We start from the raw sequence: 144,179 nt of genomic DNA, 5'->3' as shown, positions 1-144,179 counted from the left end.
AAGTTTTAAAAGGGTCATTCTGATGATGTAGAAAACACAGATCATAAGGGGAAATGCAGACTTAGGAGGTCAGTTAGACACTATTGGAGCTGCAGGGCAGAAGTAGAGGCTTGGACAAGATGATGAGGTGGAGATGGGGAAAAGTCATAGGATTTGGGCATCTGCTGGAAATAGATGAATGGAATATGCTACTGGGGAAATAAGAGGAATCTTGTACAACCTGAGGCTTTGGGTTGAACAGTTAGTTGAAGGGCACTGACACTGATGATAAACTGAGGGAAGGACCAAGGAAATCTTTGGCATAAGAGAGGGTGAAATTTGTACCTTTTTCTTTGTGTCTATTCTACCTTGCTGGGGTCTGGTCGTAGCGCCCTACACCTGGCCTCAGGATGTTATTTTGTGTAATTACAAAGGCTATTCTGCTCCCTAATTATCTCCTCAGAGTGCCTAAAAAATCTTCAAGTGCTAATACACACACACACACACACACACACACACACACAAATGCCTATACACACACACACACACATCCCTTATATCCTTGAAATGGTGAGAAAGGGAACAATAAGGAGAAAGCGGGTAAGTGGGAAAATCTAAATATATGAAGATAAACATATATCTGCCTCACAGTTTTGCCTGAAACAAACCCAAGGATAATCTACCAAAAGCAAAGCTTCGTCATCTACTTTGTCATAGCAACCCATTAGGGGAAAATGCCCTTTTTAACTATCATATATTCTGTTTCAAATTGATAGTGAAAGGTAGAAATGTTCTTTTAGTTTCACAAATTTTATTTTATTTCTAATGTGGAGAAAAGGTCTTCACTTTTAGTAGCATCGTGACATGTAAATAATTAGAATTAATTAGAATTCTTGGTAGAATATACCCAATAAGTGTTCATTTTCTTCCTTTGCACCTTCCTTCATTCAAAACATAGTCAGGTCTTAGAACACTGCTTCTTCCATGAAGCTGTCCCTTGCTAGTTGGGTGTTTTCTGACTCTCTGAAGGGACTGTTAAGCAACTCTTAATAGGAGAGTGGATGATGGTGACATTCTGGGGAAATTCAGAGAGTTGAAGATTTGAAGCTTCCTGGTGCATCTGGAATTTCTGAAGCTGTTTCAAATAGTCACACGAGTCTGTATATCTAGAAAGAATTGGACAAGATGTATTGTTGAGCTCTTTTGAACAAAGAAAAAGTCTGAAATGTAAAAGTGAAAACAAAACTTTTACCTTCAGTATTTTGTCCATTTAAAAAAAATTGTATCTCTATAAACATTCCACAGCAGGGTCATTTTACAACTGACTATCAAGTTCATTCAAACAACAACAACAACACAACAAAACACTTTTTTTTTTTTTTAAACACAAGCGATCCTGTACCTTATTCATGCTCTGGTAGAACATTTAAGAGTGTGTGGTCTCACTAACCCTAAACTCCTCCATGAAGCAGAACACATCTAGAGATTAAGATAAAAGAGCACAAGAGCTCAGAAGGTACCTCCAAAACTTAAATTTGTCAAAAGAATTTTGTGCTGAATATTACTGTTTTTTTTTGTTTGTTTGTTTCTCTTTTGGTTTTCTTTTCATAAAATAGCAACTTTTCCTCCCCCCCCAAGAAAAAAGGCAGAGAAAGAAGAGACAAATATTGCCGTCAGAGAAACAAACTTCTTTTTCCAAACAATGTGAAAAACCACAAGCTACTGCATGAAGACAAAGAAATCTTAAGTCAGATTGTCTCAAGTAGTTCATATTTCATTCAGCAGCAGTACTTGAGATACGAGGTCCAATGACCAATCACATCCCCAAGCTCCTGTACATTCCTAATGCCAGAAAATCTACAGCATGATTTTTGATATTTTCTGAGTAATTTCTCAAAACTATTCAGTATGATATAGAAAAGTAGCTCTTCAAATATACACTATAGGAAAGTAGTTCTTCAAATATACTCTTGCTTTGTGAGGACTTGTGTAAAGAATTTTTAATTACATTATTCAAATTATTCTTGTTAGTACTAGCTCAGGTTTGGGATAAGTTCACCAGGTCTGTATAATTTTCGCTAATTGCAGAACTTATTTCTATATATGTTCTAGCTAAATGTTTTCATTAAGGAAAAGCAAGCCTTCCTTTGAAACTTTTACAAAATTCTCCTACTAACCACTGGATAAATGTCTTTGTGAAAGCTTACATACAACACGATACCATTAACAAACAATTTAGAAATTCTCTGTGAAAAAAAATTTTTCTTCTTAAAGTCTATATTATAAAATATTTTAAGTTTTTTAGAATTTGAGCTTGTCATCTACTTTTCTTCAGTCATTTCAATTATCTGAGTTATCAGTATTGTCTTATATAAATAAAGGAGATGAAGTTCTTTCTTTCTAAGTAGTCACATCCAGGTGAGTATTTGACATTATTATTGGAAAATACGAAATATTTATACTTTTTCAAATAATTCAAAAGATAAAGTATTGTCATAATTCAACAAGAATAAAAGAGTTTTTGAAGAGTCCCTTTTTTTGGTAGGGACCTTTGTTAACTATGGGAGTCCCCCTGGAAATGTATCATACCTTCAAATCTATGTCACCAAGACATAGCCCATCAGAATACCAGGGTGTTTATTTCAATACAGGTCAGCCAGGGTCTCCACGGGGCAATTTTTCTAGGCAAGGGGGCAGCTTGGAGATGGATGCAACAGTCTAGTAAAGGAGATCTGGGCAGTGCACCAAGGGTGCCTACTACAGGTTTGCCACCTACATCAGCTATTCCAATGCAGCAAGTCTGCTCACATCAGGCAAAACTGTGAGTTTCCTATCATCTAGAGCACAAATCCTTGCAAAGCAAGAATGAAAGATAACTCATGCTTGGGGAAATCCTCCAATTGCCCTAAAATGTCTGGGAAACATGACAACCATTGTAGCAGGAAGGGGCATCTCTGTTATAGGTACAGGCAAAGAAAACAAAGTTATCTCAGCTGAATATTTCTAGGAAAACTCTTCTATATTTCAAACATTCTTTCCTTGGTGATTCCCAACTTCCATATGAAAAAAAAACAACAACAAACAAAACCCACAACCTTCCTGGATTTAGTAATTTGGACTAAAAGATTTTCCTTTGCCAAATTATAATGAATAATTGATATATTTGGGTACTTAAAAGATTCTGAATCCTGCTCTGAGCAATATATGTGCATTGTCTCATTTTATCTTCAGTTCAGCACATAAAGTTGGTAATTTAATTATCATCTGCAGTTTCCACAGGAAGAAACTGAGGCAAGGGAACATTTATCAGCTTTCTGAAAGTTACCCAGCTGGGGGTAATAATCTGAACCTAAAGTAGTGCTGCTGAAACTTTAATATGCACCTGAATTTCCTGGGGATCTTATTAAAATGCAGATTCTGATTTAGTAGATCTGGAATAGGATTGCAGAATGGAGATTCTGCATTCCTAAGAAACCCCAGATCATGTAGATACTTAGCTAAGATCATGATCCAAGGACCTCATTTTTACTAAGAAGAGTCTAGAACACTGTATCATACTGCTTTCCAAAATTACTTTCTATGAGGATGTGCCCAGCAGTTCTGTTTTTGTTTCACGCTTACTATAAATAAGTGAATTTTATTTTGTCTCAAAATCACTCACACTTGTCGTGATGTGATACTGTGGATGTTTGTATTTACCTAAAAATTGTTGTTTAGCCCTAAATTTTAGGATGAATGAAGTATCCTTAAGCAGTTAAACTTCACCAATAGGTTGAATTCATGAGTTTTTGATGATCCTGTATTTGGCTGCCTGAGACAGGCCTTAATCCTCCAGAAAATATCTAATTTGCAGTCTGAGGCACTAAGCTGCAAATAAGAGATGGCTGCTTGGCTGCTTGTTGCTTGCTCTTCCTCTCATCCCAGAGGACCCAAACTGCAAGGGAATGGCAAATGCCTTCTATTTACACTGTATGAGTAGAGCAAGGAGCCCCCATGTATTTTGCTGGAAGTGGCTATGATATGGAGGCTTCTCCAGTATGATATAATGGCGATCATTGAAAAAACAACAACAACAACAACCACAACCCTCCAACATGATGTAATTCCTCAAAATATGTTGGGGATGTCTAGATGTACACAGCAGTTAATTCAACTGCTAATTGCCGAGTGTCTACCTGTGTGCCAGACACTGTGCTGGATGCTACAGATTTGATCGTGAATAAGACCACAGTGCCCAACAATGTCCCATGATGAAGTTAGCTTTAGCTTTGGTGGTGGAGAATATTCCCAATATTCCTAGGCGTAATACCTTTATTGGCCAATTATAGAAGCTTAAGGAAGGAAGTCCTTCCTCAGCCCCCAGCTACATCCCTAATCCTGGCCAGCTTTGTGTTACTGTTGGTATTAGCCTGGATTCTAGCATTGCCATACACAAACATATATCATCAGGATGTTTTCCAGCTTGATGTAAGACTAAGAAAAATCTGTTCTTCCATTTAGAAATATGGGAGTTAAGTGTGGAATTAGTGATTACAGCTTTGGACTTGGTCGTTCAAGCTTTGAGCTAGGTTCCAGCACACTGATGGGCTCTGCTACTTAGGTAACTCCCGCAGCTCCATCCTGTCTTCTCTCTGAGGGGCCTTACAGCACACAGGCTCCCAGGGGCCTATAAACAACCCACCTAAGTCTGTGAGTCTTACTCAGATACACGTGAGGTTTTTCTCTAGGGTTGAGGTAGTGGAATTTCATTCAGTTTCTAATTTAACTACCCTATCCCCCAACACATGCACTCTTTCCAGCAGGAGCTATAGAGATACTGATTAAGCAGCAATTAAACATCCTTACACTGTCATTATCTTTCCTTAAGTAGCCACTTCAGCCATGAGGAGAGCATTAACTAAATCAGAATTTAATTTTCCAAGGGTGTAGGTACGCTTTCAATTTTCTTGATTCTGGGTTTGTCAAAAGGAACACAGAGCCTTTTGTTTATCCTAAGAGACCCTTCAGATTGAATTTTGCATTCATGGGGATGGCTTCTGTCATTAGATCGTAATATTTGTAAAATATATTTCCATCCAACAGTAAAGCTGTGTCTGCAGGGAAGAAACCACATTTTGAATGGTCTATTAACGCTCTGTCAGGTCAGCATTGATTGGGCAAGCAGGTGGCCCATTGATCAATGGTGAATCTGCCAAGGCCCACGACCTTCTCAGGATGGCTTCTGTTTGTTCCTTAACCCACTGTGAATTGTGGGCTCAGAAATCTAAGACCTTCTGCAGACTTCTCTAGAGAGAGATCCACTCAGTTGTCTCTATTCTAGACTGAGCCCCTATTCTAGTTATTCTTTCATGCTGCTCCCAAATTGGTCTTCTTTTTCAAGATGTTTAATGGTTACACTTCAATGTGGTAAGGTTATGACTAATACTAGGAACCACTTTCCACAGGCTGTGACAATTTGGGAGGCTGAGATACTCTGTAAGCAAAATAGAGGGCAGTTTGATTTGCTGAATATGATATGATTTTGTTCTGTGCACGGTTCCAGCTACCATTCCAAATCACCTTGTGCCTCTGATCTACTGGCCAGCCAGTATCTTCTAGTCTCATAATATTTTTTGTCCCTGTAACTGACCAGGATGATGGTTCCCACAGTTGGGCCTCTGTAGACTCTGTTCTCACTCCTTGCTGTTCTTTATTCTGAACTTCCCACATCTGGCTCATTTCATTCATTCAAATATCAGCTTAATGTCTTCTTAGTGATATTTTCTGAGTTTCCAGTGAAAGTTCCCACTTAGTTATTCCTTTCAATTTTTTTGGTATGTTTTGCATGAGTAACTTTTAATTTTAGTTTCATATTTTGATTTTCATGCTGAAAAACAAAATAATTTTCATCCTGGATTCAATATCTGCCCTTATTTTCTTCTGTAATAATTTCAATATAAGCCTAGGACAAGGGGTTTCCTGGGTTTATTGGCAAAGCTCAAACAGACCTTGAAGAAGTCATATGTTATTTCAAATGCTTTTGGTAATTGAATAAGGTGGGAGGTCTCTCCCCAACCACCATCACTACTAAGAAAGCCTGGATCCTCAAAGACCAGACTTTCATGTCCAGAAAAACCACATTGCTTATCACTAACATTATTTTTTAAAGAGTATGACCTGAAAGAGTCCCAAAGCACTGGTAAATGGTGTCTAAGAAAATTTAGATTATCTTGGTCACTGGGAAAATCCCTGTTGGGTCCCTAAAAGAAGATTAGAGCCTCAAGGTTGGTATTATTATCCCTAAGTGTTCCCCAGGGCCTTGTCCAATTCACAAGCCTGAGATCATTGAGAAAGCTTCTAAAGAACTTCCATTATGCAATTCAATACAATTCAGCAAACATTTATCACATGAGCAGTGTCTTTGGGACAATACAAATAGGAAGAAGACAGCCTCTGCTTCAAAAAGTTCACAGTCTAAGGGTGCCTGGGTGGCTCAGTCTGTTAAGCATCTGCCTTTGGCTCAGGTCATGATCCCAGGGTCCTGCGATCAAGCCCCGCATCAGGCTCCCTGCTCAACAGAGAGCCTGCTTATCCCTCTCCTTCTGCCTGCTGTTTTGCCTACTTGTGCTCTCTCTCTATCTCTCTGTCAAATAAATAAATAATATCTTTAAACAAAGTTCACAGTCTAATGCAAGAGATAGACACATAGATTTATGATTGGGAACACCAGGCCTATTACAGAACAAGAAGTCTAACAAAAGAACCAAGGAAAGACAGACAAAGAAGAGATGAATCCCAGATGGTGCATCTGGCAGGCAATACACTGTTCATCACATAATATATTTAGGGAAAGTGGCTTAAAATAAATGTCACTCATGTGCCAGTGTTGGAGAAGTTGTCAGTCTCTAATTCAGCATTTCAAATACTTGTAGCTTCTGATGAGCTTAGCATTCTTAACATTAGGCTAAGAATAGCACAAGGCAGGCAGTGATGCCTGAGGTCAGCACTCTGATTACATTGTCAGAGAGCAGGGGAGGAATTAGGTGCTCCAGGCTGTCCTCAGAAACTGATAATTCAATACTCCTTGATTTGAAAAGCTGTTTACAATTGCCATCTGTAAAACAACACTTTTATATCATTCAACAAATTTGGAAAAAATGGGCTTTATCCAAATTTAGTTTACTCTCTCCACATTCTTATCATTTCTAGTTTCCAAAGTCCCAAAGTATTGACTAAGAATTATGTTACTAAACTAATTTTGTGGTTATAGTATATAGTCTTTACTCCAGGAAAGCATCAAAAGTTGTTTCTACTTGAATAGCACACATTAAGGTGCTTCACTCCATACTATCTCCTGGCTTTTATCAAGGGTAAATCTTCAGAAATAGCACAATTCTTTTTTAAAGAAGATTTTATTTATTTATTTTAGAGATAGAGAGCGTGAGTGGGCGGAAGGGCAAAGGGAAAGAAAGAATCTCAAGCAGACTGCACACTGAACATGGAGCCCAACATGGGGCTCGATCTCACAACCCTGAGCTGAAATCAAGAGTCAGATACTAACTGACTGAGCCACCCAGGTGTCCCCGAAAATAGTATAATTCTTTAGAGCAGTTTTTAGATAGTTGTCCTTTACCCATGTGTGTTTTGTGTCATTTTTTCTCTTTTTAAAGATTTTATTTGTTTATTTGAGAGGGAGCACAGGTACCTATGAGTGGGGGGAAGAGCAGAGGGAGAGAATCTCAGGCCAACTCCATGCTGAGCATGGAGCCCAACATGGGGCTTGATCTCATAACTCTGAGATCATGACCTGAGCTGAAACCAAGAGTTGGTCGCTTAACTGACTCAACATCCAGGCACCCCACCCATGTCGGTTTTGTGTCTTCACTTTCTCAGTTGACTATGTTATAAGCTTAGAATCCAAACAGAAAAGTGGTTTTGGGTGGCGGTTACCTGAGAACAATTTCCTTTCTAATTAACCACTTTCTTCTACATGTCTGTCTCTTAGTAAGATATGACATTGCCGAAGTCCAAAATGTCCAGTGGTGGTGTCCAAGGGTGTTCATGGTGTCTAAGAATAGAAACAACTGGTTCACCATGTATATCTCTATGGAGAAAATGAGCCCAAAGTCCTTGTGCCAGAGTTGAGTCAGGGAAAATAAAGTAAAATTGTATATTTCACAGTCAAAAATTTGGAAAATAAAATTATTGCTTATATCAACAAGTTAAATTAAAATTTTTGATTATTAGTTCTCATGTTAAGAGTTTGTTTAAAATACATTTAGTAGGATATTTAAAGTGAAGTTGTCCTGATGTTATATCCCTAGAGTCTATTGAATTTTACAACCTGGTACAAAATATTTTTCATTACCATGTTTATCTTCCCTAAAGGGAAATATCGTCCTTATCTTGTAGGACCACAGTGTTCAGGCCTGTTTCTTATGTCACCAGACATATTTTGGGTTCTATGGTGATCAAGTATTCTACAGATTGCAGAAAGACATAAGATTGTGTATTCAGTTGATCTGAGAGAATAATTGAGACAATATTAATCAGAAGAACTTTGAGCATGGTCCCCTCTTTCATTTAAGTGCCCAGTGTAGCTTCACCAACTGTAGTTAAAGCCGCAGTCAAAGCTAGGGAACATAAGGCTCTCGGTAATTTCTTAACTGAGCTTTCCAGCTCTGATCTACTAGTGGACTGAGATGGCACATTCTCCTGAATCTTGCCTTAATGAAAACTTACCATTATAGATTTAAGCCATGTTCTTTGGTTCTCCTGCAATTTTGTTCATGTTCTTTCTCTACTTTGAATAAGTTTCACCATTTCGTTTGTTTTTTCTTCAAGGTATAGTTCCTTTGACATCTTGGTAAAACTTTCTTCTAATGATGCCAGGCATTTCTACTCTGTTCCAGGAGCACTTGACTCAAACTACTGTCATTAACGCTTACCTCGAGAAATTAGTATTAGTTTCATATTATCTTTTTCGTCCCCTTGTTAGTAGCTTCCAAATCTCATACATTTTGTATTTTTATGCTTCACAAAACAGGTAACATCCAGTAGAACTAACAATAATTCAATATTAATTCAACTAATATATTATTTTTAAGAAAAAATAACCTATTATGGAAAAATAATTATCTGTATCAAAGTGAATAACATTTAATACATTTGTTATATCTGCCTATATGTATATATAATCAAAGTAACAGTAGTCAGATAAATGATTTTCATAGTAAAAAGGTAAGCATTTCAAAGAATAAATGATATTTCCAGCTATTAACAAAATTATTCAGTACTACCTTAGAGACTGCACAGGCTGAGCTCCATGTCTTTCAAGAAAGAAACTCAGGGAGGTTAAATGATATATGATCTCATTTATGTACATGATCTTGATTACCAAACGGATGCCAACAATTAAAAAACAGCTGTGGTTTTAGAAGTAACTTCTCTATGTTACAGAAATTTCTATCCAAGTCCTTTGTGAATATCTCCATCAGGATTTCTGAGGGGCTTGCAAATAAATGCCTAAGACTGAACTCAATATCTACTACTATATTCAAAATCTTGTGCTTCTTATATTTGATCATAGCAATTGTTATCCCAATAATATTTACATTCTCAATCCAAAAACCGAGTTTTGCCTCTGAATCATCTTTTTCTGTGTATCCAAGGGATTATCAACCTCTTCCAGTATTCTCTGCAAGTATTTCTCATATTTCTCTTCTCAATCTCCACTCATTCAAATTAATTTACTCCTCCATAATATGGGTTGATTTGATAACTTCTTTATTTTTTCCCTTCATTCAAACTGTTCCATCCAGTCTATCCCATGCGTTGCAACATGAATGATCACTTTGTGACTTCCCTTTTCAAAAATAAGGGCAAAATTCCTTAATATGATTTTTCATGGTATTGCTCTACCATACATTATATCCAGAGCCTTTTCTTATCTTCAGCCTGTACTACCCTCATGATATCCTGACCTACCAGTAGTTTTTCAAACATGCGTGCCCAGTCACACATTTCTTGTTAGGATACTTTTTGAGTTTTATTCATCATTCTATAGTAAGTCTGTTCGTCTAATAATATAACACATGATAGTTTGGTCTGAGATGTATTAGAAAATCTGAAACAAATTTTATTTGAGATGATGTTTGAACAACTGCCAAAAGCAGAATATCAAAACATACAGCTTTCAATTATTCATTCTTTTTCGTCCTTTACATTGCTTTAGGTATTCAGATATTGTCTGCATTGTCAAATACACATGAGGGTGATAAATGGGAGAATGAAGGAACACTTTCTAAAGCAGCCTGAGAAAGAAATGGTTAGTTTGGTATACCATATTGGGAAGAGCCCTGAATGAAACTGGAAACTGGAGGTTTTATCCCAACACTATTATTATTTGAATTTGGGCAATTTGCCCATATTTGTGGGGGTAGATTATTCATCTGTACAATAAGATAATAGAGTAGATAACACTTGGTAGGAGGGGCCTTATACAGCTCAAATTTTTAAAAACTGATTCTCTCAATGCCTGTCAAATAAAGTCAACCATAAGGGCCATAAACAGATAATTAATTTTTAAATGATTAAAACATAATAAGATAATCCTATAATAGATGATTTTCTCTCTCCTTGTCAACACAAAAGTATTTTAGCTTACAAGGAATACTTTATTAGAGTTATCCTTTATGTATCTATCATCACTGATGTTAAATGAATTAAAAAGTGACAGCTGGGGGAAAAGTTTCCCAGGAAAAGATGCTGAGTGAATCAGTTTTTAATGTGACTAGGAAGAAATTCTGCAATGTAATTAAGAAGACAGTACTTAATGTAGAATATTTTGCCACAGCTTTATTTGGTCAATTTTCTAATTTTAAAAAGGAAAACACTTTAAAAAGGAAATGAATGGACAATAATACATGTCCTTTGCCAGTTTGAATGATGGATGGGCTCCAAGAAGAAATAGCCAATGTCCACAATAGGCTTGTGATAATAGTGAGTCCTTGTTTCTTTGTAACAAACAGAAGTGAAAGTGTTTAATGATCCCCTCCAACAAATAAGTAACTTCCATTATCTATCAGTATTCTTTTGTTTTCATCTCTTTACATTATTCTATTCAACTTGGTTTCCTAGTTTTATAATTAGAAGTCCTTGAATATGAGTAGAAGGGAAAGAGAAAATTCCTAAAGGGGAATAATTTTGTAAAGGGAAGAATTGCCTTTCAGAAAATTTAGGAAATGATCACTCTTTGCAATAGAGAAGGAAAGTATTTTGATTGAGTAATGACGGATCTGTCTGAATATAATGAAAAATATTTATTTTTTAATTAAACAACGCAACTTTTTGGAGTTTTAAATGTAACTTTTGATGCCCTTTGGTCAACAAAATGTGTCAATGTACTATATGTGGCCGGCAGTAAGCTAATTCCTAGCCAGTACATAAAGCAAGGGAGCTCTGATGAGGCAGCCCAGGTAGATGACAGAGGAAGGGGACCTGGTCAAAAGGCTTGCCCTGAAGTTATATAGCCACTGGGCCAAAAGCAGTAACCTAAAGAAGCATAGTTATGTTGGGCTTTTGGAGGGGTACAAAAGAGATCCAGCCTGGATCAAAGAGGTCCAGGGCATTTTCAGATAGAATCAATATTTGAAGTTATTAGGTAATAATGTCATGGTTCTGAATGTTCTAATTAATTATAGTAGAGCCCTATCCTGCACCAAAGTGGAGGAGGAGAATACATTCCCATGGAGATGTGCTGGTTTTTAAGGTATTTTCTTTCAGCCTCAGAACCATCCTTCTATAATTCTGCTGAGTTTGTAAAGCACATTTCTCCATTGGAAACTATGTTTATGTTGGATTCTGCCAATAAGGGTTTAAGGAGAAGACCAAAAGTCTGACCAAATTAAAAGGATAAATGCAGGATCACCAATAAGCATACGAGATGCTTTAGCTTGAGTTAGATGGTACCATGATGAGACTTCTACTTTTTTTTTTCCACTTGGGAGTTAAAATCATGTTGTACAAATGGAAGAGAGGTATATTATACTGTATAGTCACTTTTGACTAAATGACCTTCTAGCCCGTTTCTTACTCCTGCTCCCTAACATATATCCGTCTCTGGGTCCAGAGACTCTCTTGATCCCAGATTAAAACATCTTATACTTCTTTTGCAGCTTCCTCATTGTTGCATTCTTCTCTCAGTCAGCTTTCTTCCATTCCTTTTTCTATTGTCCAGGATTTTCATGAAGTGTCTCATCTGTTGCTGAATCCAATTTTTTTTTTTTTTACTTTTATGGGTTTGCCCCTTTTGAGAACTCTAAACTTCTTTTTAGAGAGACAGCATGTGTGTGTGAGCAGGGGAGGAGGAGCAGAAGGAGAGGGAGAGAGAGAATCTCAAGCAGACTCCCCACTGAGCACAGAGCCCCGAGCCCAATGTGGGGCTCAAATTTATGACCCTGAGATTATGCCCTGAGCTGAATTCAAGAGTCAGACACTTAACCAACTGAGCCACTCAGGTGCCCTGATAACTCTAAACTTTAATTTCATTTGAATCTGGGTGTGAGAAAGAAGTGAATATATATATGTTCTATCCTCCATCTTAGACCTAAATGTTTTAATTTTTCTTAACTAAAACCTTAGTATAAAACAAATTATAATTGTTGATTTTTGCCCATGTCTCATTGATTCAGTAGAGAAGCAGTTTGATGATGTCTTCTTTTTTCAATGTTATTTTGTCAAAGTTTTCAATGTTATTACATTATTTTCAGATAAATTGTTACTATTATTCAGAAATTGCAGATAGGATTTATACTCTGTGCAAGAAAACATATGTGAAGAGAATGCATGGAATAAACTGTAATCTCAGTTATATCCTCATATTTGAGATTCACTTCTTGCTTGAAATTTGACCTTAGCAAGTCACTTAACCTTTCTGAGCCTCTGTAAATGAGGATAATAATACATAGACTTATCATAAAAATTCAAATGGTTAATGTACCTACTGAAGCAAATAAATTATCAGGAAACCAAGGAATTTTGAAGGAGAGTATATTATTAAGATCATACAGGCAGACTATATTCATAGTATAGTTCTAGATATAAAGTGATAAATGTGGTCCTGACCATACATACCCATTTTTTTATTTAAGAAAATGAAGACCTAGAAAATTTAAATGCACTATTTTCCATATATAGCTGGCATTAATTCAGAATAGAAGAAGAAGCAATTGACTGAGAAGGTTGAAAGGCGTTACCTTTGTGATGATTTTAGAAAGTTCTGTAGTTTAAGGAGGGATGAGTCAGCAACATACATCTAACTGCATGACTGTTGTTGTCAGAATAACCCTCCTAAGATGGCCATGCCCTAGTCTCTGAAATCTGCAAATGTGTTATGTCACATTCCAAAGGAATCTTTGCAGATGTAGCTAAGGTTACTGGTCTTAAAATAAGGTGATTATTCTGGATTATCATGGTTTACCTAATCATATGAGACCTCAAAAACAGGTGTCTCTTAGCTGAAGTCGGAGAGATGTAGCATAAGAGGAAGGCAGAGAGAAGATGGAGGTGGCACAGGATCTCAATCCAACAAACACAAGGAGCTGAATTCTGCCAACCACCTGAATAAGCTTGGAAGTAGCTTATTGCCTGGAGCCTCCAGAAAGGAATGCAGCCCTCTCAACACCCTAATTGGCCTTTCAGATTCTAAGTAGAATACTCAGCTGAGCCTGTCTGAGCTTCTGACCTACCAAACCATCAGCTAATCAATGGATTTTGTTTTAAGCCAATAAATCTCTGATCATTTGTTATGCAGATTAAGAAAACTAATATAACAAAGAAGTGGACAGAATGTGTATGGCAGTTTCTGGGTCAGTAGAGGAATAGGTTAGGTAGAACAGTGGGTAGAAGGAGCAATTTTAAATGATTAGACATATCTATAAGGGAAGACTTTTCTCATTCTCTTAACAACGGAAAACTATTACAGAATTTAAAAGAGAGGAAAGATGATATCAGAACTCAGTAAAAGAAAACCGTCTTGGCAATGAGTCAAGCGCTACACAATTTTGCAGAAAATACATTTTGGGTATGACATGAAAATGGAGAAGTGAGATTTGGGGATGTGATGAATGTTAGGGGAAGATAAGAAAGCTGGTAGATTTCTAACTTGGTCTCAGTTGATAATGAGGTGGTTGAACCAGATAGAAAATGCAAAGAAGAGCACAGTCTTTGTGGTAAACTACAGCTAAATATTTACTCACTGTGGACCTCAGTTGTCATATCTGAAAATAGGTATTATAATAATAATGCTGAATTCTAGGGTGATGATGAGGATTACATGATATGATGCATATTTGTCTTTTAGGGTTATTGTATCATTAGATAAGATGACACATGCAAATCTTGTCTCAATGTGCTGGCACCTAGAGAGTACTAAATTAAGATAGGACATAATAATCTTTATTTTAACAACTTCTGTAGATAATTAGTGGCAAAACTATGGCTACAACTGGCTCTCCTGGCATGCTATTGCCGTTTTTCCCACCTATGATTCCCTGCTTCCAGAAGAGGATGGATTAACTGTCCTTTTCTTTCTTAAAATAAACTTTTCTTAAAATAGATTTTCCAATTATTCAAGTTGTCTCATACTCAGAGATTTTTCTTACTGAAAATCTAAGGGTACTGGCTAAGAGAAGTGATGGCAAATTCTTTTTCAGATAAGAATAACTCCATAATATTAAACAATTGACTCACTTTTTAAAATATCTACTTTTCTCCCATCCATAGGTAAATTTGCATCAAGTCTTACAGTATCAATTAAAATATCTTTGCCAAATACCTTTTTTTTTTTAATGAGCTGTTTTTCAAATTCAAATAGTGGAGTTGTTACCATCAGAGAACCCAGGCTTAAAACCAACAGAGGCTCTATATGAAAGGGAGCAGATTCACAAAGACACATAGCTCTGACTACCAGGAGTATTAAACATGCTGTTTTCTGGAAAGAAAAATATCCACAATATGGACCTTGAAATATATATTCAAAATATTTCCAAGTCATTTTCAGCTACTTTAAACATATTATTTTCGAGATGTTAATCATAGATTTCATTTCTTAAAATATAAATTTGGAAAAGGGAATGACAATGCTTACTTTAAGATAAGGAGATAATTTGGAATGAGTGGTACATTCATCTCTTGGATATTGATGCTTTAAAAAAATACCAGGAGGGGGCGCAGAGTTTTATAAATGTAAATCTTAACAAGCTTTAAAAAGTTCCCAGGGATATAAATTTTCCTAACATAATAAATTCAATTTTGGTCTCATTTGCTTGTCTATTTATATTGTATTTATTTATTCATAACCTGGCTTGTTCAAAAATAATGTGAAGTATCTTATAAAGAGGCATGTCTTCAAGCAGAATTAAAGAAGTGAAAAAGTTTGAAATAAAGGAAGAAATGCAAAAAGTAAAGCAGAACCAGCTGATAGATAAACAACAACTTCAGAGCTTCCATACTTTGCTCAAGGTGCCACACATTTGAATCTAAGCTTTCCTCAGTGAAAGCTTAGCTCCTTCCTTGTTTTGAGACAATTGTTAAGTTTCTTCTGTTGGTCACCCTGAATAGAACACTGCATAAAATCATGAGCACCATCCTCAACAATGCCCACATATTAAACATAGCTGTAAGTTAAGTAGCATTGGTTCTTTTAACTTCCTTGAATACAAGTAGCTGGCATGGTATCAATACACATTTCAACAAACATGATTTCTTTAATGATCTGATAGTATTCTGTCCATATTATTCAGGGGTATATTTTATTTTATTTTTTTTTTCAGGGGTATATTTTAGAAGAATTAGGAGATTGAATGGTATGTATTTTTCAAACTCATTCTCCATTAATACACTTCTTTAAGATTAGTTTTCTTGAGCAGTTAGGGGTTCAATAATATCTTCCCTGAGGGGTTCCTGAAGGACAGCTACTCTGTTCCTGCTTTAAAACATCTGAGCCAGGGGGAGATTGACCTTCTTTTGATAGAAAAGAAGGAGAACACGAGGGGAACACAAGGAATCTGTGTTATAACTATATTATAGTTATAGTGTGTTATAACTATATAACTGTGTTATAACTATATTATAACTACATTATTAAATTCATGGTTTTCTCTCCCTACTTATATAACAGAAAGTTTCTTTATAGATCAATTCATTTATTAAATTCATTTATTAAAAATAAATATTTATTGAGGCTCTGTTAGCCCCCTAGGCAGTTTTTCTGGAGGTCACAGTGATTGTAAAATAAATCGAATTTAAGACCTCAGAAATTGTATAGTCTTGGAAGAGACTGTACACAGAATTAATTATACAAGGAGAAACTGATGACTGCCAAAAAGGAAGGGTGGGTAAATTGTTTTGTAAGTTCAAAGGAGAGTTCAAAAGAACATGGCATGCATATATTTAGGGACCAGAAGGAGGATAATCTATAGAAGAAGACAGACAAAGGTTGAATAAAGAAGAAGGGCAAGGACAAAGAGATTGTGATGTTTTGCATTATAGGGCAATGGAAACTTTTGAGAAATAGGCAGAATCATCTGTACCAAAAAGCTGCAAGGATATAAAGAGGATGAACCATGAGGAGCAGCCATTGCCTATGATGATAAGGGATTCACTGGATGTCAACATTTAGCATTGGAACATCTAACAAGAAGGAATGTTTGCCATCTTAAAATGTTATTCTATTTCTTTAAAAAAATTAATGATTTCATCATAGGCATTTAATGAAAATCAGTTTATAGAAAAAGAATATTTTAAGTTCTTAAAGAGTAGACTCAGACTTTCTTGTAAAGTAGAACCAAAAAATATTACAGATCTAATTTAGAATTGGCAGCAGTGCTACAGAGCATCACATGGACATCATTCCTCTTTGACTTCTAATACTGTCTTGCAACTCCAGGCTTCCCTACTGATGTGTGCAGAACACCAAAGTTCCATGTATGGGACTCAGGTATGCCATGAGACAAGAATATCCTCTCAGGTCTCAGAACTGTTTGGTTCTAACAGAGAGAAAGCATGACGTGTAATATTCAGATATTGCTATCCTGGTGCAACACTGGGTGCATGCCCAAAGGAAGGATCTGCCATTGCACCTGTAGGAGTGCTGTCAACTCTGACTCTGTCTTTGGCTTTCCATCTTGTTCCTGCCTGCATAGTGACCTCCCTTGTGGCCATGTGTTCCAGGCCTGGTGGAGGTTAATGTTTGCCCTGACCAGATGCAGGAAAGCTTGTTCTGATCTTCCCTGAAGTGACCCACAGATGGTACCATTCAAGATAACTATGCTTTAACCTTACCCCATGCCCCTCATGCTATAAAAGTTGTGGCTTAAGTTCTGGACTGGGTAGAAAATGGGGGCAGAGAATAGTTGCATAGCTGCCTGGATTGTCAATCCATGCAATCCCCTGTCAGTAAGTTACTCTGAAAAAAACTCTGTGTAAATGGTATGGAGTGATTTGTGTTGTTCTTCAGTATTAAAGTGCCTTCTCAGTAGAGGATACATTACTGATCCTCCTCCACCTTCTAACAGTGTCCCTATTTTAACAGCCTGCAGTGAGTCCTATGAAGCATGTGGACATAGGTCTCATGGAACTGCTACATGAGAAGTTCATGGTTACAGTGTCCAATGTACAGCCAGAAAGGGCTGAAGATAATTCCTTTCAACCATGAACATAAGTTGACCCAATAACTCCAATTTTTTTTAATTTAAATACAATTAGCCAACATATAGTACATCACTAGTTTCAGATGTAGTGTTCAATAATTCATCAGTTGCAAATAACACCCAATGCTCGTCACAACACATGCCCTCCTTAATGGCCATCAACCAGTTGCCCCATCACTCCCTTCAGCAACCCTCAGTTCATTTCCCAAAGTTAAGATTCTCTCAGTTTGTCTTCCTCTCTGATTTCTTCCCAGTTTTCCCTCCTTTCCCTAAGATCCTCTGCATTATTTCTTATATTCCACATGAGTGAAACCATGTGATAATTGTCTTTCTCTGAATGACTTATTTCACTTAGCATAATACCCTCCAGTTATAACCATGTTGATGTAAATGGTAGGTATTCATCCCTTCTGATGGCTGAGTAATATTCCATTGTATATATAAACCACAGATCCTTTATCCATTCATCTGTGGAAGGACATCTCCACTCCTTCCACAATTTCACTATTATAGACATTGCTGCTATCAACATTGGGGTGCATGTGCCCCTTTATTTCACTACATCTGTATCTTTGGGGTAAATACCGAGGAGTGCAATTGCTGGGTTGTAGGGTATCTCTATTTTTAACTTCTTGAGGAACCTCCATACTCTTTTCCAGAGTGGCTATACCAACTTGCATTCCCACTAACAGTGTAGGAGGGTTCCCCTTTCTCCACATCCTCACCAACATTTGTTGTTTCCTGCCTTGTTAATTTTTGCCATTCTAACTGGTGTGAGGTGGTATCTCATTGTGGTTTTGATTTGTATTTACTTGATGGCTAATGATGTTGGACATTTTTTCATGTGTCTGTTAGCCATTTGTATGTCATCTTTGGAGAAGTGTCTGTTCATGTCTTCTGCCCATTTCTTGACTGGATTATTTCCTTTTTGGATGTTGAGTTTGAGAAGTTCTTTATAGATCTTGGATACCAGCCCTTTACCTTAAGTGTCATTTGCAAATATTGTCTCCCATTCCATAGGCTATCTTTTAGTTTTGTTGACTGTTCTCTTTGCTGTGCAGAAGCGTTTTATCTTTTTTTTTTTTTGCCTTTTAACTTTTTTTTATGGTATGTTAATCACCATACATTACATCATTAGTTTTTGATGTAGTGTTCCATGATTCATTGTTTGTGTATAACACCCAGTGCTCCATGCAGTACGTGCCCTCTTTAATACCCATGACCAGGCTAATCCATCCCCCCATGCCCCTCTCCTCTAGAACACTCAGTTTGTTTCTCAGAGTCCATAGTCTCTCATGGTTCATCTCCCCCTCCGATTCCCCCCCTTCATTTTTCCCTCCCTGCTATCTTCTTCTTCTTTTTTTTTTTTTTTTGAACATATAATGTATTATTTGTTTCAGAGGTACAGGTCTGTCATTCAACAGTCTTACACAATTCACAGCACTCACCATAGCACATACCCTCCCCAATGTCTATCACCCAGCCACCCCATCCCTCCCACCCCCCACCACTCCAGGAACCCTCAGTTTGTTTCCTGAGATTAAGAATTGCTCCTATCAGTGAGATCATATGATACATGTCTTTCTCTGATTGACTTATTTCACTCAACATAATACCCTCCAGTTCCATCCATGTCGTTGCAAATGGCAAGATCTCATTCGTTTTGATGGCTGCATAATATCCCATTGTATATTTATACCACTTCTTCTTTATCCATTCATCTGTTAATGGACGTCTTGGCTCTTTCCATAGTTTGGCTATTGTGAACATTGCTGCTATAAACATCAGGGTACACATACCCCTTTAGATCCCTACATTTGTATCTTTGGGGTAAATACCCAGTAGTGCAATTGCTGGGTCATATGATAGCTCCATTTGAGGAACCTCCATACTGTTTTCCAGAGTGGTTGCACCAGCTTGCATTCCCACCAACAGTGTAGGAGGGTTCCCCTTTCTCCACATCCTCGCCAACATCTGTTGTTTCCTGACTTGTTAATTTCAGCCATTCTGACTGGTGTGAGGTGGTATTTCATTGAGGTTTTGATTTGGATTTCCCTGATGCCGAGTGATGTTGAGCACTTTTTCATGTGTCTGATGGCCATTTGGATGTCTTCTTTGGAAAAATGTCTGTTCATGTCTTCTGCCCATTTCTTGATTGGATTATTTGTTCTTTGGGTGTTGAGTTTAATAAGGTCTTTACAGATTTTGGATACTAGCCCTTTATCTGGTATGTCATTTATACAATGGAATATTATGCAGCCATCAAAAGGAATGAAATCTTGCCATTTGCAACAACGTGGATGGAACTGGAGAGTATTATGCTGAGTGAAATAAGTCAATTCGGGAAAGACATGTATCATATGATCTCACTGATATGAGGAATTCTTAATCTCAGGAAACAAACTGAGGGTTGCTGGAGTGGTGGGGGGTGGGAGGGATGGGGTGGCTGGGTGATGGACATTGGGGAGGGTATGTGCTATGGTGAGTGCTGTGACTTGTGTAAGACTGTTGAATCACAGACTTGTACCTCTGAAACAAATAATACAATATATGTTAAAAAAAAAAAAAAAGAAAGATAGCAGGGAGGGAAAAATGAAGAGGGGAAAATTGGAGGGGGAGACGAACCATGAGAGACTATGGACTCTGAGAAACAAACTGAGGGTTTTAGAGGGGATGGGTTGGGGGGATGGGTTAACCTGGTGATTGAGTATTAAAGAGGGCACATACTGCATGGAGCATGGGGTGTTATACACAAAGAATGAATCATGTAACACTACATCAAAAACTAATGATGTAACATAACATAAACATAACAATAATAATAAAAAAAAAGAAATGAGGAAGACACAAAGAAATGGAAAAATGTTCCATGCTCATGGATTGGAAGAACAAATATTTTGAAGATGTCAGTGCTACTTACAGCAATCTACACATTTAATGCAATCCTTACCAAAATGCCATCCACTTTTTTCAATCCTTTTTGATGGGGTCATCATCATCATCACATTGACTAAGTTGCAGATGTCGAACTACCCTTGTGGCCTGGAATAAATCCCACTTGGTTGTGGTGAATAATCCTTTAATGTACTGTTGGTTCCTATTGGCTAGTAACTTGGTGAGTATTTTGGCATCCATGTTCATCAGGGATATTGGTCTGTAAGTCTCCTTTCTGATGGGGTCTTTTTCTGGTTTTGGGATCAAGGTAATGCTGGCCTCATAGAATGAGTTTGGAAGTTTTCCTTCCATTTCTAATTTTTGAAACAGCTTCAGTAGAATAGGTATTATTTCTTCTTTAAATGTTCGGTGGAATTCCCCTGTGAAGCCATCTGGCCCTGGACTCTCATTTTTTGGGAGGTTTTTGATTACTGCTTCAATTTCCTTGCTGGTTATTGGTCTGTTCAGATTTTCAATTTCTTCCTGTTTCAGTTTTGGTAGTTTATAAGTTTCCAGGAATGCATCCTTTTCTTCCAGATTGCCTAATTTGTTGGCATATAGTTGCTCATAATATGTTCTTAAAATCGTTTGTGTTTCCGTAGTGTTGGTCATGATCTCTTCTCTTTCATTGTTAAAATGTCTATGGTAGGGATGCCTGGGTGGCTCAGTCAGTTAAATGACTGCTTTCAGCTCAGGTCATGATCCCAGGGTCCTGGGATAGAGTCCCACATTGGACTCCTTGCCCAGTGGGGAGCCTGCTTCTCCCTCTGCCTGCCCCTCCCCCGCTTCTGCTCTCTCTCTCTTTCTCTCTCTCTGACAGATACATAAAATCTAAATAAAATAAAATAAAATGTCTATGCTACACAGAGCAATCTACACATTCAGTGCAATCCCTATCAAAATACATCGACATTTTTCACAGAGCTGGAACAATCCTAAAGTTTGTATGGAACCAGAAAAGACCCCAAATAGCCAGAGCAATGTTGAAAAAGAAAACCAAAGCTGGGGGCATCATGATGCCTGACTTCAAGCTATATTACAAAGCTGTGATCATCAAGACAGTATGGTACTGGCACAAAAACAGACACATAGAGCAATGGAATAGAATAGAGAACACAGAAATGGACTGTCAACTCTATGGTCAACTAATCTTTGACAAAGCAAGAAAGAATATCTGATAGATAAAAGACAGTCTCTTCAACAAATGGTGTGGGGAAACATGGACAGCCACAGGCAGAAGAATGAAGCTGGATCATTCTCTTACACCATACACAAAGATAAATATCAAAATGGATGAAAAACCTAAATGTGAGACAGGAATCCATCAAAATCCTAGAAGAGAACACAGGCAGCAACCTCTTCGATCTTGGCTGCAGCAACTTTTTTTTTTTTTTTTTTTTTGCAGCAACTTCTTGCAAGACACATCTCTAAAGGCAAGGGAAACAAAAGCAAAAATGAACTAATGGGACTTCATCAAGATAAAAAACTTCTGTTTCATTCTTTTGCATGTGGCTGTCCAATTTTCCCAACACCATCTTGAAGAGACTGTCTTTTTTCCACTGGACATTCTTTCCTGCTTTGTCAAAGATAAGTTGACTATAGAGTTGAGGGTCCATTTCTGGGCTCTCTATTCTGTTCCATTGATCTGTGTGTCAGTTTTTGTGCCAGTACCATACTGTCTTGATGGTGACACCTTTGTAATAGAGCTTGAAGTCCGGAATTGTGATGCCACCAGCTTTGCTTTTCTTTTTCAATATTCCACTGGCTATTCGGGGTCTTTTCTGGTTCCATACAAATTTTAGGATTACTTGTTCCATTTCTTTGAAAAAAGTGGATGGTATTTTTTTTTAAAGATTTTTATTTATTTATTTGAGAGAGAGAGAGAATGAGAGACAGAGAGCACGAGAGGGAAGAGGGCCAGAGGGAGAAGCAGACTCCCTGCCGAGCAGGGAGTCCGATGCGGGACTCGATCCCGGGACTCCAGGATCATGACCTGAGCCGAAGGCAGTCGCTTAACCAACTGAGCCACCCAGGTGCCCCAGTGGATGGTATTTTGATAAGGATTGCATTAAATGTGTAGATTGCGCTAGGTAGCATTGACATCTTCACAATATTTGTTCTTCCAATCCATGAGTATGGAACGTTTTTCCATTTCTTTGTGTCATCTAAAAGGATTTTTTCATCATGGACATCATCTAATTCATGGACATCATGGACATCATCTAATTCAAATATTTATCCCAGGGCTACAAGGGTAGTTCAACATCTGCAACTCAATTAATGTGATACAGCACATTAATAAAAGAAAGGACAAGAACCATATGATGATCCTCTCAATAGATGCAGAAAAAGCATTTGACAAAATACAACATTCTTGCTTGATAAAAAACTGTCTGCTGAGGGGTGCCTGGGTGGTTCAGTTGGGTAAATGTCTGCCTTCAGCTCAGGTCACGATCCCAGGGTCCTGGAATCGAGCCCCAAATTGGGCTCCCTACTCAGTGGAGAGCCTGCTTCTCTCTCTCTCCTTCTACTGCTCCCCCTGCTTGTGTTCTCTCTTCCTCTGTCAAATAAATAAATAAATAAATAGATAGATAAATAAATAAATAAATAATAAATAAAATATTTAAAGAAAAAACTCTGCTGAGTAGGGCTTAGAGGGAACATACCTCAATATCATAAAAGCCATATATGAAAAAACCACAGTGAATAGTATCCTCAGTGGGGAAAAACTGAGAGCTTTTCCCCTAAGATCAGGAACATGACAGAGATGTCTACTTACCACCGTTCAACCCAGTACTGGAAGTCTTAGCCTCAGCAATTAGAAAACAAAAATAAATAAAAGGCATTCAAATTGGCAAAGAAGAAGTCAAATTCTCCCTCTTTGCAGATGACATGATAGTTTATGTGGAAAACCCAAAAGACTACTCCCAAAATTTCTAGAACTCATACAGCAATTCAGCAATGTGGAAGGATACAAAATCATTGCACAGAAATCAGCTGCATTTCTATACACTAACAATGAGAGTATTGAAAGAGAAATTAAGGAATCTATCCCATTTACAACTGCACCAAAAACCATAAGATACTAGGAATAAACCTAACTAAAGAGGTAAAGGATCTGTACTCTAAAAACTACAGAACACTTATGAAAGAATTTGAGAAAGACACAAAGAGATGGAAAAACATTCCATGCTCATGGATTGGAAGAATAAATATTGTTAAAATGTCTATGCTATCCAAAATTTTTTGAACATCCTTTAGGATAATATACTCTAACTTCATTTTCATTGCATTAAATTATAGAGCAGAAATGTTAAAATTTTAGTGTTTTAAGATGTTCAAAGTGGTTTAAGATGTTTAAAGTGGTTTAAGCTTTCCCTTCCTCCCTATTTTGTTCTCTATGTGCTCTCTCTGTATGTATACCCATATGTAGTATATTGATACGCATTCTACATGCATGTGTATTCTATATTAAATATATTACATATTATTTGCATATGTATATTTTCCAAATACATAGACTATACAACACAAAATATTAGAAAGTAAATATATTAGAATCTATTCTATAAGATATTTAAAATAGTATTTTTTAAAAATTTTAAGTTTTAATTTAAATTCCAGTTAGTTAACATACACTGTAATATTAGTTTCAGGTGTAGAATTTAATGATTCGTCAGTTACATACAACAACCAATGCTCATCACAAGTACCCTCCTTAATCCCCATCACTTACTTAACTCATCCCCCTACCCACCACCCCTCCAGCAAATCTCAGTTTGTTCTCTATAGTTAAGAGTCTGTTTCCTGGTTTCATTCTCTCTCTTTTCTCCCCCTATGTTCATCTGTTTTGTTTCTTAAATTCCATATTTTAGTGAAATCATATGGTATTTGTCTTTCTCTAACCAACTTATTTCACTTAGCATAATACTCTCTAGCTCCATCTACATCATTGCAAATGGCAAGATTTCATTCTTTTTTATGGCTGAATAAAACAGAAAAATATGGGAGGGCATGAGAAGAAACAGTAAGCAAATTTATCCATTCTACTTTTAAACCATTTGGTTACAGGAAACTTATTATAAGGTCAAATTCCAAACATAACTTTTTTAATATCTCAAAATTATCATATGTATATAGATAGATGCACTGAGAAGATGATACTTGTGAGTCTTATTGATTTTTTATGGACTCTTATAGCCACACTAACCTCTAAATGAATTTGAAGTCTTTTTTATATTAATGGAACAGATTTTCTGATAAAAGAATGAGTTTTTAAAAAATAATACTTTATTTTGTAGAACTGATTTGTGTTTATGGAAAATTGACCCCAAAGTACAGAGTTCCCATAAAATCCCTCTCCCCCCAACCCACACACAGTTTCCACTATAAATAACATCTTGCATTAGTGTGGTACATCTGTCACAACTGAGGAACCAAAATTGGTATATTATTATTAACTGAAGTCCATAGTTTACATTAGATTCATTATTTGTGTTGTCAGTTCTATGGGTTTAGACAAATGTATAATGTCACATACCCACCATTACGGTATTGTACAGAATGGTTTTACTGCCATAAAAATCCCCTGTGCTGGAACTATTCGTCCCTCTCTACCTCCTCACAAGCCCTTGACAATTGATGGTATTTTTTTTACTGTTTCTATAATGTTTCCTTTTCTAGAATGTCATATAGTTACAATTATACAATATGTAGCCTTCTCAGGCAGCTTCTTTTCCTTTAATGATATGCATTTAATGTTCCTCCCTGTCCTTCCATGGCTTGACAGCTTTTTTTTTCTTTTTATTGCTGAATAATATTCCATTGTCCGGATGTACTATAGTTTATTCTCTTACTATAAGACTTCTAGGTTACTTTCAAGTTTGGGGAACTATGAATAGAGCTGCTATAAATAGTGTGCAAGTTTTTGTGTAGACATACATTTCCAAATCACTTAAGTAAATATCAAAGAGAATTTAAGGTCCTTTGTATACTTTGAATGCAAGTCCTTTATCAGATATGTGTTCTGCAAATATTTTCTCTAGTCTGTGGGTCTTGTCTTTTCAGTCTCTTAACAGTGTCATTTGCAGGTTTTTTTAAAATGAAGTCTAACTTGTCTATTATTTTTCTTTCATAGATCAGGTGTTTGTTTTAGTGTTGTATCCAAAAAGTCCTAGCCTAACCTCTCTCTTAGGTTTTCTCATATATTATCTTCCAGAAGTTTTATAGCAGTTGTTCCAACATTATTTGTTGAAAAGATCTTTTCTCCATTTAATTGCCTTTGCTCCTTTGTCAACAATCAATGGACTGTATGTGTGTGGATTCATTTCTGGGATCTCTTTTCTATTCCATGGATCTATTCATGTATTATTTTCCAATGTCACACTGTCTCTATTACTGTAGCTCTATCGTAAGTCTTGAGGTTCAGTACTGTCTGTCCAACTTTGTTCTTCTTTAGTATTATGTCTTTTGCTTTTCCATGTAAACTTTAGAATCAGTTTCTCAATATTCAAACAATAACTTGTTGGGATTTTGATTAGAATTGCATTGAATCTATAAATCACAGTGGGGTATCTTAATGATGTCAAGTCTTCACAATTTGGGATCTAGACTTATTATTTGAAGATATAGCAACTAAAACACAGAAGTTATTTTCAGGAACTAAAGAACAGATCTGTCTGGGCTTATGCAGATTGTAGTAAAATTAAAATCTATAGTCTATTTTGCTTCTGAAAATACATTGACATACATCAACCTCAAGAGGGACATCACCATCAGTATGTACAAGATCATGGAAAACTTGACCAGAGTCACATATTATGGTATGAAATGCAAAAATCTCATTTCTTTTGGAGGCTGAAAAATGGAATAATATGTTGTAGAAGCTTACAGAACTTGCTCTGTACTCTCCCAAAATCCCAGGCCTTTACACACAATAATCATAAAAATTCCATCACAAGCACATTTAACCTCCAAAAGGTGATGATGGTATTGCTTCCTGGCATCCATTGAAAAGACTTTAACAGGTTTTCAAGTTAGTCAACTTTTATATTTCTGTCAAAGAAACTCAAGCACCAGGGTGATGTATGTTAAATATTCTATAACTATTCTACATTAGCAGTTGCTGCTTTATTCACATTTCTATTCACAATATGAAAGGGATCCTTATTGTCTTTTCCATCAAAATAAGGGTTGATTTATTTTTTAAAAAGATTTTATTTATTGGGGCACCTAGGTGGCTCAGTCGTTAAGTGTCTGGCTTCGGCTGGGGTCATGATCCCAGGGTCCTGGTGTGGAGCCCCCCATCAGGATCCCTGCTCCACGGGAAGCCTGCCTCTCCCTCTTCCACTCTCCCCCTGCTTGTGTTCCCTCTCTTGCTGTCTCTCTCTCTCTGCCAAATAAATAAATAAATAAAATCTTTAAATAAAAGGTTTTATTTGTTTATTTATTTGAGAGAAAGAGTGAGAGAGAGCATGAGCAGAGGGGAGGCAGAGAGAGAAGCAGACTCCCTGCTGAGCAAGGAGCCCAATGTGGGACTCGATCCCAGGACCCTGGGATCATGACCTGAGCCAAAGGCAGATGCTTAACCAACTGAGCCACCCAGGCACCCTGAAATAAGGGTTGATTTAAAACTCACTCTTATCACTAGTCTCCAAGACACCAACCTCTGAATAACAGTAAGACCTCCTTTTTGGGTATCATAAAATGGGGTGGTAAAATATGTGTCAGTGAAAGGAACAATAGATGGTGTACTGGATTTTATTTATATATGACCTGCCCTCTCTTAGGCAATAAGTGGTCTAACATTTTGCTGGTAGACCAATCAAAACATTTTGAAATAATATTTATTCTCTCCCATATTTGGTTAATATTTAAATTTGTTATTGTAAGTACAAAGAGTTTCAAGTTTGTTGTTTCTGTTGATTTATGAATATTAGCTTTTAAAATAAAGCCATTACATCACTCTTATTTTTTGTATTCTTTGAATTATAAATACAAATTTTATGTAATAAGAAAACAAAACATATTCAATATATATATATATATTTTAGAAAAACTTGTGGCAGGGCGCCTGGGTGGCTCAGTCATTTAAGAATCAGACTCTTGATGTTGGCTCAGGTCCTGATCTCAGGGTTGTGAGATCGAGCCCTGTTGGGGCTCCACACTGGGAGTGGAATCTGCTTGGGATTCTCTCTCTCTTTCTTCCTTTGTCCACCCCCCATAAAAAAAACAAAACCAAAAACAACAACAACAACAAAAAACTTGTGGAGAGCAAATTTATGAGGTGTGGAATATATGAAATTGTCCTATTTTGTCTTCCTACTTGATTTGTAGTTTGTGTTTATTATTTTTTTAATTCTGCTTTAAAACAAATTTGTACTGAGAAATTGAAAAGCAATTTTCAAAACTATTGTGAATAAAACTGTGACAAAACTATATTTTTCTCAAAACACATCACATCTGATTCTTTTTTTTTTAAAGATTTATTTATTTATTTATTTTTGAGAGAGAGAATGAGAGACAGAGAGCACGAGAGGGAAGAGGGTCAGAGGAAGAAGCAGACTCCCTGCTGAGCGGGGAGCCCGATGTGGGACTCGATCCCGGGACTCCAGGATCATGACCTGAGCCGAAGGCAGTCGCTCAACCAACTGAGCCACCCAGGCACCCTCACATCTGATTCTTTCTCAAATGTTTCTAAGGGGTCATTTATTTTTCTTGTTCCATGATACTTTTAAGATTTTTCTTATCTTTTAAACAGTGGAGTATGTTATTTCATTATGTTTTTTTTTCCCTCTATCCAATATTTATGTTTTATCCTTTGGGAACTCACAATACACACACGTTGGAACTTCCAGATGTACATTCTATGTTTGTACATTGTTTCTGCCATATTATCCATTTATTTATTTCTTTTATACTTTATTCAAGGATGATCACTGGGCTCAGCATTCCAGTTCATTAATCCATTTTTTATCTAATTTTTTTTTCTGTTCCTCCACAATCTATTTAATTTTTGAGTTTCAATGTCTCTACTTTTATAGTGTAAGATCATTAATTTATTTTCCAGAGACATAATAGTCTTCTACTATCTCTGTGAATATGCAGTAAGTTCACTTTTTTATTGAAAAAAATTGGTGTGTAACATTGTATAAAAATAAGGGCTAGAAAGTAAACATTTTTGACTTGGTGGGCCATAATGTCTTTGTCAAAATTCTAAATGAGTGTCAGTGGCTGTATTCTAATAAAATATTATTTTTTTAAAAAAAGTAAGGTATACAGCATGTTGCTTTGATACATGTGTATTTTATAACTGCTGATGTAGCCATATTTATCACATTACATAATTATAATGTAATGTTATTGCCCGTATTCATTAATCTATGCCTTAGGTCTCTATGGCTTATTTAATATGCATACAATTTGTACCCTGAAATACCATCAGTCTTATCCACGCTCCCATTCCTGGCACTATTTTACTCTGTTTTTTATGGGTTTAATTTTTTTTTAGATTACATATATAAATTATATATATGGTATTTGTCTTTTTCTCTCTGACTTATCTCACTTAGCATAACGTGCTCAAAGTCCATCCATGTTGTCACAAATGGGAGGAAATATTCTTTTATCATGGCTGAATAAAATTCCATCGTGTATACATTCCATATCTTTTTTATCCATTCATCTCTTAATGGGCATTTGGGTTGTTTCCATATCTTGCTATTGTGAATAAAGCTGTGACAAATGTGGGAGTGCATATATCTCATCGAAATCCAACTTTCATTTCCTCTGTGTATTATGCCCAGGAGTGGAATTACTGGATTGTATGGTGGATATAGTTTTATTTTTTTTGAGGAAGCTCCATAATGTTCATCATAATGATCAGACAAATTTCCATCCCCACCACATCCTCACCAGCACATGTTGTCTCTTGTCTTCTTGAGTCTAACCATTCTAACAAGGGTGAGGTGATATCTCATTGTGGTTTTGATTTGCAGTTCCCTGATGATGAGTGATGTTGAGTGTCTCATCATGTGTCCATTGGCCATCTTGATGACTAGTTTTTCTACCCATTTTTTATTTGGATTCTTTTTGTTGTTGTTGTTATTGAGTTGACTGAGTTCTTTATACTTTCTGGATATTAACCCCTATCCAATAAGTGGTCTGCAAAATTTTCTCTTATTCTGTAAGTTGTCTTTTCATTCTATTAATTTTTTCTTTTGTTTTGTGTAAGCATTTCAGTTTTATATAGTCCCATTGGTTAATTTTTTCTTTTATTGTTTGTACTTTTGGCATCTTGCCCCCCAAATTATTGCCGATGCCAATGAATTTCTTCCCTAGGTTTTCGTCTAGGAGTTTTATGGTATTAGGTCTTAAGTTTAAATCTTTGATCAATTTTGAGTTAATCTTTATGAGTGGTATGACACAGAGGTCCAATTTAATTGTTCTGCATGTGTTTCTTTAGTTTTCCCAGCATCATTTGTTGAAGAGTCTATCCTTTTCCTATTAGGTATTCTTGGCTCCCTTGTGGAATATTAGTCGACCATATATGTTAGGGTTTAATTCTAGGCTCTCTATTCTCTATTCTGTTCCATTGGTTAATGTGTTGTTGTTTGTTTGTTTGTTTGTTTTTTTGCTTATACCATAGTGTTTTTTTTTTTTAAAGATTTTATTTATTTATTTGAGAGAGAATGAGAGATAGAGAGCATGAGAGGGAGGAGGGTGAGAAGGAGAAGCAGACTCTCTGCTGAGCAGGGAGCCCGATGTGGGACTCGATCCCGGGACTCCAGGATCATGACCTGAGCCGAAGGCAGTCGCTTAACCAACTGAGCCACCCAGGCGCCCACCATAGTGTTTTTTTATTACAGTGTCTTTTAGTATACTTTGAAATCTGAAAGTATGATACCTTCAGCTTTGTTCTTTTTTCTCAGGATTGCTTTGGTTATTGGGTGTCTTTTGTGGTTTCACACAAATTTTATCCTATTCTATTTCTTTGAAGAATACCTTTCGTATTTTGTTGGAGATTGCATTCAATCTGTAGATGGCTTTGAGTACTATGGACATTTTAACAATATCAATTCTTCTAATCCATGAACAAGGGATGTCTTTCCATTTGTGTCTTCTTCAATTCCTTTCAGCCAATTTTGTGGTTTCCATTTTACAGATCTTTCACTTCTTTGGTCAGATTTATTTCTAAATATTTTATTGTTTTTGATACTTACTGTAAATAGGATGGTTTTCTTTATTTCTTTTTCAGATGTTTCATCATTAGTATAAAGGAATGGAATTGATTTCTGCATGTTGATTTTGTGTCCTACCACTTTACTGAAATTGTTAATTAATTCCAACAGTTTTTTGACTAATTCTTTGGGATATATATCTATATATAGACATATATAGATATATATAATCATGTCATCAGCAAAAAATGACAGTTTATTTCTTCTTTCCCAGTTTGGATGCCTTTTATTTCAATTATGCCTAATTGCTTTAGGTGGAACTTCCAGTACTATATTGGATAGGAGTTGTGGGAAAGGGCATCCTTGCCTTGTTCCTGATCTTACGGATAATACTTAACTTTTCTCCAGTGACTATAAAGTTAGCTGTGGGCTTGTCATATATGGCCTTTATTATGCTCAGATATGTTCCTTCTATACTCAGTTTGTTGAGCGTTTTTACCATGAAAAAATGTTGCATTTTGTCACTTTTTCTGTACATACTCAGCTAATCATGTGGTTTTTATCTTTTATTTTATTGATGTGACATATTACATTTATTGATTTGTTTATTTTGAACTATTCTTGTATCCTAGAAATAAGTGCCGCTTGGTCATGGTGTATAGTCCTTTCAATATGTTCTTGAATTCTCTTTGCTAATATTTTGTTGAGAAATTTTGCATCTATATTCATCAAGGGATATTGGTGTCTAGCACAGTATATATTTTTCTTTTTGTGTGGTATCCTTATCTAGTTTTGCTACAAAAATAATACTGACCTTGTAGAATGAGTCTGGATGTGTTCCTTCCTCCTTGATATTTTTGAACAGTTTGAAGACGATTGTGTTAATTCTTTTTAAATGTTTGATAGACCTCTCCAGGGAAGCTGTCTGGTTCTGGAGTTTACAGTGTTGGGATTTTTTGATTACCGATTCAAATTTTTTATTTGTAATTGGTCTGCTCAGATTTTCTATATCTTTCTGATTTAGTCTTGATGAGTTGTGTATTTCTAGAAATGCATCTATTTCTTCTAGATTATGTAATTTGTTGGCATAAAATTGTTTATTGTAATCTCTTATGATTCTATGTATTTCTGTAGTATTAGTTTTCATATCTCCTCTTTTACTTATATTTTTATTTATGTGTCCTCTTTTTTTTCTTAATCTAGCTAAGAGTTTGTCAATTTTGTTTATGTTTTCAAATAGCATTTAGTTTCTTTGATCCTTTCTATTGTTTTTCTTGTATTTATTTCATTTATTTTCACTCTGATCTGTATTATTTCCTTCCTTCTGCTAACTTCCAGCTTAACCTGTTGGGAGTGTATATATTTCTGATTGTTATATCTTCTTGATGTAGTGACCCCTTATCATTATATATAATGAACTTCTTTGTCTCTTTTTACCAATGGCTAAACTTTAGGTCACTATTTTTTTAAAGTTGTATTTAAAAAAAAAATCTTTAATTGAAGTATAGTTGACACATAATATTATATTAGTTTCAGGTATAAGCTCACTTTTAATGATTCTGTTGACTTTATCAACTGTTTCTTTTGGTGTTCCTCTATTTACGTAGATGCCCCCTTTCCAATGTTTTGTCTTTCTGGCTTTTGAAATTACCATTTGTTTGCTCATATTTGCATTTTAGATTTCCTGATTTATTTTTTAAACGTTGGTTCTGATTATATAGTGATTTGTCCTTGGAGATTTTAGTTGTAATATAGGGGTTATGGGCATAGGAGTCTCCATAGGACACTCTGTCCTGCCTCTCCAATTTGAAGACAAACACTCCTTGCTTTAGTCAGAGCACATGAGTCCCTATAGCCTGCAAGTGAGTGTGGGAAGAAGGTTGTGTACAGAAAGCCCATCTTTCCTGAAAACTGTTCCATAAGATATCAGCTAGAGGGATACCCAGCTTCCCTCCTTTGCTCCATGAACTAACTCATATTCTGACCCTGAAGATTACCTAGAACCAACCATGCTTCTCTGCATAGCAATCTTCTGAACATGGTTTCAGCTCAGATCTGTTTAAGTCCTATTTCTCCAAAGGGATAACTCATTATGCTTTCAATCTTTTAGGAATTCTTCAAAATGGCAGGCCCACTATTGCATTCCTGTTTTGTTATCCAGTTTTATAACAGATTTAAAGTCTTGTGAAGTACATTTTCTGTCATTTCTCATGCTATTGTGTGGGAGGTAGGTAGACATGTTCTCAGTTTTCTTGATCCAAGTTCCTCTTTATTCTCCAAAGAAACTCTCATGTCAAATTAAAATGCAATTATTTTCTTATCTTGATAATACCCTGTAATTTCTCTAATGCAGTTTCAGAGGAATGATAAAAGCAAATGGGTATTGCATCTCCTAAAAGAGCCATAAACCAAGGGGAACAGAGTTGCATATGTCAAGGATTTAGCATTGATACATCTTATGCCAACTCCACCAGGAAGCATCATCCTTCCTCAATGAGTTTCTTGGGACCAGCCATTTCAATTAAGTTGTTTATATTACCAAGCCCATTTGTATAAGCACATGCTTAGCTGCCCTGCATGATAGCATAATGGACGGGTTAAATGATGGAGATAAAGCATTCTATCTAACTGAAGTCCTTTTGTTTGTGCATTCACATGTAGACCTAGGCACACATAAATTTCTTCTCAAGACCAGACACATTGCACACACATTCCTTCAGGACTTAACATAGTATCTCATACTATATGAGGCTATTTTGATCCCTTTAAGATTGGATATGTGCTCTTCCATTGTGCTGCAAGCACTCTATTATTCCAACATCTGTGGCTCACATTACCGTGTACTGTAATTTTTTTTTCTCTGTTTGACCTTCCCCAACCCCTTACCTTCCATTGAATCTGAGCTCTTTGAGTACAGACTGATGGATACCCTTTTCATCCTTATCTTTCAAAGATGACAATATAGTCTATCACTTGGTGAATATTATGGGATCAAAAAATATATTTTTAAGATTGATACACACAGACATATATACACAGTTAGGTATTTATATATAGTGTCAATCATATAGACAATAAATGCAATTGTTATAATAAATAATTCTATCTCGCTTTAGCTACTTGACCATATGTATACTCAAAAGCTATTTGTTTCTAAATATGATCGGTACATATTTACATAAATATATCTACTCTTTCCTCATATAAAGCATATATAGACTTAAGCTACCCAGGTGATTTTATCTTAATAATTTTATATGTTTATAACATAAATTTTATAGTCTCTATAAACATGCACACAAATATGTTTGCATATATACACAAAATATGAGATTTTCTTTTCTTTTTTTATGTTCAGTTAGCCACTGTAGAGTACATCATTAGTTTTTGATGTAGTGTTCAATGATTCATTAGTTAAGTATAACACCCAGTGCTCATCACAACATGTGCCCTCCTCAATACCCATCACCCTGTTACCCCTCCCCACACCCTTCCCCTGCTCTGAAACCCTAAGATTGTTTCCCAGGGTCCATAGTCTCTCATGGTTCATCTCCCTCTCTGATTTCTCCCCCTTTGGATTTCTTTCCCTTTCCCTATGGTCCTCCATATTTATGTTCCACATATGAGTGAAACCATATGATAATTGTCTTTCTCTGATTGACTTACTTCACTTAACATAATCCCCTCCAGTTCTATCCATGTTGATGCAAATGGTGGGTATTCATCTTTTCTGATGGCTGAATAATATTCCATTGTATATATGTGCCACATCTTTTTTTTTCTTTTTGAGCTTTTATATTTGAGTCTATTCTTCATTTAACTTTTAAAACACTACTATAGTTGAATATTAAAACAAAAACAATAGCAAGTAGTGAGCTATGATTATAGTCCTTCACTCATTCACTACTGCATATAAAATGCCAGCAGTGGTATTCACTGACCCCATTAAGAGGTCTGACACTGAACACCACCCCTGGGATGATGTTCATCATTCTCATAGGCTTCCCCATTGTAATGGCGCCGTCTTTCCTGATTTGGATCAAAGTCTACCAGTTCTACCTGGTCCATTTCATCAATCTTTTCTACTTCCTTCCTCTCAGGTAGGAGTTTTTCCAGCAAAGAGAGTTTATCAGGAGAGAGAAAATCATTCTCAGGAAACTTTACCTTAAATTCAATGATTAGGCGACCCTTCTCATATGGTCTATGATAAATTGGCATGCCTTCATTTAGTACACACTTGATATCTCCATGCTTGACAATTTCACCTGGGTGAGAGGTGATGACAATGTTTCGGTTGTCAAGAATAGATATTGGCTTTTGAAAGCCGCACAGTGCTTCAACCAGCTGTATGTCAATACACATGAAAAGATCTTCTCCTTGTGGAGTAAAAACAGCATGGTCCTTCTGATCTAAAACAATGATAATATCTCCTGGTTCCGGTCCTTGTTCTTGGTCTCCTTCACCATGGAATGTTATCTTCTGGCCATCCTTCATGCCTTTGTCAATATGAACTTCTAGAATCTTGTTCTCTCTAACTATCTTCCTCCCATTGCGGCTTTTACATCTATCTTTGGGACTGATCCATTCCCCATGGCCTTGGCACTCCATGCACAGACTGAATTTGCTGAACCATTCCAGGTCCTATCTGATGAATTCTTATTTACATTCTAGTACCTCGGCAATTGGGACAACATTCAACTGCTCCTTTCTTGCCACCTCGGCCTTCACATTTACTGCAAATCACATTCTTTTGCAGAGCTAGTTTTCTTGTTGCACCATTATGTAAATCTTCTAAGGTTACTGAGAGCTGATGCACAACATTTTTACCTCTCCTTTCTCTCTGCATCCTTCCTCCTCCTCCAAAAAACATATCAAAGATGTCCATGAGGGAACCAAAACCACCACCAGCTCCACCTTCTTTAATTGCCTCTTCTCCTCCTTTGTCATATAATTCCCTTTTCTTTGCATCAGAGAGTACTTGGTAAGCTTGAGAAATCTGTTTAAACTTCTCTCCATTTGGATTCTTATCAAGGTGGTACTTCAAGGCCAGTTTCCTGTAGGCCTTTTTCAATTCCTCTTGGGTGGCATTGGGTTTAACCCCCAAAACATCATAGTAAGTGGTTTCTTTCACCATTTTCTACAGCTGGTGAGAGGGCCAAGGCTGGTGTGGGGGAGCAGGAAGGAGCACATTGCTGGGCACAGCTCGGGCAGCCGCCACTCCTCCGTGTCTCACCGAGTGTTCTGGAAAGTCTCCTGTGCCACATCTTCTTTATCCATTCATCTGTTGAAGGGCATCTCGGCTCTTTCCACAGTTTGGCTATTGTGGACATTGCTACTATGAACAATGGGGTGAATGTGCTCCTTCTTTTCACTACATCTGTATCTTTGGGGTAAATACCGAGGAGTGCAATTGCTGGGTCATAGGGTAGCTCTATTTTTAACTTCTTGAAGAACCTCCATACTATTTTCCAGAGTGGCTATACCAACTTGCATTCCCACCAACAGTATAAGAAGGTTCCCCTTTTTCCACATCCTCACCAACATTTGTTGTTTCTTGCCTTGTTAATTTTTGCCATTCTAACTGGTGTAAGGTGGTATCTCAATGTGGTTTTGATTTGAATTTCCCTGGTGGCCAATGATGATGAATATTTTTTCATGTGTCTGTGAGCCATTTGTATGTCTTCTTTGGAGAAGTGTCTGTTCATGTCTTCTGCCCATTTTTTGACTGGGTTTTAGTTTTTTGAGTGTTAAGTTTGAGAAGTTCTTTATAGATCTTGGATATCAGCCCTTTATCTATAATGTCATTTGCAAATATCTTCTCCCATTTTGTGGGCTGCCAGACTATGGTATTTTCAAAGATAAAGAGTGATTAGGAGAGGAAAAAGGGAATAATTGCTTCTTACTACTTTAATAATATGAGAAATTGGATGTTGATGATTTGGGAATTGGTGTTTTTGGTTGTTCTGTTGTTTTATTTTATTATTTTTTTATTTTATTATTATTTTGTATTTCCTTTCTAGAATTAGGAATCGACAGAGTGGGAAAAATGTTCTGGACTTTGAAGATGTGGGATGCTTACATGCATTGTAAAGTATTACATGTATTTACACATATTGTGTGTGGTTTGGTACATTTTTTATCAAGTATTGTTTGTTTTAGGCATGGGAGACAAGTGCTTTATTAAAACAAGTCCAAAAAAGGATCATTTTGTGGTATTTGCTGGTCTCCAAAAGTAAAAACAACAAAAATATCTTACATCTGGGCGCCTGGGTGGCTCAATTGGTTGAGTGACTGCCTTCAGCTCAGGTCATGATCCTGGAGTCCTGGGATCGAGTCCCACATCGGGGTCCCTGCTCGGCAGGGAGTCTGCTTCTCCCTCTGACCCTCTTCCCTCTCGTGCTCTCTATCTCTCATTCTCTCTCTCTCAAATAAATAAATAAAATCTTTAAAAAAAATATCTTACATCTACATAAGAGTTGAGAAGCAAATGAGAAGAATCAAAAGAAATGGGCAAGGGTATTACATGAGAATCAAAGAGGAAAAGCTACCTACACACATTTGGCGTTTGAAAATATACACTTCAAACAAATACATCTGGCTATGTTTATGTTGAGTTTAAACAATTATACCTATAATCTCTGAATTTGACTCAGATCATGCCTCAGAAAAAGCTCAGTGACACTGAAAATGCATGACAGAGAGTTGACTTCAATCGACATCTCTGTGCCTTTTTTATGGGATGGATCTCAACTGTTGGGTTCAACGGTCTTGATATGAAATATAAATGAATCTCTTGTTTTTAGATAAAAACATCCAGTAATTTTCCCAAGGTTCTCCAAAGTTTTTGACAGTTACCATGATTGTCCATTCAAATAGAGAGGTTGCATTCATGCTTTAACATTGAGGTGTCAGGGACCTACGAATGATCTGGAGGGTAGTGTGTATCATAACCATATTCTTATGTGTGTAATAAGAGCTATAGAAATTGCACCAGCTTGTGATACAAAACAAATAGAACCTTGAAAGTAAAGCCATCTTTTTAACTGCTTCAGTTTAACATACCTCTTACCCTATTTTAGATCAAAAAGTGTTTGTGAGGAAGGATTTTGAAACCAAGTACTATAAACTAAGCACTATATATTTCTTTGTTCTCAGGTTCAGTTCTTATTTCTTGGGACACTGTAATCAATTAGCCAAAGCTAATAATCCCTTCAGGTTGAGCAAAATGTACCTCTCCTTGCTATGTATTACATTATTCATCCTATGTTGTATCTAGCAGTTAAAAGCTACCTGAGTCCTCTGCCACTTCTGGATTCCATCAATGCATTAAAATGAGATAGTTGACTTCAATGGCGGTATCTCTTTTTTTTTTTTTTTTTAAAGATTTTATTTATTTATTTGAGAGAGAGAGAGAATGAGAGATAGAGAGCATGAGAGGGAAGAGGGTCAGAGGGAGAAGCAGACTCCCCGCCGAGCAGGGAGCCCGATGTGGGACTCGATCCCGGGACTCCAGGATCATGACCCGAGCCGAAGGCAGTCACTCAACCAACTGAGCCACCCAGGCGCCCCAATGGCGGTATCTCTTAACATCATCTTCAGTCTACAGAAGATAGGCACCACGCTTGATTTACAAAGATGCTGGTGTTCCTTTTGTTAGTGCATTCTTTGATACTTTTGTTATGGGAGGATCCTCTGAATCCTCTTGTGGGACATGTTGGGCAGATGGGTACGTAGGTCTCATATAATAAATCCTCTCCAAAATTGCTAGTATCTTGAACCTTCATATTCTTTTTTCTGTCTCTCTCCCCCAACTCCTCCCCCTCCCTCCTCCAACTCCTCCCCCTCCCTCTCTGCCTCCCTTCCCCCATCACCAAAATGGTGGCATCTCATCTTTCTTTAATATAGGAAACCATTTTTTAGTCAACTAAGCAAACTGTTCGAGCTAACATTTATTTTAAGAATTTCTAATATGTAATCCCATTTCTGTACATTCATACTAATCCAACATTATATCTTCTTTGACATAGTATCTTAGAATATATTTTCAAACATATATCCCAAATTTCTACAAATATAAATTAACAAAGTTTTGTAATTGTTTTAATATTCAAGCTCTGTCTAGTACAGACTTTGTATATTTTCCCTTGGGTTTGCTAGAATCTGCCTCAGATTAGAATCTGAAGACAATGATGGGCACCAGAGGTTCACTGTGAGGAGAATAGACATTTCTTTACAAATTATTTGCTTCATACAAGGTTATCACAGGACAAGAGAAGGCTGTTTAATTCAGACATGGTGAGGGAGGCTCAAGGGGGATTTAGGGATTCAAATTTTCCCTTTCCAAATCTTCTCAATCAGTGCCACAATTTTCACATATAAGACTCATGAGCCTGTAAATTCAATAGGTACTTAAAATTTAAACATGCACTATAAAACTTGTGGTCAGATTTTTAGCTATGTGTGCACTGTGTGAACTACAAATATGGTATTAATTGGAGGATTCTGTAGAAGCTTTGTAGTTTTCTGACCACGCTTTGAGCTCATTCTTGTTTGCCTTTGTATAAACTTAATGGTTAACCAGATACAAAAGACCATCACAAAAACCTTATAGTCAAAATATAAGAATTGAGGATAAAAACTAGTTGGTATTGCAGTTTTTTCTCACTGTGAACTTTATGTCAAGTGTATACAGGTGACAATTTAACTGTTCTGTTATTGCATCTTGTGAATTACCCTAGAATCCCATTTTCTAATGATGACTGGGTCATACTTGGATTTATTCTCAATCATATCATTATCTAATCAGTATTCCATCTTTGAAAGTCTACCTCCTGGTGCCAAGTAGTATATCAATTGGGGTCATGATCAATGCAGAAACAACTTCATGTTATTTCAAACAGAAGAAATTTAAAATGTGGAATTCTTCAGATACCTTTTGGATATATTGCAAGAGGAAAGGACAAAAGCAAAAGCTGGAGAAAAACAAAATAGAAAAAACAAAAACAAAAGGAAGAAAGGAAATATCCAGACATCAAAACCTTCACATACTCTCATTTTCATTGTTGTTCATAACATTGACTTTTCCACATTTGCTATAGTTATCAGAAGTTAACTGAGGCTCCGCTCGCTCTTTTTTTTTAACAATCATCAACAACTTCCTCACCATAAGCCTTTTGCAGCAATGTTCCTGCTTACTTTAACAACATTCCCAAGTTAAAAAGGAATATCATTTTTAGTTCTCCATTGTACTTCCTGAATTTCAATGGTTGTATCAAGCTTTTCTTTTAACTTCCTTATTGACTGCAATAGCTTGTAATGCCAGATAGTCTTTTGGGGTGTAGGGTTGTTTTGGATTAATGACTTTACAACTGTTTTTCACCTGTTTCTCCTTCTGGTGGCATATAGGAACTTCTCATCAGGGCTGCATGGTTTATATGCTAATTTTGAGTTGGCAGTTCTGAGACAGGGGAGCAACAGTTTTCTTAGGTAGGTGTACTACTGATTACTTCCTCCAGCTTGATTGTGAGTTGACAGAGGATTCATAACATGCCATTCTGTGTGCACCAATTTTATGCTTACAAAGCAGGATTGTTTGAGAGTTTTCCTGTCCCCAGAATTAGACTGGGATAATGCACTCTCCACTTCAGTGTTTTGACCTTAAAGGTGAAAAACTAGACAATCGATGTGATTTGCTGTTATGTCTCTTATTTAATGCCCATGTATTGTCTCTGTTTTTGGTTTTGTTTTTCCCTCCGTATTTGGTTAGTTGCCATGAAGACTAGATCTTTAAAATCTACTTCCTCTGTTATAATTTGCAAAGATAAATCACTGAAATATTAGGCTATGAATAATAATGATGATGATAAAATACAAATAATAACTAACAGTGAATCATTACTATATCTGCGATTCATGCATTACCACATTAATTCTTATAACAATGATTTGACAAAATAATATGATGGTCCTTATTTTACAGATGAGGAATCAAGGCTTGGAGAAATTAGGTATACTTTTCTTGTGCTAGGTTTCACACCTAATAAGCCAAGTTACTTCAAATAATGTCATCATCCACTTTTTTCCAGCATGAAGGTGCCTGTGCACACACGCACACACATTTCAGTTGGGACTTAGCATAGAAAATAGTTACATCTAAGGCTTTGATGACTATATTAAGTTGGAAGTCTACAGATTCGCTACTAAAAGTATTTACTAGGTAAATATAATAGGGTTATGTATATATTTCAGAAGGCAAAATATAAATGCACATATGTTTATAAGTTCTGTTTATTAAATGACTCAGATAATACTGATTAGAGGCATCAAGGAATCCTGGTTTCCATAAAATTTGTCTCTAGTCAGTTGACATTACAATAGTTATTTGAAATGAATAAAAATATTTTTAAAAAATTCCTCCTTCACTCAGTTATTGACTTATATATGCATATATATTTATTTGAATGAATTTTTATATTTAAAGTGATATATAAATAAATATGTATGTTAATAATAGTACCTTCTCTGAGATAAATATCAATTATTGCCATAATCATTTGCTAGTCTGGATATTTATGATTGTATATAGCAGTTTTTTTACTATAAATATAAGGCAACTAGTCTTGTTGTAAATTAAACCATTCTAAATTCAGTTCTTCTTCTGGGGGAAAAGGAATATATATCGTGTGTCTTCTGGGGGAAAATTCTCATTTCTAGATGACTAAATAACCTTTAATATTTTGGCATTTCCATCTAGCTAGTTATTATAACTTATGATCTAATTAGCATTTGGTATTTGATATCTCCAGTGACTAACAAGACCATCTAAATTAAAGCATTTCAAATCCTAATGTCTTGTTAGAGAATTCCATTAAAATAGAAGAGTACAGTGGCTTCTTCCATTCCTCACAGTTTACCTTCAGGTTTATTGGTTAATGTTTAATTCTCCAATGAAAACTTAATGATCTTGGAATGTCACGTATTATGAAATCCCACGTTCCTCCTTGCTGGGTCTCATCTCTCAACTGAATTCTCTAAAGACTTCAAGACTCTGAAAATTTCAGTTTCAGTTGTTAGGAAATTTTTTAAAAACCTCAATATAATATCCAACAATGAATCCATTTTTGTATATTTTAAAACCACCATTATATAGAAAGCAGTTGAAAAACTTCCCAGTTATTGTAGTCTTTCCAAACTTTAATTCTTTCACAGTAATTGTATATAGCATTGTTACAATTTTTTAAAAAAATTCTAGATTTTTAAAAGAATTGGTACAAAATCCAGTTGCTCTGGAGGATACCTAGAGAGACAAAGCGAAGTACTATAAATAATTTACTAGGTATCTACGTATTTAGTTACACCATACACCATATAACATTTGCACACACACACACATGTGTGCACAAAGTGGCCCCAAAAGAGAGTAAAATTATCATAAACAGATTTTTAAAATTATGAGATCTTTCAAAACTCAGTTTAGATCACAAAATTGCCCTGGAATCATCTACTTAGATCTATACCACAACTTCTCCTGGCTGAAACATCCCCAAATTTCTTCAGTGCATACTCAGAAAAACTACAATTAAGTACATATAGAAAATGGTAAATAGAACAATAGGTGTTGGTTGTGAAAAAGAAAGGGATCAGGGAGCACACAAGATTTAAAAACAAGTCCTTGCCTTCAGAGTGTAACATATATTGGGAAAGGATACAGAGATAAAAACGTTATCCATATAAATAAGCATTAAAAAATTTAGTGGAGCAAATTTTCCCTTCAAAAGAATTACAAATTAATGATTTAGCTCCACTTAATTCATCAAGAGGAGAATTGCCATTGTAGCAATAGAAAATTCTGAAGGCATACTTCAGGAGCAATGGCTCTGAAAGGTGTTTTTCTTTTCTGCAAAATTAAGGTGGTCATTCCACAAGGTGAACTAAGGTGTGCTTTAGGAATTCACAAGTGACCAAATCAGAAAGCTTACAAAATTAACCATCTTTTGCAGAAATATGTGTATTAATAAATACAATCAGATATATCACATGCCATACAAATTCTTTGTGAAGATTCTTTTCTTTCGCTGAGCAATTCTACCTAAGATTATTTTTCCCCTGCAATGAGCACAATAGCTGTGGCTGGAGGAATTTTTAAAATTCATTTTGAACTAACATTAGTCAGCACAAGACATCATCAGCACACACAGATCAGAGAATGTTATTGAACCATGGCATAAAGCAAAAGAAGAAAATTTCAGGCTGAAACACATGCTTTAGAAACTCCTGGCTAACTCTACAATATCCCAGGAAGAAGGAATTAATAATTCTTTTTTTTAATTTTTTATTGTTATGTTAATCACCATATATTACATCATTTGTTTTGGTGTAGTGTTCCATGATTCATTGTTTGTTCATAACACCCAGTGCTCCATGCAGAATGTGCCCACTTTAATACCCATCACCAGGCTAACCCATCCCCCTACGCTCCCCCCCTCTAGAAACCTCAGTTTATTTTTCAGAGTCCATCATCTCTCCTGGTTCGTCTCCCCCTCTGACTTACTCCCCTTCATTCTTCCACTCCTGCTATCTTCTTCTTTTTCTTTTGTCTTAAAATATGTTGCGTTATTTGTTTCAGAAGTACAGATCTGTGATTCAACAGTCTTACACAATTCACAGCACTCACCGTAGCACATACCCTCCCCAATGTCTATCACCCAGCCACCCCATCCCTCCCACCCCCGACCACTCCAGCAACCCTCAGTTTGTTCCTGAGATTAAGAATTCCTCATATCAGTGAGGTCATATGATACATGTCTTTCTCTGATTGACTTATTTCACTAAGCATAACACCCTCCAGTTCCATCCACGTCGTTGCAAATGGCAAGATCTCATTCCTTTTGATGGCTGCATAATATTCCATTGTGTATATATACCACTTCTTCTTTATCCATTCATCTGTTGATGGACATCTTAGCTCTTTCCAGGGTTTGGCTATTGTGGACATTGCTGCTATAAACATTGGGGTGCACGTACTCCTTCGGGTCCCTACAATTGTATCTTTGGGGTAAATACCCAGTAGTGCAATTGCTGGATCGAATGGTAGCTCTAATTTCAACTCTTTGAGGAACCTCCATACTGTTTTCCAGAGGGGTTGCAACAGCTTGCATTCCCACCAACAGTGTAGGAGGGTTCCCCTTTCTCCACATCCCCGCCAACATCTGTCGTTCCCTGACTTGTTAATTTTAGCCATTCTGACGGGTGTGAGGTGGTATCTCATTGAGGTTTTGATTTGGATTTCCCTGATGCCGAGCGATGTTGAGCACTTTTTCATGTGTCTGTTGGCCATTTGGATGTCTTCTTTGAAAATATGTCTGTTCATGTCTTCTGCCCATTTCTTGATTGGATTATTTGTTCTTTGGGTGTTAAGTTTGATAAGTTCTTTATAGATTTTGGATACTAGCCCTTTATCTGATAGGTCGTTTGCAAATATTTTCTCCCATTCTGTCGGTTGTCTTTTGGTTTTGTGGACTGTTTCTTTTGCTGTGCAAAAGCTTTTTGTCTTGACGAAATCCCAATAGTTCATTTTTGCCCTGGCTTCCCGTGCCTTTGGCGATGTTTCTAGGAAGAAGTTGCTGCAGCTGAGGTTGAAGAGGTTGCTACCTGTGTTCTCCTTTAGGATTTGGATGGACTCCTGTCTCACGTTTAGGTCTTTCAACCATTTGGAGTCTATTTTTGTGTGTGGTGTAAGGAAATGGTCCAGTTTCATTCTTCTGCATGTGGCTGTCCAATTTTCCCAACACCATTCGTTGAAGAGACTGTCTTTTTTCCATTGGACAGTCTTTCCTGCTTTGTCAAAGATTAGTTGACCATAGAGTTGAGGGTCCATTTCTGGGCTCTCGATTCTGTTCCATTGATCTATGTGTCTGTTTTTGTGCCAGTACCATACTGTCTTGATGATGACAGCTTTGTAATAGCGCTGGAAGTCCGGAATTGTGATGCCGCCAGCTTTGCTTTTCTTTTTCAATATTCCTCTGGCTATTCGGGGTCTCTTCTGGTTCCATACAAATTTTAGGATTATTTGTTCCATTTCTTTGAAAAAAGTGGATGGTATTTTGATGGGGATTGCATTGAATGTGTAGATTGCTCTAGGTAGCATTGACATCTTCACAATGTTGGTTCTCCCAATCCATGAGCATGGAACGTTTTTCCATTTCTTTGTGTCTTCTTCAATTTCTTTCCTGAGTATTTTATAGTTTTCTGAGTACAGATCCTTTGCCTCTTTGGTTAAATTGATTCCTAGGTATCTTATGGTTTTGGGTGCAATTGTGAATGGGATCGACTCCTTGATTTGTCTCTCTTCTGTCTTGTTGTTGGTGTATAGGAATGCCACTGATTTCTGTGCATTGATTTTATAGCCTGCTACTTTACTGAATTCCTGTATGAGTTCTAGCAGTTTTGGGGTGGAGTCTTTTGGGTTTTCCACATACAGTATCATATCATCTGCAAAGAGTGAGAGTTTGACTTCCTCTTTGCCGATTTGGATGCCTTTGATTTCCTTTTGTTGACTGATTGCTGTGGCTAGGACTTCTAATACTACGTTGAATAGCAGTGGTGAGAGTGGACATCCCTGCCACGTTCCTGACCTTAGGGGAAAAGCTCTCAGCCTTTCCCCATTGAGAATGATATTCGCTGTAGTTTTTTCGTAGATGGCTTTTATGATATTGAGGTATGTACCCTCTATCCCTATACTCTGAAGAGTTTTGATCAAGAAAGGATGCTGTACTTTGTCAAATGCTTTTTCGGCATCTATTGAGAGGATCATATGATTCTTGTTCTTTCTTTTGTTAATGTATTGTATCACGTTGATTGATTTGCGGATGTTGAACCAGCCTTGCAGCCCAGGGATAAATCCCACTTGGTCGTGGTGAATAATCCTTTCAATGTACTGTTGGATCCTATTGGCTAGTATTTTGGTGAGAATTTTTGCATCCATGTTCATCAAGGATATTGGTCTGTAATTCTCCTTTTTGATGGGATCTTTGTCTGGTTTGGGGATCAAGGTAATGGTGGCCTCATAAAATGAATTTGGAAGTTTTCCTTCCATTTCTATTTTTTGGAACAGTTTCAGGAGAATAGGTATTAATTCTTCTTTAAATGTCTGATAGAATTCCCCTGGGAAGCCATCTGGCCCTGGGCTTTTGTTTGTTGGGAGATTTTTGATGACTGCTTCAATTTCCTTAGTGGTTATAGGTCTGTTCAGGTTTTCTATTTCTTCCTGGTTCAGTTTTGGTAGTTGATACATCTCTAGGAATGCACCCATTTCTTCCAGGTTCTCTAATTTGCTGGCATAGAGTTGCTCATAATATGTTCTTATAATTGTTTGTATTTCTTTGCTGTTGGTTGTGATGTCTCCTCTTTCATTCATGATTTTGTTGATTTGGGTCATTTCTCTTTTCTTTTTGATCAGTCTGGCCAGGGGTTTATCAATCTTGTGAATTCTTTCAAAGAACTAGCTCCTAGTTTCGTTGATCTGTTCTACTGCTCTTTGGTTTCTATTTCATTGATTTCTGCTCTGATCTTTATGATTTCTCTTCTGCTGGGTTTAGGCTTTATTTGCTGTTTTTTCTCTAGCTCCTTTAGGTGTAGGGTTAGGTTGTGTATTTGAGACCTTTCTTGTTTCTTGAGAAAGGCTTGTATTGCTATATACTTTCCTCTCAGGACTGCCTTTGCTGTATCCCAAAGATTTTGAACAGTTGTGTTTTCATTTTCATTGGTTTCCATGAATTTTTTTAATTCTTCTTTAATTTCCTGGTTGACCCATTCATTCTGTATTAGGATGCTCTTAAGCCTCCATGTATTTGAGTTCTTTCCGACTTTCCTCTTGTGATTGAGTTCTAGTTTCAAAGCATTGTGGTCTGAAAACAGGCAGGGAATGATCCCAATCTTTTGGTACCAATTGAGACCTGATTTGTGACCTAGGATGTGATCAATTCTGGAGAATGTTCCATGGGCACTAGAGAAGAATGTGTATTCCGTTGCTTTGGGATGGAATGTTCTGAATATGTCTGTAAAGTCCATTTGGTCCAGTGTGTCATTTAAAGTCTTTATTTCCTTGTTGATCTTTTGCTTAGATGATCTGTCCATTTCAGTCAGGGGGGTGTTAAAGTCCCCCACTATTATCGTATTGTTGTCAATGTGTTTCTTCGCTTTTGTTATTAATTGCCTTATATAATTGTCTGCTCCCATGTTAGGGGCATAGATATTTACAATTGTTAGATCTTCTTGTTGGATAGACCCTTTAAGTAGGATATAGTGTCCTTCCTCATCTCTTATTACAGTCTTTGTTTTAAAATCTAGTTTGTCTGATATAAGGATTGCCACCCCAGCTTTCTTTTGGTGTCCATTAGCATGGTAAATGGTTTTCCACCCCCTCACTTTCAATCTGGGGGTGTCTTTGGGTCTAAAATGAGTCTCTTGCAGACAGCATATCGATGGGTCTTGTTTTTTAATCCAATCTGATAGCCTGTGTCTTTTGATTGGGGCATTTAGCCCATTTACATTCAGGGTAACTATTGAAAGGTATGAATTTAGTGCCATTTTATTGCCTGTAAGGTGACTGTTACTGTATGTTGTCTGTGTTCCTTTCTGATCTATGCTGCTTTTAGGCTCTCTCTTTGCTTAGAGGACCCCTTTCAATATTTCTTGGAGGGCTGGTTTCATGTTTGCAAATTCCTTTAGTTTTTGTTTGTTCTGGAAACTTTTTATCTCTCCTTCTATTTTCAATGACAGCCTAGCTGGATATAGTATTCTTGGCTGCATATTTTTCTCATTTAGTGCTCTGAAGATATCTTGCCAGTCCTTTCTGGCCTGCCAGGTCTCTGTGGATAGGTCTGTTGCCAATCTAATATTTTTACCATTGTAGGTTACATATCTCTTCTCCCGAGCTGCTTTCAGGATTTTCTCTTTGTCTCTGAGACTCGTAGGTTTTACTATTAGATGTCGGGGTGTTGACCTATTATTATTGATTTTGAGAGGGGTTCTCTGTGCCTCCTGGATTTTGATGCCTGTTTCCTTTCTCACATTAGGGAAGTTCTCTGCTATTATTTGCTCCAATATACCTTCTACCCCTCTCTCTCTTTCTTCTTCTGGGATCCCAATTATTCTAATGTTGTTTCGTCTTATCGTATCGCTTATCTCTCGAATTCTGCCCTCCTGATCCTGTAGTTGTTTCTCCCTCTTTTTCTCAGCCTCTTTATTTTCCATCATTTGGTCTTCTATATCACTGATTCTCTCTTCTGCCTCATTTATCCTAGCAGTTAGTGCCCCCATTTTTGATTGCACCTCATCAATAGCCTTTTTGATTTTGACTTGGTTAGATTTTAGTTCTTTTATTTCTCCAGAAAGGGTTTCTCTAATAACTTCCACGCTTTTTTCAAGCCCAGGTAGTATCTTTAAAGTCATGATTCTGAACTCTAGGTCCGACATCGTACTCATGTCCATATTGAGTAGGTCCCTGGCTGACGGTACTACCTCTTGTTCTTTTTGCTGAGGTGATTTTTTTCTTCTTGTCATTTTGTCCAGAGGAGAATAGATGAATGAGAGAAGAAAATGATAGCAGGTTTACAACGTCCCCAGCAAATATAGTGTATACAAATCAGAAAAGACCTGAAACCAGGGGAAAAGAAAGGGAAAGAAAGAAAAAAGAAAGAGAAAAAAAAGAAGAAAAGAAAAAGAAAGATAAAAACAAAAACAGAACAATACAAAAAAAGCAGAATGTGATCAAATAAGATCAGGCTAGTGCATAGATCAGTGCCACACACTAGATTTTGGGCATATTTTGGTCTGTTAGAAAAAAGTGTCTCCTAAAATTTTAAAGGAAGAAAGACATATATGTACAAAATAAGGGTTGATACAATGAACGGATAGAAGATGACTGTAAAGATGAAAATTATAAAAGATTTTATAAAAGGACTTGATAATATAAGAAGTTGTTTGAAAAAAGAAAGAAGATTTAAAAAAAAAGGAAAAAGGGAGAGAATATGATCAGGCAGGAGACTAGAACATACACTAGTGATTTAGGGTATATTTGATCTGTTAGAAGAAACTGTATCTCAAAATTTTATAGAGAGAACAACTTATATATATATATGTCAAAAATAAGGGTAACTACTATGAAGGGATAAAATATGATTCTATAAATGAAAAATAAAAAATGTTTTTTTTTTTAAAAGAGAATGATAAGATGTTGGTTGAAAAAGGGAAAAAGAAAAAAAAACAGTTAACAAAAATTAACTTTGATGAACTAATGAATCATGGTAAAAAAAAGCCATGAATTCTATGTGCAGTATTCCCCTAGCGCTGGAGTTCTCCCGTTCTCCTTGATCGGTAAACTTGGTCTTGGCTTGCTGGCTGTTCATGCTGATCTTCTGGGGGAGGGGCCTGTTGCCGTGGTTTCCAATGTCTTTGCCGGAGGCTGAATTGCCCCGCCCTTGTCGGTCTGGGCTAAGCAAGCTGCTCGTGTTTGATCTCAGGAGCTTTTGTTCCCTGCAAGCTCTCCGTACAGGCTTGGAGGGCCAGGGCAAAAATGGTGGCCTCCCAATCTCCACCTGGACGAGCTGAGAACTCGGGGCCCTGCTCCTCAGTGCGCCCCCAGAGAAAAGCAGTCACTCCCGTGTCCCCGGTCTCCGGCCGCACTCCGTGCTCACCAGGCCTGTGACCGAGCGTTTCTATCTCTGGCACCCGACCCCGTGTGGAGTCTCCAAACCCAGCAGATCCCTGCGGTGCATTCCCGCGCCGCTCCTCCCCTGGAAGGAAGGGGAGTCTCCCCAGCTCTGCCGCTTGTTGGGTCCCTGCTGCAGGAGCAGTGGCCCGACTGGGCCGCGGATCACAGTTTATGGCAACCCCAAGCTGAGAGCCCACACCTCAGCTCCGTCTCTGCAGCCGGCTTCCCTGCTCCGATACCTGGGAGCTCTGGCGCATTCAGGTTCCCCCGGTCTTTCTGTGACCCCAAGGGTCCTGAGACCACACTGTCCCGGGAGGATTCCACCCCCTGCTTAGCCACTGCAGCGACGTCCCTCAGCGGAGCCGACTTCTAACAGTTCCGATTTTGTGCTCCCCGGCTCTAGCACTTGCCAGAAGCGGCTGGCGGAGGCCCCTCCCTCACCGTCTATCCTCTCGAATATCACCTCAGATTCACTTCTCCACACGTCCTACCTTCCAGTAAGTGGTCGCTTCTCTGTTCAGATAGTTGTTGCTACTCTCCTCTTTGATCTCCTATTGAGTTTGTAGGTGTTCAGAATGGTTTGATCCCTATTCAGCTGAATTCCTGAGACCAGACAAAATCTAGGTCTCCTACTCCTCCGCCATCTTCCTCCGCCTTAGGAATTAATAATTCTAAAGCCATTCTTTCGTTATAGATCTTGCATTTACAACTGCACATTTGCTTATGTTTGAATTAACAATGAAAATAGATTAGTATAAATGTATAATCTATTAAATAAGGGATATTTATTTAGTCATATCCTACTTTTACTGAGTTCTCAAATAATCCTGTCTTAGTAAAATAAAAAGGTTAAATCACACCAAATAATGTGGGCTTTGGAGTATATAATATCTAGATTCAAACTGCATCACTACCACTTACAAGCTGTGTGATTTGGGGTAAGTCTTTACCTCTTTCTGACTCAGTTTCATTAACCATAGATATAATCATACTATCATCAGTATATGATTTTGCAATGAGTAAATAGGATAATCCCTGTATGTTATACTTGCCACGTGGCCGGTATGAGTAAGAACTTACTAAATGTTGGGGCGCCTGGGTGGCTCAGTCATTAAGCATCTGCCTTCGGCTCAGGTCATGATCCCGGGGTCCTGAGATTGAGTTCCACGTTGGGAATCCCTGCTCAGCAGGAGGCCTGCTTCTCCCTCTCCCACTCCCCCTGCTTGTGTTCCTGCTCTATCTCTCTCTCTGTCAAATAAATAAATAAATAAAATCTTAAAAAAAAGAACTTACTAAATGTTATCTATTACAATTATCATTATGATTTGTCTTATTATTCTCACATTTAATGCAAATTGGAAAGGTATTTGAGGCATATGATCCTATAATTTTATGAGACAAGAGACTCATCTATCTTTAGTGAGAAAGGAACAAACAACTTTCCTTTCAGAATTTCTACCCAGTTATACCACCTGTCACAAACTCATAAAAACAATAAAAATATCCCCAAGAAGACAAATATAAGGACTATGTGGAAAAAAAAAAGCAAATAAAGTGTTGGGAAAGCCAGAGGAAAAAGCAAGTAAGGTGTTGGGGAAGAGGAAGAATGTCTTGAAGACATAGTATTTGAACAAGGCCTTTCAGAGAAGTGAAATTTAAATGCAAGGAGTTGGAGAACCAGGCAAGAAACCACAAAGGTCTCACAACTGGTAGATGTTAGAGATATATCTCTCATTCTGGCACCTACACTGGCTAATGAAATATTAGTAACAGGTGTTACTGCTGGGAAGAGGCATTTAAAAGCCATGTGCAATTCTTCATTCTCTCTTTTGTCCCTTTATCATTTCCTCTATTCTAAATAGCAGAGCTCTGTCAGCCTGGTCCTGGAGAATGAATGGGCCCTACTCCTCTCCCAGGCAAGGAGCAAATATACATAAGGGAATGAAGGGAGAAATACATCCTCATTGGTTAAGCCACTGAGGATCGGGAGTTGTCAGTAACCCCAACAAACCCAGAGCATCCAGACTGACACAATGAGAGAGTTCAAATTAAAGGACTGAACTAGAGAGGGCATGTTTTTTTCCTGACAATCTTTTCCTCTCCCCCTCTACACTTGCTCCTTGACCTCATCTTTTAGGTCAAAGATATGAGGGTAAGATTTCCAATTTTTTTACTATCATCAGAGGCCAAACAGGGAAGGCAGAACTTGTTTTCTGAACCAACGCCCAATGCACATCTAACAGAAATTGTTTTATTTTCATCAAAACAAAACAGTTTTATCCCCATTACATCATACTTACACTAATGTTAAGCAGAAATAGGTGCAGAACTAAGTTAATTCAGAAGGCAACGGTCTCTGAAATGTATTTAAATGTATTTCTTGTATATTACTGTATTCCAATTGGAAATTCAATCTTTCTATTAATTAAGTTTTTCTTTTGATGCTATTCAGGGTTAACTCAGCTAAGTGATCAAAATAGTTTTCCTTCCATCTTCTGTGTGGAATTTACTGATTCAAATTCAAAAATGACTGAATCTAAAATGAATATTATAGGAAATCATGATTGAAACAATGGGCTGTTGTTTTGGTGTCCTCTTATTTTGCTGGGCCAAAATTGATATAAGCTACCCAAAAAAATGATGATACACAGGTGTTGTTATTGCCTTTACAGCCCAGTGTGGCTTTTAAATCATGTTGCTATGGTAACACAATCATTTATAGACTATAATCCCATTAGGAGAAACTGGTGATAAAGTAAGCTCATTATAACAGAACTTACATTGCTTCACTTCCGGTTGTGTCTATTTTATGGCAAATAACACTAGTCGAGCTATTAAATAAAAAACACATAAGAATGTCACATTTAGTCATAAAATGTTTTGGACAGAGGAAATGGGGATTTTGAAAATTACTGCAGATTTTTTTTAATGTGAGCAAAACTTTACCAACAAATACAAATTGTTCAGTTTTAAAAGACTTAGAGTAATGAAATCCATAATACACAGACACAATAAATATATAATATTATAAAAATATACACATTTATAATAAAAAATAATATTATATGTTTCACTAGTTTAACATTTCAATCCTTCCTCCTATGAGATGCTCTTAGAATCACATCTACAAATATACTGGTAAGTTATCTATACACAAGGAAACAGATCCAGACAGGATCGTGACTAGCCCAAGAAGTCAGTGGATTGACGAGCCAAAATTTTAGGAAGGGCAACTTTACTTCTAATTTCTTCTTTCTCTTCATTTTATTTTATAATTATTTCATTGCTCAGAATTATTCCAAATGGTTCATGTTTTTAATTTAGAAGTACGGTTTCCACTAAGTGAAATCAAATTCCAGCTCCCATCTTGGACTGAGCATGCACATATCTACATAAGATGATATAAAAAATTAGACAACTGGTTAAGAGGCCCTGTGGAGATAGAATTTAGTGAATTAAAGATTTGGGTTAATTTCAAATTCCAGGATGATGAAGCACTTTTCCCGATTTCTCCCACTTCATACAAATGAAAGCTCTGGACATTAGATATAAAACAAACACAAGATAACTCTGTTTCAGAGGACACTGAAGGCAGGTCAGTCAGGGATTTGGGGATGAAGGAACACACAAGGGTGAATTTCCTCGGTTTTCATTTTTCCCATGTTTCTGAGCCTGGAAGTAGAAGAAACCAGCACCTTGGAAATACAAGTGTATATGCGCCATACTGGCCCCAAAGTGGCCTGCTAGCTCCAGCCACAGAGCCAGAGAAAGGGCATCTGGTAAGGAAAAAAAAGTAGATAATAATTGCTCTTTTGTAACCAAACAACTCAGGAAATACCATGGACTGATGCCCACTCTTGCCAGCAAAGACTGAATAGGGAACCTAGACTCCCACCATTCCCATCACCAGGTAGTAACGAGGAGCCAAGTAGGCCAAGTAGGGAATGAGAACTTTCAGCTCTCCTGGGTAATAATGAGGCCCCAGTACTGCAGTATTGGTGGAGACCACTTGGGGAGTCTAGACTTTCACCACAAACTGGAAATAATGAGGGAAAATGGGGAAAAGTCGGAGGAGGCCAAGTAGAGAGTCAAAACTTTCACCACCCCACAGTGTCAATGAGTCCACCTACTTGTGTTATCAGTAAGGCCATGAGAGGAGAAGTAGAAAGGTACACTTGTCTTTTCTAGCCAGAGTAACAAAAACCAAAACTTTCATCCTTGCCCAGTACCAACAAGGAACTCTCTCCCTGTCAATGGAGGGCATCATTAAAGATGAAGAGGGGAAACTGGACTTCCACCACAAGGGATAGTGCCAGGGTGATGGCCTTTTACTTACCTGAGGAGAGGATGGAGATCAATTCAAATGACAGCAGGTTTCTCATCAGAAACAAAGGAAGTTATTAAGAGATGACATGACATTTTTCATGTGCTGAGAAAAGCCAGATTTTTTTTTTTTTTATTTTTTAGAGGGGGGAGAGGGAAAGGGCAAGGGGGAGAGAGAATCAAGCAGGCTCCTTGCCCAGTGCTGAGCCTAATTCGGGGCTCAATCTCACAACCCTCAACTCATGACCTGAGCTGAAATCAAGAGTCAGAGGCTTAACTGACTGAGCCACCCAGGTGCCCCAAGACAGAATTCTATGTTGAGTGAAATGTCCACTTAAATGTGGAATCTAAGAAAACAAATGAATAAACAAAAAGTAGAATCAGGCCTATAAATACAGAGAACGAATGTAGTTGCCAGAGGGGAGGGGTTGGGGGATAGGCAAAATGGGTGAAAGGGAGTGGGAGGTATGGGCTTCCAGTTATGGAATAAGTAACTCATAGGATTAAAATGTACAGAGTGGAGAATGATATTGTCATAGCAATGTATGGTGATGGGTGTTAGCTACACTTGTGGTGAGCACAACATTACAGATAAACTAGACCAATCACTACGTTGTACGGCTGAAACTAATGTAACATTGAGTGTCAACTATACTCAATAAAAAAAATTAAAATGAAGAAAAGAAAGGAAAGGGAAATCAAGGCTTTCTCAGATGAAGAAAAGGTTACAGGTTACATACTGTATGATTTCATTTATATAATATTTTTGAAACGAGAAAACTGCAGAACTAGAGAGCAGATTAGCAATGGTTGAAGGAGGGAGTGGGAGGGGAGTGGTGTATTTAAACAAAGTCAATGGGAGGGAACCTTGTGCTGATGGGACTCTTCTGGATTTCAAATACCCTGCTTATGATGGCTGTGATTTACAAGATGATGCCATTGTGAAAACAGGGTAAATGGTGCACAGGAGTTCTCAACATTATTTCTTACAAATTGCATGGAACTAACTCTACAGTTATCTTAAAAAGAAAAAAAAGTTTAATTAAAGAAAAAAAAAACTTATGGAGTCTTATTCTCTTCTTTTATCCTGGGACAGGGAGGTATTACTACTTCTGTGACCGGCAAGGTATATATACATTCTATCTGGCATTAAAGATGCACTTTGAAAGCAGAACATTTCAGCCTTATTCTCAAAAGTATCCTTGTACTTTAGTAGAGTACTCCTGACAGGCATATAAATATTTGTTGAATGACTGAATTAGCAAATGGATTAATGGCAAAATTACTCTCTATATCATCTTTGAATAGGATCTGTTATTATATAGATAAATCCTTCGAGCTAGACAGAGCCAGCTGATTCCATCTTCCAAAGGACAGCCCTCTAGGATTTAACAAGTGTCATTACTCCTTCCTCCACTCCAGAGTTTCCTTAACTCTTGCTTCTTTAGCCATTCCCTACATGCAAGAGATATTTTTATACCACTAGAGAATTCGGTAATCTTCCTTTGAAGGTGCTCTGATTTGTCAAAATCCTATATAATGCAAGACTCTAAAACTAAACATGGTAAGTGAGATGTAGTCTTACAATATGGGTAGGATTAGACCACAGTTTTCTTTTCATATTTTTAAACTATATATTTATTAATATTTGAATTTCCAATAGCACAAAGAAGCACTTTTTAAAGACTAAATTGACTCATGATTTAAGAATTGAGAAGCCTCTTTGACATTAAAAAAATGAAAATGGTACAATTACTTATAATATTTAAGTAGCAAAAACTCCATGCCTAAAGGTAAACACTCAATGGTTTTTTGATTATCCTTTCAGAAACTAAGTGTTTATATGTTGGTAAATGTGTGTATCCTACACCTATATACAACATATATATATCACATGTATATATAAAATATTCATCTATACTTATGTTTATATTATAGACTTATATAACATATAAATATAAATATTATATATATAAATTTTCTCAGGAGCCCTATGAAAAGGGTATAATTAAGATTTATTCTTCCTGCAGATGAATGAAGTAAGAGCAAGAGAGATTAAATAGCTTGTTCACAGTGGCCTATGTCACAAATAGGCTTATGAGAATAGTCACTATATTAATCCCTTCTAATAAGTTGAGAGAATGATACAGAAGATAAAATGATATAGAAACATGTTCCAAAATGAATAATGCGAAGGCAAGCTTGTAAGTAGATAGTTCCTATTTTTGTAATATGTAAAATTATTGAAGGACATTCACAACTATTTAATGTCAGACGGGCTCAGGAATTATAACTATTTTTACTTCTTTTTCCATGTTCATTTGTATAAAAAATTTTACCATATGTAGGTACTAGTTTTCAATAAAAGAACCCTGATTTGGGGTGCCTGGGTGGCTCAGTTGTTTAAGCGACTGCCTTCAGCTCAGGCCATGATCCTGGAGTCCTGGAATCAAGCCCTGCATCGGGCTCCCTGCTCAGCAGGGAGTCTGTTTCTCCCTCTGACCCTCCCCCCTCTCATGCTCTCCCTCTCTCACGCTCTATTTCATTCTCTCTCCCTCTCTCAAATAAATACATAAAAATCTTAAAAAAAGAGGACTGATTATATAAACAATTAGAATAATCATAGATTTACACAAAATTGTATATATGAGTTTAAGAGTTACCATCAAATGTAATAGTGAAAGCTCAAAAATATTTTAAGTGCATAACAAAATGAGAATTATAAAATACATCCTGGAAGTTTCATATGAAAGCTTATTAAGTAGCAATTCAAAGGAAATGTAAAGAAAATATTATTGACTGATAAAATACTTAAAAGTAAAGTACTTTAAACTGTCAAAAATAATGTCTACTACTTTCCTTCGCAAGTTTTTGTTGTATGTAACTTTAATATAAATATATATTAGAATATAAATACGTAATATTATATAACTGTATGTGTTATAATGTATACATATGTGTTAAGGATGGATTCATATGTTTGAGCAGCTAATAGTATAGATTATTTTGTTTTCTTTTATATAATATTCTATTTTCTGTTGTTTTTGTTTCATGAGTGTGTATTACTAGTATATTCAAAAAACCAACCATAACCATAAGTTAATATCTCCTGTAACCAAATATATTCATAAAAATGTTATTTTAATAGAAATGAAATTATATTCTCTATACCCTATTTTTTTGTGCATATTTTTGTTGTTTCACTTTTATTTGCAAAATGTCTGATAATATGCTATTTTCTGTGCATATTTTTGTTGTTTCACTTTTATTTGCAAAATGTCTGATAATATGCTATTTTCATAGTAATTCATACTGTATTATACTATACTGTTTTCAAGCTAATGCATACTATTTTGTAGTATCCTTTTTCATACTACCACAGTTTCATACTATTTTCATACATATTTCAGAACTGGAGAAGTAATGTCCTTCTTTGACTTAAGAAACTGCTGTATTTGAACTTCTAATCATCCACTTCTGTCTCATATGTAGGGAAGCATTTTTTAACTATAAATTTTTCTTGGGAATTCTTTTATTTTTTATTTTGATTTTAACATCTCCATAGTAGACATACCATCTACCCTGCTGTTAGGAGACTTTGCTATGAAAGTTGTTGTTGCTCTTTTCTAATGCTCTCTTCTTCTTAACACTGAAATCCTTGAAGATCAGGGGTGCTCATTAAGACTGAAACAGAAAATGAATGTGCTCTGCTTGCTGAACAAACATGGCATCTCTTTGCAAGATTTTTTTTTTTAATAGAAAAGACATACATATATTTACCCCCTTCAGCTAAGTGAAAAAAAGACCCCAATTAATATAAAAAAAAAATCCTTGAAGTAAACACTTCACTAAGCTGTTCATATTCCAAATGAAGATCATCTGTTAGTAGATATTAATTTCCCACTGTTCCCCGGCACTAGACTAGATTATTTGATTAATTACTACCCTACCTGAAAGACAAATGCTTTGCCCTCATCCAAGCCTCTCAAGTCCACTCTGTTAATTTCCATTTTTACTAAATTCATACTTATGAACATCCTTATGAACATTTCCTGCCCTCCACACACTGGAAAGTCAGTGCTAGATGATTACACCAATAGAAAATAAAATTATTGTATACAAGTACATATAAAGGAATTTATACAACCTAGATATGGTCAATATCTAAAAAGGGCAATATTGGAATGGAGCAAGTTTCTCTATACCTGCTATTAAAGGCAAGTATACTATTGGAAGGATATTATTGGAAACTCCAGTGGCCTGGAGGATATCCTCCCTTCTTGTATTTTTATGTGTGAAAATAGAGAATGTTCTGTTTTATAATCTTGAATATCTCATGAGACATTTTATCCTTGCATTAAGAAGTCATCTTATTTTGGTGTGAGATATGATTCAATATTCTACAAAGTGGGTTCCACACTAGCTTAGCATGCTGCTCTAAGGAAGAAGTGTCCCATGGCGACATAATTTAGGAAGACCTTTATTCTATTCATAACCTCACACACACATACACACACTTGAAAATTCATAACACATATTAAGATATGTTTGTGACTTTAAGAGGTTTGGTAGTAAAAAAACCCTATTTAACTTATTTTACCTCATGTTCCCTAAATTCATTCAAACACAAACCCTATTTGGAGTATTATATTTTTATATCCTGAAGAAGAAATATTCTTTGGCATACCATTTTGAGAATGTTATATTAAAAATTTCATAATCATGGGGCACCTGGGTAACTCAGTTAGTTGAGCCTCCAACTCTTGGTTTTGGCTCAAGTCAGGATCTCATGGGTTATGAGATTGAGCCTCATGTTAGGCTCTGTGCTCAGCATGGAGTCTGCTTGGGATTCTTTTGCTCTTCCTCCTCCTCTCCCTCCCCCTCTTCCCCTCCCCCTGCTTGCACTACTGTGCTCTCTCTCTATCTAAAATAAATAGGTAAATATTTTTAAAAAATTAAATAAATAAAAATGTCACAATCAGGAGTATACAAGCATCATATGAAATCTTGGTCCACAGCATAGACCCTGACATCACTTTGTATATAACAGTTTCTTCCAAATTCTCACATTAAAAATTTGCATTGTAAAAAAAATTGCTTTGTAATATTTTTTTCACCATTTACTTGACAATCTACCTGACTCTTGGTTTTGGCTCAGGTCATGATCTCAGGGTGGTGAAATAGAGCCCCACATTGGGTTCCACATTCAACGGGGAGTCTGCTTGAGATTCTCTCTCTCTTTTCCTCTCCCTCTGCCCCTTCCCCATGTGCTCTCTCTCTCTCTCTCTCCCCAAAACAAATAAATAATTCTTAAAAAAAAGAAAAAGAAAGAAAGAAAAACAGAGAAGGGAGAGCAAGAGGATATTAGATCCCAGAAACAGTGGACTCCAGATGATGAGAACAGAGAAAATCAGTCTCAGGTTCTGTGCTCATTTCTCCCTCAACAAATAATACAGTTAACAGAATTTGATGATCTTAGTGAAATATACATATAATTCATCTCTCAACAAGAACAAATGCAATTAGAAACTCTACGTAAAAATGCTAGACAAGAGAGCAATGGCTCAACTATGGAGAAAACTAAAAGGTGGCACGATCTTGAGCAAGTGACAGAGAAGAGAAAGTAAACATGTGACCTCAACACTCAAAAAATTTTCCTAGAGCACAATGCTGCCGTGAAAGGATCACTGATTTCCTATGAGCCTAGCGGATTGTTGTGAATGATATTCATATATTTCTAACAACATAAAGATCACTTATTGACTTTCAACTTTTAAGGTTGAAATAGAGGTAAGAACTGAAAGTTAAAGTAGAATTATAGTGTGGAAAATAAATACTGTAAACTGTGAAGTTGTAGACATAATGGTCTAGCTCAAAGAGTTTAGGCATTAAAAGGAAATAGAGAAATGAATGAGTGTAGTGATTCTCCATTACTTATTTTTTGTAAACAGGGACTCGATTACACTGTCTAAAAGGTTAATAGACTTAAAAATAAATGTGACTAATAGATGTATGAAAGGAAAATATAATGAAACCTGGGAGGTGGTTGGGGGAGAAAAGCAAGACCAGGGGAAGTAATCAAAATTCCTCATCTTAGAGCAGGGAATAAATAAGTAGGTCTAAATGTGAGAATATTAATAAATGGAGTGAATAAGCATATTAGCAAATTGCCAGAAGAATGAAAACAGAAATTCTAAAAATTAATTACTTCTGAAGGTGGGTTAAGGATAGAGGATTTTTCATTTCCTACTCATCTGTACTGGCTGAACATTTTATACAGGCTTAACTTTTTAAAAAAAATTGTTTATCCATTTGCAGATTGGATCACTTGGGGTGAATGTATTTTTACCTCCTTCTTCTCTCCCCTTACTGAAATATTTTCCTAATTACCCAACAGTCTCAACAGACTGTTTTTATTTTGTTTTGTCTTGTTTTGTTTCACTTTAACCATCTTGCATAGGTTTATCGACCTTTACCTAGAATTGAACTGTATCAACTGATGCTCCTTGCCCCTGCTGAGGGAGCTGCTGTTTTCCAGTTTTGCACAGAAAACATTCTAGGGCATGTGGCATTGGAAAGTATCAGCAAACCTACCAGAATCCCTCTGATTTCTGCTGGGATTCAGGAAGATACTCCAGGGCAATAAGAGAACAAAGGCTAAAAATCACTGGATAACAGAAAACAAAAATCTCCACCAGAGTAAATCAGAACATAACAGCAACAATTTACAAAATAACAACAATAACTACAATTATAGCTATCATGTATTCAACCCTTGCACTTTGTCAGGTAAAGGAGAAGATTTTTTCATGTGATGCATCACACACACACACACACACACACACACACACGTGTGCACACACTCACCTTTAAGTTGCAGAAACTCTGTAAATACTATTTTGTTATTTGAATTAAAAAAAAAATCTGAAACTCATAGAGATCATGTAACTTTCCCAAGGGCACAAAGCTAATAAATTCCAGGTTTGCCTGTCTCTGTTAGAAGCATTCAATAAGATTGAAAAGAAATGGGGCATATGGTCTATGATAAAGAGAAATACCCTCATCACCCACTCAAATGCTTGGCAAGAACCTGGGACCCTGACTTATTTCACTCTACATCTCATGAGAGAGTCCTCTGAATTTCACCTCCAACATAGAGCTGAAACACTGCTCCTTCTCACACCAACACTACAGTATCTTGGAGAAGTTGCCATTGTTTCCCTCTCTGGCTGAAATGACACCTCCCTGTTCCCCTGCTTTCATGTCTGCCTCCCTTCCCACCCATTCTTTTAGAACATCCAGAATAAATTTTTAATTGTGAAAATCAGATCAAATCACTCCTCTGCTTAAAATGGCTCAAGGCATTCTTTCCACACTTGGACTAAATAAAATCTTACACTTTACCATCATTTGCAAAGCTATATGTGCTTGAATACATTTGTGCCATCCTGCCCCTTGCTCACTAAGACCCATCCATTCTGGCTTTTGCATATTACCTCGAAAAGGGCTAGATGTCTTTCCTTGGGGTTTTTGTAGTTATGAATTTCCATGTCGAAGGGAAGCACCAGACAAAGGCAACCACACTGTGGAAATCCAATGTCACAAAGAAGGCTGGTTGATCTTTACTTAACTCTGAAAATCTAATTTTGAACCTGAAACAGGTACTGAATTCTCACCCCAAGTCTGCTTTCCAGTAAGTACTGTTCAGTGGAGGATATAGAATCTTGCAGGGCTAAAACCATTTCGTTGCAATTGTAGGCTTAGATTCTTTCCTATCCCTGCATTTATCATGTTCCTGCTATGACACTATGTCCATCCCAGAGAGACTCTAGAGAACTCCTGGAAGGGTGTTGTTTTTTTCTGGGTATTTTTAGATTGCAGTGGTCCTACCCAGAAACTAAAATAGAGTGCCTTTCAATTCACTTTTTAAAATTAGCCAAGTGTTCCAGTAATTTAGATCATGGGCTACAAAGGAAATGAGGAGGAAGTTATAACCAGAGGGGTCTTCCCAGAAAAATTCTTCCAAAAGATGAATTCTAAGCCATTCCTGCCTGGTTCTTAATCATTTTATAATACTAAGTAAGGATAGTTACAGTGTCCTTAACGAAACTTTGGCCTATTTTTTGAGTCTGGTTACTCCTAAAGTATACCTGAATTTACTTTTACCAAAAGAGTTTTTTAAAGTATTCTCCTGGTATTCAGTTTCTCTGACATCCCATCTTCAACCATGAATATTAAGATAATGTTGACAAATGTGATTGTTTTATCACAGCAGTCTGTAGTTCCCTGCCCTCAAATGAATCATGTGATTCATTGGTCATGCTTAATCTCCTTACCACTTTCAGATCATTTATCAAACTTACTTTTTACATTATTTAAATGTTAATCACCACCCCACACTTCAAACCCTCCTAATCTTGCTCTATTCTTGTTTTTGTGTTCCATAGTAATTACTGTTCTGTTTACCGTTTGTCATCCTATTCTAGAACCTAAGCTCCATGAGGCCATGGATCTGGATGCATTGTACTCTGATGTGTCCCAGGTGACTAAACCACTGTCTGACACCTGGAAGATCTTTAGTAGTGACTTGTTAGGAATAATAATAATAATTAGTAAGGCAAAATTCCAGACTATCAAAAGTTTCTTAAACAGCAAATTATTTTAGGATTCTTGTTGTTGTTGTTGTTGGTGGTGGTGGTGGTGGAATCCATTTTATTTTTTATTTATTTATTATTTATTTATTTATTTATTCCTATTTTCTCTACTCCCCAACCCGGGCACCTAACAAGTATATTTCCCTAAATACAAACAGAAGATTAACTTGTACAAGATTTAGACACTCTTGATTTTAAAAATTGGTACTTAAGCTCTAACTTCAATTATTCTCACACAGAATTTTAATTTATAACATATTTGTCATGGAGCATCTGGTCACTGTCTCCTACTGCTGACCTATCTTCCAGATACTCTCCTAATTGATTTATGATGTTCCCCTGAAGACCTTTTCCTGATGAGGGTCTGTAGTAGATTACATTAATACCTTGGGCCTCCATGACCTGTTTCTCAGCTTTTTTTTACAGGGAACATCCAGGCCTTCAGATCTTAAGTCTCCTTTCCTGAATGTCATCTTTACCAGACAAAGGTCATGATCAGTCTAGCATCTAACTTTGTATGAAGCTCTTCCTTTCCTTAAATGTTCTATAAGTTCTGTCATTTCCTCTACCTCTCTGTGCTTGAATTGTGGTCCTTGTTACAATGTTCCATCTAAAACCCATAGAATCAGGAAGAGGGGGCTTGCCTTTTTGCGTTTTAATATGTTTCCCAAGGAATAAGTACACTAATATTTCAGAACCAACCACTATACTGATATATTCAAAAGAACCTAGAGTCCAGTAAATATGAAATTAAATGACTTATAAATTAAAAATAAGTGAGTGAATTTTTTTCCAACTCAATATAGTTTTAAAATGCATGTGTCATAATTTGATTAATCCAATTTCTATGTAAGAAGGGAAACTTCACTGAGGAAAATAAATCAGAGGGACTGAAGGTCAAATGAAGTACCTATTTCCTCCAAACCCTGGGAATTAAAAATAAATAAATAAATAAAAATAGAAATAAAGGTGTTTTGAATTTTAATTTTTATAAGAATTTAATGATTTTAAATGGTTATTTTAATTTTTACTAGAGATTTTTTAAAAAGATTTTATTTATTATTTTTTGACAGAGAAAGAGAGAGCCAGTGAAAGAGGGCACACAAGCAGGGGGAGTGGGAGAGGAATAAGCACACTTCCCACTGCGGGGCTCAATCGATCCCAGAACCCTGGGATCATGACCTGGGCTGAAGGCAGACACTTAATGACTGAGCCACCCAGGTGTCCCTTACTAGTGACTTTGAACTTCCCTATGATTATTGGCATGTTATTGTGTTTTAATTTTTTTAGAATAGTTTTTTTCATTCTTCTGTCTTTATTTTCTACTTTTAAAATTACATTTGAGGAGATTTTTTTACGTGTTCAGAATACTGTTTGTTTTTCATTGTTTGTACTATTTACCTGGGTTTTATTTGTCACTTGAATTTATTTAGGTTGTTTGTGAATACTCAACATTTTAAACATTATAGAGTCTTGTTTACCAATACATTGCTTAATGTCATCACTTTTAATAGCTTGTTAGCAAAATGTTAGTGAAGAACTTGACAGGTAGCTCTGATTTTCTCTCTCCCAAGTACAACCATCACCCTTGTGTTACCAACGTTCATGTGGAAAATTTCTTGTATTGTTATCTGTAGCCATCTCAATAAGCATATATGTATTTTAAAATTATTTTTTAATTTCAGTATAACTACAGTGCTATATTACTTTCAGGTGTACAATATAGTGATTCAACAATTCTGTACATTACTCAGTATACAGAAATCCATTTCATTTCTAATAAAGTAATAAAGTGGCAGAAAGAGAAATTAAGAAAATAATCCCATTTATAATTGCACCAATTATAATAAAATAGCCAGGAATAAACTTATCCAAGGAGGTGAAAGGCCTGTAATCCAAAAACTATAAAATTTTGATGAAAGAAATTGAAGATGATATAAACTAATGGAAAGATATCCCTTGCTCATGGATTGGGAGAACCAATATTGTTTAAATATCCATACTACTTAAAGCAATCTATAGATTTAATGCAATTCCTATCAAAATACCAACAGCATTTTTCACAAAACTAGAACAAATAATACTAAAATTTGTATGGAACCACAAAAGACCCCAAATAGCCAAAACAACCTTCAAAAAGAATTAAAAAACTAGAGGAATCACAATTCCAGACTTTAAGTTATACTACAAAGCTGTGGTAATCAAAATTGTATGGTACTGACACAAAAAATAGACACTAGATCAATAGAACAGAATAGAAAGTCCACAAATAAACCCATAATTGTATGGTCAATTAATCGACCACAAGAAGGCAAAAATATGCAATGGGAAAAAGACAGTATCCTCAACAAATGGTGTTGGGAAAACTGGACAGCTACATGCAAAAAAAAAAAAAAAAAAAAACCAAGAAACTGGACCACTATTTATACCATACACAAAAATAAATTCAAAATGGATTAAAGATCTAAATGCGAGACCTGAAACCATGAAAGTCCCAGAAGAAAACATAGGCAGTAATCTCTTTGACATCAGCCATAGAAACATTTTTCTAGATATGTCTCCTTTGCCAAGGGAAACAAAAGCAAAAATAAACTAGTGGGACTATGTCAAAATAAAAAGCTTTTGCACAGGAAAGGAAACCATCAACAAAACAAAAAGACAACTCGCCTAATGGGAGAAGATATTTGCAAATGACATAGCTGATAAAGGGTTAATAATCAAAATATATAAAGAATTTATACAACTTAACACCAAAAAACCCCACAAATAATCCAATTAAAATAAGTAGAAAACATGAACAGACATTTTTCCAAAGAAGACATACAGATGGCCAACAGACACATTGAAAGATCATTAATCATCAGGGAAATACAAATGCAAATCAAAGCCAATAAACATATCTTTATCCTTATTCTTACTTATAAGGTGATTCTTTCAGTTATCCTGATAAAAGCTTCTTTTTCATACCTCTGAATTTCATTTTCTCACACACTTCCATATAGAAGACGGATCTCCAGTGTGTAGGGATAAATAATATGGATCACAGCCCTCCTGTTTTTGTTTTGTTTTTTGAGCCCACCTGTATTAGTTTGTTAGGGCTGTTATAACAAAGTAGTTTAAGCAAGAGAAATCTATCCTTTCATAGTTCTGGAGACTAGAATTCTGAGATCAAGGTGTCAGCAGGGTTGATTTTTTTTCTGAGGGCTGTAGAGGACTGTCTTCCTGTGTCTTCACATGGTTTTGCTCTGTATGTGTCTGTGTCCAAATTTCTTCTTCTCATAAGGATGCCAGTCATGTTGGATTAAGGCTAATCCTAATGACATCATTTTAACCTAATTTAACCATGTCTCCACATAACAGTCACATTCTGAGGTACTGGGGGTTAAGATTTCAACATATGAATTTGATGGTGTGGGGGACAAAATCTGCCCATAACACTACTACACCTTTCGCTAACAATTATGCAGTGATTCATTTGTCACTTCACTCTTTTCCCCCCAATTTCTGTACATTTTTCTCCACTGCCTTACTATCATAGTGACCTGGAAAAATTCTAACTCTGTATGAATTCAGCTTTCTGCCTCTGACTGGACTGCTTCCAAGTGGCTCAGTGATTTGGAGCAAGTTTTGACAAGAACATAAGTTGGTTCCATGATGAATTATCAGATTAGAATTCTTGCAGCCTTCTCCTGTAATACTTACAAACTTGCTATGTTCTACACCTATTCTCTTTTCATATTTTTATCATAGAAGAATTACATCTTTATGTCTAAAGCTAATAGTTTTGTGTTCTTGATCCTAAACTCTCATGTCTTTCCAATGACCTTATTCTTATTTATGAATTTTGATTCAACATTTCTCCATCTAGTATCCCTTTTCATCAGGGATTTCATATGTAAACATGTTTAAGTTCCTTTTATATTAGAAATATGTATGAATATTTAGCAAACACGTATTTGGCACTACGTGCCAGACACTCTGGCATGACAATGTACCAGTGTGTAAGATACAGTCTCCACTACCAAATAACTTATAATCCAGTAAGAGGACACAGCTAATTTTTTTTTGAAGTTACATATACCAAAATGTATAACAAAGCATTGACTAATGCTAGAGAGGAAAAGAAATGTGGATAAGGAAAGAGATGATGAAGTTTCATTATTAGAAGGGATAGTTAGAACTGTTCTCCAAGGATGTGACTTTTTAGGAGAGTGTTGAAATAGTTGATGGAATTAGCCCTGTAAAATATAGGAATATTCTGGATAAAGTAAATAGTAAGTGTAATGTCCATCAGGGAATATTCTTGGGATGTTTGAGGAACAACAATAAGCTATGGAATTGAATTTGAGAAGATTACATCAGAGAGATAATTAAGGATCAGATAATATAGGGCATTATAGGCCATGGTAAAGATTCTGGATTTTGGTTCCATGTGTGATGGGAAGCCACAAAAGTTTTGCCCAAGTCAGATAAATGGTATAATTTATGTTTTAAACATATTTCTGGATTGTTCTGTGGAGAAGAGACAGAGAAAGACAAAGAATTAGTAGAAGTCAGTTTAGCATCATTGTGCCAGTTCTTGTGAACAGATGAGGCAGCCCAGACTATTCATAGTAGTGGAGTGGTGATGGGAGAATCAGGAGAATCAGGACCTATTTTGAAGGTGCAGTCAATATATAGATTCCTGAGAGAAGGAGAGGGATAAAAAATGATTCTAAACATGTTGGCCAGAACAATGGAGTGTTCGTGCCCTTCACTAGAACGGGGGACACTTTGGGAAGAGTAAGTTTGAAGAACAAAGTCAAGAGCTCCATGTTGGGCATGTTGTGTTTAAGTATATATGTATTAGATGTCCAATTAGAAAAATTGAATAGACAATGTATAAATGGACCCAGAGTTAAGTGCAAAGATTAGGAGTGGGACTATCGATAAGGGGATTGCTATTAAACAGATCAAGCACCACTCAAAGACAGTAACTGCTTAAAAATTGTATTATTGGGTTCTAGCAAGATCACACGATAGTCAGGTGTGGTGTTTGTGATACAAATGTATCGATTTGTGATAGATTAGGACAAAAAAACAAGAAAAAACCATTTCATCTCAGAGAGATGATATAGATGATATAGATGCTATTGAACTCTAAGGAGCTTTGTGTGATCTTTTGGAATTAAGCACAGATAGAATAAAGAAAAGAACCAAGGACTGAGCCTTGAGGCACTCCAAGTGTTAGAGGTCAGGTTGAGGAGGGTAGGCGAGCTAGACATTAGAAAGGAATGGCTTGAGAAGTAGGATAATAAAGAGAAGCCAAACAAAGAAAATGTTTCAAAGAGAGAGGATGTAATCATTTTGTCAAATGCAATCAAAAGACTGAGTAAAATGAAAACCAAACTTCAAGTACCTGTATCTGTATGTCCATATCCATGTCTGTATCTATATCCACACCTGCATCTGTATCATCCACCTCTACATCTACCTTTCCTGGCCTTTCCACCTTTATCAGCATAGGTGATTTTAACTCTTACTTACATCATTTTGGTCATCTCTAAATGGCTCTCTTTTCTTCCACGATCATGCTTCCTTCTATTCATTGCTTTGTTCTCTACAAGGAAGCTAAAGTGTCTTTTCTAAAGTTGAATATCGATCCTGTTTCTATATGTCTAACACAAATGCTATGCTTCATAACATTGTTAAAATACCTTTTTATGTTGTCATATTCTTCTCTTTCCAGTCCCAATACTCCACCAGACCATGAGTGTGATGGCCAGTCACCCATCTATGGAAACCCAAGAAGCAGCCACAGCTCTGCACACTGAAAAAAGGCAGCATCCCCCACAGATATGGTGACCCACATTGCCTATGACCAAATGCAGGGCAGGGAAAAACAGCTCTGCAGGACCCAACAAGGTTCTGCATCTGCAGGCTTTGCTCAATTTATTCTTTCTTATGCCCCAACCAAATTCCTTCTCTAGCCATCTCCCTCATTGTGAGCTACCCAAATTCTCCATAAAGTCCTCTCCAGATAGCCCCCAAAGGAAGAGTGAACTGGCTCATGTTTTGCTCTATTTTGGGTTTTTATTTATTTATTTTCTATTATGTCCTTTCCCTCTGTAATATCGTAATTCAGTTGTGCTTGGCTCAACTTGGTTCATTTCACACTTATATTTACTGTGATTAAAATAGTGTTTATCTATACAATCTCTGAATCCCCATAATACTTTGGGCATCTGTTATGTGCTCCCATAAATTTACTGGCTATGTGGTTTATATGTCTACCAAAGTAAATCTATTTCATCATTTAATATATTTTCTTTTTGATAATTATCACTCAACATCAAGAAACAGAAGCATCAGGATGTCTGGGTGGCTCAGTTGGTTAAGTGTCTGCCTTCGGCTCAGGTCATGATCCCAGGGTCCTGGGATTGAGTCTGGCATCGGGTTCCCTGCTCAGCGGGGAGCATGCTTCTCCTTCTGCCTGTCACTTGCCCTGCTTGTGTGCGTGCTCTCTCTCTCTCTCTGACAAATAAATTAAAAAAAAAAAAAAGAAAAAAGAAAGGGAGGTATCAAATCTCTCATGGAAAAGGTTGATTGTAACCTGAGCACATTATCTGCCTTAAACCTAGTGCCAAATTAAAATTATTTTTAAGAAGAGGTTGCTGTGTCTGAGGTCAAAGAGGTTGCTGCCTGTGTTCTCCTTTAAGATTTTGATGGACACCTGTCTCACATCTAGGTCTTTCAACCATTTTGAGTCTACTTTTGTGAATGACATATCAGATAAAGGGCTAGTATCCAAAATCTATAAAGAACTTATCAAACTCAACACCCAAAGAACAAATGATCCAAACAAGAAATGGGCAGAAGACATGAACAGACATTTTTCCAAAGAAGACATCCAAATGGCCAACTGACACATGAAAAAGTGCTCAATGTTACTCGGCATCAGGGAAATCCAAATCAAAACCTCAATAAGATACTACCTTACACCAGTCAGAATGGCTGAAATTAACAAGTCAGGAAACGACAGATGTTGGCGGGGATGCGGAGAAAGGGTAACCCTCCTACACTGTTGGTGGGAATGCAAGCTGGTGCAGACACTCTGGAAAACAGTATGGAGGTTCCTCAAAAAGTTGAAAATAGAGCTACCCTACGATCCAGCAATTGCACTACTGGGTATTTACCCCAAAGATACAAATGTAGGGATCTGAAGGGGTACGTGCACCCTGATGTTTATAGCAGCAATGTCCACAATAGCCAAACTGTGGAAAGAGCCAAGATGTCCATCGACAGATGAATGGATAAAGAAGTGGTATATACCTACAATGGAATATTCTGCAGCCATCAAAAGGAATGAAATCTTGCCATTTGCAACGACATGGATGGAACTGAAGGGTATTATGCTGAGTGAAATAAGTCAATCAGAGAAAGACATGTATCATATGACCTCACTGATATGAGGAATTCTTAATCTCAGGAAACAAACTCAGGGTTGCTGGAGTGGGGGTGGGGTGGGAGGGATGGGGTGGCTGGGTGATAGACATTGGGCAGGGTGTGTGCTATGGTGAGTGCTGTGAATTGTGTAAGACTGTTGAATCACAGACCTGTGCCTCTGAAGCAAATAATACATTATATGTTAAAAAAAAAAAAGATAGTAGGAAGGGAAAAATGAAGGGAGGAAATCAGAGGGGGAGATGAACCATGAGAGACTATGGACTCTGAGAAACAAACTGAAGGTTCTAGGAGGGAGGGGTGGGGGGGATGGTTTAGCCTGGTGATGGGTATTAAAGAAGGCACATACTGAATGGAGCACTGGGTGTTATATGCAAACAATGAATCATGGAACACTACATCAAAAACTAATGATGTAATGTATAGTGATTAACGTAACATAATAAAATTAAGAAAAAATTATTCTTTAAGTAATTCTGCTTAATTTTTTCCCATTTAAACAGAAAACCAATGCAGAATTTTATTTAAATAATGGTTTGAAAATTTTTTCTTTTTTTTCAAAATGATAAATTTCCCAATCTCATTTAATAAACACAGCATCTTTCCCCAATGAATTGAAATGCCACCTTCAATTTATTAAAAATGTTAAAACCATCTAAGCTTCTTTGGGTGTTGATATATTTTACCAGCCACATTCTGGCACAACACATTTCTGATTTCTTGAGCTTAACATCTGATATAACAAGTTAATCTTTACCTTCTTTTTATTAAAATATATGAATTATATGTTTCTTCACATTTTTAGTTTGGATATATGAATCATATAAGTTTCTTCACGTTTTTAGTTTGGATATTGTTAAGTTACCAGAGTGTATATCTGTGTTATGAAAGTTAATAAGATAAATTTTCTTTTATGTTCCTTATATGTAGGGAAGGTGTTGATGTGTTAATAACTAGGTATCTTTTCTAAAATCTTTTATTTTAAAATATTTTGATTTCACTAGTTCAACTTAATTTTTAAAAATTATTTTAATTTAAAATATTTAAATTTTATTTAAAATATTTATATTTTATATATTTGATGGAAAAGTATAAGACTTTAATATAACCATGGGGCGCCTGGGTGGCTCAATCGTTAAGCATCTGCCTTCTGCTCTGGTCGTGATCCCAGGGTCCTGGGATCGAGCCGTACATGGGGCTCCCTGCTCCGCGGGAAAGGCTGCTTCTCCCTCTCTTACTCCACCTGCTTGTGTTCCCTCTCTCACTATGTCTCTCTCTGTCAAATAAATAAATACAATCTTTAGGAAAAAAGACTTTAATATAACCATATCACAAATATTTGTATATATTTCCTCTGTTTTTCAAACGAGCATCTTCAGCATTCAAGTCAATATTTTGTGGAGTTTTTTTATTTTCTTTTTTTCTTCTTTTAATATTTATACTTCTGATATACTTTTCTTCAGTGAGAGTGGGAAATCCTGTCCTTTTTTCTGAATTTAGTGGAGATTTTTCTACATTTTAATGATTACATATGATAATGGTATTTTTAAACACATAAAAGATATATTTGCTTCCTGTTATAATACACACATATATGTATATGTGTATGTGTATATATTTAATTGTACAAAAAAGCTTTTTTTTACATTTGTTGGAATGACGTTATTTTCTGTTATTTATTTGAAGAATTATATTAATCGATTTTTTAATATTTGTCTATCCCAGCATTCTTGAAATACTTCCTATAAAATCATGGTATATTTTACTTTAATATATTTGTATTCCGTTCACCACTCTCTTTTTTATTTTTCAGTATATATTTAGAATGCATTCTTCCTTTTTATTTGGGCCAACATTCATTTCATACTCTTAAACTTTCTCAAAGAATTCCTTCTAAACTATTGTTACACAGATTTTTATGATTCTCTATTAATCAATAGAACAAAGCATTCAAACATTCGTTAGAGAATTAATCCATGAATTCACTGCAATTTTGCTCTTTTTAAAGGCTTATTTGAGATAACAGAAGGGAAAGCAAATCCAAGGTAGATGTATTATCTATTTCTGTTGATATTTTAATTTCACTCCTTGTATTTTTCGTTATTAGAAATCAGCAGACATTAACCGTATTCTCTTGGCTTCCTGAAGATTGGCATTCTGTCACCATTTTGATATAAAAAATATCCAATTGACATGCATTATTATTGACATCAAAAATAAGTTTAGGGGTGCTTGGGTGGCTCAGTCGGTTAAGCATGTGCCTTCAGCTCAGTCATGATCCCAGGGTGCTGGGATCAAGCCCCATGTCAGGCTCTCTGCTCAGCAGGGAGTCTGCTTCTCCCTCTCCCTCTGCACCTCTCCCCCTGTTTGTACTTGCTATCTCTCTCTCTCTCTCTTTCAAATAAATAAATAAAATCTTAAAAAAATAAAAAATAAATAAGTTTAAAATAAGAAACAGCCTTTTGGAGAATAAATATGCATCTTCTGAAAAGTGTACTTGAAAACATTTTACATTTTATTGAAAAAATATATAAGCACCCACATATCATGTTTTTACAGCCCTTAGAGTAATGAAATATTTTTATTCTCAAGATAGGCTTGAGATTTTGTAAAGCTAAATTGATATTCTTTATTTGTCAGATACTCAGGATATGTATTCAATGTTAAGTTCAATAACCAAATTCTTCCATGTGGTTGCTGATGTTTATTTTACAACTTGCTCTGCTTTATTTTTAATTAATTATGTAATCTGTTTCAACTCACTTTTGAAAATTAATGAAAATATCCCCAGGGAGATGGATTAGTAATGTAGTTAGGTTACTATCCACTAATTGAATTCCTAATACTCAAAAACAATCATCATGTATAAATATGTATAATAAATATTTATATTATATAAATAAATATAATTATTATTATTATTAAGAACTACCATGGACTTCATAATGTTTGGTATATTATGGGAGAGCTTGTAAGTAAACTGAGATTTATGTCTTGCCTTGAAGGAGCTTCAAATAATTGTATGATAAATGTAATTAGATATCAAGTTACATGATATAATCTCTAAGTACTGAAATGTTTTGAAGAAAGGAGAGATGACTGAGGTCTGGGTTTGTCAGGAAACTTTCACAAAGCAAGGAAGAATACAGTTTGGCCCTGAGGAAAATAAAATAGAATTCAGATAGGTAGAAGATATTCTTAGTAGCTGAAACCACAGAAGGAAAACAAAGTCTATGTGCTATTTGACAGTGTGGACATGGAGGTGAATATTTGTATCTGAGTGGATCTCTAATGACCTGAGGAACTGGGCCTTACTCCGAAGGCTGCCTCTGACAAACCATACTCTATCCTATTCTGGTTCAAATAATGAGCTTGTGGTTTTTTTGGGTGTTTTTTAAGATTATTATATGTCAAAAATCTTCAAGTACTGCAGAATTCAAAGTTCAAACTAACTTTGGTTTTAGTTTCACCTTAAAAAACAAACAAACAAACAAACCTGGGGGTAATTCTAAAAGTACTAGATCCTACAGGTAATAAACATGGCTTTTCTTACTGCCAAATTTTAGCATTCAATGGAAAAATGAGTTTCATATGCTGTTTCTATGAGTGTCCATACTGGGTAAAAGGTCATGGGAAGCTCTAGAAATTTAATCTAGAAATGGGCATGGCACAAAGAAGTAGAGGGAACCAGTATCAGGTGGATTTGAAATGGCTCCCAGTTGAGCTTCTGAGTGTATCCAGTTTTGCTTGTGATGGCACTTATAGGCTTTCATGTAATATTTGTCCTTCCCCTATTGTCCCATTCTCCATGACAGATACCAAATAGCATAGGATCATTTGGAAGAAAGAATGTCTTTTTTTTCATAACCAAACATGAATCTGCAAATTACAGCATTTGTTTTCTATGTTGGTTCCATAAGGAATACCCTAATAGACTCATAATAGCCTGTCATTATCACATCAGTGAAAAGTAAGGTGCCTTCAGTAGTATAAACAATCATATTACAATTAAATAAGTCCAGTGGACTCATTGGTACTTTCACAAAATTATACCCAAATGTTTGATTATGAAAATCATTGAAAGGGGGACCATAATTAAAATACCTCTCTGTCTCTAGCAAAGAGAAATGCTTCAAAAAAAGCAATATGGTTTTCATACGTAAACATTTTATGATTCAAAACGTATTCTTTTCTCAAGGGGGAACAAACAATTTTGAGTGCTTACTATGCATCAAGCATTTATAAAACTTAAAATATAAATAAAATTAGAAACAAGGTAGTTTTCATTTAGGAGAGGTGCTTTCAATGATGGCAGCTAAATGAACATTTATTATTCACTCTTTGTACCTGGTTAGAAGTAGGTACAGAGTCCTGACAGATCCCATAGAACCTACAGAGGTTAGGAAGTGTGGGTTAGGGAAGACATTCTAGAAAGAGCAGTATATAAATATATTAATATATGAGGATGTGCAAGGATTTAATCAGGCAAAAAGACATACAGTGATAATGTTTGTTGGTTAAGAGAGTGGAGCCCAGTATGTTTCAGGCAGAAGAAGTGAGAATTTCAAAGGTACATGGGAAGGACATGGCGTAATAGGGTTAGTAACAAGTACTCTATGTGGTAAATGTAGAGTGTCACTGACATCTGGGCAAAGAGGCTCTGGAATTACCAAACAGGAGTTTTTGAAGATAAGGTTACAAGCTAAAATAGGCAATGGGGCTCACTAAAGGATTTTAAGCAAAAGAATGGCAAAATCAGATTTCTGTTTGGAAAAGCAGATTCACAGTCCCTTTTCGAGTGGACTCTTTCCTCACTACTCTTCCAAGTAATGATTGACTTTCTAATTACAGTGACTCTCCTTGCAAGAGTGTTAGCTTCTTTCTCACTGGTTCAAAAAATCTAATGGATATTCTGGCCTAATTTTTCTTAAATATTATTATGAATTCAACCACTTTCCTGCATTTTTATGCCTTCAAACTCATGACTCTTGCTGTATTTTCTGCCAGATATACAGAAATTGCAGGATTTGCAAAAGAAGAGTATTTCCAAACTTGAAATAAATTACTCACTGGACTTCTAAACCAAGTGTTTTCACGTAATTGCCAAATTGCCTAGAACTCTAGATTAAAAAGGAAAAAAAATCAAGCCACTTCTTTCAAAATCTGTGAAGAGGTACATTTAATCAGACTTCTCCAGTACCTGTGCTTTTGAAAATACTGTATTTCAGGCTCATACTTTACTGATTCGACAATTTACAAATCACCTTTCAATAAGAAAGAAAGAGACTATTCTTCTGCGCTTGCTTGCTCTGTGTGTACTTCACATAAAATAGCTCAAGTTGCTTATGTAATGAGATGGCGCAGAGATTCTGTGATGCCATATGATTTTACAAAAAAAGTAAAAATAAACTTTCAAAAGGATCATTCTTTTTCATCCCATTTTACCAGCTATGTCTATTATGTTTCTAAAATACAAAACATGAGTGTGGTTTTCTTGGTCAGAGTTAATAATTTCCTTCCCAGACACAGTTACTGGGCAGTGTTTGTTTTTTCTCTACTAAAACCTTTATTCATTGCCCATCATCTTTGGGATCCATTCCTTTCTATTTCATTCTCTCCGCAGTTGGTTTGATTACAACATCCACTTCAAATTACACTTAAGAATAACTACCCCCAACAAGGAAATGAAGATGGTCTTGTGCTGTGGGCTTCAAGCTGTTTGAGATGGGAGCTGTACTGTTTTGTTTCTATTTGCCCTGCTATAGACAGAAACCAGCTTTTAAAACTGTAACATTTCACAAATAAAGTTAGCAGCTAAACTTGCTAGTCTACATTATGTATTGTCTGCTCTAAACCATATATATATATATATATATGTATATATATATATATATATATACATATATATATTAACCTGCCTGATCTTCCCAGTGACTCGTGAGGTGAAAATTGAATCAGTGCAAGAAGTTCAATAACTTCTCCAGTTTACACAGAGTGAGTGGAAAAACAGAATGATGGCCCCATAACCTGTGTCCTAAACCACTATTCTAACACTGGAAAACAAACCTATTGTTGCTCTCTTTCTCTCAGATATGGCATCCATCTATTGAAACAGTATGTAATTCACATTTGCACTAACATGTGAGGTGGTAACTCTGGTGACGTGATCCTGATTTTACTGATAAGGAATATGAGATTGTTCCATTTGTATGGGCAAGAAACCCCACATTCGCAGTCAACAGGGACACAGTGCTGCCTCACAGGGTTCTACATTTGCCCATCAAATACCCTTACTTGACCTATGAAGGTGGATTATGTTGGAAGCAAACAAGCATAAAATATCACTGTACATGTCAATATGCCTTTCAACCAGACCCCTGGTAAATCCATGCCTACTGCCAGATATACACTGACTAAGATTTAAAAGGTAAATATTAGAAATGAGTGTGGTTCTCTCTACACTTCTCTACACTTTTTCCCAAAAGTAATTTATATGCAAGCTCTTTACTCAAGTCTCCCCATAGAATCTTTGTTCCACATACAACAGTCCCTTCAATGTTCCCAAACCTAGGAAATTAGGCTTTTATTTTTCCTTTCCATTGTCTGAAACAAATTCATTCTTTCAATGCTCGTTCCTTGAATCCTTGATGCCTTTGTGCCCGGTAAATTTCTAGCTGCTGGGGGGAAGGGAGGACAACACTGAAAACGATTAGATAAAAGTTCCTTTCCTCACTTCTCTAAAAGGGAAAGAGGTGACTGACAATAAACAAAGAAGTAAAACACATAATAGACCACTTAGTGATAAGTGCTAAAGAGAAAAATAAAAAAATGAAAGAAAGAGAATGAGAATAGAGAATGATGGAGGGGGCCATTTTCAGTATGTTGATCAGTGTATATACCATTGAGAAGGTGACTTTGAACAAAGACCCCAAGAAAGTGAAGAACAGAGATATAGAGGTATCTGGCAAAAGAGCATTTCAAGCAGAGGGGACAGGATGTGTGGGAGCATGTTCGTGGGTTCCGTGAGTAGCAAGTAGTCTGGTGGGGCTACAGCAGAATGATCAGGGGCAAGAGTAAGAGTGATTAAAATGGGAACCTATGGGGGGCACCTGGGTGGCTCAGTCGTTAGGCGTCTGCCTTTGGCTCGGGTCACGATCCCAGGGTCCTGGGATCGAGTCCCACCTCCAGCTCCCTGCCCCGCGGGAGGCCTGCTTCTCCCTCTCCCACTCCCCCTGCTTGTGTTCCTGCTCTTGCTAGCTCTCTCTGTCAAATAAATAAGTAATTTTTTTTTTTTAAATGGGAACCTATGGGAAGGTTTAGAGCACAGGAGTGATATGACTACAGTTTGGAAGGATTATTCTGATTGTGAAGTGAGAACATTCTGTAAAGGGACAAGAAGTAAGCAAGACCATCTTTCAGATGAGGCTGTTACAAAATCCAAATGAGAGGTGATGGTGGCTTGGGCCAGGTGGTGGCAGTAAAGGTGGTGACAAAGGTTAATTTTGGATCTACTTTGTGCAGAGAACAAACATTCTTTCTTGATGGATAGTATATGGTACATTAGAGAACCAGAGGAATAATGATGATATCAAATTTTTGGCATTACATGGTGAAAGAGGAAAATAATAGAAAAGTGTGTTTATAAAGGAATAACAGAAATTACCTTTGGAAAACAAATAAATGAATTATTTGATGAATAAATGAACCAGCTGGATTCAGGTTCAAGCAGTACAGCCTAGCAAGGCAAATAATTTTCTGGAAGATAATATAAAAGTTATATGTTGATGAAGACAGGTACTATCTAGTTTTATATTCATGATAACAGAGACTTTTAAGGTTAATTAGAAAATCATTTCAGGTTTTATTTTTTTTTTAGTCCTATTTGCCAATATACGTTTTTCTGTCCACCAACATTTAGAATTTTTCCTTTTTCTTTTATTTCTTAAATTCAGCAGGTGATACCAAGTAGAAAAACTGTGGTCTCATTTTTCCACAAGGCAAAAAACTGCATGTATCATTTTAAACTGATTGGACCTAAGGCAAGGAGTTGACTTGGTTTGAATGTCTTTTTCTTTCCTAGAGTAATAGCTCAGTGCATGTATAAAATACTTTATCTAATTCTTGGAAATTTCACAAGACATGAGTAGAATTAAATCAATTTGGAAATAGGAATTTATTTGGAAATAGGAATTTGGTCATACTATACACACAATGACCTAAGCATGAGATCACCATTTATACTTTACATACACATCCACACACACGTACATAATATAGAACCATTTACTTGCAAAAAATGTCTTATGTATTTTCTTTTTCTTGTGTTTTTTTGTTTTTTTCTCTTTAAATTTTTTATTGTTATGTTTATCACCATACATTACATCATTAGTTTTTGATGTAGTGTTCCATGATTCATTGTTTGTGCATAATACCCAGTGCTCCACGCAGAACGTGCCCTCTTTAATACCCATCACCGGGCTAACCCATCCCCCCACGCCCCTCCCCTCTAGAACCCTCAGTTTGTTTTTCAGAGTCCATCATCTCTCATGGTTCGTCTCCCCCTCCAATTTCCCCCTCTTCATTCTTCTGATGTCATGTTATCAATAACCAGTTTGAATAGATAGTGCAGTTATTATCATCTTCCTTTTATACAGCTGGAAACTGAAGTTCAAATAAAGGGACTTTTCCAAGGTCACCCATTAAGTTTCTGAGGAAAGATTTGAACCCCAACCTTTTAGGTGCTAATTTACTCCTACCACCACCAGACATCTCCCCTATATATAAATTCTATAACCTCTAATTCTTTTTGTTACAGTCTCATGAATTTACTCCTCTCTTTTCTTAGCTCAAATATTTGAAACCTATCTGGAAGCTCCTCATTCTGTTGGTTTTATCTGCCCCAGCGGCCATGCCTGATCGTTGGATTTTCATAGAGGATTTGAAGATTATGGCATTTGAAGCATTTAAATTTAAATTTTTATTGTTCTGAAGATATATTTCCCTTACCTGTTATCAAAACCTCATATACTAATGCTTCACATTCAGATTAAAATCTGCAACATTTAGATTATTTTGACAATCTTAATTATAAATGATCAATGCCTATGTAGGTTAAACAAGTGATAATAAAGAAGTTGTAATTCTGTATTTGTCATATCTTAGAATCATTAAATATTGTCTAACTCATGTTTACAGACAAAAATTTTTTCCTCATTGCTTCACTAGTTAGGTTTCCTTTAGCTTCATGATTCAATGCCCTGTGGTCTCCTATTAATTTCCTTTATTTTTGGGTTATTCCTCTGGAAAAGCCAAGGTGCTGTGAAAATATGCCATTAAGACTGTAATCCATTCAGCTTATTTCTGTGCTCAGACTACCCTTATGGGAACAGACACTCAGCAAACTGATTATAGAGATGTTATCCATATGCAGGGACTCACCAAGTTTTTAAAAAATTCAATACATTTTTTCATACCATAAGCATGTTATCTTATTAATAAATTTTTGTATCTTTTGTTACCAGGACTGTTCAAGATTTTTCCTGAAAAGTGTAAGTGTTTGGCGTAGAAATGAAAGATGCACTGCATTGGGCAAGGGGTATCATAGCAATGTGCACCAGAATAGATTGGGGTTTTATTGCTCCACATTATTGAGAGGGAGTGACAAGGTGCTGTGGACCATTCAGGCAGGGCTCTACCCATGGGAAATGAACACAGAATTCTCTTCTTTTCCTTTCTTTCCTGAAATTTGTCACTGAGGTATTTTTAGCTCAACAAGAGTAAGTGATTCTGAGTGAGTGCCTCACACTCTATACTGTGGAAAATGCTATTTATTATTGATATCGCTATGCATATTCTATGGAATATAAAACACTCTAAATTCTCTACTGGTGCCTTTGGCACAATGGAGAAGAGAACTTTTTGAAAGGAAAACATTGCCTCATCTATAATAAATTAATAACAACTCAATGTGTGGTTTTTAAAAGTAACTAAATGCATTCTAGCTATTTTCGAAGGGATTTTAGGCTATATGCAAATACACAGCTCTAAAAATTTCAATTTGGGGGATTAGCATTTTGATGCTTTCTCTCTCTTAGGTTATGCTTGCCCTACCTAACGTGTTTGTATTCTTTCTGAAATTTTGTATATGAACAGACAGTAAATAATTAACTCTCATTTGTGAAGTGTTTTATAATTTACAATTTGGTGTTTTGTTGTTTATATCCTTTTTCTCTTGTTAACTGTGGAAAAATATCACAGGATGGGTTATTATTAGTCCAGGTTCCAGATGAGAAAACTGAATTTTGGAAAAGCTGTGGGTCTGGTCATGGCATATGCTGGTTTGCTGAGAATTGAAGTCTTCATTTATGGCCCAGCTTCTTCAAGTATTTTTTTTTTTTTTTTGGCCCTAACTTTCATCTTCTTATTGCCTCCCTGCACAATCTCTTTAGATAGATGTTTCATTCAGCCCATCTGTTTCTTAAACTCGCCTTCTGAAACTTTGCTGTTGCACTATTTCTGTGTCTCCTATTTGCACTTAGCTTCTGGAACCCCATCCGTAGTCTTTGGTCCTCAAAGTGAGTTAGACAGAAAATCAGACATAAAGCAAGTTAAGGAAAAGTAGTTCTCAGTTTCCATAAGGTCTATTTATCCTCAAAGTTTTAGAGAAAAGATGGAGCTGTGTTTCCTATGCCTGTATCTGCTAGGTGAGATGGGGTTCCAAAGCCTTGGGTTTCTGTCACTTTTTTGGCATCTGCAGGATGAGTTACCATTTGCAAATCATATTAACCACTCTGGTTCTCATTCTCTTGATAGAAAATGTTGATAATAATCCCTCATTTTCTGGCAAAGCTATTATGAGGAGCAAATGATCTGTGAAAGTGAGTATTTTTTTGCTTTGTAAAGCTCTGTGTAAGGATATATCAGCTACTATAATTGTCATTACCATAGACTTCCTCAGAGCCATCAGCGACTTACTGCTAATGAAAACAAAAAAAAATTGAAGCCACAATGAGTATTATGCTCTCTCTGTGGAGGTATGAATCTTCAACAAGAAACTCAGATATATGAGTTTAATGTGTCTTTATTTCCTTTAAAATAATTTTAGTTTAACTCTGTCTCTCCTCCCTCCAGATGGGCAAAATATACAAAAATACAAAGTTTTGAGACATGCTTAAGCATTAGAGTGGTCTTTCTCATGATTGATCTATTTGTGTTTATACCAGTGAAGTCCCACCACTCATGAGGTAGGTCAGGTTGAAGTACAAGATTCTTTAAGAGGCCTGAAAATCTAAGCATCTTGGACCTAGTTGTTCTAGATGCAATAAGCAGTTAATCCCAACAGATCTTAACACATCCCAGGGGCGGGGGCTGCCCAGGTACTAAGCTAATTGCTAGTCTATTAATCTCTAGAACTTCCCAGCTTTTCCCAGAGTTAAAGTTCTCTTCCTTTCCAGACTACTCAAAGACACCCCCCTAAATTCTCTATCTTAGAACTCCTACATCCCTTTAACTATTCATTCTAGCCCATTGAATCAGGTTCTGTTTTTGTTTTGTAAAAAACACTGAGGAAAGGAAACAAAAAGAATCTGACTACCTTTTTATAATGATGGAAGAGAAAAATATAGGGAAAACGAAAATAAATTAGTATGTCAGTGATTACACATGTAATTAACGATTCAGGTATAAATAGTTAAAACACAAAATGAGGCTGTTTGACTGCCATCCTGGTTTGCAGAAAGGTTTTAACCAAGAAGTTGACTTGATGTTATTATACCAGATTTTGCTCAAAATTTTTGGTATAAAAAAGAGGTTAGCATTACATGCAATGATTTCAGCAGTGTGGGTGAGAAACTTCAGGATGGGAGAGAGCTAGGGAGAAAAAGAGGAGGGAGGGAAACACAGAGAACCAGATCAGTAAACAGGGAAAACAGGTTAGGGTTAGGGAAAATGGGTTCTGTTTAGTCTTCAGATGTGGAAAAATTTTGTCTCATAATTCCAATCTTTCACTGAAATAATGAAGATAAAATGTAAGAAAAAAGTAATGTGTGACTAAGACACAGGAAATCTTAGAAGTTTTTTTAAAAATTTTTATTGTTATGTTAATCACCATACATTACATCATTAGTTTTTTTTAAAGGTTTTAGTGTTTTTTTTTAAAGATTTTATTTATTTATTTATTTGAGAGAGAGAATGAGAGAGAGAGAGAGCATTAAAGGGGGGGAGGGTCAGAGGGAGAAGCAGACTCCCCGCTGAGCAGGGAGCCCGATGTGGGACTCGATCCCGGGACTCCAGGATCATGACCTGAGCCGAAGGCAGTTGCTTAACCAACTGAGCCACCCAGGCGCCCACATCATTAGTTTTTGATGTAGTGTTCCCATATTCATTGTTTGTGCATAACACCCAGTACTCCATGCAGAACGTGCCCTCTTTAATAACCATCACCAGGCTAACCCATCCTCCCACCCCCCTCCCCTCTAGAACCCTCAGTTTGTTTTTCAGAGTCCATCATCTCTCATGGTTCCTCTCCCCCTCCGATTTCCCCCCCTTCATTCTTCCTCTCCTGCTATCTTCTTCTTTTTTTTTTCTTAACATATATTGCATTATTTGTTTCAGAGGTACAGATCTGTGATTTAACAGTCTTGCACAATTCACAGCACTCACCATAGCACATACCCTCCCCAGTGTCTATCACCCAGCCACCCCATCCCTCCCACCCAACCCCCCATTCCAGCAACCCTCAGTTTGTTTCCTGAGATTAAGAATTGCTCATATCAATGAGGTCATATGATACACGTCTTTCTCTGATTGACTTATTTTGCTCAGCATAACACCCTCCAGTTCCATCCACATCATTGCAAATGGCAAGATCTCATTCCTTTTGATGGCTGCATAATATTCCATTTTATATATATATATATATCTGCCACATCTTCTTTATCCATTCATCTATCGATGGACATCTTGGCTCTTTCCACAGCTGGCTATTGTGGACATTGCTGCTATAAACAGTGGGCTGCACGTACCCTTTCAGATCCCTACATTTGTATCTTTGGGGTAAATACCCAGTAGTGCAATTGCTGGATCATATGGTAGCTCTACTTTCAACTGTTTGAGGAACATTCATACTGTTTTCCAGAGTGGCTGCACCAGCTTGCATTCTCACCAACAGTGTAGGAGGGTTCCCCTTTCTCTGCATCCCCACCAACATCTGTTGTTTCTTGACTTGTTCGTTTTAGCCATTCTGACTGGTGTGAGGTGGTATCTCATTGAGGTTTTGATTTGGATTTCCCTGATGCCGAGCGATGTTGAACACTTTTTCATATGTCTCTTGGCCATTTGGAAAAATGTCTGTTCATGTCTTCTGCCCATTTCTTGATTGGATTATTTGTTCTTTGGGTGTTGAGTTTGATAAGTTCTTTATAGATTTTGGATACTAGCCCTTTATCTGATATGTCATTTGCAAATATTTTCTCCCATTCTGTCGGTTGTCTTTTGGTTTTGTGGACTGTTTCTTTTGCTGTGCAAAAGCTTTTTATCTTGATGAAATCCCAATAGTTCATTTTTGCCCTGGCTTCCCGTGCCTTTGGTGATGTTTCTAGGAAGAAGTTGCTGCGGCTAAGGTCGAAAAGGTTGCTACCTGTGTTCTCCTTTAGGATTTGGATGGACTCCTGTCTCACGTTTAGGTCTTTCAACCATTTGGAGTCTATTTTTGTGTGTGGTGTAAGGAAATGGTCCAGTTTCATTCTTCTGCATGTGGCTGTCCAATTTTCCCAACACCATTTGTTGAAGAGACTATCTTTTTTCCATTGGACAGTCTTTCCTGCTTTGTCAAAAATAAGTTGACCATAGAGTTGAGGGTCCATTTCTGGGCTCTCGATTCTGTTCCATTGATCTATGTGTCTGTTTTTGTGCCAGTACCATACTGTCTTGATGATGACAGCTTTGTAATAGAGCTGGAAGTCCGGAATTGTGATGCCGCCAGCTTTGCTTTTCTTTTTCAGTATTCCTCTGGCTATTCTGGGTCTCTTCTGGTTCCACACAAATTTTAGGATTATTTGTTCCATTTCTTTGAAAAAAGTGGATGGTATTTTGATGGGGATTGCATTGAATGTGTAGATTGCTCTAGGTAACATTGACATCTTCACAATGTTGATTCTCCCAATCCATGAGCATGGAAAGTTTTTCCATTTCTTTGTGTCCTCTTCAATTTCTTTCATGAGTATTTTATAGTTTTCTGAGTACAGATCCTTTGCCTCTTTGGTTAGATTTATTCCTAGGTATCTAATGGTTTTGGGTGCAATTGTAAATGGGATAGACTCCTTGATTTGTCTCTCTTCGGTCTTGTTGTTGGTGTATAGGAATGCCACTGATTTCTGTGCATTGATTTTATATCCTGCTACTTTACTGAATTCCTGTATGCGTTCTAGCAGTTTTGGGGTGGAGTCTTTTGGGTTTTCCACATACAGTATCATATCATCTGCAAAGAGTGAGAGTTTGACTTCCTCTTTGCCGATTTGGATGCCTTTGATTTCTTTTTGTTGTCTGATTGCTGTGGCTAGGACTTCTAATACTATGTTGAATAGCAGTGGTGAGAGTGGACATCCCTGCCGTGTTCCTGACCTTAGGGGAAAAGCTCTCAGCCTTTCCCCATTGAGAATGATATTCGCTGTAGGTTTTTCATAGATGGCTTTTATGATATCGAGGTATGTACCCTCTATCCCCTCCTTTAGGATTTTGATGGACTCCTGTCTCACATTTAGGTCTTTCAACCATTTGGAGTCTATTTTTGTGTGTGGTGTAAGGAAATGGTCCAGTTTCATTCTTCTGCATGTGGCTGTCCAATTTTCCCAACACCATTGGATTGGAAGAACAAATATTGTCAAAGCTACCTAGAGCAATCTACACATTCAATGCGATCCCCATCAAAATACCATCTACTTTTTTCAAAGAAATGGAACAAATAATCCTAAAATTTTTATGGAACCAGAAAAGACCCCGAATAGCCAGAGGAATGTTGAAAAAGAAAAGCAAAGCTGGCGGCATCACAATTCTGGACTTCCAGCTCTATCACAAAGCTGTCATCATCCAGACAGTATGGTACTGGCACAAGAACATACACATAGATCAGTGGAACAGAATTGAGAGCCCAGAAATGGACCCTCAACTCTATGGTCAACTCATCTTTGACAAGCAGGAAAGAATGTCCAATGCAAATCTTGGAAGTTTTAATTACAGTATTTTAACTTATTTTTCCTGATTATGAAAATGATAGGGAACCATTGTAGAAAATACGTAGAAATAAGAAAGTCATCATTGCTCATAATCTATTGTACAAACGTACATATGTAGTAAAAATGGCTTTATCACTTAACTTTATATAATTTGTTCATGCCTTAAAAAATATTTGAATAGGTCATTTTAATAGTTATTAACATTCCCTTCTCTAAAGCTGTTTAATTACTCTCTTTTCACTGGAGCTTTAAGTTGTTTTCATTTCTTTGATATTACAAATTACATGGAATTAAAAATCCATGTACATAAATTTTGTTCTCATTTTAATCATTCCATTGTAAAGATTCCAAGAAATGAAATTATTAACTCAAAGGAAAAAATGTGTTTATTACTCTACATAGGATAATTTTTTTATTATTGATGAACTTTAAAACTAATTTTAATCATTTCTTCCTGATTGTAAAAAAAAAACACAAAACTTCTTTCATTAATTTATTTGTTGATAGAAAGCTACTTTATCCTCCAAATGTAATCTTTATGAAAACATGGAGACGTCTGGAATTAGCCATGTCTTACATTTACTCATAGTATTCTTCTTTCCTGGTTTTTGTGAGTAAAATGGATAAGAAGATAGAAGGATTACATTCTCCTGACTTGAATAAAATTCAATGTTCTCTCACTTGCTGCTAATGCACCATGAGTGGAGACAGTATTATCCCCCAATCCTGAGTGACATCCCTCTTGGAAATGTGAGTTCCATTGACAGACCAGCTAACTTTCTGATACACACCAAAGCTCACAGTTGGTTAAAGCCTGGTTGATGTGTATTGAAATCCAATATTTGGAAACAAAAAACCTAAAGCTTTGGTAGTGAACATATAGGTCAGTTTACCCTACATACCTCAACTCCAGCATCATGATTTTCTCCAAATTGTGCAGGTATTGAAAATAAGCCTGTTAATTCAAATGTGAAGAATTCCTAGTAAGATCTCATGTGCGATCTCATCTTGCTGGGGACCCACAGAAAGCCACTTGAGACTATCCAGTGCTTCTTCTACCATATAGTAAGTGAAATAGCTGTTCTTAGCAGGTGGGACTCAACCTAAATAAAACTCAAAAGACTCTAAAAGTAAAGGAAAAGACCAAATGTTCAACCCAAATTTTACTTTATGAGTCAGAATCTGAAGCATTTTTCTTCATGGGATTTGTTTCCTGAATATTATATCTTGTCTTAAACAAAAGAAGAAATTGCACCTGCATGTGGTGGAAGATTCTCAGAAAAGCACTGAACTTGTTGTCAAAATAATTTCATTTTAGATGTCTTTTGGCTGTCCCCTAGCATTGTGGCTGTGTCATTTAACCTCAAATGCCTGAGATGAGATTTCCTCACTCTCATTCTTCAGAATGAGATTTCCTCATATGAAAACTGGTTGGAGTTACATCTTATGTGAATTCAATATGATAAAAAATATGATAACATTCTGAAATTTGCAAAGTACCAGAATATAAAAGCATAAACATGCAAAAAATAAACTTTGGAATAAGAGTCTAGCTCCTGGCCAGAACACTGATCCGTAATCTTTCAGGCTTGACTATCTGCAATTACAAAGTCTTTCTAACTGGAAGGTCTCAGGGAAGAAGGCCACCCTCTGCATCTCAAACTTGGGGCACAGCCAGGGCACTGCAGTCTCTGAAGGCAGTTGCAGTCAAGGACTCAGGGCTCCCTGAGAGCCATAAGCTTATGCATATGTGTTTTTCTCAGTATCCTTAGCCCAAGCACCTCCTTTTGGGTACTTTACCACCCCCAGCCCTCCACCATCTCTCTCTTGCTGGACCCTAGGTTAGGACTATTCATCCTTCTTTAGCCAGTGACCCTGTGGCTGACTTGCCTGGTGAGTCAGATTATATATCCACCAGAGGGGTTTCAGACCATTTAGAGCTTTAAAATGCTCATCTAAATGCAGAGTCATATTCTCCTGGACTCTGTAAAATAGAAAGAATTTTGTGAGGGTTTTTTTTTTTCTATTTTTTATATAATCATTGATCCATAACTCAATCGCCTGTTCCAAGTAATTTCACTAATGGTGACAATCTTTATGCAGGGTTTCTTTGTTTCATTCTTTAGATGTTTTAGATGTTTCGATTTTCTTTCTGACGTTTTTTTACCTGCTTCATTTTTATTTTTTTCTCTATGTTTCATTTTAGTCTTGTCTTTATAGATTTGTTACTTTGTAGAATTTTCAATTAATCTTTTACTTTCTGGGATTCCTATTTATTAAAAAATAATATTTTAATATATAATATTTACCTATTTTCCATCCATGTTTAAACCCATTTTGTATGTGTTTTCTTCTCTGTTGCACATCACATACTTTTTTTTTTAACTTTTCTTTTTTTCTTTTTTTAATTTAATTTATTTATTTGATGGAGAGAGAGAGAGCAAGTACAAGCAGTGGGAGTGGCAGGCAGAGGGAGAAGCAGGCTTCCAGCTGAGCAGGGAGCTCAATGCAGGGCTCGAACCCTGGACCCCCAGATCATGACCTGAGCCAAAGACAGATGCTTAACTTATTGAGCCACCCAGGTGCCCCTTCTTTTTTTATTAATGTGAAATGCATCTACTATAAAATTATCCATTTTAAAGTATACAATTTAGTAACATTTAATATAGTAACATTTAATATATTTACAATCTCATGCCACTGTCACTCTATCTAGTTCTAAGTCATTTTCATCCCCAAACAAAACTCTGTACCCATTAAGCAGTCACTCTTCACACATTATATGACCTTTCATATCTGGTATCTTTCACTTCACATAGTGTTCTTGAGGTTCATCCACATTGTAGCATACATCACTACTTCTTTCCTATTTATGGTTGATTGATATTCCATTCATGAATACACTACAGTTGATTTTCCATCCGTTAATTCATTAATGGACATTTGGTGGTTTCCACCATTTGGCTAATTTGAATAGTGCCCCTACAAACATGTATGTACACATGTTACTTTGACTATCTCTTTTCAGTTCTTTTGGGTATATACCTAAGTGTGGAATTGCTTGATCATATGGTTATTCTATATTAGATTTTTAAGGAACTGGCAAACTTTTTTTCCAGAGCAGCTGAAAAATTTTACATTCCCATTAGCAATGCACAGGGTCTCTAATTTCCCCACATTTGTATGAATGCTTGTTATTTTCTGGTTTTTCTTATTATCACCATTCTAGTGTGTATGAAGAAGTATCTCATTATGATTTTGATTTGCATTTCCCTAATGACATTAAGTATCTTTTCAGGTGCTTGTTGACCATTTATATATCTTTTTTGAAGAAATGTCTATTTAAGCCCTTTGTTTTGTTTTGTTTTTTAATTTGAGTTGTTTTTCTTTTTGTTGTTGAGTTGTAAGTGTTCCTTGAATGGTGAAGATACTAAAAACTTATCATATACATGATTTGCAAATATCTCTTACATTCTGTAGGTTGTCTTTTTGCTTTCTTGGTAATATCCTTTGATGTACAATGTTTTCAATTTTGATATAGTCCAATTTATCTATTTGTTGTTGTTGCTCTATCATATACTTTTTGTACTATAATTTTCTTGGTTTCCTGGTACCACATTGCCATACAATAGCCTGAGAGGTCTTGTGTAGTTTCACTTTTGAAAGAGATTTCCTTTTCTTTTTCCTTTTCTTTTTCTTCTCTTTAAACATAGCAGCCACATTTGTTTTCATTGTTTTCCTATTTATCTTTCTCACCTATGATCTTCTTCTCTTTTTATTTTAAACATTATCCTCTTTTTATGTTTACCTAACCAAGGTTCATGTGCTTTTTTCATTTTTAACAGTTTGAAAGAATCACCTTAATCATAGCATTTTGGAGGTCTGTGTTACAGAATAATTCATAGTAGAAAACTAGACCGACCCAAGTTTAAAGAAGGTCCTGAACGTAATTTCTCTTGCCCATGACAGTTTTTTTTCTCCTCTCCTTCATGACTCGAGGTGACTTTCCTGAGTACTGAATGAGGGGGATAGGGAAGTGAGCAAGAAGGGAAGAAGAAAGAGAGTTAAATAGAACAGTTTGAATAATGTGGTATCCAAAGAACTTGAACCAATATATCTGAAAGCACTGAATTTATGATAATGTCCTTTGAATCTAAATTTAATTTTTAAAATACACTAGGGCAGTTGATTAGCTTAGAAGGACAGAGGCAGTGTGGGACTGTAGTGGAATGGAATGGGCTTTTAAGCTAGAAGTGCTTTTGAAACCTGGCTCTGCTCTTGGAGCAGTGTGCCCTGCCACATACATGTACACACTTTCTTAACCTTTCCAGCCCTCATTTCTCTCAGCCGTGTTTTTTGTTTTTCCCTCAGCTGTGGCATTTTATAAGGACAGAATGAAATAATAATTGTGAAGCTCTGCATGTGGTAAATATTCACAAAATGTTAATTCCATTTTATTATTTTATGATTCTTACCGCAAAGGGAAAGATCAGTGTATAATGTGATAATCATAACATTGTTGAGGTCAGACATATTTATACTAGGGTTCTCTAAGATTCAGACATAAAACTTCCAAATGCAGAATATCTAACTCACTGAATACCACAGCAAAGCACAGGGTAACTTATAAAAGTAGCCCTTTCAAATGCCACAACCTAATAAATTTCCCTCATTATTTCAAACAAATCAAAGCTGTTTTCTCTGCACTTCCCCATCATTTTTGGGTGAAAAAACCTGGAAGCTTTTCTGTACTTGAAAAGAATTAGAAAAGAAAACACTCAGGGCTCCTGGCTGGCTCAGTCAGTAGAGAATGAGACTCTTGATCTCGGGGTTGTAAGTTTGAGCCCCATGTTGGGTGTAGAGATTGCTTAAAAATAACCTGAAAAAAGAAGAAAAGAAAACACTCTTAGAACTCACTTTAAAATATATGAGACTAGGAAAGCAAGCACAGAAAGGCAAGAGCTATCAGAGTGGGGAATTAGAGGTGGCTGGCGTCATAAAATATTAAAACATGGCTTAATCAGAAGTCAGATATGTAAGCAGGCTTAATTAGAAATACATATTATTATTTGACTTTAAAGTATAAAATGAAAAATTAAAGCACTCTTATAGGATATGTAATCAGTGAGGAATAATATGTTGTAAAATGAGTCTAGGATGTTGTAATTGGTGTATGCAATTAAAATTAATTAATTTTAGTTAGCATACATACATGCAAATATGAAATCAACAAATTTTAAATATTAAACCCATAATTATAGTGACACTGGTATGTTGCTATGAAGAAGCGGGAGATTACTCTATGACATTTAGTCACCCTCAGCTATAATATGCTGTTTCTGACCAAATCAGGGAGGTATTCTGTCTACAGGATGTTTGGGCAATTGTGATTATGTGAAGTGTACCCGTTCCTAGTTTTTTAAATTAAAATTCACAGTGATGTTTTGCCTGTGTCAAATTTTCTTTCCTATCACATCTTAAATGAGAAAGGGACTTAATTTTAATTAACACATCATTGCAGGTACTATAATATTAATGTTCACTAAGCCCTTTATAAGATTCATTAACAACCATTTTGTGATGAAAGTACCCAGGAGGCAGATATAAAGTTGGGAGGCTATTTTTTGGTGATTTCACTATTGATTTTGCAAAATGCTAAAGACAGGAGTAGAATACTTCAAGAGTCCATAGTCAGGTAGGAATAAAGTCATTCTAAGGGGTAAGAAGAGATAGAGGAAGAGAAAGGAAGAGAATAAGAGAGTATCTGTCTAACATGTATCTATCTATCATGTATTTATCTATATCTATCTATCTATTATCTATCTATCTATCTATCTATCATCTATCTATCTATCTATCTATCTATCATCTATCTATCATCATCTATCTATGATAGATGACAGAGACAGAGAGAAATAGAGAGGGAAAGCATTGTCTGATCCAACGTTACTATTGATGGACTCTAACAAAGCTGTCAAGCCAAACACCAGAGTGGGAACAAAACCATGAAAATCAGAATGAAATTTGGACCTTTTACTTAAAATTATAGATTACATAAAAGAAGATGAATTAATATATCCTTGGCCTTTAAAACATGTAGCATCTTCCATGCATTATCCCCAGCCAAGAGCAGTCCATAAAGCAAGCTGAAACTTACGAGGCCATTTATGTGCACCTGTCTTGGGTGCTACTGTCTACTTCTATTATCTACTACATCTCTGCTTCTGAAATATTCTACTCGTTGCTAGATCCCATCTTCTTGGCTCTATTCAGGTTAATTTTTGCCTCTGGTTCACTGGTAAAACTTGGTACATGCTGCTAATTCCCCACAATTTCCCCTGTGCACTATGAAGAACTGAGCAAAAGCTTCTCTCCACAGGTAAACTCACAGGGGACATATGCCATCAACTTTAGCAACATCTTCCTCACTGCAGCCTCTCTGAAAGATACCATGGACAAAATGAAAGAGGAGAAAACAAGCAACAGGAAGGAGCTCAAGGAGAGACAGCAGGGTTTAAGAAAAACAATAACAACAATAGCAACAACAACAAACAATGGAGTAATTTTCCAGACATATTACTCAATGTCAAAGAATAGGTATACAACTAGTTTTCCTTTGGAATATTGTCTGAAATAAACACGGAGAGACTGTCTTCTTGAAACTTTCTTCATGACATTGTAATATGGTTCTCCAGAGAAACAGAACCAATAGAATATGTATGTATATGTTTCATGTGCACAGGTACATGCATATATAGATATATGATATATAGATATAGATATAGATCTGTAGGTATAGAATTAAATGCAAACAGAGATATAGATGCTGCCAAAATCTCAGCAAGATTTTACTTGAGATCTAGACAAAGTTATTCTAAAACTTAAGTGGAAAGATAAAGGAACTAGAATAACAAAAGTTCTAAAAATAGAAGTGGGAGAAAATTACTACTTGATTTCAAGACTTAGTATAGGATTATAGTAATCATGACTGTGTGTTTGGAGGGATAGACACCTTGATCACTGGGAAAAACAGAGAATCCAAAAATAACTTCACAGAAGTATGGATAACTTTTATCTATTTTTTTCTTTTTCTTTTTTTAACAGTTTCATTGAGATATAGTGCACAACTCAACACTTCTACATTTCTGTATTTGAAATGTACAGTACAGTGATTTTTAGTATATTCGTAGATACTTATGATTATCACCACAGTTGATTACCTCAAAAAGAAATCTTACACTCTTTAGTTATCACCTTATACATTCCATCATTCCATATCCCTTAACTACCATCTTTAAGGAACCACTAATTTACTTTCTGTCTCTGTAGATTTTGCCTATTCTAGACACTTTACCTAAATGGAATATGATATTATGTGACTGGTTTCTTTCACTTAGCATAATTGTTTTTAAATTTATTTATGCTGTAGCATGTATCAATATTTTAATTTTATGGCCAAATAATATTTTACTGTATGGATATACATTTTTTTTCTGTTCATCAGTTGATTGGCATTTGGGTTTTATAGCTAACTGACTTTTGGCAAAGTTCCAAAAACAATTCAGGGCAGGAAGGATAATCTCTTCAACAATGATACTGAAAGTATTGGATATCCATAGTCAAAAATAATAAACTTCATAGCTGATATGAAAATTAATTCAAATTACAGATTACAATATAAAATGTCAAACTATAAAAGTTTTAGAAGAAAACATAGAAGAAGTCTTCAGGATATAAACTTGGTGAAATATTCTTAGACATGATGCAAAAAACATGATTATTTTCCAAACGTAATAAATAGGATTTCATCAAAATTAAACTTTTTTCTCTACTATAGACTCTTTAAGATGAAAAAAATAAGGTACAGATTTAGAGAAAAGGTTTTGAAATCACATATCTGACAAGTAACTCCTATCTAAAGATTATAAGGAAGTCTCATGCATTATCATTAAAAAATAAACAATCCAAAAATGGGCAAAAGACATGGACATTTCACTGAATAAGATATATGGTTGGTGAAAAGTACATGAAAAGATGTCTAACTTTACCAGCCAATTTCTGATTTGGATATATGCTTTCTACAGCCTTTGTCGATAATGACAATTAGATGTAAGCTTAATTTACAGCACATGAGCACAATCAAAATTACTGAAAATATTTCTAAAACTATTAATATTATTTCTCTCAATGAATTTTTCTAGGGAAAAACATTCAAAAGTGAAATTTCATGGTGACCACAATCAGCATACACTAGTTCAGGTGGTCTCTAGGCCTAAGCTTCTATAGTGTGTGTTACCCACCTACTTGTCCTGATTCATTTTATCAAGTGCAGTAGGAAATGTTAATTAACAAACTTGAAAGTCCTTAGAATGATATGCTATTTAGGTAAGAGAGTTAATTTCTACCTAGAAGTTTTATAAAACCCCCAGTGTTGTATTTTTTAAGACATTTCTATTATTCCAAAAATATTCTAATGGTCAACGTCAGCTCTTTTGAGGTCAAGATAAAAAACCATGCAAATCATTTCATTATGTTTCACTTGTAATTTCTAGAACTCAGATTCCCCCAATTCACCAATGTTCCTAGACTGCCAGGTAGTGACATTCTTTACCTCTGTAAAGATGAGATCATCATAAATCAGGTCCTACCTTACTTGCCTGAAAGGGATTTCTAACTATTGTTTCTGACATATAAGTAACATATAAATAAATAAAATATTTAAATTAAATTGATCTTTAAATCTTTCATTTTTGTCATGATTATGGTTACTAATAAGATTGCTGAGATATAAAACTAAATAATGCCCTAGATAACATATACAATGTAAAAACATAACTTTTGAGTTTATCTTTTCTACTGGACAGAAAAAAGTAATCAAGGTTATGATTTTTTTTAATTTTTGTCATTCCAAATTATCATCTAAATTTACAGAACTGTAAAACATCTGGGCTCAAATCAGTTGTGCCTAGTGAATTGAACAAATTTATATTCATCAAGAAAGAATGGTGACCCTTGTTGGGCATATTAGAAGTTCTGACATAATATTAGTCACATAATTATCATTTTGACTTACTCCCAATTTATTCTGAACACAGTCCCGAAATGGTATAAGTTTATGTGTTTTTGACATCTGTGTAAATGGTACCTTCTGTAAATACTCTGTGTCTTGTTCTTCTGCTCAATATTGTGTGATCTATGTTGTTGCTTAAGCTCCTGCATTTTTTATTTCATTTGATTGCTGTATTGTATTCCACTGTGCAGACATAACCTATTTCCTATCGTACTGGTGAACAAGTTTAGAATCCTTTTGCTATGTAAATTGTATATACATATGTATGAGTTATCTATTAATGCATAACAAATTACCACTTTTGCTGTATTCTATTTGTTAGAAGCAAGTAACTAGGCCAGCCAACACCCAGGGGAAGGGATGATTCAAGCATATGCATAACAAGAGGTGGGTCTTTTCAGAGGTTGCCTAACACAACATATTATATCTATTTTTTTAAAATAAATGGAATCTCAGTATACAAGTGTCTCTGCAGGATTTAGTGACTGGATAGTAGGAATTCTGCAATAGGAACTTTGCTTAGCACCAGAAGCAAATAATCTCTAATCCTCTTAACTGTCCTGTATTTTTATGCTTTTCTTATAATTTAGGGAAGTGTGGCTCAGCAGGGTTGGATAATTTGCCTTTGGAAGATCTGGTGTGTGAGAGAGAACATACTGTAGGCTTCAGAACCAATGTAGTCAGCATGCTGTTTAAATATAATAATAATAAGCATTAGTGATTATAGAAAATAAATATTGTTGTTGCTCATCTTCATTATGATGGCCAACTCTTATCTTCACCAAACACAAGATACAATTTAGCGACTTTCCTCTAGAAATATACTGGATGTATTCCCAAGGTAAAAAGTAACAGTGTGGTTCTACTTCATATTGCCATATATGAATTATTCTATAACCTTTTGATTCTTTGAAATAACAGCTTGGAACTTCTAATTCAATAATATGTAAGTACTCCCTGCCAAAGTTAGTGCAGTTATATGATTTACTGCCAATAGCAACACCACTAGTTCTCTGTAGTACTGGACCTATCTAGGTGCAGATGATATTGGCAATAAGTCTTACCAAACACTTAGATGGAAAAATGAATTTTATCTCATTGTGTTTTTACAGTTAGAACGAAGAGAAAATTTCCTTTTATTTTCTATTGCCTTCTGTCTTGTATGTTTTTTTCTCTTTTCTTCTGCGTTAAGTGGTAAGTTCTCTCCATATACAGGCATTCTTTAAAGGATGGTATGGAAAAATCTGGAATTGACAGCCATAACTGGCATTCCCCACCTCAGTTCATTGCTGACTGAAGGCCACAGAAGATTGTATATAGATTTCATGATGCATAAATACATACTTTTGAGAACATTTTTCTAGCTCTGAACATCTCTCCCTTGAACAATTTTAATAGCCTCTTAGCTATGCTCTTTGTTTTCCCTCTTATTCCTCCAGTTATTTATTTACTCAACCAATGAATATTTATTAACCTTCCAGGTATTCCCAGAAATCTTTTCAAAATGCACCTCTGATCATATTATTTCTGATGGTTCTAAAATGTACTTTTGATCATGTTACTTCTCTGCATGGTTCTTTATCATCTTCAGGACATAGTCCAAGGACTAGAATAGAGGGCTTCAGGCCTCCCTGCTCACCCCACCGGCCTTTGTAAAAACATTATCAGGGTGTACCAACCAACTTTTCTATTCCAACTACTCTATCCTATTTTACTCATCCATGTTTTTATTGTCATATGCTTTTATTACATTGCTGCATGCCAATTTTTAAATTATATTTTAAAGTTCAGAAAGATCCTTACTTCCTTTCTAATTCTTTTTTTTTGTTCCCATAGTATTTTGTATATTAACACTTTTTTAACTTTTCAATTTTTATCTATTTTAATTATACAAATAACCATGAACGTATTCCCACCATGAAAGATTAAAATAGCAGTTCCAAAGATCACTTGGGTGATTTACGGGGGCACCCAGAAATGACATTAAAGTTCTATGGGTCCCCACACAAATCCCATTCATTTCAACACAATCTTCTGTGTACTTATTGTGTAGCAACAATGTAATTTTCCTTTGGCAAATGGAGTTTTCACTTCAGCTTTCCCCTATGCTTTTCAGTTCAACAACACATGTAGACCAAATTAATTAGCAAATGGATATTCTCAGATTCTAATTTTGAGGAACCATGGATATGTTCTTTTATAAAAATATTCCTCTCTTAAGAACTCTACATTAGCCAAGTTCATAGTTTTAGGGACAAGATACAAAAACTCTGTTAATGACTGATTAGGTGAGTAGAACCCTCCTATATCCACCCCAAATTCCTGGACTCATGTATTCTGATTATAGGAAAATGCCTTCATATCTTGGCCACTGATTTAAAAGACTACCTCACATCCTTTAAATAGTATCTGGATCTTATATGGTGGTATCTCTCAGTTGGTAGTACAACTCCTCTTTTTATAGGCCATTTCACTATTATAATAAGTTGATTGCTTTTGGGTGATGTGACAAACAGTAAACCAGTAAATGACATAGGTATTAAGCTCATTGTCTACTTTCACGTAAAATGAAGTTCCCACCATGGAAAAAATGATGTGTGATGCCATGTCAGAGAATAAGTCATTCCATCAGTCTAAGATGGAGCTGATAGAAGAATTGAGGACAAGGAAGACAAATTTGCATTTATAATATGTATCTATCTATATAAGGATAGATTGCTATTCTCCCCAAGATGGAAAATTTCCAATGCAATCAACCTGTCACTAGGTGACTGACTAATCCCTTCTACCCATCAATTCTGGGAATGGTGCCATATCAGTGCTTGGGTTTGACCTCTGTTATTGGCAATTTGCATGCTTGGTAGATATAACAGATCAGCTATGTGAAGATTTCATGTAGTTGAGCCTACATGGAACCTTCATGGATGACAAAATGGCTCCTGAGTCCATTAAGCAAAAACTGGGATAATTGAAAAGACAGATTTACTGATAGCCCCGGGATAAGTTCTCTTGACCATCTGGATATTGGCAGTCTGAGTCACAGTGAATGCAACCTATAAGCATTTTCATGGAACACAAATATATTCTTATTCTATTTCCATTCTGAGAGGAATATCTACATTCTTCTTTAGACTTCCCAGGCACTGATTTTCCAATCTTGCTCAGTGACTATGGAAACTCAGATCAGATTTATCTCCATTGATCTACAATTTATCTGATTACATAAATTAAGTAACACCTTAGTAAACTGCCCATCTATTTGATTCCTATGAGCCCTGTGAAAAATTAGTCGTCGTCATATATCCCTGAAAGTCAAAACACTTGGATTGTGACTGTGTCCCTGTGGATTATTACAGCAATTGCATCTACCTGTTAAGAATGATTAAATGCCACCATGTGGCACCTGCCACTGCAGGATCATATTATTCTCACCAAATTCATTTCCATGGTGGGAACTTCATTTTACGTGAAAGTAGACAATGAGCTTAATACCAAAAATACTCTTTGTCTTCAGACTGAAGAGACTACAATAGACACCAACTGTAACAGAGGTTCACAAGGATGCATTTTTTTTATTGTTTATTTATTTTGACACACAGAGAGAGACAGTGAGAGAGGGAACACAAGCAGGGGGAGTGGGAGAGGGAGAAGCAGGCTTCTCGCGGAACAGGGATCCTGATGTGGGGCTCGACGTGGGGCTCTATCCCAGGACCTTGGGATCATGACCTGAGCCGAAGGCAGACACTTAATGACTGAGCCACCCAGGTGCCCCGCATTTTTAATAATTTAGTGGAGTTTCCTCTGAGTCTCCTAGGGGGTAGCATCTATTCCAACATTCCCAGATTCCAGAACTTTCAATCCCTTTTCTCTACTGTGTACCAGAGAAGTTCTGGATTTCAATCTTACTGAATTTAGTGCACCGGTGAACTCAAGTTTCAATATACCAACTAAAAAAGCTTTTAGATCCACTCTTAGATCATAAATCCCTGTATTTTGACCACCTTTGTCTAAAACCCTTAGAATCTCAATTCCACCATTGTTTTCCAGATTACTCCCAGAGCAGAATATAATGTAAAATGTAAATATAGAGAGTAAAATGCAGGGTTTAAATCTCCTTCTAGCATAGATCCTTGGCAAAGGCAAGATTATATAGATAAATTAATCTTCAAAATAAACATATATAATATATAAATATAATTATATAAATTAATTTTCACATATAAATTATGTATTAATTTATATTATATTATATATTATATATAATCTCTCATATATATATATATAAATCTCTCATTTATATATATCGAGAGAGAGAGAAGTTCTGAAGGTCAGTTAATGATAATGCACAACATATTACTGTCAACATAATAATCTCATGGGAAAAGAGTAGAATGGTATTTTGGATAAGAATAAACGATAAAAATAAAACTGGGAGGAAAAGTATTTTTGAAAAGTGAGAGATGGGGGTCAGAAGTGGTTTGTGTTAGTAGAGTGATGGTCTTTTCATAAGTCAATGATTAATTGTCTATATTCTATGTCCCTTTTCTATTCTTTATTCCCAAGAGAGATTTTTTAGTTGCTTATAAATTGGATTTGTATTTTGTATCCATGTTACAAACAAGTTTCCACATCTGTCACATGTCAAACTCTTATGGTAATTTCTACAATTCATATGATATGTGTGAAATCAATTCTGTCACCATTTTACTTTCTGACTTTTAGATTTTGCATCTGGAAGGACTTTTCTATCACCAAGTTACATGTATATTATCCCATAAAATATTTTAATACTACCATATATATTCATAAAGTGTTACCTTTCTTTGTAACAGCCCCTTAATCTCTCTCTTTCTCCCTCTCTTTCTCTATCTCTGTCTTGCTATCTTTTTTACTTACATGAAAAAGTAGTCTAACTTTGTGTCAACAACATTTACTGACTTCTCATAGTCCCAACAATAGTTTGAAATTCCACCTCCATAATAAGTTAAATTTCTATAAATCAATGGGCCTAATTCTGAACTCTATTCTGTTCTATTGATCTATTTTTTCAAAAGTACATACATTCTTTTCATTACCATCCCATTGGAGTATGTTTTAGAACCTGAAAGTTCTGCCCTAGCTCTCAAAATTTTATCCCATAATGTAGGTGCTGTTTTTTACATTGTCTTCTAGATAAAATAGTCCAGGTTGTTGTTGAGTGTCTAACAGTTATGGGAGTTTTGAATGTATAGTAGTTATTAAATACTCCATTGCAAAGTAAAAAAAAAATAATGTGATAGGAATCATTCCTATATCCTTCATCTGATTTTAGTCAGAATGTATAAAATATTTTATCATTAAAATTTTAGCTCATTAGATTTCTGGTAGAAAGTTCATGATATTAAATAAGATATAAGATTTTCTTCTATTTTTAACTCATATATTTTTGGCTCCAAATGTTGAATATTTTACTGCTTTTGGCATCTGATTGAGATCATCACATCATTTAATCTCTGAATCTCTTCAAGTATTAGAACAGCTTAATATTTGCTGGAAATTAAACTGTGTCTGCTTTCCTAGAATAAACCTGCTCAGTGTAACCTTTTAATACACTTATAGATTTGTTGATTATATGTCTATTTTGGTTATTTATACTGTTTATACCTTTGTTGTGTATACAATATAGTTTTTGTGCCACCCCCATAATTTGGCATATAATAGACATCTAAAACAAATTAGAAGAGGTTTCATCATATTATATGATTTATGACATGTTATAAAAGTGAGATATTTTATGTTCAGGTGTGTATTTGCCAAACAACGCATAATGTATGTATACTCTATGCCAGTATCAGATTGAGATTCGATATGGACTAATTTAATCATCTTAAAAGAAAAAACGATGCTGTTATTAACTGCAATATTAAAGATAAGGAAATTGAGGAATAGAAAGCATCTGTTATTTATACATAATATCCTTGGTAGTGCATGAATTAGAAATCAGACAACCTAAACTTATGTTGTTGCCTTAAGCAATCTTGGCTCCCATTTACAACTATTTAAAAAGTTGTATTTAAGATACATGAAATATTCATTTATAATCTCTAATGCAAAAGGCATAGTTTAAAGAATAACAATTAAATCATTGCCCATGTGTCCAACACCTTGTTTCGGAAATGGAATAGTAATACTAACTCTTTTTTTTTTAAAGTTTTCATTTAAATTCCAGTAAGTTAACATATAGTGTAATATTAGTTTCAGGTGTACAATATAGTGATTCAACACTTACATACATCACCCTGTACTTATCACATCAAGTGCACTCCTTAATCCCCATGACCAATTTCACCTGTCCTCCCTACCCTCTGGTAACCATCAGTTTGTTCTCTATAGTTAAAGAGTCTGTTTCTTGGTTTGTGTCTCTCTCTCTCCTTTTTTTCCTTTGTTTTGTTTCTTAAATTCCACATATTAGTGAAATCATATGGAATTTGTCTTTCTCTGACTGGCCTATTTTACTTAGCATTATGTACTCTAGCTCCATCCATGTCATTGCAAATGGCAACATCTCATTCTTTTTTAAGGCTGGTAATATTCCAGTGTGTGTGTGTGTGTGTGTGTGTGTGTGTGTGTGTGTGTGTGTGTGTGTGTGTGTGTGTGTGTGTGTATCTTCTTTATCCATTCATCAATCAATGGGCACTTGGGTTGTTTGCATAATTTGGCTATTGAAGATAATGCTGCTGTAAACATCCTGGTCCCTGTATCCCTTTGAACTAGTATTTTTGTATTCTTTGGATAAATACCTAGTCATGTAATTGCTGGATTATAGGGCAGTTCATTAACTCTTAAAGTCTCTGTGCTTCTTCTATGTCCTCCCTTCTCTTCTCCAGAAACAAATTACTCTCCTGAAAGTTAATCAATCTTATACTTATCTTCACAGTTTTACCACTGTTTATTTATTCTAAAATATGTATCCACTTGTTTGCATATTTTGGCTTTTGTATCAGTAGAATCAAAAACTTGTCCCCGAAGATTTGTTGGGGATTCTGCCCCTTGTTTTCAGTGCCACTCAGTAATTGATTATTGACTGAATCACATTTATGCTTCCATTCTTCTCCAAATAAACATTTGGATTCTTAACAATACCTTTCCCTCACAAACAACACTGTTTTGAATATTCTTACACATGGGTCCCAGTGCATATATGCAGACCTTGTCTAGGATATATACCTAAGAGTTTTACTGCTGGGTTAATGCATATGAAACTTATAACATTTTCTAGGTAATGTAACAAAATTTTCCAAAGTAATTGTATCTGTTTACAGCCGCACGTAGGGATTATACTGCTTCACATTCTTGCCAAAACTTGATTTTTTTTCAGGATTTTGCAAAATATTAATATATTTTATATATTTTAGTACATAGCCAATACTGGATATAAAATGCTTTAATTTGCACTTCCCTGATGATATTGAACATTTTTAAAAATTTTTTTTATTGTTATGTTAATCACCATATATTACATCATTAGTTTTTGATGTAGTGTTCCATGATTCATTGTTTGTTCATAACACCCAGTGCTCCTCTTTAATACCCATCACCAGGCTAACCCATCCCCCTACCCTCCTCCCCTCTAGAACCCTCAGTTTGTTTTTCAGAGTCCATCATTCTCATGGTTCGTGTCCCCCTCTGACTTACTCCCCTTCATTCTTCCTCTCCTGTTACCTTCTTCTTTTTCTTTTTTCTTAAAATATGTTGCGTTATTTGTTTCAGAAGTACAGATCTGTGATTCAACAGTCTTGCACAATTCACAACGCTTACCGTAGCACATACCCTCCCCAATGTCTATCACCCAGCCACCCCATCCCTCCCACCCCTAACCACTCCAGTAACACTCAGTTTGTTTCCTGAGATTAAAAATCCCTCATATCAGTGAGGTCATATGATACATGTCTTTCTCTGATTGACTTATTTCACTTAGCATAACACCCTCCAGTTCCATCCACGTCATTGCAAATGGCAAGATCTCATTCCTTTTGATGGCTGCATAATATTCCATTGTGTATATATACCACTTCTTCTTTATCCATTCATCTGTCGATGGACATCTTGGCTCTTTCCACAGTTTGGCTATTGTGGACATTGCTGCTATAACATTGGGGTGCATGTAACCCTTCGGGTCCCTACATTTGTATCTTTGGGGTAAATACCCAGTAGTGCAACTGCTGGATTGAATGGTAGCTCTAATTTCAACTGTTTGAGGAACCTCCATACTGTTTTCCAGAGGGGTTGCACCAGCTTGCATTCCCACCAACAGTGTAGGAGGGTTCCCCTTTCTCCACATCCCCGCCAACATCTGTTGTTCCCTGACTTGTTAATTTTAGCCATTCTGACGGGTGTGAGGTGGTATCTCATTGAGGTTTTGATTTGGATTTCCCTGATGCCGAGCGATGTTGAGCACTTTTTCATGTGTCTGTTGGCCATTTGGATGTCTTCTTTGAAAATATGTCTGTTCATGTCTTCTGCCCATTTCTTGATTGGATTATTTGTTCTTTGGGTGTTGAGTTTGATAAGTTCTTTATAGATTTGGGATACTAGCCCTTTATCTGATATGTCATTTGCAAATATTTTCTCCCATTCTGTCGGTTGTCTTTTCGTTTTGTGGACTGTTTCTTTTGCTGTGCAAAAGCTTTTTATCTTGACGAAATCCCAATAGTTCATTTTTGCCCTGGCTTCCTGTGCCTTTGGCGATGTTTCTAGGAAGAAGTAGCTGCGGCTGTGGTCGAAGAGGTTGCTGCCTGTGTTCTCCTTTAGGATTTTGATGGACTCCTGTCTCACGTTTAGGTCTTTCAACCATTTGGAGTCTATTTTTGTGTGTGGTGTAAGGAAATGGTCCAATTTCATTCTTCTGCATGTGGCTGTCCAATTTTCCCAACAACATTTGTTGAAGAGACTGTCTTTTTTCCATTGGACATTCTTTCCTGCTTTGTCAAAGATGAGTTGACCATAGAGTTGAGGGTCCATTTCTGGGCTCTCGATTCTGTTCCACTGATCTATGTGTCTGTTTTTGTGCCAGTACCATACCGTCTTCATGATGACAGCTTTGTAATAGAGCTGGAAGTCCGGAATTCTGATGCCACCAGCTTTGCTTTTCTTTTTCAATATTCCTCTGGCTATTCGGGGTGTCTTCTGGTTCCATACAAATTTTGGGATTATTTGTTCCATTTCTTTGAAAAAAGTGGATGGTATTTTGGTGGGGATTGCATTGAATGTGTAGATTGCTCTAGGTAGCATTGACATCTTCACAATGTTTGTTCTTCCAATCCATGAGCATGGAACGTTTTTCCATTTCTTTGTGTCTTCTTCAATGTCTTTCATGAGTATTTTATAGTTCTCTGAGTACAGATCCTTTGCCTCTTTGGTTAAATTGATTCCTAGGTATCTAATGGTTTTGGGTGCAATTGTAAATGGGATCGACTCCTTGATTTGTCTCTCTTCTGTCTTGTTGTTGGTGAATAGGAATGCCATTGATTTCTGTGCATTGATTTTATATCCTGCTACTTTACTGAATTCCTGTATGAGTTCTAGCAGTTTTGGGGTGGAGTCTTTTGAGTTTTCCACATACAGTATCATATCATCTGCAAAGAGTGAGAGTTTGACTTCCTCTTTGCCGATTTGGATGCCTTTGATTTCTTTTTGTTGTCTGATTGCTGTGGCTAGGACTTCTAATACTATGTTGAATACAGTGGTGAGAGTGGACATCCCTGCCGCGTTCCTGACCTTAGGGGAAAAGCTCTCAGCCTTTCCCCATTGAGAATGATATTCGCTGTAGGTTTTTCATAGATGGCTTTTATGATATTGAGGTATGTACCCTCTATCCCTATACTCTGAAGAGTTTTGATCAAGAAAGGATGCTGTACTTTGTCAAATGCTTTTTCGGCATCTATTGAGAGGATCATATGATTCTTGTTCTTTCTTTTGTTAATATATTGCATCACGTTGATTGATTTGCGGATGTTGAACCAAACTTGCAGCCCAGGGATAAATCCCACTTGGTCGTGGTGAATAATCCTTTTAATGTACTGTTGGATCCTATTGGCTAGTATTTTGGTGAGAATTTTTGCATCCATGTTCATCAAGGATATTGGTCTGTAATTCTCCTTTTTGATGGGGTCTTTGTCTGGTTTGGGATCAAGGTAATGGTGGCCTATAAAACGAGTTTGGAAGTTTTCCTTCCATTTCTATTTTTTGGAACAGTTTCAGGAGAATAGGTATTAATTCTTCTTTAAATGTCTGATAGAATTCCCCTGGGAAGCCATCTGGCCCTGGGCTTTTGTTTCTTGGGAGATTTTTGATGATTGCTTCGATTTCCTTAGTGGTTATAGGTCTGTTCAGGTTTTCTATTTCTTCATGGTTCAATTTTGGTAGTTGATACATCTCTAGGAATGCACCCATTTCTTCCAGGTTCTCTAATTTGCTGGCATAGAGTTGCTCCTAATATGTTCTTATAATTGTTTGTATTTCTTTGGTGTTGGTTGTGATCTCTCCCCTTTCATTCAGGATTTTGTTGATTTCAGTCATTTCTCTTTTCTTTTTGATCAGTCTGGCCAGGGGTTTATCAATCTTGTGAATTCTTTCAAAGAACCAGCTCCTAGTTTCGTTGATCTTTTCTACTGTTCTTTTTGTTTCTAGTTCATTGATTTCTGCTCTGATCTTTATGATTTCTCTTCTCCTGCTGGGTTTAGGTTTTATTTGCTGTTCTTTCTCCAGCTCCTTTAGGTGTAGGATTAGGTTGTGTATTTGAGACCTTTCTTGTTTCTTGAGAAAGGCTTGTATTGCTATATACTTTCCTCTCAGGACTGCCTTTGCTGTATCCCAAAGATTTTGAACAGTTGTGTTTTCATTTTCATCGGTTTCCATGAATTTTTTTAATTCTTCTTTGATTTCCTCATTGACCCACTCATTCTTTACTAGGATGCTCTTTAGCCTCCATGTATTTGAGTTCTTTCCGACTTTCCTCTTGTGATTGAGTTCTAGTTTCAAAGCATTGTGGTCTGAAAATATTCAGGGAATGATCCCAATCTTTTGGTACCGTTTGAGACCTGATTTGTGACCTAAGATGTGATCAATTCTGGAGAATGTTCCATGAGCACTAGAGAAGAATGTGTATTCCGTTGCTTTGGGATGGAATGTTCTGAATGTGTCTGTGAAGTCCATTTGGTCCAGTGTGTCATTTAAAGTCTTTATTTCCTTGTTGATCTTTTGCTTAGATGATCTGTCCATTTCAGTCAGGGGGGTGTTAAAGTCCCCCACTATTATTGTATTGTTGTCCATGTGTTTCTTTGCTTTTGTTATTAATTGCCTTATATAATTTTCTGCTCCCATGTTAGGGGCATAGATATTTACAATTGTTAGATCTTCTTGTTGGATAGACCCTTTAAGTAGGATATAGTGTCCTTCCTCATCTCTTATTACAGTCTTTGTTTTAAAATCTAGTTTGTCAGATATAAGGATTGCCACCCCAGCTTTCTTTTGGTGTCCATTAGCATGGTAAATGGTTTTCCACCCCCTCACTTTCAATCTGGGGGTGTCTTTGGGTCTAAAATGAGTCTCTTGCAGACAGCATATCGATGGGTCTTGTTTTTTAATCCAATCTGATAGCCTTTGTCTTTTGATTGGGGCATTTAGACCATTTACATTCAGGGTAACTCTTGAAAGGTATGAATTTAGTGCCATTGTATTGCCTGTAAGGTGACTGTTAAGTGTATGTTGTCTGCGTTCCTTTCTGCTCTTTGCTGCTTTTAGGTTCTCTCTTTGCTTAGAGGACCCCTTTCAATATTTCTTGGAGGGCTGGTTTCATGTTTGCAAATTCCTTTAGTTTTTGTTTGTTCTGGAAGCTTTTTATCTCTCCTTCAATTTTCAATGAGAGCCTCGCTGGATATAGTATTCTTGGCTGCATATTTTTCTCGTTTAGTGCTCTGAAGATATCTTGCCAGTCCTTTCTGGCCTGCCAGGTCTCTGTGGATAGGTCTGTTGCCAGTCTAATGTTTCTACCATTGTAGGTTACATATCTCTTCTCCCGAGCTGCTTTCAGGATTTTCTCTTTGTCTCTGAGACTCGTAAGTTTTACTATTCAATGCCAGGGTGTTGACCTATTATTATTGATTTTGAGAGGGGTTCTCTGTGCCTCCTGGATTTTGATGCCTGTTTCCTTCCTCACATTAGGGAAGTTCTCTGCTATTATTTGCTCCAATATACCTTCTGCCCCTCTCTCTCTTTCTTCTTCTTCTGGGATCCCAATTATTCTAATGTTGTTTCGTCTTATCGTTTCACTTATCTCTCGAATTCTGCCCTCGCGACCCTGTCGTTGTTTCTCCCTCTTTTTCTCAGGCTCTTTATTTTCCATCATTTGGTCTTCTATATCACTGATTCTCTCTTCTGCCTCATTTATCCTAGCATTTAGTGCCCCCATTTTTGATTGCACCTCATCAATAGCCTTTTTGATTTCGACTTGGTTAGATTTTAGTTCTTTTATTTCTCCAGAAAGCGTTTCTCTAATAACTTCCACACTTTTTTCAAGCCCAGCTAGTATCTTTAAAGTCATGATTCTGAACTCTAGGTCCGACATCGTACTAATGTCCGTATTGAGTAGGTCCCTGGCTGACGGTACTACCTCTTGTTCTTTTTGCTGAGGTGATTTTTTTCGTCTTGTCATTTTGTCCAGAGGAGAACAGATGAATGAGAGAACAAAATGCTAACAGGTTAACAACGTCCCCAGCAAATATACTGTATACAAATCAGAAAAGACCTGAAACCAGGGGAAAAGAAAGGAAAAGAACGAGAAAAAAAAAAAAGAAAAAAAAAAACAAAACAGAACAATAGAAAAAAAGGAGAATATGATCAAATATGATCAGGCTAATGCATACATCAGTGCCACACATTAGATTTTGGGCGTATTTGGTCTGTTAGAAAAAAGTGCCTCCTCAAGTTTTAAAGGAAGAAAGACATATATGTACAAAATAAGGGTTGATACAATGAAGGGATGGTAGATGACTGTAAAGATGAAAATTATACAAGATTTATAAAAGGACTTGATAAGAAGTTGTTTGAAAAAAGAAAGAAGTTTTAAGAAAAAGAAAAGGAAAAAGGGAGAGAATGTGATCAGGCAGGAGACTAGAACAAAGCCATACACTAGTGATTTAGGGTATATTTTGATCTGTTAGAAGAAACTGTATCTCAAAATTTTAAAGAGAGAACAACTTATATATATATGCCAAAAATAAGGGTAACTACTATGAAGGGATAAAATATGACTCTAAAAATGAAAAATAAAAAATGTTTTTTTTTTTTTTTTAAAGTGATTGATAAGATGTTGGTTGAAAAAGGGAAAAAGAAAAATAAAAAAAAAGTCAACAAAAATTAACTTTGATGAACTAATGAATCATGGTAAAAAAAAGCCATGAATTCTATGTGCAGTATTCCCCTAGCGCTGGAGTTCTCCCGTTCTCCTTGATCGGTAAACTTGGTCTTGGCTTGCGGGCTGTTCGTGCTGATCTTCTGGGGGAGGGGCCTGTTGCTGTGGTTTCCAAATGTCTTTGCCGGAGGCTGAATTGCCCCGCCCTTGTCAGTCCGGGCTAAGGAAGCTGCTCCGGTTTGCTCTCAGGAGCTTTTGTTCCCTGCAAGCTCTCGGTACAGCTTTGGAAGACCAGGGCAAAAATGGTGGCCTCCCAATCTCCACCCGGAGGCGCTGAGAACTCTGGGCCCCGCTCCTCAGTGTGCCCCCAGACAAAAGCAGTCACTCCCGTCTCCCTGGTCTCCGGCTGCACTCCGTGCTCACCCGGCCTGTGACCGAGCGTTTGTATCTCTGGCACCCGACCCCGTGTGGAGTCTCCAAACCCAGCAGATCCCTGCGGTGCATTCCCTCCCCGGGAAGGAAGGGGAGTCTCCCCAGCTCTGCCGCTTGTTGGGTCCCTGCTGGAGGAGCAGTGGCCTGACTGGGCCGCGGATCACATTTTATGGCAACCCCGAGCTGAGAGTCCGCACCTCAGCTCTGTCTCTGCAGCCGGCTTCCCCACTCCGATACCTGGGAGCTCTGGCGCACTCAGGCACCCCCGGTCTTTCTGTGACCCCAAGGGTCCTGAGACCACACTGTCCCGGGAGGATTCCACCCCCTGCTTAGCCACTGCAGCGACGTCCCTCAGCCGAGCCAACTTCTAAAAGTTCCGATTTTGTGCTCCGCGGCTCTATCACTTGCCAGAAGCGGCCGGCGGAGGCCCCTCCCCCGCCTTCTATCCTCCCGAATATCGCCTCGGATTCACTTCTCCGCACGTCCTACCTTCCAGTAAGTGGTCGCTTCTCTGTGTCAGAGAGTTGTTGCTACTCTCCTCTTCGATCTCCTATTGAGTTCGTAGGTGTTCAGAATGGTTTGATCCCTATTCAGCTGAATTCCTGAGACCAGACAAAATCTAGGTCTCCTACTCCTCCGCCATCTTGCTCCGTTCCTCCGATATTGAACATTTTTCCACACCTATATTGGCTACTACTTTCTTATTACTCATTTTTCTTTTTAGATAATTTGTTTTATTGCAGTATTTAGATAATTTAGATAATTTGTTTTATTGCAGTATTTATATATTACAAACATCAATCTTTTGTGTATTTTTCTTTTTTTTAATGATTTTATTTATTTATTTGTGAGAGAGAGAGAGCACACACAAGCAGGGGAGAGGGGCAGAGGCACAAAGAGAAGCAGGCTCCCCTCTGAGCAGGGAGCCCAACATGAGGCTCCATCCCAGGACCCTGGGATTATGACCTGAGCCCAAGGCAGACTTATGGACTGAGCCACCCAGGAGCCCTTTTATGTTTTTTCTTGTGTGAAAATATTTTAACTAGAATACAGTCATGTTAATCCTGTACTTCCGGAAAACAGTAATGGCCTGAGGCAGTTGTCATGTGAGACACTGCTGATCCTGTCAGAACCCATCCCAACAATCACTGTCTTGGCTTCTAGACCCACAACTAGACTCAAATCCCAGCAAGCCCCTAAAGGTGAAACACAAAGTGTGATCAATGAGGAGGTGTACTTCTCTTAAAGGACTTGAGTTTTCTATTTCTACCAGTACAAATCCAGGGAACACCTGTGTGGATGGATACTAGGTGTGGGGCAATTGTGGAAGGAACATAAAGTTGAATCAGGCCAAATTTAATGACGTGGACTCACTAAGCAGAGATTCTGCATTTGATGTTGCAACCTCGGTTGTTAGAAAGACTTTTAACAGTTTGGCTATTGGCTGAAACATGGATTGAAGGTGGCCCACAGTGAATTACTTTGAAGTGCCAGACATGCCTACATTTAATGCAGAGGAAGGGTTCAAAAGTTCAAGGGCATTGGAATGTTAAACTGAGTTGGCTATTTAAGGCCCATTCACCCTCTTGGGTGGGTCCGTAAGACACAACTTTCACTTACCCTGCGAGAAATAAATTTGTGAGGGGAGCCTGGCATCCTTGAAGAACTTTGTGATGACCCTTCTTGTAGGCCAAACCTCAGCGTGGGAACTGCTATCACTGCACTGGGAAACCTAAATGCAATGGGAGTAATGGATCCCAGGGCCTCAGGGGTCAAACTGCCACATTCAATCACCAAAGGTGAGGTGGGCATGGTTACCCTAACAGATAGCAGAGTCAAAGCAGCAGTATCACATTGGCTAATTGACCGGTGTTCCTAGGTGTGAAATAGGAAGTTTACTAAATTCTTACTTGATCTCTAAACTCTGAACTGGCTCTGAACTGACAGGGAAAATATCACCGTGGTCCACAAGTCAGAGTAGGGGTTCCAGGAGATTAAGTGATCAATGGAATTTTAGCTCACGTCCAGTTCACCGTGGATCCAGTGGATCCCCAAGGCTTTCCTGTGGTTATTTCCCAAATTACAGAATGTATAATAAGAATACAGAATAATAAGAACAGACACACTTAGCAGCTCGCAGAATCTCCGGTTCCCTGACCTGTGGAGGGTGAGTCAATCTGTTGGGAAAAGCCAAATGGAAGCCACTAAAACTGCCTCTACCCAGAAAAATAGGGAACAAAACAATACTGCACTCTTGGAGGGATTGCAGAAATTAGAGCCACCATCAAGGACTTTAAAGATACAAAAGTGGTCATTCCCACCACATCCCCACTCAACTCACCAATTTGGCCTGTGCAGAAGACAGGTAGATCTCGGAGAATGACAGTGGATGATCATAAGCTTAACCAGGTAGTGATTCCAACTGCAAATGCTGTACCAGATATAGTTTCATTGTTCGAACAAATTAACACAACCCCTTGCACCTAGTTTGCACCTATTAATTGGGCAAATGCTTTTTCCTCCATCCCTGTCCATAAAGTTCAGCAGGAACAGTTTTCTTTCAGCTGGAAAGGCCTTCATTGTCCTACCTCGGGGATATTTACTCTCCAGCTCTGTGTCATAATTTAGTTTGCAGGGTCTTGATTACTTTTTCTTCCATAATTTATCATATTGCTCCTTTACATTGATGACATTATGTTGACTAGACCTAGTCACCAAGAAGTAGCAACTATCATATGCATATTGTCAAGACGTTTGTGTGTTAGAAGGTAGCAGATAATAATAATAGAGAGCCTTCTACTTCAGAGAAATTTTAGGGGACCAGTGGGGTGGGGCATTTTAAGATATCCCTTCTAAGGTAAGCTGTATCTGGCCCCTCCTACAATCAGAAAAGAGGCATAATGCTTAGGGGACCTCTTTGGATTTTGGAGGCAACATATTCCTCATTTGGTTGTGTTACTCACACCCATTTACTGAGTGATCCTAAAGCTAGTTTTCAGCGGGGTGCAGAACAAAGTAAGACTCGGCAACAGATCCAGGCTGCTGTGCCAGCAGTTCTGCTCCTTGAGCAGATGATTCCGGAAGACCCCACGGTGTTTGAAGTGTCATCAGCAGATAGGCATGCTGTTTGCAGCTTTTCATAGGCCCCTATAGGTGAATCATAGTGCAGATTCTTATGATTTTGGAGCAAAACTCCACAGTCCTCTACAGGTAACTACTTCCCTTTTGAGAAACAGTTCTTGGCCTGCTACTCAGCTTTAGTAGAGACTGAACAAATTAAGAATGGGAATGTGAGGCAGTGTGGCTCTAATAGAGGTCACTTCCTTTTATTTCCAAGTAAACACGAGCCACCAAATTACCATGGGACCCGAGTGGTCCATCATGAACTGGGTGCTATCTGACCCACCAAGTCATAAAGTTGGGCGTGTGCCATTATCATATGGAAGTGGCACACGTGTGAACGAAGGCACAAGTAGTTACATGAAAAAGTGGGACAAATGCTCATGGCCTATGCTACCACTACATTGCCGTCTCTCTCCCAGCCTGCAGCAGTGGCCTCATGGGGAGTCCTCACAATCAGTCAACAGAGAAAGAAAAGACTTGGGCATGGCTTACAGATGGTTTTGCATGGTACACACACACTTCCAGAAAATGGACAGCTGCAGCACCACAGGCCCCCTGGGCCATCCCTGAAGGACACTGGTAAGGGAAATCATCCCAGTGGGCACAACTTTAAGCACTGCACCTGGTTGTGCACTTTGCTTTGAAGGAGAAATGGCCTGGCCAGGCTTGCAGCTCTCTATGGATTCAGAGAATAATGAACTAAGGAAATAAAAGGAAGTGACCTCTATTAGAGCCACACTGCCTCACATTCCCATTCTTAATTTGTAGACTTGAATTGTAAAATTCTTCTAATCATGATTCTCTTCAAGTCTACAGTCAAAATTCCCTTGTTACAGGGACAGATATAAAGTCCTTTATCTGCCAACCCCACAGCTTCATGGAAGTCTTTAAATGCTGCTGACAAACCTTCTGTGACTGAGTAAGAGTCAGGTCAGGGGGAAAAGAAACCAAGTATTTGAGCTGCCTCTCTGGGCCAGTTCCCATGTCAGGGGTGGGCTTTGAGCTTCTCAAAATCCATCTGCATGAGGAACACTCTATCCTTCTTTCCCTGTCTGTTCACTCTGCAATAACACTGAATGAACAGGGCTCTCCATGAGTTCACACTGGCAGGCTCAGAAGCTTAACACATTTGAAGTCTGTTACCTAATAAAACATTTTTATGTGGGAATGATTGCATTGAGAGAGAGTGTGTAAGTGTGTGTGCTTGCCAAAACATGGTGGAAATTTATAATATTATATTTTATTTGTTTGTTCAAGTAAAATGTCACCCTTTTATGAAATGCCTTAGGGTTATATGCAATAAAATTGCATTAATTGGAATATGTAAAGCATATGAAACAAGTGACAGCTACTCAGCTATACAGAACCACATGAAGGCAGCAAGAAAAAATAGTACTTGTTTACTGCAACCCCAAGGGGAAGCTGGATTTTAAAATATTGTATATCCTCCTGGAAAAGACTCACCTCCCCCACCATATAAAACACAGGTAGTATTTTTGAGACTGAGAGAATGCAGGGGCTTACTGAACTCCAAAGCTACAGAGCTACAAGTATGCTTATGGTGCATTTATCCCAAGAATTCCAAACTGAGTCCTTAGGATTTCCTGAGCCGATTGAAACCACACAACCATAGAGACAAGACATTAATTCAGTAGATCTGAGTGGGTTGAGGGTAGGGGCCAAAGTTGGTTGTTTATTATTGTGTGAAATTCATATATGTATTAAAAGTTTATAAAGTGGTTTTGTCAATTCATATGTGAAAACATTATAATTTGAACTCTCATTTTTCTGAGACAGTGGATTCCTATGGCATTGACATGAGTTATACGGCATTGAGTTATGTTGACAGTCTATGAGAAATGCTCAACTTCCATGTTCCTGAAATAATACTGTTACTTTTCCAGAAATCGTGTGTGTGTGTGTGTGTGTGTGTGTGTGTGAATGATGCAAATTGAAAAATACTATCATGTTAAATGTTTCCAACAGGGGATATTTAATATATGTGATTGGTTATCTACTTCTAGAAAGCTGAAGGGGAAAAAAAAGAAACAACAAGATAACTCTAATAACTGGTTGGGGAACAGGAAGAGATGGCCTTCTAACTAAATACAGAAGCTCAGTGAAGGGACCCTATGGGATTGATGCTCACATTCTCAAGTAAGGCCTTACACCACATCTTCTTTATCCATTCATTAGTCATTGGACACTTAGGCTGTTTCCATAATTTGGCTATTGCAGAAAATGCTGCTATAAACATTAGGGTACATGTATCCCTTTGAATTAGTATTTTTGTATTCTTTGGGTAATTACCTAGTAATACAATTGCTGGATCATAGTGTAGTTCTACTTTTAACTTTCTGAGGAATCTCCATACTCTTCCAGAGTGGCTGCACCAGTTTGCACCTCTTGATAATTAATTTTATGGATTAGTCAGAATGCACCTGGAGGACATTCAACATCGTATGTCTGCAGAAAAGTACACATCTATGCTTTACTCATCTTCTGTCTATTCTGCAGTCCTTCTGTCTATGCAAAATACTGTGAACATCTAATAAAAACTATCACCATGATTCTCTGTTCATCATAGCTTTAATATTTCTATCATTTTCATAAATGTGTATGTTTGAGAATAGCGATGAAAGCAATTTTGTTTTGAAATAGGAATTCAATATAGTAAAATAATTTTATAGGAAAAAAGAAGTGTTTTTAAGTCAAAACTGAGCAAAAATAATGCAGCAGAAATACTTTTCATTTTTGTTGCCAGGGTATATTTTTACTTTCAAGCCCAAAGAACTACTTAGATCCATTGTGTTATATATTTTTTCCACAAAAAAAGTCATATTGGTGTATTTTCTCAAATTTTATATATTTAGGAGGCGGAGCAAGATGGCGGAGGAGTAGGAGACCTAGATTTCGTCTGGTCTCAGGAATTCAGCTGAATAGGGATCAAACCATTCTGAACACCTACGAACTCAACAGGAGATCGAACAGGAGAGTAGCAACAACTCTCTGAACAGAGAAGCGACCACTTACTGGAAGGCAGGGCGTGCGGAGAAGTGAATCCGAGGCGATATTCGGGAGGATAGAAGGCGGGGGAGGGGCCTCCGCCGGCCGCTTCTGGCAAGTGCTAGAGCCGCGGAGCACAAAATCGGACCTTTTAGAAGTTGGCTCGGCGGAGGGACATCGCTGCAGTGGCTAAGTGGGGGGTGGAATCCTCCCGGGACAGTGTGGTCTCAGGACCCTTGGGGTCACAGAGAGACCGGGGGTGCCTGAGTGCGCCAGAGCTCCCAGGTATCAGAGCAGGGAAGCCGGCTGCAGATACGGAGCAGAGTCGCGGGCTCTCAGCTCGGGGTTGCCATAAACTGTGATCTGCGGCCCAGTCGGGGCACGGCTCCTCCAGCAGGGACCCAACAAGCGGCAGAGCCGGGGAGACTCCCCTTCCTCCCCCGGGAGGAGCGGCGCGGGAACGCACTGCAGGGCTCTGCTGGGTTTGGAGACTCCACACAGGGTCGGGTGCCAGAGATAGAAACGCTCAGTCACAGGCCGGGTGAGCACGGAGTGTGGCCGGAGACCGGGGACACGGAAGTGACTGCTTTTCTCTGGGGGCACACTGAGGAGCGGGGCCCAGAGTTCTCAGCTCCTCCGAGTGGAGATTGGGAGGCCACCATTTCTGCCCTGGTCCTCCAAAGCTGTACCGAGAGCTTGCAGGGAACAAAAGCTCCTGAGAGCAAACCGGAGCAGCTTCCTTAGCCCGGACCGACAAGGGCGGGGCAATTCCGCCTCCGGCAAAGACATTTGGAAACCACAGCAACAGGCCCCTCCCCCAGAAGATCAACACAAACAGCCAGCAAGCCAAGACCAAGTTGATCGATCAAGGAGAATAGGAGAACTCCAGCGCTAGGGGAATACTGCACATAGATTCATGGCTTTTTTTTTTTTTTTTTTTTTACCATGATTCATTATTTCATCAAAGTTAATTTTTGTTGACTGTTTTTTTTTATTTTTCTTTTTCCCTTTTTCATCCAACATCTTATAAATCCCTTTTTTAAAAAAAAAAAAAACATTTTTTATTTTTCATTTTTAGAGTCATATTTTATCCCTTCATAGTAGTTACCCTTATTTTTGGCATATATATGTAAGTTGTTCTCTCTTTAAAATTTTGAGGTACAGTTTCTTCTAACAGATCAAAATATACCCTAAATCACTAGTGTATGGCTTTGTTCTAGTCTCCTGCCTGATCACATTCTCTCCCTTTTTCCTTTTTTTTTTTTTTTTCTTAAATCTTCTTTCTTTTTTTAAACAACTTATCTTACCAAGTCCTTTTATAAAATCTTTTATAATTTTCACCTTTACAGTCATCTTCCATCCCTTCATTGTATCAACCCTTATTTTGTACATATATGTCTTTCTTCCTTTAAAATTTTAGGAGGCACTTTTTTCTAACAGACCAAAATACGCCCAAAATCTAGTGTGTGGCACTGATCTATGAATTAGCCTGATCATATTTGATCATATTCTGCCTTTTTTGTATTGTTTTGTTTTTCTTTTTATCTTTTTTTTTCTTTTTCTCTTTCTTTTTTCTTTCTTTCCCTTTCTTTTCCCCTGGTTTCAGGTCTTTTCTGATTTGTATACACTATATTTGCTGGGGACGTTGTAAACCTGTTAGCATTTTGTTCTCTCATTCATCTATTCTCCTCTGGACAAAATGACAAGACGAAAAAAATCACCTCAGCAAAAAGAACAAGAGGTAGTACCGTCAGCCAGAGACCTACTCAATACGGACATTAGTACGATGTCGGACCTAGAGTTCAGAATCATGACTTTAAAGATACTAGCTGGGCTTGAAAAAAGCGTGGAAGTTATTAGAGAAACCCTTTCTGGAGAAAGAAAAGAACTAAAATCTAACCAAATCGAAATCAAAAAGGCTATTGATGAGGTGCAATCAAAAATGGGGGCACTAAATGCTAGGATAAATGAGGCAGAAGAGAGAATCAGCGATATAGAAGACCAAATGATGGAAAATAAAGAGGCTGAGAAAAAGAGAGAGAAACAACTACAGGATCACGAGGGCAGAATTCGAGAGATAAGTGATATGATAAGACGAAACAACATTAGAATAATTGGGATCCCAGAAGAAGAAGAGAGAGAGAGGGGGGCAGAAGGTATATTGGAGCAAATTATAGCAGAGAACTTCCCTAATGTGAGGAAGGAAACAGGCATTAAAATCCAGGAGGCACAGAGAACCCCTCTCAAAATCAATAATAATAGGTCAACACCCCCACATCTAATAGTAAAACTTACGAGTCTCAGAGACAAAGAGAAAATCCTGAAAGCAGCTCGGGAGAAGAGATATGTAACCTACAATGGTAGAAACATTAGACTGGCAACAGACCTATCCACAGAGACCTGGCAGGCCAGAAAGGACTGGCAAGATATCTTCAGAGCACTAAACGAGAAAAATATGCAGCCAAGAATACTATATCCAGCTAGGCTATCATTGAAAATAGAAGGAGAGATAAAAAGCTTCCAGAACAAACAAAAACTAAAGGAATTTGCAAACACGAAACCAGCCCTCCAAGAAATATTGAGAGGGGTCCTCTAAGCAAAGAGAGAACCTAAAAGCAGCAAAGAGCAGAAACGAACACAGACAACAGACAGTTAACAGTCACCTTACAGGTAATACAATGGCACTAAATTCATACCTTTCAAGAGTTACCCTGAATGTAAATGGGCTAAATGCCCCAATCAAAAGACAAAGGCTATCAGATTGGATTAAAAAACAAGACCCATCAATATGCTGTCTGCAAGAGACTCATTTTAGACCCAAAGACACCCCCAGATTGAAAGTGAGGGGGTGGAAAACCATTTACCATGCTAATGGACACCAAAAGAAAGCTGGGGTGGCAATCCTTATATCAGACAAACTAGATTTTAAAACAAAGACTGTAATAAGAGATGAGGAAGGACACTATATCCTACTTAAAGGGTCTATCCAACAAGAAGATCTAACAATTGTAAATATCTATGCCCCTAACATGGGAGCAGCCAATTATATAAGGCAATTAATAACAAAAACAAAGAAACACATTGACAACAATACAATAATAGTGGGGGACTTTAACACCCCCCTGACTGAAATGGACAGATCATCTAAGCAAAAGACCAACAAGGAAATAAAGACTTTAAATGACACACTGGACCAAATGGACTTCACAGACATATTCAGAACATTCCATCCCAAAGCAAAGGAATACACATTCTTCTCTAGTGCCCATGGAACATTCTCCAGAATTGATCACATCCTAGGTCACAAATCAGGTCTCAATCGGTACCAAAAGATTGGGATCATTCCCTGCATATTTTCAGACCACAATGCTTTGAAACTAGAACTCAACCACAAGAGGAAAGTCGGAAAGAACTCAAATACATGGAGGCTAAAGAGCATCCTACTAAAGAATGAATGGGTCAACCAAGAAATGAAAGAAGAATTAAAAAAATTCATGGAAACCAATGAAAATGAAAACACAACTGTTCAAAATCTTTGGGATACAGCAAAGGCAGTCCTGAGAGGAAAGTATATAGCAATACAAGCCTTTCTCAAGAAACAAGAAAGGTCTCAAATACACAACCTAACCCTACACCTAAAGGAGCTGGAGAAAGAACAGCAAAGAAAGCCTAAACCCAGCAGGAGAAGAGAAATCATAAAGATCAGAGCAGAAATCAATGAACTAGAAACCAAAAGAACAGTAGAACAGATCAACGAAACTAGGAGCTGGTTCTTTGAAAGAATTCACAAGATTGATAAACCCCTGGCCAGACTGATCAAAAAGAAAAGAGAAATGACCCAAATCAACAAAATCATGAATGAAAGAGTAGAGATCACAACCAACACCAAAGAAATACAAACAATTATAAGAACATATTATGAACAACTCTATGCCAGCAAATTAGATAACCTGGAAGAAATGGGTGCATTCCTAGAGATGTATCAACTACCAAAATTGAACCAGGAAGAAATAGAAAACCTGAACAGACCTATAACCACTAAGGAAATTGAAACAGTCATCAAAAATCTCCCAAGAAACAAAAGCCCAGGGCCAGATGGCTTCCCAGGGGAATTCTATCAGACATTTCAAGAAGAATTAATACCTATTCTCCTGAAACTGTTTCAAAAAATAGAAATGGAAGGGAAACTTCCAAACTCATTTTATGAGGCCAGCATTACCTTGATCCCAAAACCAGAGAAAGACCCCATCAAAAAAGAGAATTACAGACCAATATCCTTGATGAACATGGATGCAAAAATTCTCACCAAAATACTAGCCAATAGGATCCAACAGTACATTAAAAGGATTATTCACCACGACCAAGTGGGATTTATCCCTGGGCTGCAAGGCTGGTTCAACATCCGCAAATCAATCAACGTGATACAATACATTAACAAAAGAAAGAACAAGAATCATATGATCCTCTCAGTAGATGCCGAAAAAGCATTTGACAAAGTACAGCATCCTTTCTTGATCAAAACTCTTCAGAGTATAGGGATAGAGGGTACATACCTCAATATCATAAAAGCCATCTATGAAAAACCTACAGCGAATATCATTCTCAATGGGGAAAGGCTGAGAGCTTTTCCCCTAAAGTCAGGAACGCGGCAGGGATGTCCACTCTCACCACTGCTATTCAACATAGTATTAGAAGTCCTAGCCACAGCAATCAGACAACAAAAAGAAATCAAAGGCATCCAAATCGGCAAAGAGGAAGTCAAACTCTCACTCTTTGCAGATGATATGATACTGTATGTGGAAAACCCAAAAGACTCCACCCCAAAACTGCTAGAACTCATACAGGAATTCAGTAAAGTAGCAGGATATAAAATCAATGCACAGAAATCAGTGGCATTCCTATACACCAACAACAAGACAGAAGAGAGACAAATCAAGGAGTCGATCCCATTTACAATTGCACCCAAAACCATTAGATACCTAGGAATAAATCTAACCAAAGAGGCAAAGGATCTGTACTCAGAGAACTATAAAATACTCATGAAAGAAATTGAAGAAGACACAAAGAAATGGAAAAACGTTCCATGCTCATGGATTTGGAGAATCAACATTGTGAACATGTCAATGCTACCTAGAGCAATCTACACATTCAATGCAATCCCCATCAAAATACCATCCACTTTTTTCAAAGAAACGGAACAAATAATCCTAAAATTTGTATGGAACCAGAAGAGACCCAGAATAGCCAGAGGAATACTGAAAAAGAAAAGCAAAGCTGGCGGCATCACAATTCCGGACTTCCAGCTCTATTACAAAGCTGTCATCATCAAGACAGTATGGTACTGGCACAAAAACAGACACAGCGATCAATGGAACAGAATCGAGAGCCCAGGAATGGACCCTCAACTCTATGGTCAACTTTTCTTTGACAAAGCAGGAAAGAATGTCCAATGGAAAAGAGACAGTCTCTTCAACAAATGGTGTTGGGAAAATTGGACAGCCACATGCAGAAGAATGAAACTGGACCATTTCCTTACACCACACACAAAAATAGACTCCAAATGGTTGAAAGACCTAAACGTGAGACAGGAGTCCATCAAAATCCTAAAGGAGAACACAGGTAGCAACCTTTTCGACCTTAGCTGCAGCAACTTTTTCCTAGAAACATCGCCAAAGGCACGGGAAGCCAGGGCAAAAATGAACTATTGGGATTTCATCAAGATAAAAAGCTTTTGCACAGCAAAAGAAACAGTCCACAAAACCAAAAGACAACCGACAGAATGGGAGAAAATATTTGCAAATGACAGATCAGATAAAGGGCTAGTATCCAAAATCTATAAAGAACTTATCAAACTCAACACCCAAAGAACAAATAATCCAATCAAGAAATGGGCAGAAGACATGAACAGACATTTCTCCAAAAAAGACATCCAAATGGCCAACAGGCACATGAAAAAGTGCTCAACATCTCTCGGCATCAGGGAAATCCAAATCAAAACCTCAATGAGATACCACCTCACACCCGTCAGAATGGCTAAAATTAACAAGTCAGGGAACGACAGATGTTGGCGGGGATGTGGAGAAAGGGGAATCCTCCTACACTGTTGGTGGGAATGCAAGCTGGTACAACCCCTCTGGAAAACAGTATGGAGGTTCCTCAAACAGTTGAAATTAGAGCTACCGTTTGATCCAGCAATTGCACTACTGGGTATTTACCACAAAGATACAAATGTAGGGACCCGAAGGGGTACGTGTACCCCAATGTTTATAGCAGCAATGTCCACCATAGCCAAACTGTGGAAAGAGCCAAGATGTCCATCGACAGATGAATGGATAAAGAAGAAGTGGTATATATACACAATGGAATATTATGCAGCCATCAAAAGGAATGAGATCTTGCCATTTGCAACGACGTGGATGGAACGGAGGGTGTTATGCTGAGTGAAATAAGTCAATCAGAGAAAGACGTGTCATATGACCTCACTGATATGAGGAATTCTTAATCTCAGGAAGGAAACTGAGTGTTACTGGAGTGTTTGGGGGTGGGAGGGATGGGGTGGCTGGGTGATAGACATTGGGGAGGGTATGTGCTACGGTGAGCACTGTGAATTGTGCAAGACTGTTGAATCACAGTTCTGTACTTCTGAAACAAATAACGCAACATATTTTAAGAAAAAAGAAAAAGAAGAAGATAACAGGAGAGGAAGAAAAGGGGAGTATGTCAGAGGGGGAGACGAACCATGAGAGATGATGGACTCTGAAAAACAAACTGAGGGTTCTAGAGGGGAGGGGGGTAGGGGGATGGGTTAGCCTGGTGATGGGTATTGAGGAGGGCACGTTCTGCATGGAGCACTGGGTGTTATGAACAAACAATGAATCATGGAACACTGCACCAAAAACTAATGATGTAATATATGGTGATTAACATAACAATAAAAAAATAAAAAAAAAATTTATATATTTATACTTATAATTGTAGGAATTAACAGTGCCTGAAAATATAAGACAGGAAGTCATCTCCAGAAATTTTATTTTTTGATGTAATCAGCATTAATATTTTCATGACTATCCTCTCATATGTCTTTTTAGAAAAAGAAGCTTTTGTATTATTTATGAACATGAGATCTTATTTTAATTTTTTTGTGGGAGTGGCTCACCTCCCCCCTTCACATATAACGCTCCTTTCTTCTACACCTAATGGTAACAACTTGGTATATCTCTCTACACATCTAAGTCTTTGAATGTTTATTTCATCATATTTTAATGTGTGCAGGGAATTTCACATTGTTTAGTTAGAATCATGTTTTTTTTTTTCACTTTTTATAAAAATTCCAGTATAGTTAACAAATAGTGTTATATTAGTTTCAGGTGTACATCTACATTCAACAGTTCTATACATTATTCAGTACTCATTGTGATAATTACTCCTAATCCCCTTCACCAATTTCACCCATTCCCCTCAACCACTTCCCCTCTGGTCACCATCAATTTGTTTTCTGTATTTAGAGTATGTTTTTAGGAGGGAGTTAAGATGACTGAGGAGTAGGGGACTCTAAGTTGGGTCCCTCAAATACAGCTAAATAGTTATCAGATCATTCTAAACACCTGTGAAATCAATTGGAGATCTGAGAAAAGAAATGCTGCAATTCTACAAATAGAAAAGCGACCACTATTTGGAAGGTAGGAGGTGCAGAGACTTGAAGCCAGGGTGATTTATTAGAGGATATGGTGGAGGGGAGGGAGCCTTCTTAAGGAGGCTACTGCAAAGTATTATAAGCAGTGGAGCAAAAATCTGAACTTTTAGAAGTCTGCCACAATGAGGTACGTCCCTGGCTTAAAGGTGCTCAAGTGGTGAAATGGGGCAGAATCCCAGGTGGAACAACACTGTCTCAGGATCCCCGGGGTCACAAGAAGAACATGGATGCCTGAGTGCAGCAGAGTTCCCAGACATAGGAGTGGGGAAGCCAGCTGAAGACAGAGAGTCCAGGAGCTGGCTTTCTGCTCAGTGTTGCCATAAAATGTGAACTGTGTGACTGCTTGCCTGGCAGGGGTCCAGCAAAAGTCAGCATCCTGGTGAGATCCCTCTCCCTCCCCCAGGAGGAACAGTGTGGGTCCATGCCACAGAAGTCTGTAAAATTTGGAGTTGAATTTTGAAACTCAATTGCATGCCTCAGATGAAAATGCTCAGTCACAGGATGGGTGAACAGAGTTTGGACAGAAACTGGATAGGCAAGAGTGATTGACATTTTCTGTGAGGGTTCACTGAAGAGTGGGGGGGGGTGCAAACTTCCAGATCCAGGGCTAGAGAGCAGGGGGCCATTTTCATCCCATCCATCAGGGCTGAAAACTTCAGAGAACAAAACAGCACAATATAGTGGAATCTGGAGCCACCTACACTGAGCCTGGCCCCCATGGCAATGGAGGTGCATTTCCACTAGGGCAAGGACACCTGAGAATCGGTGCAACGGGTCCCTCTTCCAATAAGAGCAGTAGGAACAACTGGCTCACACCAAGGTTACTGATCATAGAGGGCTGCAAAGCTTCAACTCTTGGGGAAAACAGTATATAGCATTCATGTTGTTTTTTGTTTTTATTATTATTATTCTTTAGTCTTTCAGTATTGTTTTTTTAGTTGTTTTATTATTTTTCAATTATTTTATTCCTTTTTATTTTTATTTATATCTATGTTATACATATTATTTTTTGTTTCCTTTCATTGTATTTTACTTCATTTTTGTGTGTATAAGTGTTTCTTTCTTATTTTGGGATCTAGCTTCTTTTAATAAGCAGACCAAAACACACACAGGATCTGTTTTTTTGTTTTGTTTTATTTTGTTTCTTGAGCTTTTTTCTTGTTTATTTTTTTTTAAATTTTTTTCTTTCTTTTTCTTCTTTTCTTTTCTTTATTTGTCAGAGAGAGCGAGAGAGCACAAGCAGGGAGAGCTGCAGAGGGAGAGGGAGAAGTAGGCTCCCTGCTGAGCAAGGAGCTCAATATGGGACTCAGTCCCAAGACCCCAGGATCATGACCTGAGCCAAAGGCAGATGCTTAACTGACTGTGCCACCCAAGTGCACCCAGAATGTTCTATTCTAATGTTCTGTTTCTTGATTTTGGTGATGGTTTGCTGGTAAGTTCATTTTGTGATAATTCACCAAGCTCTACAATTATAATTTCATACCTTTTTCTGTATATAGATAGTAAAAAGTAAAAAAGAAAAAAAATAATAAATTAGAAGAAAATCAATGTAACCAAGCAATATATTAAACAGTATTCTACAGACAGTAATTTTAAACACATGACTACTAAATAACTTGTATATATACATATCTCCTTCCTTCTCCCTTTCAATAGTTGCTAATTTGTATATGATAATTATGTATTATTTTTATAATTTGTAAATAGGTTACTAACAACAGACATATATATATACATATACATTGCATTATTGCTTATTTTGAATACCAAAAGAGGGAGTAATTAGTGAATACTCACCCTCTAAGGTTTTAGTGAAATCTGTTGGAGGGATATCATTCTAAAATTAAGGTATTTATAAGAACCAGATATTTGTATTTCTTTCTAAATCAATAGTTTTAGTCAAGTTATTTATTTAATCTCTGTAGTTTCTTGTCTTTATTATTTCTGATTCTAATTTTCTTTGCCTGACACAACACTCAACAGAATTTAAATACCTTTCCATATTTACCCATCTCTTTCCTTGACAGGAATTACAGTTGCTAGCTCTGAAAAACCACATGGCCAGGGCATTGGGCTATATTTTAATTTTAATCAAAATTCAATAGGCTACATCTTGGTTTATTTCATACAACCATTATACACCTGCACAGGAGCCTCAGACCAAAATGGAGAGAAAGTGAGCTTATAGCTCCTTATTATCACAAGGAGCTCAAGACACAAGTAGGCTGAAAATAACCATTCTCCACAATCATCAAAACCCAACACAGCAAATCAACATGCCATTTCAAGCCTTCTCTATAAGGAAAATTGTTAAATGGAGTTTGGGAATTCCAAACTTATGGCAACATCAACAACAATTGGTCACTAAATCTTAAAAAAGCAAGCGGTTAGATGGATGATGGATACTTATTTCATAGAGACACATTTTGAACTCCACAATGTATTTAAAACCACTGGGAAAACACCCTTGTATCAAGTTTGTTTTGCAGAAGGCTTTATTTCTACTCTCTCTTAGGCTTTGGGGATCAGGTCTCATTTCAAAATTCAAGTTGGCAACTCAGTGAAAGGCAAAATGTCAGCACTTCTGGATACACCTGAAGAAGACTGAAGCAAGTGGAGGAAATTCTCTAAAGGCTTCACTTTTCAGTTTGCCTTAGATAATCCTTGGAAAGTTCAGATGCTTACTGGAGACTTATCTGAGGGACCTCCAGGGACTCCAAGATTTCTCTGGAAACTGTTTTCTTCAAGATGTTTAATATTTTCTTTTTCTTAACACAAATAACACCAAAACATTTTTTATTTTTTCTTCTCAAACAAGTTCTGTTGCATTTTTCTTTACAGATAGATTCTGGAAGGGTGAGAAAACATTTGAACAGAGTGAAACTTGAGACAGTGTGTGAATTTTTAAATAATTTAATTAGTGTATTTTGCAAACAAGCTATGAGTTAGAAAGTGAATGTTTATAATTGCATTTCGATGACTATATTCTTATTTATAACTTTGGAGACTTTTACTAGAGTTAGGGCACCAGCTAGGCATGAAAAATGGGAGCAAGCAATATTCTAGATCATATCATGAAAAACATTTTATTCTTGAACTTTTTAATATAGTCTTTGTTATTTGTTTTCATATATGAGCACATTTTTTAGGAGGACATTATGACCCAATGAAGAGGTAATTGAGCAAAAAAGATGACATGTTTCCTGGAATAAAAGTCACTAAAATGTTTTGATCTATTTCATCCCTATCACCTGCACAGGCTAGAATAAACTTTAGATCTAGAAATATAAAATATTGTGATTTTATATTTTATCTGATCCAAGATTAACATAGACTTATCATCCAGTCTATACCTATATAGCTTTTGTTGCATCACACAATATCACAAAACTGGTGTCTTAAAACAACCTTTTTATTTAGCTTACAAGTGTGTTGGTTGGGTGGCTTATTCTTCTGGTCCAAGCCACTTGGCTGATTTTTGCTGTCCTGTGGTCAGCAGGTGGGTGGGCTTGTGACAGAATGATTTGGGTTGGCTTTATGTCTGGTGGTTGAGAGGCTATTAACTAGAGTGATTTGTTTCCCCTCCCTACGGTCTTTTGTATTCTAACAGGTTAGCTCAAGTTTATTTACACAGTGTTCTCAAAGAATATCAAGAAAAAGGTCCAAAATGAAAAAGGATTTTCAAGTATCTACAAACCACATGGCCAAGCCCAGGGTCCATGTGTGAGGAATTATAGAAGCAGGTGATTACAGGGAGGTGTTAATGAATTGAGAAGCATTACTGAAATATCAACCACATAGTCCTCTTGCTTCATGTCATAGATAATAAACTAAGATCCAAAATTCTTACACAGTTTGGAAGACACAGTCCCATGATATCTTTGCCTGACTACTTCTTTCCACCTCTGTCCTGGTCTAAGTTGCTCAGTCTTTGCACAACTCCAAAACCGTTGCATTTCTTTTATAGCAATTGTTTACATGTTTGTCTTCCTTATAAGACTCTGAGCAATTTGAGGAAAAAGATTTAGTTTGGCATACAATAAGTATAACATCAAGTACATGAGTAAATGTATGAGCAAAGGAGGAATTAGTTGGTAAACAATCTTCTCAAAGGGATTTCTGTGTGCAAAAATGACATGCCTATGTTATCATTTAATTTTTAGAGTTGCTGTGCAGTAAAGACTTAACCTTACCCAAAGGAAGTTCTGACCTTTGTCCTCAGCTCCTGAGAGGTGATGTCCTACCTAATAAGAGTATATTTACTTGCAGTCCTTGGGCCACACTGCATAGTCAACAATTTATTATGGATTCTTGAGGCCATGAAGTATCTGCTCTACCTCTGGAAGAGCTGGAAACTCAACCACATGGAAAATCAACCATGTTTATTACGTGATCAATCCCCAGTAAAACTTCTGGACACCAAGTCTCAGATGAGCTTCCCTGGTCAGCAATACTTCATGTATACTGCTACACATCATTGCTGCGAGGAGTTGATGCTGTCTATAACTTCATAGATAAAAGACAATTGGAAATTCCATATTTGGAATTTTCCTGAATTCTGCCCCACATTAATTTCTCCTTGGTTAATTTTAATCTGTGTTCTTTTACTGAAACAAAACATAACTTTAAGTATAACAGCTTTCAGTGAGTTCTGAGAGTATTCTTTGGCAAATTATTCAATCTTGGGGACCTCTGAACTCAGCAGTCATTGCCAGAAGTGAAGGTGGTCTTGTGGACTACTCCCTAACTTCACAGCTACATGTCAGAAGTTAAAGCACTATTTTCCCATCAAGTATAGCCAACATTTCCAAAATTCTATTCTAAATAACTAGTGTCCCATAATCTGCCAACAGATGTTCTTTGAAAATAAGAGACTATGTTCAAATTAAGCCTTAACGACATAGCATTGAAAGACGGATAAGGTCCCTGCTCTCACAAGGATTACATTACAGTGAGATTGGCAGAAATTAAATAACAGTTTTAATTTCAGAGTTATAATTGCTATAAGTTTAATAAAACAGGGTGATATGAAAAAATCAATTGCCACAGGCTAAGATAGGAGGAAAAAATTGAGAACAGTGGTCAGGAGATGTGAGTCTGAAGTTGTGATATTTGTCCTTCAATCTGAAGACAGAAATCAGCCATGCCCATGTTTATGACAAGAGATTTCATAAGAAAAGTATGCTTGAAAGAAGCTGTATGGCTGGGTCCTAGTGACAGGGGGGCAGAGTTTGGGAGGCCAGGTCAGAGATGTAAAGAGGGACCCAATCATATGAGAAAAGTGTTTCTGAAAGTGTGGTTCCTTTTCCAGCATCATCAGCATCGCTTGGGAGTTTATGACAAATGTAAATTCTGAGGCTGATCTAGACTCACAGAGTAAGAAATTTTGGTGGTGCAGCTCAGAACTCATTTGAACAAGTCCTCCAAGGAATTCTGGAATACTCAAACTTGAGTACCATTGTTTTGTGCCTCAGTCTATCCATAGTATTGCTATGTGCTAGAAATGTCTAGAGGTACTCATCTAGGCCCCAGTGAGCTTCCCACAGACATCTCCTCTTTCCAAACCAATGTTACCACTTGATCAACCTTTGTGGTCCTTATGATTGCAAGATACCCTTCAGAAACAACCATCAGGAAACTTAGAAAAAAATAAAGGTTTATTACATATAAGACCTGGAAACTACATAATACACAAGGGACCTCATAGCAAGGTGAAGGTAGAGAGAAATAGATTAAGCATGGTCCTGGGGCCCTCATTTTATTGGGGTTGAAGGTGGGGGCCTAGGGTTTTGTGGGCTTTCTTTGTGTAGGTGAATTTAAAAGATAAGAGTGGGAATTTAAAGTGTGAGAAAAGACAAGTGGTCCAAGTGGTCACTTATCTAATCTAACCAAGATCTCTGAGAAAAAGGAGCCTCAGTGGGAGGAGGTAACCTGGCTCTTCATCTAGTTGTGGCTGGTAACGGGTTTTTCCAGATAGTTATCTTTGAAGTGGATATCTAGGCAATCAAACTTTAAGTCAGACATTTTTGTTACAAAAAAGGAAAAGAAAAAAAAATCAGAACTTACATTATAACCACTGATGCAGATTCTTGAAGACCTAGTGAAGATACAGTTTTAGCTGAAATACAATGAAAAGTGCTTGAATTATTAAATGGTTCTAAGTAAGGAAATGATGAGATTTGATTTATATTTTAAAATGGCACATCAATAGCTGTGTAGTGGATAGTAGGGAACCTGAACAGAAGTAGAGAGATAAATGTTAGCAGTGCTGCTGCCATGCAGGTGTGAGAAGATACAGATAAAAATGTTGTTAAGGAATAGTGGAGGGATATGGGATATACTTTGGATTCAAATAAAATCAGTTGGTTTTAAATGAAGGACATATCCAAGCTTCTTTAACTTTCAAGTGCATTATGAATATCAAAAAGAATAATATAATATGGAAGTCTTCCTCGATTTGATCATGGCATCTTTTTTCTTTTATGCCCCTATAAATTTAAGAAAATATCCCAGGTTTATAGTCTCCATGGAAAAGAAACACAATTTGGGAAACATTGCATTATAGCTAAAAGTGAAAGAAGTTAAATACTTTCTAATTTCTAATTAATTAAGTTGTAACTATATAATTACTTTAAAAAGAAATGCAGTTTTTAAGAATACTAAGCAGCTACATCCTGGCTAACCAAGTGGTTTTCTAATAAAAGTCCCACTTTGGTAAATAGATAAGAGCAATTAGCCATTTTAAGAATTTCTCCAGGAGCGTTGTCCTCTTTGTGAATCATGATTACAGCCATTCTCTGCCTAAGTGATCATTTTAAAACATGCAAGAACATTATAATTGAATTAGAAAGAATTGTATTTACTTGCATATTTATTTTAATAATTTATTTAGCAAATCCCTCAAAAAAGGTAGAGGGAAGTGTTTGACCCGGGATCTATGCAAATTTTAAATTTTAATTTAGTTAAGTTATGGTTTTGAAACCTTTTATTATATGAATATTCAGGAATTGTTACATTTCCTAGCAAGATCCAGGTTAACATAATGCTTTCCTTTTAAGATAGATGTAACATTCAGAATCTTTCTTTAACACTAAAGAATACAACAACAAAATACATTACATTTCTTCATTCTAGAAGCACAAAAATTTTAGAATTCATGATTTTGCTTATTTTTGTTTTGTTTAATGTATATACTCTGTGGTCCGAAATTTTCCAGAAGAGACTAATAAAATAAAATTTAGACCAATATCCTAGTTTTTAGTAAACAAATCCTTGCCTGTGCTAGGCCTCACTCTCCCTACTTACAAAGTGAAGGTTTGGGCGCTTACACCAGTGTCAGTATTTTTAGGAAATGTGCATATTTCCCCAAGGTCTAGAGATTCCTTGCAAATGGGACCAAGGAAAATTTAATGCGGCAAATAAAACTGACTTTGCAAATCCTCCATATACTATTTTAATCTTCCCCATTTCCATTTACTTGCTCTATGTAAGATAATCAATTGTTCTCTTAAAAGTCATATGTATCCATGCAATCAAAAATGCTCACATATTATCCTGATACTGTCAGCCTCGTCCACTCTACCAATCAGAGCCTGTGTAAGTCCCAGGTTCCCTGTGTCCAATCAACTGAAAGGAATTTTATGTGACACCCAAGAATTCTAGAGTGCATCAGGCACTTCAGAGATTAATATGTCTTTGTGACTCTTTTGGAATCACTGGCAATACCTATTTCTTTTTTATTTTATTTTATTTTTTTTCAATGGAGAAACATTCAAATAGTCCCATAGCTCTTGAAAGAAGCTGAGTAATTTTCAATAAACACCAAACAACTGTTTACCTTGTAGGATCTGGTTCTTCCTATTTAAGAATATAATATACCATAGCTATGCCAGAATTCCAGAAGACTTTCAGATTTATCTTCTACTATGAAATGTAAAATATGCAATTGACCATGTTTTGGGGGAGATCAAATCATATAACATTTAAAAATGTGAGGCATTATTCCTGGCATGTTTTGCAAAGTCTTAGTTGATAATGGTTTAAATGAATAGATAAATCAATCAATCCAACCCTCAATCACTTTATTTTATTTTAATTTAATTATATTTTACATATTATAAATTATATTTTATATATTTTATTTTATATTTTAAGTGGTTGAAATATGAAAGAATGCTTCATTATTAAGTCATTCATAGTATAAAACAAAGACTGACAACTCTGAATTCATAAAAGCAGGGACTCTATGAGATCTTCCTGTGGAATGTGGAACCTATCAGATTTGGCCTGCCCTTGACAGACTTCAGGTCTATAAAAAGAGTCCTAGATTATATCTGGACCTGCCTGAGACATGCCACACAGACCATGAAATTTTTCTTTCTTGAGTCAATGGATTTGACTATGCTTCCTCCCACCAAGAGGAAAAACAAAAACAAAATTCTCTAAAAAGTCCAGAGTACTCTGCTTACAAGGTTATCTGAGGATGACAGCAGAAGATACAAATGGTATTATCATCATTTTCAGACATAGAAACAGCATCCTGAGATTTTAAGTGATTGAGTCCCACACTTAGTGGCAAATCTAGGATTCACTGCAATATATTTCCTTCCCAACTCATCTTTCCTTGCCATACACTACCTTCGCAGTTAACTATGGAATTTCAATATCCTCAAGTGTAAAACTGGTTAATAACACCAATCATCTAATATCATTGTGAAGATCAAACAAGATAGCAAACATGAAAATGCTTTATGAATAATAAAGTGCTACACAATGTGAAGCGTTCCTCTCTGGGCATTGTTTCTATATGGTTGCTGCTCTGTCCTCAGATCATGGCTGTTCCTTGTGGTGTCTCCAATAGTGAAGCCTCCTTTTTGAAACTGGTGAGGTCTAATGCATGCCATTTTCTCTATTATATCCCTTTACATCTGTTCTGGAGATGAAAAAATACTTTTTCATTAGTTACTCAATGTCACAGTTTTTAGTCCCAAATCTCTATGAAGTACTCTTAGTCAAGCCATCATCATTTCCTGTGCCTCAATGTTACCATTCATCATTATGAGTAATTAACTTCTAACTCTCAAAATGAGTGTTGGGAGTTTATTAGAAAGATATATTTGAAAGATCATGGCCTTCACAGTTGACAAGGGAAACCCTGTTTTGGGTTTGTTTGTGTCCACTTTGATGCAGGGGACAAAAAAATAGCCTTACAAAGGGTATCTATGGAATACAAGACTCCTTTGATCCAGTTATGCTTCCAAGAATATTTTTGAGAAGTGAGGTTGTTAGGTCGCCATTTTGTGACTTTTAAATGCCCCACTGCTTCACCTGTTGTATAAAAGCTACTGATCACAGATCTGATGAGAGCTGGCATTTTGGATTTTTAATCTGGTAGAATGCCTGAAGATTCTAAAGAATGGCACTAGCAAAGCAATACTGCATATGCTCCAAAATTGGCTGGAATTTATCCTCTTTTAAATGACACTGAATATAATTTAGAAGTGTCAGACTCATAAAGTTCATGTTCTCATGAAAGTTCACTATGAAAAAATGATATGTCCACTCAGGATTTCTTTGGCAGAATGCCTGCGACATCATTGTTTTGTTTAACTTGTACGAAGGTATTTTTTAAAAACCTGTTAACAACTTCAATATTGTGGTCTTTTCTGATACTCACTTTTGTATTATCAACAATTTCATCTTTCCTCCATTTAGCACAATTATTTTTCCGTTTGTGAATTTTCTTTTGAAAATGCTGAGCTTTATTAAAGTACAGTAAACAGAACTCTTGTATAAGAATGCCTGTTTCAAGTAGGCCCTTAGGCCTTCAGACAGGACAATGGAACAGAATCCATTAATTATCATTTCCCAGAATGAATGGGGTGAACTTTGACAAACCATATCGTGCAAAAGCTATCAGCACCAAGCACTCCTCTCCGTAGCTAGGGTATTTGACCCCAAGGAATGACACAAACACTGAAGGTATTTTTTTCCTCTTTTGCTTACATTTTGACAGAAATTTAAAAATAGATTACAGAAAGATTTAATACCCCAGAATGGTTTGCTTTCTAGCAGAGCCTTTAGAAGCAGTCCAGATTGTTAACAATTATAACTGTACCTTCACTCCTGGATACTGGAAATAATAGCACTGCTACTGCAATGATATCCTTTTAGTTCAGACTGACACTTGCACCAAAAGGTGCAAAGTTAAACTGCAACTTTAAAATGGGCATTGATGATTGTTGTGTTGAAACTGACAGACAATACTGAACATTTGTAAAGTAAGAACCTGTTGTCTGCATACAGAAAAATTTAAGAATCAACCATAAACAGGGCTGGGTACTCATGAGTAATGATCTAATGATGCAGTTAACCGTACAGGAAACTAAAATTTTAGGTAAATGTTTAGATAATTCAAACAGAAATAAAGCTTTCTGTTACTTGACTATCTGAGATGGGTGTTTCAATTCCTCTTCACCAAATTTTTGTGTTCTCAATACTTATATGTTAAAAGGAAAAAATCATACATATTTAGGTTTCCTTAAATCAAAATCTATACTTCTCTTGGTGTGTAAATAATTTGGGATTTGAAAAAAATAATTTTGCAATTAGCCTGCTCTTTGGATCACAAACTTAGAAGTGGTTGTAGTGGGTGTCTGTTATTTGATCTCAACCCCTCTCATCCCTCTCATCCTCCACACCACACATACACACACACACACACACACACACACACACACACCACGCACACACACTTGTTCACACACTCACACCCATACACACATATGCTCCTTTTGGATTTTCTCATCTCTGCTACAATCATTGCACCTACATTACTGACCTGTTGTTTGGTATACAGGTAGCTACAACACCAGTAGGATTTGGAAATGTTCCCCAGGGTTTCCCAGATTGGAACTAGGGCTAGAGATGCTATTCTTTTCTAGTGATAAAATCTGAAGTATGAGCTTAATAACTCTTTTTTTAAATGTCCATTATTATTTGTAAGAAAGTATTCCCTGATATTTAAATTGACCCAGGTTAAGTTGACTTTCTGTTTATTACAAACCAAAGAGTCCTCACTAGTGAATCCAGTAAGAAAGGATGATTATTTATGAATGGAAGAAAAGTATATTTTCTGATGGATCTGGATTTAAATTCCAGGTCAATAGTTTGATTGGCATGTGTCCTTAGGTAAGTTACTTGTCCTTCTGAATGTCAGATTTATCTTCAATTAAGGGAAAATAGGTATAATAGTACCCTATTTACTATAAAGACTAATATCTTACAATGCATGAAAATTTGAAATGATGGTTCCCTTTCCCTTCTTATCCAGGTATTTCTAAAACAAACTGGAACAACAGCAGTAAAAAATTAAACTGAGCAAAACACATATTTATGGTAGAAGAAGAATGAAATGATAATTTTACGTCTATTTTTTATTGATTTTAATGATTGGACATTTTTCTTATAAGCTGACAAACACCTGTTTGCTTCCAACGGTAACAATATCGTTTACTCATAATTAAATGTCACTGGGTGCAAGTTCAATAAAAGATTGAAAATATCATATTTAAGGACACCTGGGTTTCAAGTTGGTTAAGGATCCAAATCTTGGTTTCAGTTCAGGTCATGATCTCAGGGTCGTGAGATCAAGCCCTGCATTGGGCTGTATGCTCAGCGTGGAGTCTGTTTGAGATTTTCTCTCCCTCTTCCTCTGCCCATCCTGCTTGTGCTCATGCTCTCTCACTCTCTAAAATAAATAAATAAATAAATCTTAAAAAAAGAGAGAGAAAATATCATATTTAGATAAACAGAAGTCAGTGCAATGACTTGCTAAATGAACCAGCAATAAGTAATGGAAGAAAATCCCAGGAAAAATTAATATCCATAATTTAGAAAAGGAAAATTTCAAAGACAAAGTGAATGAATGATCATGTGTGAAAACTTTGTTTCACATTGAGTTCCAACTTTCTGTTTTCTGCAACAGTTTCTCAGATTAGTGTTTTCTGCTACTTATGACTTGTAGAGTGACCTTACATATTTTATTTATTCTCTCCTATACCTTCCTGGGAGGTATCCACAAAACAGAGATAGAAAACTGGACACCACCTGGTAAGATGAGTGAGTTGGTATGGCACTTCTCTGTCAGACAAGGCTGTGTGAAAGGTGGGGGAAGCTCCAGTAAGTACTTGGCTTGAAAGACAAAAGAATTGATTATGACGGGGAATGGCCTTTGTTTGATGACAGAAAAGCCTTTTTTTTTAGATACAGGACATTCATCGGTGGGTGTCATAGAGAGCAGGGACCTTAACAAACTGATAGCTACTGTAGAGTGTGATACAGTGTCAACTGCAGGTATATTAACTTACCTTAGCACTTCACTTTACAGTATGTAAAATCCTTTCTCATACATGAGTCCCCCACACCTCCAGCAACCTGCTATAATAAGTCAGTCAGGAATTAAAGCCTCAATGATCTTATATGCTTTGCTCAAAGAGATAGCCAGTGAGTACTGGAGCAGGTTTCAAGGCTAGGCCTACCAGATTCAGCCAGATTGTGTTATCACCTCCCCATGCTGTCCATGCACCCATTCACCTGTGAGTTAGGCCACCTCAACAAATCTTAAGATGGAGTAATTGTATTCTTTCTTCAGCATGAGAATGAGAGTTTATTTTTTTCTCTCTCTCTTAATTTCCTTTTTTCTTTCTTTCCTATCCTCATTTAATTCCCATTCCTTCTCTGCCTTACTTCCTTACTTTGTTACATTTTTCTCTATTTTGAAGATCATTTTCCAAGTATTTTAACAAACATAACACCACTGGTTTTCTCAACAATCCTGTAATGGAAAAATGCAGTTTTCAGACTCCTTTACCTGTGAGAGAAGCTGATGTGCAAAGGTGTTCCATGGCCATGCGTGGCATGAAGGCAACATCAGGATCAGGTTTCCAGGTGCATGAGGACAGGCAGAGCCTTAGTGCCTTTCACTGTTTTAAAGCCTTGATAAAAAACTAGTTTCACAGCCAGAAAGCAGGTTAAGAATGCTGTCAAATTCATCCATCTACCCATCTATCAACCTACATATCTATCCAACAAAGTATATTATTCTTGACTCTGAAATGACAAAGGTAAAAATGGACAATCGCTGCTATTAAAGGACTCACAACATGTTATGTGAGAAACACATCGGTGGATACATGGGGGAAATAATGAGTGAGCACCTATTCTAAAGAAGTGTACCTCCTGGGACGCCTGGGTGGCTCAGATGGGTAAGCGTCTGCCTTCGGCTCAGGTCGTGATCCCAGGGTCCTGGGATCAAGTCCTGCATCAGGCTCCCTGCTCTGCAGGAAGCCTGCTTCTCCCTCTGCTTCTCTCTCTCTCTCTCTCTCTCTCTGACTCTCATAAATAAATAAATAGAACATTAAAAAAAAAAGAAGTGTACCTCCTAAGGAGGAGATATATAGTTGCACTTATACATAGGGAGGATATTCAAGTTGAAAAAGCAGGTGAAGGGCTTAGACTCTGCAATTGTCTAGCTGTGTGACTTTAGGCAAGTTATTCTCCCCCAATATTTTAGAAAGAGGAAGTAACATTGGGCAGGGGGAGGGGTATTTGGGTCAACAACCAAATTAAATACTGTGAAAGTTCTAGCTCTTCCATTCTTGTCCAAATGAAGTTAGACAAATTCTCCAACCTAGCTTTTACCACAACCCCAACAGAATATGGAAACCGACATATTTTTATATTAAGTTTACATGAATAAGTTCTGCAAGAAAAGCTATTAAGATCACTGAATTCAGTATTCCCAGATCATTTTTATATTGCCCTTTCTACTAATTGGTGCCTGAGGAAATGCATGTGACACAAGACTTGGAGTATATCATACAAAACCAAACAAAACTAACTGCAGCATAAAACACTGTAAATAAAAATTTAATTATCTTGCAGAGTCTTCTTTCGACATGCTACATATATTGGCATGTTAAATGAGGCTAAGGTAAGCAAGAGAAATACTGATTAAGAACACAATTGAATTTTAAATTCCAATTAAAAAATAAAAAAAGAGCTAATAAGAATCAATGGTGTTGAAGAAATCAGTAAGAACAAGTACATTATTTTTAAATAGTGCAAAACAGTATGACCAAGAATCAGATTGCTCTAAGTGAGCAAATAAATAAAAAATGCAGTTTACATTTTCTAGGAAATTGTAAATCTTGAAAGTAAGTTCAAAGAATAGTTCTGCCAAAATGTCTACCTCATATATTGGCGTGTCACATTTTTGCCCACCCTCTCCCCTATTTAAGCATTCTACTCTATCCATTGCCGCTTTGGTTTTGCTCATGATTACTACCTGGAAGATTTCATCTTCTTTATTGATAAGAATATAAGACATTTTCACTAGGGTTTCCTACAAGTGTAAGTAGTCTGTCCAGGCATTAGGAGCAAATAAGAAGCTAGGGATATTTAGCCTGTAAAAGAGAACAATTAGGGGGATATAGTACCTGTGTTTTTAAAAGTGAAAGATTAGCCTGTGGAAGAAAGATGAGTTTTACTATCAGAGCATTCAAAAATAGAATCAGTACCAATGGATAAAAGTAGAGAGCACTATTTGGTTCATAATAAGGAAAAACTGTCTAAGAATTAAGTATGATTGAAGCTGAATGGCAAGGAGGTGGCTAGTTCCCACCCAGATCTTGGAGGCATTTTTGCAAATGCTTAGTATCTACTGAGTTTGAGTGTATGAAACAGGATTAAGTGGCATACTGAAGATTGAAATAGAGCAGTTTTTGAAAACTCTGCGTCACACCACATTAGTAGAACATGAAATCAAATTAATGGATCTTGATCAGCATTTTTAAATGAATATGTTAATTTTTATACAAGTAGTCATTCATGTTTATTACAGAAATATACAAGTATAGGGAAATCAAAAGAAGACAAAACAGAAACAATATCACAGAGATATTCATCTTAATCATTGTACTTTATTCCATACATCTTTGTCTGTAGATATATGTTTAAACTCATTTATTATCTATCAATACATGTATGTGTGCATATTAAATGCATATTTAAACATATGCATATATTTGTACATGTACTTTAAATATATCTATACATACAATGGGATACATTTTTTCTCACTTGTGTGGAGAGCTAAAGAGCCCTATACAACATTAAATTAATGCCATTATGGTAAAAATGTGGCAAGCCCTGTGCTTTGTACTCTCCATGTATTAGTTTTCATAGCCCTTATATCCACAATGAGGTAGATGTTATTATCAGTACACAAAAATATGTTATATATCTATACACTAATAGTGGACTATCAAAAATAGAAATTAAGAAAACAATCCCATTTATAATTTCACACACACACACACACACACACAAACAAACCTAGGAACACATTTAATCAAAGAGGTAAAAACCTATACACTGAAAAATGTTAAGATAGTCATAAAAAAAATAGAAACAACACTAATGTTTCATGCTCATGAAACTAAAAGCCTTAAAATGTCCATACCATCCAAAGAATCTACAGATTCAATATAATCTCTATCAAAGTTCCAGTGGCATTTTTCACAGAAATAGAACAATCTTAAAATTTGTATGGAACCTCAAAAGGTCCTGAATAGCCAAAGCAATCTTAAGAAAGAAGAACAGGTTGAAAGCATCATGCTCGCTTATTTCAAACTCTATTACAAAGCTATAGTAATCAAAACAGTATAGTACTAACATAAAAATAGACACATAGATCAATGGAATAGAATAGAGAGCCCAGAAATAAACCAAAACATGTTTAGTTAATCAATTTATGATAAAGGAGCTAAGAATATACAATGGGGAAAGGACAGTCTCTTCAATAAATGGTGTTGGGAAAACTGGACAGCCGTATGCAAAAGAATGAAACTGGATCATTATCTTACATCATACATCATACACAAAAATTAACCCAAAATGGATTAAGTACTTGAATGTAAGACCTGAAGTCATAAAAATCTTAGAAGAAAACATAGGTGGTAAGCTTCTTGACATGGGTCTTGGTGACAAATATATGGATTTGATATCAAAAGTAAAAGCAAACAAGTATAATGACATCAAACTAAAAAACTTCTGCACAAAAAGGAAACCATCAACAAAATGAAAAGGCAACCACTGAATAAGAGAAAATATTTGCAAATCAAATATTTGATAAGGGGCTAGTATCCAAAAGATATGAAGAACTCATACAACTCAATAGCAAAATAAACCCCAAACAATCCAATTTAAAAAATGGGTAGAGGGCCTGAATAGACATTTTTCCAAAGAAGACATAGAGATGGCCAACAGGCACATGAAAATATGCTCAACTTTGCTAATCATCAGAGAAATGCAAACCAAAACCATGAGATATCACTCACACCTGCTATAATGGCTGCTATATTAAAAAAAAAGACAAGAAATAACATGTGTTAACAAGGATATGGCGAAGAGGAAACTCCTGTGCACTGTTGGTGTGAATATAAATTTATGCAGCCACTATGAAAAATAGTATAGAGATTAGTTTAAAATATTAAAAATAGAACCAGCATATGATCCAATAATTTCACTTCTGGGTATTTATCCAAAGGAAATGAACACAGTAATTCAAAAAGATATCTAAGCCTTCATGCTCATTGCAACATTATTTACAATAGACAAGGCATCAATACAACCTAAATGTTCATCAGTGGGTAAATCAGTGGGTGAATGGATAAAGAAATTGTGGTATATATGTATAATGGAATATTATTATATTATATTCTGTATTATATAATAGTGGGATAATATTCAGCCATAAAAAAGAATGAAATCTTGCCATTTGCAAAAACATGGATGGACCTGGGGGATATTATACCAAGTGAAATGAGTAACACATTGCTGCTATAAATATTGGGGTGCACATGCCCCTTCGGATCACTACATTTTTGTCTTTGGGGTAAATACCTAGTAGTGCAATTGCTGGGTCATAGGGTAGCTCTATTTTCAACTTTTTGAGGAACCTCCATACTGTTTTCCAGAGTGGCTACACCAGCTTGCATTCCCACCAACCGTGTAGGAGGGTTCCCCTTTCTCCACATCCTCACCAACATCTGTCATTTCCTGACTTGTTAATTTTAGCCATTCTGACTGGTGTGAGGTGGTATCTCATTGAGGTTTTGATTTGGATTTCCCTGATGCTGAGTGATGGTGAGCACTTTTTCATGTGTCTGTTGGCCATTTAGATGTCTTTTTTCAGAAATGTCTGTTCATGTCTTCTGCCCATTTCTTAATTAGATCACTTGTTCTTTGGGTGTTGAGTTTGATAAGTTCTTTATAGATTTTGGATACTAGCCCTTTATCTGATACATCATTTGCAAATATCTTCTTCTCCCATTCACAATAGCCAAACAATGGAAAGAGCCTAGATGTCCATTAACAGATGAATGGATAAAGAAAATGTGGCATACACACGCACACACACACACACACACACACACACACACACACACACACAATGGAATATTATGCAGTCATCAAAAAATGAAATCTTGCCATTTGCAACAATGTGGATGGAACTAGAGGGTATTATGCTAAGTGAAATAAGTCAATCAGAGAAAGACATGTATCATATGACCTCACTGATATGAGGAATTCTTAATCTCAGGAAACAAACTGAGGGTTGCTGGAGTGGTGGGGTGTGGGAGTGGTGGGGTGGCTGGGTGATGGACATTGGGGAGGGTATGTGTTATGGTGAGCGCTGTGAATTGTGTAAGACTGTTGAATCACAGACCTGTACCTCTGAAACAAATAATACATTATATGTTAATAAAAAAAAGAAATAAGTCACACAGTAAAAGATAATTATATGTGTTCTTACTTATATGTGGAATCTAAAAAAAAAACAAAAACAAAAAAAACCACACACACAATAATAAAAAATAAACATCAAAACCAGAAACCAAAAACCAAAAAACCCTCTGACCTTATGTATGTAGAGAATAGATAGGTGGTTGCCTGAGGTGAAGGGGGGGGAGGGGCGGGAAGTGTGAAGGGAGTCAAAAGGTACAAACTTCCAGTTGTAAGATAAATAAGGCATGGGCCTGTAACGTACAGCATGCTATCTTGAATACTGCATATTTTAAAGTAGCTGGAAGAGTGGATCTTGGAAGTTCTCATCATGAGAAAAAAATGTTAACTATGCATGTGACACATATACTGTGGCACCATTTTGCAATATATACAAGTATGGAATCATTATGCTGTACATCTGAAACTAATGTTATATCAATTATATCTCAATAAAAAGAGATGAGCTTAATTACTTTTTGTTTTTGTTTAAAGAAGCATGCTCCCTGCTGAGCAGGGGATGCGGGACTCGATCCTGGGACTCCAGGATCATAACCTGGACCGAAGGTAGTTACTTAACCAACTGAGCCACCCAAGCGCCCGAGCTAAATTACTTTTAATGAGTAATACTTTCTTCCCTTTTCCCTAAAGCCCTCAAACATGGCAAAAGCTTCCTTTTTATGGAATGACCTTTCAAAGATAATATCACTTTCTAGAAATTAAGAAATGAGCAAAGGGTGTATTCGAAAGCTTGTCCATAGCTTAAAAAAATAATAATTGGCAATGGCCTATTGAAAAATAGGACTTACCACATGTTATTTCTAGTGTTTTTTTCTTTCCTCCCCTCCCCTCCCCTCCGTCCCCTCCCCTCCCCTTTCTTTTCTTTAATCCTGGTGGGTGGAGTGCAGGGTTTCCCCCAGAGGGAAACAGCGGAGCTGGAAATTGCAGGGTGCGTTTTCCGGCTGAGTATATGCGTGCATGTATGGGAGAGTAAGTGCGATCTACAAGGAGGGGCAGGGAGAGGATGGGCTGGGATATGCTGGGCATCTGGGGCAGCTCTGTGGAAGGTGCTTTCAGGCGAGAGAAACCGCTGCCACAACCCCTCTTCTCAGAGGAAGCCAAATCTCTTGGAATGTCGGGAGTTCTACAGCGGCAGCAGGAGAGTCCTGGGATGGGAAAGGCCTAGGTGCCCTGGAGCCTGAGGGCTCTCCTCCTAGTCTCTTCAGAAAGGAGTCTGGCTCACGCCGCAGATCCAGCAAACGCAAATCCTCATTGACTCCCCCTCCCCTGATCAGAATCCCAGGGCAGGGGCAGCTCACCCGAGGGGTTTGGTCAGCTGTTGGGAAATGGTCTCTGGCCCAATGGCAGTGAAGGGGCTGGATCACCAGAGGCCATTACCAGGGAGTGAACTGCACATGCTCAGGCTGCAAGCCTGTCCACTTCCCAGAGTCCCAAGACTGGGAGGCAGCTTGGGCTTCTGGTATAGGACCTGAAGTTCCAATCCAGGTCAGCCAAGGTCCACTACTGCAGCACACCAAAGGCACCATTCCACTGTACATCCTCGGGGCCAGTTATTCCTCTGGGCAGTGTCTAAAAGTAGGAAGGTACCTGGAAAGTCAGTCTGGGAGACCATAGCTACCTGTTCCCCAAGACTTCTCCGGAAGGCTTTCCACCTCAGGCAATTGCTCTTTCTGGAAATGTAAGTTGGCTCAGTCACTATGGAAAACTGTGGAGTTTCCTCAAAAAATTAAAAATAGAACTACTATATGATCCAGCTACCCCACTTCTGGGTATATACACAAAAGAAATGAAAATAGGATCTGGAAGAGATATCTGGACTACCATGTTTATTGGAGCATTATTCAAAATAGCCAAGATATGGAAACAACTTAAGTGTCCTTCATCAGATGTATGGATAAAGATGCTGTATATTATATATATATTCAGTCATAAGAAAGAAGGAAATCCGGCCATTTGCATAACATGGGTGGACCTTGAAGGCATTATGCTAAGTAAGTCAGAAGAAGACAAATGCTGTATGATATCACTAATACGTGGAATCTTAAAAAGCTAACTGGTAAAGAACAAAGTAGAACGGTAGTTATCAGAGGTTGGGGTATTGGAGATATGTTGTTTAAGAGTACCAACTTGGACCTTGTAGATAAGTAACTCCTGGCGATCTAATATACTGCATAGTGATTACAGATAACAATACTGTAATATAAATTTCAAAGTTGCTAAGAAACTAGGTCTTAATTGTTCCCATCACAGAAAAATAAATTATGATTATGTGAAGTGATAGAAGTGTTAGCTCAGGCTGCAGTGGTAATCATACTGCCGTGTGTAATTGTATCAAATCAACATGTTGATGACCTTAAGCTTATACAATATTCTATGTCAATTATATATCAATAAAAATAATTTTTAAAAATATTGTATATAAAACAGATATCATGCATCACAAATACAGTCAACTCATTTCCAACACTCGGGTACCAAATCTGAACTTGCATGGTTCTCAGCACCTCAGATTTAGAATTTTCTCGCTCCCTGGCTTCTCACCAGTGGAGGGACCTGAGATAAATCACTGCTGAGGTTTCCATGATAAACATGAAAATACAGAATGAGATTCCTCTTTCTGCCCTCTCTCAAAATTCCCACCTGAGTGGTATTGAACTTGTCCTGGCTCTTCCCTCTCACCCGTAAATACACAGCACATTTTTGCATGAAACATCAAAACAGCTGAAAGAATTTATAAGATTTTAAGAATACTTTAATTAAGAATACTTAATTATAATACTCAATTATGACTGTATACTCATTTAGAAAATCCTTCTCATATTTTGCCTTAGGAAAATTAACCTCATGCCTTTGATTCTCTCCCCCCTCTTTTTTTTAACAGTAACTGACTACATAGCTAGGCATATGTCTATTTAGAAAAAAATATATATATTTCTTGCAGCTCTTGCAGCTACATGTGCCAGTGTGATAATGTTCTTACCAATGGGATTTAAGCAGAAGAATCATGTGGCAGATTCAGAGAGCTTTTTAATTTAATTTATTTTTTCCCTGAAGGAAGTGCTGTTATACATACTGTGCCCTACTTCATTCTTTCCTTTTTAATCTTTTCTAGTGACTGAAATGAGCATGCAAGCCTGCAAATTTGAAAATAAAGGCCCCACCCACCAATGCTAAAAGGAGTCTGAGTTGCTGAGAATTTCAGAGTGAGGCTGTCATTCCAACTGTAGGCAGCACAACACTGTTCATTTAGGTAAGGAAAACTTGACTTGAATCTTGTTGTTGTTAATTTAGGTTTTCCTGTTACTTAAAATGACATGCCATAATTCCCTTGACAGTACTTCTGATTTTTCCACACCACTGTACGATCCTACTGTCTTCCTGTTTTTATAAATCATGATACCACATTGCCATCGGTTTAGACCAGCTGAACTTGGGAGTCCTTTGACTCTTTTTTTCTCTTCTCATTCAGTCCATCAACAAATCCTATTTAACCTTCACAGCAGTTCCAGGAATCACCCTCTTATCATTTGAACCTGGTCTGAGCCTTCGTCATCTGTCCTGTGGACTGTTACAGTTACGCCACCATTGGTGTCCCTGCTTCCACCTTTGCCCCCTTCTTCATAACATCCAGAGGGAGGCTATTTGAAATAAGTTATATCTCTTAACCCTCTGCTCAAACCCTGCCAATGGACCCTATCTGAGTAAAATCTAGAGTCCTTAGGACATCCTTCAAGGCACTGGTTTTTCTGACTTTGGGTATTTATTTACTGTCTTCCCTCTGTTCTCTCTTATTATCGGATTTCCACCCACCCTGACCTGCATGCTGTTTTCTCTGCCAGATAACCTCTTACCCCAGATAACCTCATTAGTTCACTCCTTCCCTTCAGTCCAGTCTCTGCTCAAACATAAACTCATCTGAGAGGTTTTTTTTTTCATTTATGTAAAATATTACTCTTTCCAATACTATATGTCTCCCACACTTTGTTTCATATTCTTCAGAACACTTAGCCTCACAGACATTAGCTCTTTAAAAGTCATCTATTGACTCTTCCCTCACAGACACCAACCAGGGCTTTGTTTTGTTCACTGATGTCACTACAGCATATATGTACATGTGGGTGTATGTACACACACACACACACACACACATATGTATATGTATATGGTATTCACTCAAAAAATACTTGTGGAATGAATGAATAAATGGATGAGAAGAGGAGGCTGGGATGTCGACTTCTGAATCATGACTGTGGTACTTTCTACCTATAAGGTCTTGAGTAATTAACTTATCTTTGACCCTCTCTTAGTGAGCATAATAATATTTACCTGAGGGTGTTGATGTGAGGGTTAAATAAATTACCCTAGTAAAAAAAATGTCCAGCACAAAGATGGCTTCAATAAAAGTTGGATAAATCACTGCATGTTGGGGGAAAAAAAAAACAACAACAAAAAAC

General features: G+C 36.8%; 1 pseudogene; it reads right to left on the bottom strand.

The window, feature by feature from the left end:
- Positions 1-34,726: 34,726 nt before the first annotated feature.
- LOC114212352 (dnaJ homolog subfamily A member 1 pseudogene) lies at positions 34,727-35,915 on the bottom strand (annotated as a pseudogene).
- Between the last annotated feature and the right edge of the window lie 108,264 nt (positions 35,916-144,179).

This window comes from Eumetopias jubatus, unplaced genomic scaffold (assembly GCF_037043125.1).
Source record: "Eumetopias jubatus isolate StellerSeaLion01/CBP00866 unplaced genomic scaffold, mEumJub1_p1.0 scaffold_1, whole genome shotgun sequence".
NCBI classification, from domain to species: domain Eukaryota; kingdom Metazoa; phylum Chordata; class Mammalia; order Carnivora; family Otariidae; genus Eumetopias; species Eumetopias jubatus.
This window is presented reverse-complemented; position numbering and strand designations above follow the sequence as displayed.